We start from the raw sequence: 144,179 nt of genomic DNA, 5'->3' as shown, positions 1-144,179 counted from the left end.
GTCTTCTTTCTTAGACTCTTTTGTTTCGTATGTGGCATCGTACAAAGCATATCGGCAATCATTCAGAGGTAGCAACTTCACAAAAGATGTGTAGGGGTCCTCTACAGTATCACCAATGTCACCCACCAAGATCTGCTTTGCTTCCTCTACAATTATTTGTCTTTTGTCATCACTTAAACAGAAGAGAACTGCTTTCTTTCTTTTTTTGATCTCCTCCTGTGTAGAAGATTTTCTTACTTTCATATCATTAAAAACTTTGATGACTTCATCATTCACTGTAACTCCAGAGGCCTGAAAACAAACAAAGGATGGGAATTTAGAACAAGGATTTTGGTTTTAACCAAAATCGTTGACTAACAAGGAGACTCCAGTCTCCGGCCAGACTATTAAAAACTGCACCAAACCACGTAAGCGGTCCTATTAGATCTGTCACATTTAAATATCAGAAGAAGATAAGGCTAAAACCTCTAACTCATACTGCCCATTCATCCTTCTTAAAGGAGTACGGAGAGAAACGCTAACGGGAGGTGGGAAGGGACAAATCGGGTTGAGCCATGCCTGAAATGTTTCCTATTTCACTGGGTGATGTCAGAGCTTCAGGAGCAGCAGCAAAAATACCTTCTGTATTGTGTCAACTCTGCAGGCCTTTAAAAAAAAAAAACACTCCAGGATTTCGGTTAACGCTTCTACTATTTTTTTTTTTCTTTAAAGCCGTCTTAGCCACTGCTGCTTCCACATAAGGAAAGAGAATCTAGTGTAAACTCCAACCGGCTGCGGCTACAGCAAAACGCGCCCCACCGCCCATTGGCAGCCGCTTTGAAATTAACGGGTCCAGTGAAAAGGCTTCCTACGGCGAGAAAGCGTTTTTTAAAATAGGTTTCTACCTGCTCAGTCTCCTCAGAACGGTGGTATGGCCGGCCTCCTAGACCCTCACCCAGACGCTTCTGGACACGTACCAACCTTACAGCGCGCGAGTTAAAAACGTAAAGCCGCGCAGGGTGAGCGGCACGCGGGGCCGTGGCCCAAGGAGCGACCCTCTCGCGCCAGGCCTGCGCCCGGCCCTCCCGCCTCAGGGTTCCGAGCGGCCGCAGGCCAGCGCCCGCCTGCCGCAGGGCCTCGAGCCCCCGGCCCGCAGCGCAGAAGCGCCCACCGCACAGGCAGGGTAAGATGGCGGCCACGCGGAGGTCCGCGCCGCGCCCAGCATCCCCCGCCGGCGCGCCCACCTTACCATAGTGCCCGCGGCTGAGGTTGCTGCGGCGGCGGCGGTGGCGGTGGCGGTGGCGGTGGCGGCGGCGGCTCGGGCTCCGGCTCGGTGGCACTAGGACGAGAAGAAGGAGGGGTCGGCGGCGGGCAGCAGAGAGTGCAGGGCACGCCGGGAGCTGCAGCCGGGCGGGCGGCGGGCTGGGGGGCCGCAGGGCGGGCGGGGCGGTCACGTGCTCCGGCCCCGCCCCCCGCCGCTTGCCGGTGTCCTCCGCCTGACCCCCGAGCCCCAGAACCGCTAGCAGAAGGACGCAGTGGCGGCGGGAGCGCTAGTGTTGGCAGGAATGGTCGTAGCGACCATCCGGGCCCATCGCTCCAGCGGTTCGCGGGCTCCGGGCGCTGCTCCGGGGTTGCGACGAGAGGAAACCGGGTGTGGTGGTAGGGTAGAGAGCTCTTTGCTTCATTCACCTGCGCTTTCCACTGAAAGGTGGAACCTTTCAGGATGGTAACATTTCGGGCCCTTTTCGGAAAGCCCCAACTCTGAATGAGTCATTTAGATCTTTCTCTTCTTTGTGTGTTTGAATTGAGACAGGATCTCGTTTGGAACCTTTGCGGGTCTCTTGATTCATGAAGTAGCTGCAGATGACCTTGAACTGATCATGCCTCCATCCTGCAGGTGTTGGGATTACAGGCAAGCACCACCTCCCTGGGCTTCCCCTCTTATCACTAAAGTGAGAACAAACACTATAAATATTACCTCAATAATTGAAGTACTAAGCAAAAGGCAGAATGAGAAGCAGCAATGTTGGTTTACACTTGTAATCCTGCAAGAAGAGGGAAAGGTTACAAAAAGATTACCTCGGACAGAATTATAACCAAGTAAAACCAGAAGCTACTAGAGTTACGTCTTTTCCCCTGTAAATAAGATGTATTGAGATTACTCGAAAAATACTTGTTTACATGTGGAGGGAAAAAGACCTTAAGCATTTGATTTGGTAATTGTGTTGATATCGTGTGTGTGTGTGTGTGTGTGTGTGTGCGCGCGCGCGCGCGCGCGTGCGCTCGCTCTCGCGCCTGCACGCGCTGGCACACATGAAGGGGTCAAAAAGACAATTTATGGGAGCCATTTCTCCTCTACCATATGAGCCCTGGGAATTAAACTTAAGTCATCAAGCTTGGTAGTACCCTACCCCTGCGTCAGGCAGCCCACAATGGCCTATGACTTCAGCTCCGTGGACCCTAACTCCCTCTTCTAGCCTTCACAAGCACCTGTACATGTGCACACACATAAAAATAAATATAAAAAAATCCTTTTATTTTTACTCAATGTACATGTGGGTGTATCTATGGGAAAGTCTGCTATGTGTGTGCAGGTGCCCTTAGTAGCCGGAAGAGGAGCTAGAGTTGTAGACCGTTGTGAGCTGCCTGATGTGGGTGCTGGGAACCAAACTTGGGTCCTCTGTTAGAGCAGGAAGTAATCTTAAGTGCTGAGCTATCTCACCAGCCCCATATTTATTATATAATAGTTATATACATACATACATACACTTTTATTTCATATGTTTTATATAACAGGAGCAGTTGTAATAAAAATGAAGGCTCATGACAACACCTTCTTATAGTTTGTTCTTCTTAAGAGTGAGTGCTTGCTGGGGATGGGGGAAGGATTGTGGGAAGGGGTGACCTGGAGGAGGGCAGTGAGCAGGATGTAAAGTGAATAAGAAAAAAAAAAATAAAAATTAAAAAGAAAGAATGTGCCAGGCAGTGGTGGCGCGTGCCTTTAATCCCAGCACTTGGGAGGCAGAGGCAGGTGGATTTCTGAGTTCGAGGCCAGCCTGGTCTACAGAGTGAGTTCCAAGACAGCCAGCGCTACACAGAGAAACCCTGTCTCGAAAAACCAAAAAAAAAAAAAAAGAATGTTTGCTTTTAGGAATTGTATAATGAAGTCCCATGCAGGACAGCTGGCATCAAATAAGCAAGCCAAGAGTAGAAACCTACTATCTGGTAAAGCCTATTGCTGACCCAGTGCAACTTGTCCTTTAAAAATGTATTTTTTTTTTTTTTTTGAGACAGGGGCTCACTACATGTGTATTACTGACTGGTCTGAATTTGCTATGTAGACCAGGTTAGCCTACAGAGATCTGCCTGCTTCTGCGTCCTGAGTTCTGGGACTAACGGTGTGCTGACCTATTTTATTAGTGGTTAATATTATGACTTACACATCTCATCTGTTCTTATCTCCCTCTGCCTTCTGCCTCTGATGTGCAGAAGCTTTTAACTTTATATGAGCTATTTGTCAGTTATTGGTACTATTTTGTGAGGTATTGGAGTCCTTTTCAGAGAATCCTTGCCTAGGCCTATATCTTGAAATATTTTTCCTATATTTTCCTCTAGCAGTTTCAAAGTTTTTGATCCATCTTAAATTTGTGTGTCCATGTGGAGCGAGACTGTTCTCCTGTATGTGGAAATCCAGTTTCCTGAGATCATTTGCTTAACAACCTTTCCCCCGAAGTATTTCAAGTTCTTTTCATTGAGATTTTATAGACTTTTATTTTATGTGTGTGAGTTGTTTGCCTGTATGTAGTGTATCATATCTGTGCACCATGGAGGTCAGAGAGGGCACCAGTTCCCCTAGAACTGGAGCTGCAGATCCAGTTGCCATGTGGGTGTCGGGGCTCAAACCGAGGTCCTCTAGAGGAGCCAGTGTTCTTTTTTCTTTTTCTTTTTTTTGGTTTTTTGAGACAGGGTTTCTCTGTGTAGCTCTGGCTGTCCTGGAACTCACTCTGTAGACCAGGCTGGCCTCGAACTCAGAAATCCGCCTGCCTATGCCTCCCAAGTGCTGGGATTAAAGGCGTGCGACACCACAGCCCGGCAGGCCAGTGTTCTTAATTGCTGAGTCATCTCTCTAGTTTCCCAATTTGGGGACAAATTAGACAACTATAGTTGGGTTTCTTTTTGAACCTTGTGTTCTATTGGTCTGAATATCTACATGTCTTTGACATTTTGTTACTGTGATTGACCAAGTATTTGAGACCAAGTCTTCTAATAACCTCAGAATTACTCTTTGTCCTTGAGATTGCCACTTATAGTTTTTTAAATAATGTCATTAAATTTTAAGGTGGATTGTATTGATTGCTTTTGTTAGAATAAGCATTTTTACAATATTAATTCTACCAATCTGAGCATGGGGCAGGGTCCTCCCATTTTCCAGTATCTTCTTTAGCCTCTGAAATGTCATAAAAAATTTTATGGTAGAGGCTTTTCGTCTCCTTGACTAAGTTTACTCCTTGGTATTTATTTATTTGAAAATGATTACAGCTGCGTGTAATGGCACACACCTTTAACTCTAGCACTCTAGAGGCAGAGGCAGGAGGATCTCTGTGAGTTTGAGGCCAGCTCTCTCTCTCTTTCTCTCTCTCTCTTTCTTTCTCTCTCTCTCTGTCAAAAAATTGAAATCTTATTTTTAGATTATCTCATTTTATATGTATAGATATTTTGCTCCCATCTCTGTATATACACCACGTGCTGACCTGGTAGAGGTCAGGAGAGGGCATTGGCTTCCTGGAACTGGAGTTACAGAGTTAGGAGCCACTATGTTGGTGCTGGGAATTAAACCCAGGTCCTCTGCAAGAACAAGTGCTCTTAACCACCAAACTGTCTCTTTAACACCATATTTATTTATTATTTTTAAAGATTTATTTTATGTGTGTAAGTGTTTTGCCTGCAGGTATACATGTCTGCCATGCGTTTGTCTGGTGCCTTGAGAGGTGAGAGGTGAGAGGTGAGAGGTGAATGTCGTATTCCCTGGAACTGGAGTCACAGATGGCTGTGAGGTGCCATGCGGATACTGCAAATGGAGCCTGGGTCCTCTGAAAGAGCAGCTGTCTTAGGGTTTCCATCGCTGTAAAGAGACACAATGACTAAGGCCACTTTTTATAAAGGACAAGGGTTAACTAGGGCTGGCTTACAAGTTCAGAGACTTAGTCTGTTCTCATCATAGCAGGAACCATGGCAGCATCTGTAAGACCCCCCGCAAGGGGACCCTCTGTAAGACCCCCCGCAAGGGGACCCTCACCCAAGTCCGGACCTGCACGCCCCAAGGACACACGAGAGACCTTCTTGATGCAATTGCAGAGGAGGTTTAATGACGAGGGCCCTCGGGCTGGAACATATCTCACACAGGAGATAGAGGTTCCGCGCGCCTGGACCCAGGGAACTTGGGATATTTATCGGTAGGGGTTGGGGAGAGCGGGAAAATTTGGCGCGGTTACATATGATTGGATATTTCAAACATCAGCAACTTGCAGAACTGGCAGAACTTGCAGAAACTCGGACCTCCCAGAAAAGGGAGGGAGAGAAAAGTAAACACCAGATAGCCCATTACTCACTTGGGCTAGTTTGGACTTGTCTGGGCATGCCCTTGTATGCCTTTATTTTTTGTCACCCTGCCCCTGCAGGGGCTTAATATTTTTATTATGACTATATTTAACAAATTGTTGGTGGTCTTTGCTGACCATGAATTTTTGTTATTGTTACAATGCTGCTTTCAAATTTTGTTCTCACACATCCAGGCATGATGCTGAAGAAGGAACTGAGAATTCTCTATCTTGATCCAAAGGCAGTCAGGGGAAGACTATCTTCCAAGCAGCCAGGAGGAAGGCCTCAAAGCCACACCCCTAATAGTGCCATTCCCTGGGCCTAACCTATTCAAACCACCACAGCAGTAAATGTTTTTAACCACTGAGCCATCTCTCTAACCCCTATGTTTATTTTTCATTTTTTTTCTATAATTTGTTTTTTATTCACTTTACATCTCAGTCTAAGCCCCTCCCTCTTCTTCTCCCAGTCCTGCCCTGACAAATCCCTCCCCCAGTTATCTTTTCTCCTTCTCTTCAGACAGGGGGAGTCCCCTGGAGCACCACTCCACACTGGGAATCTAGTTCCAGCAGGGCTAGGCCTATCCTTTCCCACTGAAGCCCAACCAGGCAGTCCGGGTAGAGGAAGGGGATCCAATAACAGGCAACAGAATCAGAGACAGCCCACGCTCCAATTGTTAGGGGACCCACATGAAGACCAAGCTTCACATCTGCTACAAATCTGTAGGGGGGCTAGGCCCAGCTCACCCATGAAAAAAAAGTTCATCATCTTTTTGTTGGTGGTTCAGTCTCTGTGAGCCCCCATGGGCCCAGGTTAGCTGTCTCTGGAGGTCTTCTTGTGGTGTCCTGGTTCCGGCTTGCTCAATTCTATGATGTGTTTGTTTTAAATAGCTAAATAGTATTCCATAATGTAGATGTACTTAGTCTAGAGATTAAAACGAAAAGGGTATTCCTCTGTCAGAGCCCATCCCGTTCACTGAATTATTTTTTCACATATCCTTGGTAAATCTGTTTGCTCTGTTCATTCCTCATCTACATTTCTTTATTAGTCTTGGGTACGACACAGCAAACTCAGGAAACACTGGTCCAGGGTGGCTTTGGTGATCATCTGAGGTAAGTTTACCAGAAGGTGAGAAAAGCTCCTTTGCTTAAAAACAAATGAACCCACATCAAAACTCCACACCACATCATTCTCAACCTTTTACTTTTTCTTAAGCTATGTTCACTCTGCTAAAAGAAGAAGGAGGAGGAAGGAAAGGAAGGGAGGAAGGAAGGGAGGGAGGGAGGGAGGGAGGGAGGAAGGAAGGAAGGGAGGGAGGGAGGGAGGGAGGGAGGGAGAGACAGAGGGAGGGAGGGAGGGAGGGACAGAGGGAGGGAGGGAGGGAGGGACAGAGGGAGGGAGGGAGGGAGGGACAGAGGGAGGGAGGGAGAAAGGAAGGAAGGAAGGAAGGAAGGAAGGAAGGAAGGAAGGAAAAAAGGAAGGAAAAACTTTTCCCAGTACGAAAACATGATCCCCATGTAAAAAAGCCAGGGAAGAAGACCCCTAGGGCCTGATGATTTGCTATATTTCTCTAGGTTTTGTTTTGTTTGGCTTTTTGTTGCTGTATTGAGGCAGGCTCTCACTGTGTAATCCTGGCTGGCTTGGGACTCCCAAGGTAAACCAGGGTAGCCTTGAACTCAGAGATCCATGTGCCTCTGCCCCTCTGCCCCTTTGCTCCCAAAGTGCTGGGCTTAAAACTGAGTGCTGCCGCTCCTGAGTAGGTCTGTTTTTGAGCACTTCCTTTTAGAGTCCCCTACTGTTCTAGCCTGGAAAGGAAGGTTCAAACAGCTCTGGAAAGAACAGGTCTGCAGATGCCAAAAGTGGGACCCCAAAGATGTTAATGAGCCTCTCACAATGGCTTTAACCATTATGCAAGCCTGTCTCCTTCTCCTTAGATGTAGTTCCTATCTCCCATGCTCTGTGTTGATTTCCCCAATGCATTTTTTGTCTCCACACATATTTTGCATTACACTGACTTGTTACTGCCATCCCATTGTCTATAAGCTACTTAAGGATTTGAATCCACCTCAGCTTTGAATTTCTGGAGGCTGGCACATAGTAAATGCTCAGGAGATGCTGAAATACTAAAGTTAAACTAGTGCTATAAAGAGGGAAGCTGGGGCTGGAGATGTATCTCATTTGGTAGAGTGCTTGCCTGGTGTCTGTAAAGCCCTGGTTTGATCCCCAGTGTACTGGCTGCTTTCGTGTGTCAACTTGACACAAGCTGGAGTTATCACAGAGAAAGGAGCCTCAGTTGAGGAAATGCCTCCATGAGATCCAGTTGTAAGGCATTTTCTCAATTAGTGATCAAGGGGGGAGAACCCCTTGTGTGTAGTGCCATCCCTGAGCTGATAGTCTTGGGTTCTGTAAGAAAGCAAGTTGAGCAAGCCAGTAATGTCCCTCTGTGGCCTCTGCATTAGCTCCTGCTTCCTACCCTGTGTGAGTTCTGGTACTGACTTCCTTTGGTGATGAGCAGCAAGGTGGAAGTGTAAGCTGAATAAACCCTTTCCTCCCCAACTTGCTTCTTAGTCGTGATGTTTGTGCAGGAATAGAACCCTGGCTGAGACACCCAGTATCCAGGTGTGCTTTCCATCCAGTTGTGCTGTATCTGTTAGCCGTCCTCTGTCAGGTATAGAACGACAATCCCAGCACTTGGGAGGCAGAGACAGGAAGATCAGATATTCAAGGTCAAGCTACATAGAGAGTTTAAGGCTATCCTGGGCTACATGAGACCCTGCTTTCAAAAAAAAAAAAAAAAAAAAAAAAAGGGTGGAGGGTGAGTGATTCCTGGAGTGATGGCTAGTGGTTAAGAGCATTTCACTTGTATGATTAGTAACTATCTTGACCTCCAGTTCCAGAGGATCTGACACCTGCTTCTGACTTTGGGCATCAGGCACATGCATGAGGCACACATAGATACATGCAAGTGAGACACTCACATAACATCTAAAAAGTTACTTTGTTTTGTTTGAAAGGGGACAGATAGGCATGATGGCTTATGCCTATGATCCCAGCACTTTTCTTTGTTTTTTAAAGACAGGGTTTCTCTATGTATCCCTGGCTGTCCTGGAACTTACTTTGTAGACCAGATTGGCCTCAACTCAGAGACCTGCCTGCTTATGCTTCCCAAGGGCTAGGATCAAAGGCTTGTGCTACCATGCCCATCTTGATCTCAGCAGTTAGGAGGCAAAGGCAAGAAGACTGCTGTAAGTTCAAGCCATTCTGTTCTAGTCTATGTAGCATGTTCCAGCCAGAGCTGCATATGGACACTGTTTAAAAAGCATTTCAGACTCAAACCCAGTCTTTCTATCCAATTGTGCTGTACCCGTAAGCTGTCTTCGGTCTGTAACCCATCTCTGCACACTTCTCAGCCTCTGTCACCACTATGCCACCCCGTTTCTCTTTTTAAAGCCATATCAAGTACCCACTCACATGAAAGAGAAATGAAATAACCTGACCCTTATTCCACCTGAAGGCCCAGATAAAGTTTGTTCAAGATTCTTTGGAAACTGGGAAAGGTGAATATTCCCTAATTTCTCCCAAGAAACAATCAAGATGGGGAGCTTAAGACAGGTTAAAACTTTGAAAATCATTTTTAAGATTTTTCAAACATGATGAATCTGAGCCAGGCTAGGTGTTCAAAGGCCTGTAATCCCAGCTTCTTGGGAGGCTGAAGCAAGAGGATTGCCATCAGTTCAAGGCCAGTGTGGGTCACACAGTGAGGTCCTAATCACTCTAGGCTGAGTTGTGACTTTGCCTAAAAATCTCCCTCACCCCTCCAGAAAGAAAACGGATGGATCCAGAAGGCCCACAGAGGTGATTCTGAGCTGCCTGATCTGGGTGCTAGGAAGTGAACTCAGGTCCTTGGCAAGAGGAGCAAGTGTTCATGTCCAATGAGCAATCTCTCCAGTCCCTGTTTTGCTTTGAGTTTCATTTTTGTGTTGTGAGACAAGGTCTCCTGTAGATCAGCCTGGCCTTAAACTCACTGACTTGCTGAGATTGGCTTTAACCTCCTGACCTTCCTGCCTTTGTTTTACAAGTGGTAGGACCACCTATGATAGTGCCCAGCTTTGGTAAAACCACTTTGAAAAGTAGTTTGATAACTTTAAAAAAAGTTTTTGAGATAGAGTCTGACTCTATAGCTGTGGCTGTCCTGGAACTTGCTGTGTATGTCAGGTCGGCCTTGAATTCACAGAGCTCCTCCTGCCCCTGCTTCCTGAGTGCTGGAATTAACGCCATGCACCACCAAATCCTGCAGAACTTCAACCTCCCACAAGGCCCAATGAGTCCATTCTGATGTACATATCCCAAAGACACTAAAGCTGGAAGTATTATTCATAACAGCTCAAACTGCAAGGGACTGAAATGTCCCTCTGCTAATGAATGGATTAGGAAGGTACCTATGCCACAGAATTTGATTAGCCATAAAAGGAGCGAAGGACCTGTAACGTTGCAAGCTGGATTAACCTGAAGATGCTGTTCAGAGTGAAAGAATCCAGGTCCTAAGAGCACATACCACATACTGGATCCAGAACCAGGAAACCTGCAGATTGTAAGCTAGTGGCCGTCTATGGTGGGAAAGAAGATGTTGGGACTGCGATGAGCAGGGGGGTTACTTCTTTTGGGGAAGTAAAAATGTTTTTAAAATTAGATAATGGTAATGTCACACAACTGAATTTAGTGAAAACAAGATGATACATGTAAAAAAGTGAATGGCTTTTTTGAGGAGCCAAACAGATAGCTCAGCAGTTAAGAGCGCCCACTGTTCTTCCAGAGGTCCCTGGTTAATTCCCAGCACCCGCATGGCTGCTTGCTCGTTACTCTCTGTAACTCCAACACTGTCTTCTGGCCTCCTTGGGCACTAGACACACATGTGATACACAGACATACGTGGGGCTCCCTGCAAACATCATGTCCAGAAGAGAAGGCACCCAAGTGAGGTAAGAATTAACTTGGTTCAGCCGACTTACTTAGCGGGTGCTGGGCCAGACATCTGGAGTCTCACACTAGCAGGTGCTGGGCCAAACATCTGGAGTCTCACACTAGCAGGTGCTGGGCCAAACATCTGGAGTCTCACACTAGCACAGAACAATTCTGGAAATATGTTTTCTGATGACAGTTAACTGAGTTCCAAGTGTACAAACTTAAGTCATGTTTACATTGAAACTCCTTACAAAGCACATATGGCTTCTTCCATAAAGATGGATTCTGTTGATCAGAAACAATGCTCAGGGTAAGGATCTGGGGAAAATGATGGCGTCAGGGCAGCCTGGCCCTAAGATAACATAGAAGTCACTCGGGCTGTCATATAGCACAGGTGACATCTCATAAGGAAGGTTCTATTGACAGAGTGGCAATGCTTAAGAACTAGGTGTGTGTGGAGTGTATCTGGGAAAAATAAACATAATACTCTGGGGGATTCAGGTGAAGCTGGGCCTGCAGATAGCAGACATCACATTCTTGTCCAGCATTCTCAGAGGAAGACAGGGAAATGTTTCCTTCCTTTGAAGAGAAAGCCTGCACAAACTCTGGCTTCTCCAGTGCTTGTCTATGTGCACAGGACCTCTTGTCCTCTATAGACATACATGTGAAACACTCATAAATAAATGAAGAATAACACTGAGGCTGAAGGGTATTTGTGGTGGTTTGAATAAGATTGGCCCCCAAAGGCTCATACATTTGAATGCTGAGGGAGCGGCGTTAGGAAGTGTGGCCTTGTTGGAGGAGGATGTGTTACTGGAAGTGGGAATTTCAAATGCTTACACTGTCTCACTCATCCTGCTGCCTGCCGGATGTAGAACTTAAAGCTACCCCGCTAGCACTGTGTTTAACAGGGATGCTCTCACTAAGTATACTCTCCAACAGTATAACAGTGAAGTAACCTCTGAATTGTACCTCAGGCCCCAGTTAAGTGTTTTTCTTATAAGAGTTGCCTTGGTCTTGGTGTCTTCACAGCAGTAGAAACACTAAGACAGTATTGCTTGGCAGTAGATTGCTTTCCTAGCATGCCCTCACTGGCTTCTTGGTACTATAGGAAAAGGGAAGGGAAGGGAGGAAGGGAGAAGTAAAGAGATGGGAGAGGAAACAGGAGGAGGAGGAGGAAGGGGAAGAGGCAGAGGCAAAAGAAGATGAGAGAAAAGGAGGTGTAAGAAGTGGGGCAGGGGTTGGGGGGAGAGGGAAGGAAAGCAGGTTTCAAAACCAGGTATGGAGGCACACACTTTTAATCCCAGCATTCTGGTAGTAGAGGCAGGAGGATCAGAAGTTCAAGGCCATCCTTGGCCAGGTAGACTACTTAGTGAGAGCATCCCTGTTAAACAGACAACAGCAATAGCAGCAAACTCAGATGTTTGTAAATCTTGCCTCCCTAACCACTTGCAGAATAAAGTTCTGACTATATATAGAATTGCCTATAAGATTTAGAAGACACGGTACCTCCTCCCTCCTTCATTCCTGACCAGTCCCAGAAGCAAAAGCACAAACAATTCAGGACTTTTTTCCTTTTATTTTATTGATTAATTGATTGGTTGAAAGAGTCTCACTCTCTAGCCCAGGCTGATCTTGAATTCATGGCCATCCTCTTGCCTCAGTGCTAAGACCACAACCAGAGGTCACCACATCCATCTAGTTGAGGTTTTATAATAAGGGGTATTTGAATCTGAACTGTGTCCATGAGCTAGTAAGTTAATAACTCGCAGCTGGTGTGCAGTTACACCATTGAAGCTGGCGGGCATGACTGGTGTTTGTGGCCGTGTGGAAGAGCATTTCACTGCCACCGCCGCCTCAAGCCTTCGTGTGACTCAGACTGCTAAGTTCCTTTACTATGAGGTCATGCTCCTGAGTTAGAAAGAACTAGCAATGAGATGTGTAAGAACCCACAGTGGGTTGTGTGGATCAGAGAGTGAACCAGAGCTCAGACTACAGCCCATAGTGAGCGCTGTTCATTCTCTAGTTCTAAGTTCAACTTGAATGTAGAAGAGCATGTAACCCCTTAACTGCTTGCCAGTAGTGTAAGGGGTAAGAAGCAGCAGGTGGGAGATGGTGCCACACACGCCATTAGTCCCAGCTCAGAAGGCAGAGGTAGGGAGGTCTCAGAGTTCGAGGCCAGCCTGGTCTACAGAGTGAGTTCCAGGACAGCCAGGACTACACAGAGAAACCCTGTCTTGAAAACCAAAGAATAAAGCATCTGACAGGGCTGGGAGACATAGTTCAGTGGTAGCATATACTGCTCCTTGAGAGGACCCAACCGTTTTCTACATTCTGCAGGCACCTGACCTCAAATGTATACACACTCATGAAGACACTCATGTCTTGGGATTTTACTGCCAAGAACACCCCATCACCAAGGCAACTCTTATAAAGGACGGCATTTAATTGGGACATGGCAGTGTCCAGGCAGGCATGGTGCAAGAGGAGCTGAGAGTTCTATATCATCTTTATCTGAAGGCAGACAGGAGAAGGCTGGCTCCCAGGCAGCTAGGAGGAGGGTCTCAAAGCCCATGCCCATGGTGACACACCAAATCCAACAATGCCACACCTCTTAATAGTGCCACTTACTTACTCACTGGGCCATAAATATCCAAACCACCACAACTCATATACACATAATTTAAAAATAACTAAAATGAATCTTAAAAAACAAGAGTTTGTACCATTTTATAATCCTACACACAAGGTAGGATTACAGACTCCAATCTCTCCAATTCTTACGAACTTGTCAGTCTGTGTGTCTTTCTTCATCATCCTAGTGGTTGCGATGTAGAATGTCATTGTGTTTTAGTTTCTCATTTTGTTTGAGGACTTTATATATGAATGCTGTATTTACATCATTTCCCCCCCCCCCTTCCTTCCAGTTCTTCGTGTATTCCCTCGACTCCTTTTCAAATTCATGGCCTCTTTTTCTTTACATATAACTGATATATGAATATATGTATATATCAATTATATCATAATATACATTATATATAATATATATTACATGAATATATATATATATATATATATATATATATATATATATATATATATTCATAACTCCAGTCTGCTGAGGTCATTAGTGTAGCTCATATGTGTTTGCAGCTGACCTTTGGGATTGGCTAACCTACCATGGGGCTTATTCCTGAAGATTGACTCCTTCTCTGAAAGCAACCTTAGCTCTTGGAGGGCTCAGCCTTGTGAGAATTCCCCCATCTATGTCACCATGTCAGTTGGTGGTGACATTTTCTAGGTCTTGCTCAGCAACAGTATGTAGTGAGCATTTTGGTTTCTTTAAAAATCCAGTTATGTTATGTGCTGATGTTTTTGTTTTAATCCCAGCTGTGGGATACGGGATGGCTTCAGTTTGTCCACAGTTTGTCTTGTGCTCTAGGAGGGGATGATTTTTTTTTTTTTTAGATTTATTTATTATGTATTCAGCGTTCTGCCTGCATATATGCCTATATGCCGGAAGAGGGCACCAGATCTCATTATAGATGGTTGTGAGATACCATGTGCTTGCTGGGAACTGATTTTAGGACCTCCAGAAGAGCAGCCAGTGCTCTTAACCTCTGAGCTACCTCTGCAGCCCTACTATGAAGAGAGAATAAATGCCAGAGCCTCGGAAGGGGAGGGAGGTGCTCTGCAGAAGTAAGCTGCTGCTCTCACTGCTGTCCCTGAGCAAAGAGAGGTAAAGTTGGAGATGTCCTGACTACAAAGATTAGACTTGTCCCAAGGAACCCACAGACCTCAATCAGCAGGAAGTGGTTTATTTTGTTGGTTAAAAGAGGTTTATACCCCTTTTCCCCTCTGACCTTCTTTCTCTCCTACCTAGTGAGGGGTTGGAAGGATTAGGGTGAAATAAAGGTTGGAAGGGTGAGAGAGATGAGAATCCATAAAATAATAAAAAAAATACACTAACAACTATACTATAGTGGCCTTTTATTGTAGTATAAAGAAGCTTCTTTGATGAGAGGACAGAGCTACACTTATCTGTGAATAAGAATTTAAAATGCACTTGGGAATTATAATGGTTTAGGAAAGGCAGTAGTGGGTTCTGTGCATGGCCTCACCAGCCATGCGTAGTTTATAGAACCTGGCATGAATTTCCCTCCTGTCAACTGAGCCTTCAGGCCCAGGATGTTAGAGCCACCTTTCGGGATGTCTTGTCGTTTTGATCATTGTTGCAGGTAGATGTCACGTCTGGGTAGGATGGTTGTTTTCCTCCACTGGCTGTTTCTTCTGACTTTTTTTTCCCCTTTCTTTAGGACAGGGTTTCTCTGTGTAATCTAATGGTTCTGGCTGTCATAGAACTTACTGTGTAGACCAGGCTGGCCTTGAACTCAGAGATCCTCCTGCCTCTGCCTCCTACATGCTGGAACTAAAGGTGAAAGTCACCACACACAGCTGGGGTTTTGTTAGGTAGTCTATGGCTCTTGGAGGAACATTGTCACCCCAAGGGGCATAACTTTATCTAAACTGTAAGTTTAGATGTTTAACTTCATTTAAATGTATATATATATAATTTAAAATACATATAATAAGATCTCCTATGGCTTTTCCAAACATCCTAATGTTATTGAGCCCACTTCCTTTTGTGTTGTCTTCTTTCCCACTTCCCAACGTTCCTCTATTTCCCAGTTCTGCTTCATAGCCACTCCCCTCTCTGGAGATAAGGTCTCACTTGTATAGTCTAGGCTGTCTGAACCATTATGTAGCTCAGGCTAGCTGCCAACTTGTGGTCCTCCTTTCTCTGCCTCCTGAGTGCAGAAGTCATAAGTGCGAGTTCAGTCTCCTCTCATGTTCTTTCTTCATTCTCTGTGGGAAAATATCTGCAGTCTTAGAAATGGGTTACCTTTTAAAAAATGAAACACATTTTACAGATTTTAATTTATGTGTGTGTGCAGAGAATGCACACAGATGTGTGCACACGTATGTGTGTAGGAAGCTGTGATGTTTAGAAGTGGACATTGGATCCCCAGAACTGGAATTGCACAGCATTGTAAGCCACCTGATGTAGGCGCTGGGAGCCAAACCGTGTTGTCTGCAAGATCAGCAAATGCTCTTACTGTTGAGCCATTTCTCCCTGGCTTATCTCTTAATTGATTTATAAGAGTTGTTTATATTATAGATATAAGGCTCTTACCAGATACATAGTTTGAAAAAAATACTTTCATTCTGTAGGCTTTTAGTTTTCTTTATAGTGTCCTTTGTAACACAAGATTTTAATTTTTGTTGTTTTCTAAGAGGGTATCACTGTATAGCCTAGTCTGGACTCCTGCCTCCATCTCCTAAGCACACGCTGGCCTGGAACTCTGTAGACCAGACTCATACTTACAGTGATCCTCCTGCCTCTGGCTCTTGAGTGCTGGGTTAAAGGCATGTGCCACCATGCCTGGCATTGAAGGTTAACTTCTTGTTAATAGCCTTAAAAACATGTATTGAGTGCTGGGTGTGGTGGTGCATGCCAGGTATGTTGGTGCATACGTGTAATCCCAGTAATGTGCAGGCCAAGAAGAAGACCTGTTCTAGGCAGCCTGGGCTATGTATAACAATGCCTCAAAAGTAGACAAGAAGTACTGAGTTCCTACTATGTGTCAGGAATTGCATACTAGCTGGGAATAAGGCAGTGAGCAAACGTGTCATCCTTACCCTGTGGATCTCGTGGTCTGATGAGAGAGCAACAGGGGTTCTGTGGCTAGCACAGGGGAGGTAGGGAAGGTTGCTGCAGGTGGAGAGTCAAAGGCAACAGTGACTGAACTAAGGGTGAGCATCAGTCTTCGGAATGGCTAAAAGAACTGGAGCATAGCTGACAGGGGCGGGGCGGGGGGGGACTGAAAAGGCTGCCGTGCTAACAGGCTAACTGGCCAGTTTATTCGACACTTATGAACTACAAGTCAAGCTGCTTTGGGTCCCTTATTAAACTGCTCCTTGTGCCTTGAGGGTTTAAATCTTTTCTAGAGATGCATTTTGTTTTATTTATGTACATGTAGAGGCACACAGGTAGCTACAAAGGTCAGGAAAGGGTCCTGGATCCCCTGGAGCTGACCCAGTGGTAGTGAGCTGTCCCATGTGAGAACTGAACTCTGGTCCCCTGGAAGGTCAGAACTTGATCTTAACCCTGAGCTTTCTCTCCAACCCTGTATTTAAATGTTAGGGGAAGCACAGCGACACCTGTCGGACAACACAGGAACTCAATCTGAATACTTATTTTATTTTTTAAGGAATTAATCCGGGTCACAGTTTCTCCTTTCAGGCTTTCTCACCCTAACCTCATCCCCTCTTCCATTTCTCCTCAGAAAAGGGGAGGCCTCCCACCGGTATTGTCCATCCCTGACATATCAGGTTACAGTAAGACTAGACACCTGTTCTCCTATTGAGGCTAGATGAGGGAGCCCAGTGGGGGAAAGGGTCCCAAAGGCAGGCAACAGAGTGAGAGACAGCCTCTGCTCCTGCTGTGAGGAGTCCCACAGGAAGACCAAGCCACACAACTGTCACAATGTGCAGAGGGCTTAGGTCAGTCCCCTGCAGGCTCCCTGGTTGGCGGTTCAGTGTCTGTGGGCCCCTGTGAGCCCAGGATAGTTGGTTCTGTAGGTTTTCTTGTGGTGTCCTTGACCCCTCTGGCTCCTACAATTCTTCCTCCCCCCTCTTCTGCAGAATTCCCGGAGCTCTGCCTAATGTTTGGTTGCGGGTCTCTGCATTGTTTCCATCAGCTGCTCTGGAGTGAAGCCACTCTGCTCTGCCTGTAAGTACAGCAGAATAAAGTGTGAGGGGTGGGCTCCCTCTCATGGTGTGGGTCTCAAGATGGACCAGTCATTGGTTGGCCATCCCTCAATTTCTGTTCTACTTTTACCCCTGCACATCTTATAGGCAGGACAAATTGTAGGTCGAAGGTTTTGTGGCTGGGTTGGTGTAGGAGTGGTATAGCTGGGTCTCGAGGTAGATTCCAGTTTTCTGAGAAACTGCCAAAGTCATTTCCATAGTGGTTGTACAAGTTTGCCCTCACCAGCCATGGAAGAGTGTCCCCTCACTCCACATCCTTGCCAGCATGACCTGTTGCTTGCAATCATGTGATTTTCTGTTCTTTGTAAGGAAAGGCAAGTCACTTGGGGAAGCCAGCATTCAGAGATGATGCCTGTCCACTCTAGTTCCAGGTTTTGAGAAGTTACGCAGTGTCCTGCAGTCAATAGGTTGATAAGACAACACACATTTATTAAATTAATTAATTACATTTAAGAAAGAATCTCATTGTGTAGCCCAGACCAGCCTGTGACTCAGTATGTCCAGGTTGCGTCAAACTCTCAGTGGTCCTCCTGCCTCAGCTTCCTGAGTAGTGGGGTTATAGGTATGAGCCACCATGCCTGACAAGATATGGACATTTATTGCTGAGGCAGTGTGGAATGAACCTAGGGCCTTAGGCCCTGGACATTCTCTCTCCTTTTGTTTTTTTGAGACAGGTTTCTCTGTGTAGTCCTGGCTGTCCTGGAACTCACTCTGTAGACCAGGCTGGCCTCAAACTCAGAAATCTGCCTGCCTCTGCCTCCCAAGTGCTGGGATTAAAGGTATGCACCACCACCGCACGGCCCTAGGTGTCTTTCAACGGGTGACTGGATAACGGACATATGGCACATACACACATTACAAATCTAGTCAGCTATAAAGAAAAGTGAAATTATAAACTTTTCAGGAAAAATGGATGGGACTGGAAGATGCTGAGGTAACCCAGGCACAGAAAGGCAACCACCTTGCATCCTCTCTCATGCCTGGGTCACAGCTTTGAACTTTTAGGTTTGTGTGTTTAATCTGGGCTGTGTGTGGAGATCGGGAAGCTAGATCAGGAAGCCAGACCAGGCTGGCCTCGAACTCAGAAATCTGCCTGCCTCTGCCTCTCAAGTGCTGGGATTAAAGGCGAGCGCCACCACTGCCTGGCTGGCACTGCTCTCTCTTAAGTCACCTTTCTTTCCTCTCTCTTCCCATGAGAGTTGGGCATATCCTATTTGATCAAGTTTTTCTCTGATTCATCACTTTGTCTGCCTGTCTATCAGACATCACTTTTAAACATGGCTGCCTCCTTCTAACAACTAACTTCACCTTCATTGTTTGGGATTAAAGGTGTGTACTAATGGTGTGTCTGTATTCCAGCCAGAGGGATTAAAAGTATGTACTAAGGGCTGAGCCATATAACAACTAGAAAAAGGTATTTTTTCAGTAAACAACACAGTCTCGGGGTCACAGTGTGATCGTATATCCTACAACATCCATGGATACGCAGGCAGGCAGCACTAATTAGACTCAGTGAGTTATTGAGAAGAAGATGTTCTAGAGTGAGAGGGACTTGGTGGTAGGGCTAGGAGGAGGAGATAATCAAGATATATTGTATGTGGGCAACTGTCAAAGAATAAATATCAATTATTCTTAACAACAAAAGAAACTTGGAAAGGTTCTGTCTTAGTTAATGGTTTCATTGCTGTGAAGAGACACCATGACCGAGGCAAATATTTAATTGGGGCTGGCTTACAGTTTTCAGAGGTTCAGTCCATTATCATTGTGATGGGAAGCATGGCAGCATGTAGGTAGACATGATGCTGCAGGAGCAGAGAGTTTTACATCTTGACCCAAAGACATGGCAGGAGACTCTTTTTAGGTAGCCAGGAGAAGGGTCTCTAGAGAATAGGGCTTCAAAGCCCACTCCCACAGTGACACATTTCCTCTAACAAGGTCACATCTACTCCAACAAGGCCACACATCCTAATAGTGCCACTTCCCATGGGCCAAGCATATTCAAACAACCACAGGCTGTGATTGTAATGTATGGAAGAGATTGAACTGCCCTAATAGAGTTTCTCCAGTAAATGTAAAAAAAGTAAGTACTTTCTTGATGAGAACTTAGCACATTGAAAGTCACAAACATGGACTAGAGAGATTGCTCGGTGCTCAGTTAAGAGCACTGGCTGCTCTTTCAGAGGACTGGGGTTCCATTCGCAGCACCCACATGTCAACTCACAACTCCCAATAACTCTATTTCCAGTAGATGTGACTTTTGCAGAGACACACACATAAGCAAAGAGCCAGTTTACATAGAATAAGAATATATAAATAATTTAAAATGTTTTTTTTTAAAGAGTCATAAATATGGTAGCTGGGTGTTGATTGAGCATGCCTTTACAAGGCAAGGTATTGTAGATCTCTGAGTTCTGAGATAGATAGCCAGGGGTATAAAAGGCACAAACATGGAGTAAAAACTTCTGATTTTAGAAGCAGATGTAATGAAACCACCCTTCATTACAGTACCATTGCCTCACAGTTCCTTGTAGACCTAATTCCATCTGGAATCTGCTATGATGAACTGTTCCTTTTTGTGGAGAGAGAAACTGTGTTTCAAAAATCTGAGCTAAAGATGCCTGCAGCCATTTGTTCCTCGGATTCCAAGTGTCCTGGGCTTCAGGGAGCCTTCAAAGAGTCTTTGGTTTTCTGGGAGGAAGTTATAAAATGAGCATCATTTGTCAGCTGTGGTAATTGATGGTGTTAGAGAACCTGGGGAAGGAATACTATCATCTCTCATAACGTGTCTCAAGGTGACTAGCTTGAACTCTGTGCTCACTGGATTTTATATACAAGTGCATTGCCTTGGCATTGAGAGACTTTGTACACTGAATCCAGAATTAGAACATGTATTTTCTTATATTTTGTTTAAGCTTTTACTTTTTTTGTTGTTGTTGTTTTGTTTTTAGAAATAGGGTTTCTCTGTGTAGTTCTGGTTGTCCTGGAACTCACTCTGTAGACCAGGCTGGCCTGGAACTCAGAAATCCGCCTGCCTCTGCCTCCCAAGTGCTGGGATTAAAGGCGTGCGCCACCACAGCCCGGCTAAACTTTTACTTTTAATTATGTGTATGTGTGTGTCTTTGTGTATATGTGCATATTCGCAAGGTGCCTTCAGTGGCCAGAGAAAGGTACCAGAATCCCCTGGAGCTGGAGTTACAGGCATTTGTGAGTCACTTGATATGGGTTCAAGGACCCAAAGCCAGGTTCTCTAGAATGCAAAGGTTTAACAGCCGTCTCTCCAGGCCCATTTCCTCATATTTTAGTTGAGATTTAAATTTTTAAAATTTTATTGTGTGTTCACTTATGAGTGTGTCGTGTGGTCGAAGGGTTCTCTTCCTCCACTTTTACGTGGGTTCTGGTGCCTGATCTATGTCACTCCGGCTGTTGGGCTTGCATAGCAAGCGCCTTTTACACACACAATCATCCTGCTGACTCTAAGAGATTGGTTTTTAAACTGGGCTATTCATCTCTTAGAAATTCTCTTGCTAGAAACTTCAGCTAATAAAACTCCACACTGGGGCTGGAGATGTGCTCAGAGACCTTATAGAGGAAAGAAGATCAGAAGTTCAAAGCCATCCTTGACTACATAAGTTTGAAGCCAGCTTGGGCTGCATGGGACTCTATCTCCAAAACAAAATTCCACACTGTATTTGTCATTATCTTACTCCAAATCCTGGTTCCAATTTGGTCAGTCTCTTCCCTTCCCTTCCCTTCCCTTCCCTTCCCTTCCCTTCCCTTCCCTTCCCTTCCCTTCCCTTCCCTTCCCTTCCCTTCTCCTCTTCTCTTGCCTCACCCTTCCTTTTGCCTTGTAGTATAGAGAATGAACCCAGGGCCTTACCCATCACCAAGTTACAATGTCAACCCTTTTTACTACATATTTATTAAATTGGATTTTGGAAACAGAGTCTCAGTATGTAGGCTTGGCTACATACTAACTGTGGATCAGGCTGGCCTTAAATTCACAGAGCTCTGCTGGCCTCTGCCTCTGCCCTTGCCTCCCGAGTGCTGGGATTAAAGTGTGAGCCACCACACCTAGCCCTTTTTATTATTATGTTTTTACTTTTTGGGAATGTGTCTCATGTGCTGGCCTTGAACTTCTGGTTCTTTTGTCAGTGAAGGGATGTATGTCCTAGCACACTGGGCACTAGGGTTGAACCCAGGGCTTTGTACGTGCAAGCACTCAACTCCCTTCTGTCTTTACCCCTTTCCTTCTCCCTTTCTGTTTTCTCTTTCTTTCCTTCTTTCTTTCTTTCTTTCTTTCTTTCTTTCTTTCTTTCTTTCTTTCTTTTTGTTTTTCTTTTTGTTTTTTGTTTTTCGAGACAAGGGTTTCTCTGTGTAGCCCTGGCTGTCCTAGAACTCCCTCTGTAGACCAGGCTGGCCTCAAACTCAGAAATCCGCCTGCCTCTGCCTCCCAAGTGCTGGGATTAAAGGTGTGTGCCACTACTGCCTGGCAAGTAAATACATGTTAAAGAAGAGAAATTAGTTCAGCTAACATGTTCTAACAGTACTATGGGCGTTTTTGTTTGGAGCCCCCTTTCTCTTAGTGATACATACATCTTGAGGTATTTATGGACGCAGTAGAGGAATGGATGGGATTGTTTCCTAACAACGTGGGGGAAGTGGTGGGAAGGGCAATAGAATGAGGCTGGTGGGGAACTGATGTTGAGCTGGGGTGATGAACACAGGGAGATTATTCCGTCCTACTGACTCTGTATATGTGAAGAGATACATATTCTGACATACTATTTTCCTCGTGTTTTATGTGTGTCTATTTGTTTGTGTGTGGTATGTACTTGTCTGAATGCAGGTGCACTAGAACAGGGTGTCAGATCCCTCTGAATCTGAAGATGGAGTTACAGGTGGTTGAATTGGGAACTGCTCCTGGGTCCCCTGCAAGAGCAGTGTGGGCGCCCGGCGGTGGTGGCACACGCCTTTAGTCCCAGCACTTGGGAGGCAGAGGCAGGCGGATTTCTGAGTTCGAGGCCAGCCTGGTCTACAGAGTGAGTTCCAGGACAGCCAGGACTACACAGAGAAACCCTGTCTCGAAAAACCAAAAAAAAAAAAAAAAAAAAAAAAGAGCAGTGTGGGCTCTGAACAGCTGAGCTCTCTCCAGCCCCATCTTACTTACTCTGTTATTTAAAAAAAAAAAAGGGGGGGGTTAATGTGTTGGCAGGGAATGGCCCGAGAGATGTTTCAGTGTTAAGGACACTTGCTACTATTCCAGAGGACTTACTTGGGTTTGGTTCCCAGGACCCAGATGGTAGCTCACCATATAGCTGCACCCTATAGCTCCATGGGATCTTCTGGCCTTGGAGAGCACTGCATGCACATGGTGCACATCCTGACAAATAAAGGAAAAAGTGTGTGTGTGTGAGTGTGTGTGTGTGTGCTGGGGAGGGATATGCACATGGGCGCAGGTGCCCTAGAGGCCAGAAAAAGTGTGAACCACACACCGCGGGTGCTGGGGATTGAACTCCAGTTTTCTGCAAGAACAGTATGTTCTTTTAACTGCTAATCTGTCTTCAGCCAGGCCCTCAAAAGGTTCTGTTTTTGCACCTTTCTAAGCTCTTGGTCACAGAAGACCAGAGGACAATTTGTTTTGCTTATTGTTGTTTTTTGAGACATAGCTCTAGCTCTCCTGGAACTCACTTTACAGACCAGGCTGGCCTAGAATTTGCAGAGAATCTCCTGCCTTCCTTCCTCCTGGGGGCTAGGATTGAAGGTGTGCACCACCACATCTGGCTGAGAACAAGTTTTTGATGACTTATCATCATAAGGATGTTTAGAAAAAGGATTGTTTGTATGAAGGTCTTTGTCTTAGGAAAGCTCTTCTCAAGCTCAGTTGCTTCAGCTGTGTGAAATCACACTTTCTTTTTTAAAGATTTATTTTCAAGGTTAGGTGTGGTATACAAGCTTTTACTGTCAGCACTTGGGAGGCAGAGGCAGAGGCAGAGAGAGGCAGAGAGAGGCAGAGAGGCACCTTTTGAGTCCATGTCAGTCAGGGTTACACCATAAGACTTTGTCTTAGGGTTTATGTTGTTGTTGTTTCAGACAGCCATTATGTACCTCTGGCTGTCCTAGACCCTGGACTCACTTTGTAGACCAGGTTGGCCTTGATCTCACAGAAAACCTTCTGTCTCTGGGGTTAAAGGCATGTGCCACCACTGACTGGCAAGGGAAAAAGTTTAATTTAAATGTGTGTTTTTCTAGCAAGTGCTCCTAAGTACTGAGCTGTCTCTCCAAGCCCAAGGAATCATCCTTTCTAACACAAATTTTAACAACAAAGGTCATTCTCTTTTATAAAGCAGAGAAGGAAGTGTAAGGCCCCCAGGAAGGGAGGACCTCACCCAAGCCTCAGGAATTTGTGGCTACCCATTAACTCACAAGACACCGAACTTGATGTAATCAGCAAGAGGTATATTTTAATCAGTATACTGAGGTCAAGACCCATGACCCACGTAGGGGCAGTGGGGTCTGACCCCAGGTGTCGCTTCTCTATCCGACCAGCAGACAGGAACGACTCAACTTGGAGTTCTTCTCAATGCAGTTTTATTCAGGATCCTTAACCATTTTCTCTCTATGGAAGCCCTTTTCTTATCTCTCTTTCTCTGGATGCCTTTCTGATCTCTCCCCTCTCTGATGCCTTTCTCCTATCTCTCTGGGTGGTCTTCTGTTATCTCTCTGGGTGGTCCTACTCTCCTCTCTTTCAGAAGGCTCTTCTCTTATCTCTCTGGGTGGTCTTCTGCTATCTCTCTTAATACCCCTGCCTATCCCAATCAGCACCTGCCACGTGGGCATGCCTCTTTGGTGCACCTCAAGCTGCCCGATCCTGCGTAGCAGCCAGTTTGCGCATTGTGGCTCAGTTAGGGAAAAATGCACAGTGCGCAAACTGCCAAGAAGCAGAGCTCGAGCGCACCTGCTCCTCACACCCAGGGCTTTGGAGACAGAGAGAATTTAAAACCCAAAACCACAATTCAGGGGGGAAACCATAACCCAGGGGAAGTAAAGGAGGGTTATTGGAGAGCACCTGTGGAAAGTCCCAGCCCATTATTCAGTTTGTGACAGGGTACAAGGAAGAGTCATGGGAAACATTTTGTATAGGCTATTCTCTAAGAGCCTGTACGTAATCAGCCATCTATCTTGTGGTCAGCCAAGTTCCTAAAACACGACCAAGCTTACCTGCACTCTTGGTTCTGTTCAGTCTGCTAGGAGGTTTTGAAACATTTTAACCCTTTCAGAAGCACTGGATGTTTATTAAAGATTTACAGGGCTGGAGAGATGGCTAGCTGGTAAGTGCTTGCCATGCAAGCATGAAGACCAGTGTTTGGATTCCCAGTACCCACGTGAAAAGACAGGCTAAGGGTTCACATCTGTGCCTGCGTTGTCAGTGAGGCAGAGGGGCAGACTGCTGGAGCTCACTGACCACTCAGCCTGACCAAATGGGTGCTCTCCAGGTCTCCGGAGAACTTGTCTCAAAAGAGAATAGGTGACGGATTGAAGAAGAAACTGATGACAACCTCTGGCCTCCATGTGTCTAAGGACATGTGTGTACCCTCTCTGCCCACTGTGCACACACAAATACATATACACACACATAATGAAATACTATTCAGTCTCACAGAAAAAAGAAGGGCCAGCCAGCAAGATGGCTCAGCATGTAAAAGCACTTCCTGCCAGGTGGGACGTCATGAGTTTGACACCTGCAACCCACATGGTAGAAGAGAATCAGTGTCTAAAAGCACTCTGACCTCCACACAACACCCCGCCCCAAATCAATACATATAATAAAACGTATTTTTTAGAGACAAAGGAAATCCTGTTATTTGTGATGAGTTATGTCACGGACTGCATGGTCAGGTAAGCTGGGTGAGGTACAGAAGGATGGTGAGTGCCGTGTACCTCAGCCACACAGGGACTGTGGTAGAGCTAATCTCCAAGGTCAGAAAAAAAGACGATGGCTCATCAGGGTTTTGGGGACCAGGCATATGAGAGGTCTGGGGAGAGATTTTTATCAAAGGACACATCATTTCTGTTAGAGTAAGCTTGGAGAGCTACTGTACAGTATATTGTTAACATAGTCTCAAGAATTTCTAATAGCTGGGCATGGTGGCTCACAACTAAAATCCCAGCACCAGAGATGTAGAGGCAGGAGGGTTTCTGTGAGATTGAGTCCATCCTGGTTTACATAGTGAGTCCCTGTCCAGCTAGGGCTACATATTGAGACAAACAAACAAAAAAACCCCAGAAACTTTGAATGTTCTCATAAAAAATGAGGCAATGCACGTTAGTGTACACAATGCATGCACATATTTGAAGCACCTCATATGTGAGTGTGTGATGGTTTGATCATGCTTGGCCCATGGAAGTGGCGTTATTAGGTATGGCCTTGTTGGAGGAAGTGTGTCACTGTGGGGGTGGGCTTTGAGGTTCTATGCTTAAGCTCCACTCAGGGAAGAAGACACCCTTTTCTTCCTGCCTGCAGAAGATGCCTTCAGATCAAGATGTAGAACTCTCAGATTCTTCTCCAGCACCTAGTCTGCCTGGGTGCTGCCATGCTTCCTGCCTTGATGATAATGGACTGAGCCTCTGAAACTGTAAGCCAGCCCCAATTAAATGTTGTCCTTTATAAGAGTTGCCTTGGTCGTGGTGTCTCTTCACAGCAATGGAAACCCTACCTAAGATACTATGCATTTCAAAAACAAATTAAAATATCTTCTTTCTTCAAAGTAACATGCATGCTTGAGCAGAGAGCTGCTTCTGATTTTTTTTTTTTTTTTTTTTGGTATGGCAGATGTTGGTTTTTTAGCTCTGCTTTGAAGAGTAAGCTAGAATCCTTTTGATCTATTGGAATTCCTAGCACACGTGAGCCCTTAATAGTCTTTCCAGTTCCACCACTTGTGGCCACACTGTACACCGTGAGTCTACCAACTCAAAACCTGTGGCAATGAGGCCCCCTACTCTCTGCTGTACAAAACGGGTTTCTAGATTTTTTGAGTTTTGGTTTGTCTGGATCAGTGGTTCTCACCCTTCCTAATGTGACTCTCTAATACGGGTTCTTCATATCATGATGATGTCCCCCAACGATAAATTTTTTTTGTTGCTACTTAAATATAAATTTTCTGTTATGAATCATAATGTGAATATCTGTCTTAGAGTTTCCATTGCTGTGAAGAGACACCATAACCAAGGCAACTGTTATAAAAGACATTTAGGGCTGGCTTATAGTTTTAGAGGTTCAGTCCATTATCATCAAGGCAGGAAGCATGACAGCATCCAGGCAGACCTGGTGCTGTAGAGGTAGCTGAGAGCTCTATGCCTGGATTGGAAGGCAGCAGGGAGAGATACACTAGGCCTGGCTTGAGCATTTTAAAACCCAGAGCCCACCCCCCACACCCCCAGTGACACATTTCCTCCAACAAGGCCGCAGGTCCTCATCCCTGTAGCACCATTCCCTAATGACCAAGCATTCAAATGTATGAGCCCATGGGGACTGTTCCTATTCAGATCAACACAGTAGGTTACATTTAAAAGTCCTATTTAGAGCTAGAGGGTGGTGGCACATGCCTTTAGTCCCAGCACTCAGAGGCAAAGGCAGGCTGGATCTCTGAGTTCGAGGTCAGGCTGGTATCCTATGAGTTCCAGGACAGCCAGGGCTACATGCAAAAACCCTGTAAGCAAAGCAGGACAGAGAAATAACAAAAGACCTATTCAAAATACACACATACTCAAACCCCTAAATGATCTTACTTTTCAGAAGATTTATTTTAACTTTTGAGTTTATGTGTTTGTAGATTAGGAAGATTGTGCATATATGAACACTGGGTTCATGTACCCATGGAGGCCAGAAGGGGGCGCTGGATCCCCTGCAGCTGAAGTAGTTGTGAGCAGCCTGATAAAGGTGCCGGGAACTAAGTTTGGGTCCTTTTGCTAGAACTCTTAACTGCATAGACAGCTCTCCAGTCCATACACTATCTTACCTTTTTTTTTTTTTTTTTTTTTTTTTAAGACAGCATCTCACCTGTGTAGACCTGACTGGCCTCAACTTGGTATGTAGACCAGCCTGGTCTCAGACTCAGAGATCTGCCTCTGTCTGACTCCTCGGTGCTGGGATTAAAGGCACTTGACCATGCCTCACAAGTTTACTTTTAAAATCACTCTGTGATTATGATGTATTTGTGGAGGTCATAGGACTACCTTTTGGAGTTTGTTCTCTTATGGTCTAGAGATTAAACTAAGGTTATTGGGCAGAGGCAAGCACTTCCCTGCTGGATCTTCTCATTGGTTATAATTTTTCAATTTACAAATGTAAATTAAAAATTTCAACTTATATATTCTAAATGTTTTCTCAAACAGTTTTTGGGAGCAAGATTTATTATCTTTCAAAACAAAGTTGCTATCAAGAAAAATAATGATGTAACTACTAATGTTAATATATTACCTGTATACTGATGGTCCTGCATCTCTGACATGTTAGTGCATTACCTGTATACTGATGGTCCCGCATCTCTGACATGCTAGTGCATTACCTGTTTACTGATGGTCCTGTATCTCTGACATGTTAATACATTACCTGTATACTGATGGTCCTGCATCTCTGACATGCTCATGCATTACCTGTATACTGATGGTCCCGCATCTCTGACATGCTCATGCATTACCTGTATACTGATGGTCCCGCATCTCTGACATGCTCATGCATTACTTGTACAGATGGCCCTGCATTTATTTTCTGCTCTTCTCTACCACATGTTCTCTTGAATGGCAAGCACAATGGCTAATGTGAGATACAGGTTAAGTGGAACCTTCCTCATGCTGTTACTAAAACTAACTGAAGCAGTCTGTCATTTTTCTAAAACCAATGTAATCAGGGTGTGCAATCTTCTACTTTTTTCTCTAAAATAAAGGTAGAATATTCTTAACATGGACAGTGAATTAGAGTACAAATTTATATTGGCAGAATTGATACCTTCAAAGCTATATGGGTATTAAGCGTCTGTTTCCTGCTGGGTCTGATAACTTACTCCTACAATCCTGGCAACTCAGGAGGCTGAGGTAGGAGTGCCATGAATTTGAGACCTACTTGGGCTACACATAGTGAATTCCAGGACAGCCTCAGCTGAAGAGTAAGACCTTGTCTCAAATAACAAACATAGGGCCAGTGCTGTGGTTTGAAGGGTAAGGACACTTGCAAGCAATCCTGAATTCAATCTCTGGAACCATTCCCTAGCATTGCCCTCTGACCTCCACCCAGGCTGAAATGTGTGTCCACACACACAGTAAGACAAAGTGAGACACAAGCACCCCATGTTCTCACACTTTTGCATATGTCACCCAGGGGACACAGCTGCAAATCACAGCTCAGAAGCTAGCTCCTTTCCAGGACTCACACATTTCAGCATACAAGCTGACAGCACTAGGTAAAACTGTGCCACACAGCTGTGCCCTACAACTACCTACAACTCACAAGGCAGACGAGGGGCTGGCTGGAACTCAGTGTCACCTGCCTAGCCACGTGTAAGGCCCAAGCTCGGTCTCTAGTGCTTGAAAGAAGGCTGGGGTACAAAATGAAAAGCCAGATCATGACTATATGCCAACCATTGTTTTGTAACTTCCTAGAAAGTGAGATAGCTTGTTATTTGATGACCGGTATGTACGTATGTATGTATGTATGTATGTATGTATGTATATATGTATATATGTATATATGTATAAAATCTTCACTCTATTTCCCCTCTATTTGACCTTTTATGCTCTCCACAAAGATAAAACTGTATTTACATCTTCCTAAAGGTACCTGAATGAATTAAAAAAAAAAATTGACCTGAGTTTTAACTTCTGAAAAATGGAGCTGGAGAGATGGCTCAGTGGTTAAGAGCACTGACTGCTCTTCCAGAGGTCCTGAGTTCAATTCCCAGCAACCATGTGGTGGCTCACAACCATCTGTAATGAGATCTGATGCCTTCTTCTGGTGTGTCTGAAGACATCTACAGTGCACTCATATAAATATAATAAATCTTTGAAGAAAAAAAGAAAAACAAATGAAAAATGGATAAACCAAAAAAATCTTGCACAATTGGTTTATTTAACACAAAAAGCATTTCACACTGCTATTTCATTTTACACTGCCACAGGCAGTGGTGGCGCATGCCTTTAATCCCAGCACTTGGGAGGCAGAGGCAGGCGGATTTCTGAGCTAGCCTGGTCTACAGAGTGAGTTCCAGGACAGCCAGAGCTACTCAGAGAAACCCTGTCTCGAAAAACCAAAAAAAAAAAAAAAAAAAAAAATTCACAGTTTAGGTACAAAGACTACCAACCTTGACAATAAGGGGCCAGGCACACACAGTAGGATGTTTTGGCTTCTTTCCCATCAAGCATTCTTTGCAATAGTAATCAATTAAAAAAAAAAAGGTCACTGTATCAGTACTTTTCTATTGCTGTGATTTAATACCATGGCCAAAGCAATTTATATAAGAGGTTACTTAGGACCCACCATGACATAACTTTGGCAGCAGGCATAGGAAACAGCTCACAGCAGGTATTTGAAGCAGGGGGAACAAACTTCGAGTAGAAAAAGCCCCACCCCTAGTGATTTGCTTCCTCCAGCAAGGCCACAGTTTCTTTCTTTTCTTCCTCCTCTTCCTGTGTGTGTGTACACGTGCTCCCATGCAAGGGCTTTTTGAGACAGGATTTATCTGTGTAGCCCTCAATGTCCAGAACTCACTCTGTGGATGCTGGGGTTAAAGGCACGGACAACCATCACCCAGCTCAGGGCACATTTCTTAAGCCTCCCCTTACAAAAGCTACTTGACCTCGTGTTCAAATACAGAGCCCACGGGCAACATTTTCATTCAAACTACAGGAGGCAAGTTCTCACTGTGCAGCCCATGCAGGCTGGCTCTGAACTTGTGATCCTCTTGCTCAAGCATACAGAATGCTAAGATTCCAGGTCTCTACCACCGAGACGACTGAAATCAAGGCTTTGTTCGGAGTCAGGCAGTGATACATGTCTGCAATCTCAGGATTTAACATGCTTCCTCTCCTCTCAGTGAGATCTGCAAGATGATCACTGCCACCAACCAGAGGCATAGTTTGCCCAGACAATGAACACTGTCTGTATGGTTTTTATGATCTCTATATATAAATAGACAAAAGTCTGATTTTAATTTGCAAAGACTTCAGAATGCAGAAAACTTGAAAAAATGTATCATTTTATTTGCACACTTAGAAAAGTTGTACACAGAAACTTATCATTGTAAAACAGAACTGTTAGAGAGGGTGACATTTTTATTTTTAAATCATTAAGACTGGTCGAGAAATAAAACAAAAACATAGTCAAATGTTTAAAAAAATTAAAGAACATTTTCCAAGTATAAATTTTATAAATACAAAACAAATTCACAAATGACTTTGAATGCTAAATAAATATCTAGTTAATAAATTCAGTCGGCACTGGCTACAGCACATCAGAGCTAGAGAGTTGAATTCATTCACGTGTAGTGTTGAAACCATGTGCTCATAAACAGTCTTAGGACACATTCTCTAAGCTGTGGTCTGGAAGACTCACTGTGGAGACAAAGCCTCCTTACTACTGAAACCCCTAAAGCTCAATGACAAAATAAATCATAGATGAAAAAATATTTTCCAAGATACCTGAACACATGAATGATTCAAAATGTACAAAAGCCTCTGTAAACCAGTGCTGTACCCAATACATCTATAAAACTTAGTAGATACTGAACAAAAACTGTAGCAAAGGAAGTCTTTCCTACATTCTCCTGAGTGCTTATAGTAAATTGAGAATATAGTGCAGGCCACACTTGGATGTGCTCAACCAGCTGTTATTGCTTTATACACGTATCTGCTTTAGAGCATGATTTAATGTTCCATTTTCATGAACGATTCATGTTTTTCTTCACGTATAGCCTTTAGAAGGACAAAATTAGATCCGTGACTTCTTTGCAGCGAGTGGCATGCTAACCTGGTCCACATCACTGGGTGAGACATGGAGTCCAAGCTTTTGAGCTTGAATATGAAAAAATGCTTGAAGCCGAGTTCCAGCTTTCGCTTCACTTGTGTTCCGAGGGTTGTATTCAAAGCAGTTTGAAAACATTAACTCAATATCATCAATAAACTCAGCTGGAGAGAGAAAAACAAGATTAGGGATAAAAGTAAACACATCAGAAACAAGTTTTGTTTATATACTAACTTATTAAGAAAAGGGAATCCAGAAGAGACTGAAACAAGGTAACAGAATTTAAGCTTAAAATTGTTCAATTATAAATATTTTAAATTGTTTTGGAGAACCCATGGCTTACATTCATTATGTGTTTACACAACTCTTGGCTGCAGGGACAGAGCCCTTGCTTCACTTTCTACGAGGCCTATGATTAATAACTGCATCAAAACCAAAAAACTTCTTCCACTAAGACCAGACTCTAGAATATCTCTAACGATTTAATCCAATCCATCTTCCACCTCAGTGTGTAGTAATAAGCATTTGAGGGACCTCACGGGCAAACAGCCACCCACACTAATGCACACCATTGAAACAAAACAAAAACAGCAACATCTCTTAAAAGCACTGAAAAAGAAATGATCATTTACTCACATGCTAATTTATATTCACATTTATTTACTTTTTCTCGAATTATATTTAAGGCAATGGGCTTCTTAATGATGTCATAGTAGTCTGGGACCTGTAAAATAAAGTATTTCATAGTGCAAAGAGATTACTGGACATATATGGTTAAATTAATTTTATACCTGAAAAAGCAACAATATCAACTTTTGAATACTATTACTCTATTAAAATACGTCACATATTTTGAGTCATTATAATGATGTAGAAGCCTGTTTGATGCCATCATAAATGTAATTTATTATGAAAGGAAAAAACCTTATATGCCCATATTTATTAGTGAGCATTACTGCATCTATGGTAATGAATAAAATGTGACAATGTTTACTTAATCAGTGACAAAAACCATCTATGAAACATTAAAGCTGGAGTTCATGGCTATATTCAGCTACAGAGGAAACTTTAGGCCAGACTAGGTTGTTTGAATAAAAACAAAACCTGGGCAGGTGAGACGATCAGTGGTTAAGAGCACTGACTGCTCTTCCAGGTGATCTGAGTTCAATCCCAGCAACCACATGGCGGCTCACAACCATCTGTAATGGGATCCAGTGCCCTCTTCTGGTGTCTGAAGAAAGTGACAGTGCACTCACATACATGAAAAATAAATAAATCTTTAAAAACAAACAAATAAATAAAAACCTCCAAATCCAGCCCAGTAAGACGCCTCGGGGTAGAGGTTGGGCAGACTCTTGCTACTAAGACTGCTGCTGATGACCTGATTTCTAACTCACGGTGGGGTCACTCTGTCCTGTCTTCACCACTCAACTGGTGGAGTGTACGCACAAAACAAACTAATTTTAAGATGTAATTCTTAAATAACTACATGTTATTCTATATTAATCCTTCAGATTCTTGCTCTGGAAATCTCAAAGTCGAAGCTAATATGACTTGGTAAAGAGCACCGGCTGCTTTTCCAAAGGACCTGGGTTCAAGTCCCAACACTCACATGGCAGCTTAATCATCTATCAAAGTTTCCATAAAGACGACATCATATCATATCATATAAATGTAAATCAGGTAATATAAGCATAGTCTGTAGAGTCTGGTTAGATAAATATTATTACCTGGATTTTAGAAACAAGTTTCAGAAAGGGCCAGCTATCATCATGCCGTACCAGTTCCACAACAAGTTGTTCAAAAGCAGACAATTCATGGACACCTCCTTGTCGGCCAGAACTTCTTCGATTCAGTGGTACAGGAGATGACTCTGAATGAGTAAGACATTTTAGGCAGTATCAAAGCAAAATACTGACTATCAGTTAAGCTGGTTACAGAAGTACAAGCCACACTTTACACTGAGATTCTTGCCTCTCAAGTGTCTGTGGTGTCAGTGTATGGCTGCATGCCTGCATGTGTGTGTACAAGTGTCTGCGGTGTCAGTGTATGGCTGCATGCCTGCATGTGTGTGTACAAGTGTCTGCGGTGTCAGTGTATGGCTGCATACCTGCATGTGTGTGAACAAGTGTCTGCGGTGTCAGTGAATGGCTGCATGCCTGCATGTGTGTGTACAAGTGTCTGTGGTGTCAGTGTATGGCTGCATGCCTGCATGTGTGTGTACAAGTGTCTGTGGTGTCAGTGTATGGCTGCATACCTGCATGTGTGTGAACAAGTGTCTGCGGTGTCAGTGAATGGCTGCATGCCTGCATGTGTGTGTACAAGTGTCTGTGGTGTCAGTGTATGGCTGCATGCCTGCATGTGTGTGTACAGGGCATGGTTTATCAGGCTCACTGACACAGTGCGGTGGCTGGCTGGCTTGGGATGCCTTGTGTTGGCCCTGTGGGCTCAAGTGTTATAGGTGGGCCCGGCCCCTAATTCCCCTGCCATATTGACATGGGTTCTAAACTCCTGATGCTAATGCTTGGGTTTCAAGCACTGTAGGCTGGCCTACCTCCTCAGCCCACCTAACTTACTCTGAAAGACATAGAAATCTGAGCCAAATACTCTTTAATTTCCTTTTTGATTTGAAGTTTTCCAAAAAGGTGTTTTGGGTTCTTACTCACTTTTACTCAAGCTACTCTTAAAATAAACAAGTCAGACTGAGCAGTTCTCCACTAGCTCTTGAACAGACCCTGAATAGGGTGTGGGCTTACATCTCAGCTCAGCACTCAGGAAGCAAATGCAAGTGAATTTCTGGGAGTTCCAGTCCACCTAGGGCTACAAAAACCCTTAGGTGGCCCAGTGAAATCTAGAGTGCAGCATGGCTCATACGTGAGCTCGGGGTTTAAATCCCTTGCTGTATAGACCCACACATCCTCTCATTTCAGGTTACATTTTGACAGCAACCAGAAAAAAATTACAGAATTTTAAAAAAATATTTACTTTTATGTTTTAAATTTGTTTTGTGTGGTGTGTGTGTGTGTCTGTGCTATGCAGTTCAGCACGTGTGGAGGTCAGCTGTCTTCTCCCGTGTAGGTTTAGGGATTGAACTCATGCGGTCAGGCTTGTAAGCATGGACTTTTACCTACTGTGCCATCTCACCAGCCCCCTCTCTGCAGAATTTTAAAAAATAAAAGCATTAAAACAGAGCCAGGTGTGGTGGCTCACACCGTTAATCCCAGAGGCAGAGAGGCAGAGAGGGGCATGCAGATCTCTGTGAGCTGGAGGCCAGCCTGGTCTATAGAGCTACAGGTAGGGCTACACAGAGAAACCCTGTCTCAAAAAGACAAACCAACCCCCCAAAAAACAACCCCCTTAAGCCAACCAAATAAAACAACCAACAACCCCCAAGAAGAAAAACAAAAAAACAAACCAAAAACTAAACACACACCCCCTCTAAAAACCAAACCACTAAACATTAGGTAGTCTTTTCAGCAGCACAGATAGAAAAATTGAAACAATACAGAGATTAGCATGGCCCTGTGCAAGGATGACACAAACATTTGTGAAACATTTCATATAGGTTTTTTGTTTATTACTTTGGATACAGAATCTCACAAGGTATCTCTGGCTGGCTTGAAACTCCATATGTAAACTAGAGACCGGCTTGTCCCTGTCTCATGCATGCTGGGATAAAATATATGCATCACCACACCATGCTATTTCCATATTTTAAAAAAAAATGATTATGTAAAGATCACTGTAAACAAAATTCATAAATAAAAACTGACTGAGCATTTCATAAAAAAGACTGCCCCGACCCAGTCTAGTGTTGCAAAGGATAATCTTTTTTGTTGTTGTTTGAGACAGGGTCTCACTAGGTGGTCCTGACTGTCTTGGAGCTCACTCTGTAAACCAGGCTGGCTTTGAAGTCAGGGATCCTCCTGCCTCTGCCTCCTGAGTGCTGGGATTAAATGCGTGTGCCACCACTGTCCAGCTTCAGAGGGTAATCTTATCGAACAAGGTAATGTTCATGTCTAGTGATGACTGTGTGTGTTCTGAGGGAGAGAGAAGTGGAAGAATGAAAGCACTTACCACCTGGATATATCCCTAGCTCTGAAATGTGTGTTGTTATACTGAGTCATCAAATACTGACTAAATCTCTCCATTAACAATGGAATAAGTACTAGGACTGGAGAGATGGCTTGTGGCTAAGAGCATGTCCAGCCATCAGGACCCAGGCTCAGCTCCTAGCACCTCTATCAGGTGGCTCACAAGTGCCCGTAATGACACCCAAGATCCTCTGACCTTCAGCAGGAATCTGTATACATTTTTGTTTTTCTCATGTATTAAGGGCTAAGGAGACGGCTCTTTGGTAAGCGCCTGCTGGGCAAACATGAAGATTCCAGTTTGGTCCCTAGCACTCGTGTAAAAGGCCAGGGGTAGTGGCTTATGCTTCCTCTGGCCTCCACACATGAATACAAGCATGTTACTTTCAAAGTCAGTACATTGCCCTGTGCCAGTAGAGACCACTGTCATACTTTGCCTTTACTTAGCAATAGCTGCCTCTTTAATGATGTATGCTTTAGATGAGACTGTTCTGTATCATAGGAACAGCTTTTAAAAACTCATAAAGGACTCAAGTTTTCTTAGGTGAGGAAGACTGTAAGTTAGATCTCATACCTGTAGATGGTCTTTTCCTGCCTCTTCTCTTAGACTCACTATCCTGGAGAGAAAGTCTTTCAGCAGAATTTAAAGGTATCAGCTGTCCGCTTGATCTTGAGGTGCTGACCCTGAAGTTAGTGAAGCTGGGACTGTGTTCTGGGGTATTATCAGCACTCTTCCTTACTCTGCGTTTCCCACGAGGACTAAGCAGTTCCACAAACACATCTGCTTGCAGTGCATTAGGACTGTGGCGGGTGGAGCGACTGCCAACTCTTAGAGATCGACTTTCCGTGGGAGGAGCAGATCTGGTTTTCCTGAGGTTTCTGCCAGCAGGTTTAGAAGCAGTGGTTTTGGGTGTGTTCTGCTGACTCCTTGAAGGGTATCTTCCAGGGTCTTGTCGTTGGCTGCGACTTGAGAAAGAAGGGCCAAATCTCCCTCTTGTTTTAATTGGCAATCTAACTTGGGGTCTTCCTCGTTTTGGTGGGCTACAAATATTGTTAGAAAGTATAATAATGAACAATGAAGAACATATGGTTATTTGTACTTAATCAGTGAGTTGTACATAAATTAATTTTGCATATAAACTTAGGCTATAAGTTCATCTTTCCCTCCCTCTCTCCCTCTCTCTCCTTTCTTTCTCTCTCTCTCTCTCTCTCTCTCTCTCTCTCTCTCTCTCTCTCTCTCTCACACACACACACACACACACACACACACAGTATCAGGTCTTGAATTGTGATAAACTAATAAAATCCTCAGGAGAACTGTAAAGAGACAAGTCAATATCTCTAAAAACACAGGAAACTAATGGACTAAACTTGCATTGTGTTTCCCCTGTGCCATCACCACTGACAGAGGTGACTGATAGGCTAGCCAATGGCTAACATGAAGTAGGTCTCAAACTTATGGTTCATGAAGACCAAGCCAAGAACCTCTTTACTACTTTCTGATTCTGAAAATACAAAACCAGATCTAACTTACCTCTGCCCTCCACCTGGTTTCTGAGATAGGGTCTTACACTAAGGCTGGATTGGCTAATCAGGCCAGACCAGCTAGAAACTCCTGGATCTGCCTTTCTCCACACCCCCAAATCCCAGGGCTGGGGTGAGAGGTGTATGCTGCCACACCCAGTTTTTATGTGGGGGCTGGGAATGCAAACCTGGGTCAGGCTTGCATAGTCTTCATTTATTGACTACCTTTCTAAGCCTCCAGATTATTTTTTGTTATGCTTAATATAATATTGCCTTGAAAGGTCACATATGGTGGTAGATGGCCTCTGTTAGCTGGTACTCTCACTAAAAAAATAATTTATTTTTATTTTATGTGCATTCATGTTTTGGCTGCATGCATGTCTGTGTTTAGTTGTCAGATCCCCTGAAATCAGCATTACAGGCACTTATGAGCTGTCATGTGGGTGCTAGGAACTGAACATGGGTCCTCTGAAAGAACAGCCAGTGCTCTTAAGAGCCATCTCTCCAGCCCCAGATAGTACTCTTAAAAACAAACAAACAAACAAACAAACAATCCCTCAAAACAACAGTATCAAATTGCAAAGGAAACGAGGTGACTGCGCAGGAGGGAGCGGTAGGGTGGAACAGGAAGTGGCTTTGAGGAAAACCAACACACGTGCAAGTCCTCCAATAAAGGAGAAAATACCTTCATCTCAACAAAGAGAGCGAGCAGATGGCTCTATTTTAATTATCTACCTCTGATGGTCGTTCTTGTATTGGACACTTCCATGGCATTGGAACAGATGTTTAAGAATAAAGATTACAATATGATGTCCCCACTGTGGTATAACCATCTACTGGTGGAGAACTGGGACAGAAATATCCCTAGTAACTATGAAGTTTTCTTATTTTAGTCCTGAAAGAAAGGGTCAATCTGAGTGTGGTGGTATAACCTGAGCACTTGGGGCGCTACAGGCAAGATAACTTCTAGTTTGCGGCTAGCCTAAGCAACAGTGTGAGGCTGTTTCACAGGGAGAGATAAGGGAGACTGGAAGACTACCCTGGTGCTACCACAGCAGCAACATCCAGCCTTCAAACTTATGCACAAGGCCCGAGTGACAGCTCGCTATGTCACAGAAGAATTGTTAATTCTGGGGTTAATGGGGTGAAAGCACAAGAATACAACAACGTGGACGGCTTAGATCAGAAATACCTACCTTGGAAATATTCTGAAATATTTATAATATGTAAAAAGCACAGGTATTTCCAACATGTTAGTTTCAGGACAGTCATGACTCAGCTACTCTTGTGGTCTCAAGAGTCACAGGCGAGAAGGGCCTTCCTCACACTGCAAACCACCCACCTGAGTGCTTCCTCTTCGTCAGAGTCCTCCTCATCTTGCTCCACCTCGTACTCTTCCTCCTCACTTTGACCCTCTTCATCATCGTCATCCACTTCCTCATCAGCACCTTCCACACCCTCTTCCATTTCTTCATCACTTTCCAAGGATGGTCTGTGTCTAGAGGAAAGTCTTCTAGAACGTTGCTTTGGTCGACATTCTGGACAAAACCAGTCTCCATCAGGAACAGTCTGAACAAATCACAAAGAATGATCATTATCTACTGTCAAAAATCTCAATTTCAGTGTGCCCACCTGACAAAGATAAAAGTACCTTGAGCTTTGGCCGGACACAGTAGGTGTGGTGCCCCCGGTCACAGCCGTCACAGAGCACCATGTTCTCGGCATCTCCCTTTTTCCGGCAGATCTTGCAACGTGCGTTCAGTATGGACTTAGACCACATCACACTACGATCCAAGGTTGATAAATGAAGAAAGACTTGGGATAGACTAGCAGAGGAAAGGAGAGACTCTCTCCAACGGTCCAGGACAGTTTTATAAGAACGTCCGCTGTCACTGCCATCTTAAAATGAGAGGGAAAAGTGATTGAAGTTCCTGGGCAAAGATAAGTGTCTACTAGAATTACTTTCCTGGTAGCTTAAATAGCTCTGATATCAAGTTTCTCCTAATGTTTATCAAAAAGACTATGCTTAATATTGAAAACTAAAGTTCCATGTAACCCAGCACTTGGGAGGCTAAGGCATTTCTGTGGTTTTGAGACAGGCTGCACTGTGCAGTGAGTTCCAGGTCATTCTGGGTTACAACAGAGTGCAGCTGTCTCACCCGCAAGCTGCCCACGTCCAATGTTACACTAGAGAACATATCTGCTGAACCATATTTTAAAAAATTGACATAAGGAATCACTTAAATCCATACACTGAAGGCTTAAGGTTTTAATAGTTAAAAGAGAAAAGAATTCAGGCAATGTGTTCCCAATCTAGTCTTTTTATCAAATCTTGGTCTAATTTAAAACTGTTTAAATAAGTTACTATTCCTTTGAATCAAGTATGTTACTTCCCCACTGACAGAAGAATGATTGACTATTCTCTAATTTCAATATCAAACACACATGAGGTTTCTTTTGAGCTGCTAGTACATGTTCTGATATAGGTAAAAGGTGTTGGCTCAGTGTGTTTGTTAGGGTGAATACACTAAACACCACTGTGTAGTGTAATTCAGAAAGTTTACCACAGTAACACTGTTATTATCCCAGCACTCAAGAGACTGAGGCAAGAGGGTCACCCAGAGGGCACCCTGGGCAACATACGAAGTTCAAGGCCATCCTGGGCTACTTTGCCCTATCTCAAAACAATGAAACATGCCTCCATCCTAAACTAGCCAACCAAACAAAACAAAAAAAGGAAACCACAGCCAGCAGCAGGTAAATGTGCTTGGTATGCAAGCCTAAGGACTCTCCAGAGAGAGTCCTCTGACCTCCATACCATGCTGTGCGTGCCTGTACACAGATACCTTCCACAAATACTAATTAAGACAAACAAAACAGAGAAAACGTAACCCATACAAGGTGTGAATGGCTCAGAAGTACTACAATGCTTCCTTGCGTGGCAGTCCTGGTTTTCCATCCACAGTAGCACACACCCATACATATCCACATTCACATACCAGCAAACCAAACATCGTAAGCACTAGCAGAATCAGACCAATAAAGAAATCAGATATCAGAACTATAGAATAGGAAAAACTACATTGAATATGTTTTATTTAAGAGTTCAAATCAAGTATTTCTCAGAACCCTTCCCACTTAAGTTCTTATTTTTCTTTAATAAATCTACATTTGCTCTGCTCACTTAAAACCATAGATCAGGAAGTTCACATGACTCAGAACTCTGGTGAGTGTGCACCTCAGTGGTAGAGCATGGGCCCACCAGGCATCAAATTTTGGGTTTGATCTCCAGTGTAGCAAAAACAACAACAACAACAACAACAAATAAAAACTAGAGAAAACTTGTAAATATTAACAGAAACTAAAAACTCAGTGGAACAAGGGAAAAATCAACAGACGAATCATACAACTTTCCGTTTCTCTTTCTCTCTCTCTTTTTAGACAGGGTGTCTCCATGCAGCCCTGGCTGTCCTGGAACTGCTCTGTAGACCAGGCTGCCCTCAAATTCAGTGATCCATCTGCCACTGCCTTGTGAGGGCTAGAATTAAAGATGTACACCACCACAGCCAGTGAGGCAAACAACGTCAAAGCTTGAGAAAATGAAGTAGGTATCCAGGGCAACATGTAGAGTGTGAGCAGACAGTATTCCCACGTCATCTTTCCGAGTCTCTAGTGTTGCTCACATACTTCCCAAGGACTGCATGTGCACTACAGAACTACTCTACCCCCACGCCCTTAGGGCCCTTTGTAGACGGTACATGAGCAAGCTGAATTCTGAATTCTGATTTCAGCTCCTCTCTACCTTTGGGGTGTGTAATCTACTAAAATGCACTGGCTTTATCTTTGTCCCTACTCTGTGCTTCTGACTTGACTTCATTAAAAGGCTTCACGGAAAGCTCTGGCATAAACAGTATCCCCAAGGAAATACCAACAAGCACTACTAGTTAAAAGATCATGAAGGAATCTTTCTGGACGAATCTGTACCAGTTCTTATTTGGTAATGGCAAAAACACAAGGAGAATGGCCAACACGTTAGGGTGAATGAAGTCAATTAGGAGGGGCTTGTGTAGCCTTAGAAATCATTCTGAATGATTTTAGTTCATAGGTTGGTAAACTTTTTTCTTTTCTTTTTTCTATTTAAAGATAACATAACTCAGGCTAGCTTCAAATTTATGATCTTATCAACTCAGCCTCCTAAATGCTGGGATAACAGGCTGTACTACTCATTCCAGGTGTAGTGTGGTGTAGGTACAATCCCAGTTCTTTGGGTGCAGAAGTGGGAGGAGGATCAGGCCCCTGTCACCCTTGGCTGTCTAGCAAGATTGACATCTGTTATGGCAACTTAGCACTGGGACTATTTGCCCACATCACTGTCCTAGGCTTTTTACACGAGTGCTGGTGATCTGAACTCAAGTTCTCATGCTTATATGACTGAGTCATCTCCCCCAAGCCCCACCCCTTTGTGGATATATGGTCTCCTATGGCTCAGGCCACTCTCCATTTCTTAGGATGGCCTCCACTTCCTAAGGCTGGAGCACAGTTGTACACAAACACTCCCAGATGTGGTTCCTTCACCAGCAGAAACAAGCTTTAACAAGCCCATTACAGCTTGCTTGTTCTCTGAGTTACATGACCATCAAGGGCAGAATGTCTTGCTTCTTTTATCTTCCATTTGCTAGTCTGGATATACTCTTCAAAAAATTGCTGACTAAAATGATTAACACAAAATATATACTAAGATTCCATACAGTTCTCCTGATGTTGTTAGTAAGATGTGGAGAACATCTTATGGCACACAAGTAAGTGTAAGCTCCCTTTGTGTATCTTGGGAGGACAGTCAAGTGTACTAAGATTTACTTTGCACATGTCAACTTTGAAGAGCTAAGGGGCTGGTAAGATGGCTCAGCAGGCTTGCTGCCAAGCTTGCTACCAAACGTCCATCCTGGGACCAGTGAGAACCAACTCCCCAGGTGTCCTCTGGCCTCTAGCCATCCACATACCACAGCATGATGTGCACACACAGGCATATTCACACAATACATTAATGTAATGAAATAATAAAAAAAAATCTGATTAAAGTGTAAAATGAAGCAGGCAGCTATTAATAAGATCATAGTTGTTTTGTAAGCTTATCTCCAAGCCCATTCCTTTCCCAAACATTACAGTCAGGATTTCCCTTCAGCACTAACTATGCACATTAGTATTCAGCAGAACAGGGGGAACACAGCTCTTAAGACAAACACACATTTCTGTAAGAAGTTAAAAATTTACCATCTCTCACACTAGATTGATCGTCCTCTCTCTTTTTCTTGTTCTTTTTTTTTTCTAGCTCCCTTTTGATCTTTATTAATTTCTGTGTTACCTAATTTCAAATTGACAAAGTTAGTCAGAATTCCTATTATAGCTTAAGGATTTAACCATAAGCATGACATTATGAAATTACCAACCCAAAACAAATACTTCTCATACCACCTCATCTAAAATAATTAACTGAACATGATTCTCCTCCCCAAATTAAAAAAAAATCCATAAGCCCATTTTTATCAGTGCAATTAACTACAATCAAATATCTGTACTCTTTCTCTTTTCCCTTGTGTACTAAGGATTGAATTCAAAGCCTCACACATATTAGGCAAGCACTCTCAGTGAGACTACATTTCTAGCCTCTGAGACAGGGTCTAATAGATAGACCAGGCTGGCCTAGAATTCACTATATAGACCAGGCTGGCCTAAATTCACAGAGACCCACCTCTCTCTACCTGCTTTGTGTCTAGCCTCCACTTTAACTCTGTGTGTGTGTGTGTGTGTGTGTGTATGTGTGTGTGTGTATATGAGAGAGAGAGAGAGAGAGAGAGAGAGAGAGAGAGAGAGAGAGAGAGAAAAGAGGGCAGAGAGAGAGAGGAGAAAGAGGAGGAGGGAGGGAGAGAGAGAGAAGAGGGCAGAGAGAGAGGGGAGAAAGAGGGATGGATGGAGGGAGGGAGGGAGGGAGGGAGAGAGAGAGAGAGAGAGAGAGAGAGAGAGAGAGAGAGAGAGATTTTGTTTGTAACTGGCAGCTACCTGTATTACTTGATATACATGTATGTGCCATGTACCACGCAGTACCTGTAAGGCCAAAGGACAAATTTTAGAAGTCAGTTTTCTCCTTCTACCTTTGTGGGTTCTGAGGACCTCATGACACTAGGCTAGTACCACAGTGCCTCTACCTGTTCTATCATCTCCCTGTCTCTATTTTAAATTTTATTTTGAATGTCAGGTGTGTAGTGCATGCCTGTAATCCTAGCAGGACTTGAGTGGCTGAGGCAAAAGCCTGCTGTGAAGTCAAGCTCAGAATACACAGCAAGACCCTATTTCCAGAAACACTACCTAAACAATTATTCTGAAAGCCCAGACTTGTTTTGAATTTGTGATCCTCCTGCCTCAGCCTCCACAACAGCTATAGAAAAGGAATAAGTATAGAGTGAATGTATATTGTTGGCATGAGCGTGGCCTCACCAAGGACTCCAAAGTCTCAGCCGCACATGAGTGGCAAAGCCTTACTTGTGGTACAGCTGATACTGATAGTAGCCCTCCTCAGGAGTCCTAGTGGGAGTGGATCACCAGTATACACAGAGGCTAGCAACCTTATCAGGCCCCCAAGGTTTCCAGCCTGAGGGGCTGGCCTACAGAGAGCCTCCTACTGAGACTAACAACCACCCCTCCCACTCCCCATGCTGTACATAATAAGCAGACTGAGGTTCCCAATTGCTGGCAGTAGTAGGTGCCTCCCCTCAGGGGTAGCATACCTGCCTCAACACCAGCTTCTCTGTATGTGTGTCTATATGTGGGGTCCTAGGACCAAGGCCATGCAGAACACAGTAACAGCTAAAAGCACTGAAGAGTCCACTATGGCCAGTGAATTTGCTATACAGAGAAACCCTGTCCCCAGAAACAAAAAAAACCAAACAAACAAATCTTTGAGACTGCTTAATTTCTTATGTTAACATTTAGAAGAATGTAGCATGTATTCTATCTCAGACATTCATAAAATGGAACCCCCTTTTCTCTCTTCCACATGCCCTGCAGGCCTCTGCCATGCTGGCTTTGAGCCAAAGCCTCTTCTTGCTCCTTCTGAGCACTGGATTACAGCCACGTGCTCTGCCACCCTGAGCTTCAGTTAAGATCCCAAATTAAACCAGTTTCTCTCTTAATATAGAATCTAAGTTCTAAACTGACTATATGCGAATAGGCGTAAGAATCACCGTGGCCGCCATAATCCAAGAGACAACACCCACGGTTTTTTCCTGGCCCAAAGCTTTACTCAGATATATAGATGAAAACACGGGCTAACAAAACAACTAGATTTCATTTCCCTTTGAATTTCGAAGCAACTTTTCCCCCCTAGACTCAAGCAGACTGGAGGCTTCTCTTAAATCCTTATTTGGATAGTTCAGGGAGTGACAAGATCTTTTATGGGACACAGTGGAACTGTAACCCGAGGGAAGGGTGGGGCTCTCTGCTTGGTAGGGAAGTTCCCCTGCTCTTCCCTTTCACACCAGAAGCTAAGTGTACTTACTGTCATCCTTGATGGACATGCCATGGCTCTGGCACCTCCAATATCTGAGGTCTTCACTACAGAGCCAAACTTTACTAAGGATCTCTCCTGGACCCTTCCCCGGGAATCCATCCCTACCGGATGATGCCACGCCTCAGCCGCTCTCCATGACTCCCTCCTTTCCCAAGCCTTCAAAACCAGTACCATATGAGCCTTTTACAACATACTTCCAAGTTCTGCTGCCAGCTTGAGATAGATAGAGCCTTACACTCTCTGGACACAGCAACCTCTGCGTGCTGACCCCGAGAAAATACTTTCCTATTGTCTCAAGAATACACAGACATTTTTACCTCAGCGGTGTTGGTCTCTTAATAATCAGTTGATTCTCCAGTTTCAGTTGATGAGCACAGATTTTTAGTCCAGATAGCACAAACAACCCCTATCCCAAGTGAACCTTTGCTTCCCTCTGAAACTTCCGCCATGGCTCCACTGTCTGCATTTCTCTCAGTATTCGTAACTTCTAAGTACCCACTAGAAGGGCCCATAAGTTCTGAGCACATAGGCTAAGCAAGTACTCTACCACCAAGCTGTGTCTACAGCCTTAAATAGTGAGAGTCCATCCATCTCCTTATCTTGAAAGTAATCTGGATACAATGGGGTAACATCTGCACTTTTTGGATAAGAATTCAAAGGAATCTGACTAACCTTTGCCTTGGGGGTATAGGCCTATAACAGCAGCTGAGGTGGATACCGAAGTCTAGGCCTGCCTGGGCTACAGGAGAGTTCAGGTCATCCTGGGCAACTTAGTGAAACCCTGTCTGAAAACGAAGAGGAGGCGAGCTGGGCTACAGCTCAGTGGTAGTGTTTACCTAGCATGGGTTGAGACCCAGATTCAAGCCTCAGGACCAAACCCCAGCAAACAAAACAACCCATTAGACAGATAAGAGAAAGGCCTAGGAATGCTGTCTTCAATGTGACGTGATTTACTTGAGTAATAATAATAATATCAACTAATGAAAATATGAACAGGTTTATAACAACGGGATATTCTTCAATCTTCAATATAGGTACACTATATAAATATATTTACATTCCAAAATTGGAGTATACTGGTAATAGCAGTGGTTCTCAACCTGTGGGTCACAACCCTTTTAGGAGTTGAATGACCTTTCACAGGGGTTGCCGATGACCATCAGAAAACAAAGAAATTTACATTATAATTCATTACAGTAGCAAAATTACAGTTATGACGTAGCAACAAAAATAATTTTATGGTTGTGGTCATGACAACATGAACTGAATTAAAGGGTAGAAACATTAGGAAGGTTGAGAACCACTCGTCTATAGAAAGTTAACATTTTGTTTTATTTCTACTTTATGTGTCTGAGTGTTTGTCTGTATGTATGTGTGTGTGTGTGTCACATGCACTCCTGCTGTCCAGAGGCCAGGAGAGGAAGCTGGATCCGCTACACCTAGACTTACAGGAAGTTGTGGGCCACTGTGTTGGTGCTGGAAACCAAACCGGAGTCCTTTTAATGAACATGCATGCTCTCAACCTATGAGCCGCCTCCCCGGCTCAGACTCTTCATTTTCTTGTCCTCACGTCAGTTAATCTCATCATTTAGAAAATCTAACATTCAAGCTGCTCTTTCTGACGAGATCATAAAAGTATGATTTTTATCTTCTCTATTACCCCGGTGAAATATAAACTTTTTTAAAAATTAAAAACAAGGTCTCACTATGCAGTCCTGACTGGCCTGGAACTGGCTATGTAGACCAGGCTAACCTTAAACTCAAGAGATCCATCTGTCTGCCTCTCTGGGGCTAGGACTAAAGGCGTGTGCTACCACATCTAGCTAACATGATGAATTAACTTAAAATCTGAAGAAAACAACATAGAATTAGAAGGATAACATTAAAATTGATTTGAATTTTGAAATCTATATTTTTTGAAGACTTAATAATTAGATTCCTGGGTTGGCCCTAAAAAGCCTAATAACTGCATAAACTGCCTGCAATGACAGTGTTACTTCTCTCATTCCAGCCAGACTGTAGCTCACCGATAGATTCTGCCCAGCACACACGAGGTCCTGGGGAATCCCAGCACCAAACACCCATACCACAAATGGTAGACCATTTCCTCATCCATAGTCCTAACACTTTATATTTCTAACTTAATGTTTCTTAGGTAATGCATATTTCTAAACCAAGTATCCAAATGGAGATGTAAAAAAAAAAAAAAAAAAAAATCACACAAAAAGAACTAGGTTTTAAAAACATTCACTATAACAAGTGTTTCGAGTAAGCCAGGTAGTAGTATTTTACTTATTATTTAAAATACATCTTACTTGAAAAGTTCATCTTTTAAAAAATGAAAACAATTTTAGCCTATCAAGTTCATTATCAGCCCACAAGTCCCGGTAGGAAATTTCACATGATTTAAAATCCAACTAGTATTCTGAAATAAGATACTCACCAAGTGGGGCCTTGAGGAAACGCCGTTCAATGCCCTGCTCAATCTGAAAGAGTGCCAGGGCCAGGTAATGAACCACACTGCTCACTGACTGTGGTGTACTGGTACTAGTTGAGATGGCACTTGGAGTTTCTGTTTTAATCCCCAAAAGTCTATAATTAAAATAAAAATGGTTTATGATACTAAAAATCACAATTTGGTGAAACTTGGACCCAAAGTTTATTTGTGCGCATCTGTGTGCGTGGATATGCGTTCATGACACAACCTCGGTGTCAGTTGTTGCCTTCTGCCTTGAGACAGGTCTGTTCTTTTGTTGCTTGCCATTGCAAATGCCAGGCTAGCTAGCATGAACTCTCAAGAGATTCTGTCTCTGCTTCCCATCTGTCCAGTGAGAACACTGGGAATGTGTCCCATTTTATGTGATTTCTGGGGATACTAACTCAGGTTCCCATCTGCACGGCAAGTGTTTTATCCACTGAGCCATCCCCAGACCTCAAAGGTTTATTGACACCTATGTTGCAGAGTTTCCCAGTCTCTCTGTACCCATTCTGTCTCCACATAGAAGACTGGGTTTGCAGACACATGGCGCGGTTATTTTTAAATGGGTTCTGGGATATAAACTCAGGTTCTCAGGCTTGTGCTGAAGATGAGCCTTTTACCTGCCGTGCAAGCGGGAGGCCACAGTTCAGATCCCCAGCTCCCTCGGCACAAGGCAGGCACAGCAGTGGACGACAGCCAGGTACCTGCAGCTCACTGGCCAGCAAACCTGGCTGAATTCATGAACTCCAAGCTCAGAGGAGCCTCAGTGAAGGATGAGAGATACTGATTCTGTTACACACACACACACACACACACACACACACACACACACACACCCCAAATAATAAAATAGAGTGAAATTAAGCACACTTTTAAAGAAACAAAAGAAGCTAAAAACTAAGCCAGGACTGACTGATGATCAGTTCAGAAGCCGTTTACCTGTCTCTTACTATGACCCTTGCTTGTTCGACTTCCATCTCCTCGTCTTCATTCACAGTTTTAATAAGTCCATTTTCCTTGCTCTCCTCACTTAACAGCTCATATCGTCCATTCTCCAGGGCCGATCTCCAGACCTGTCGATCTGTAACCTGTAATGAAAGCCAGAGTTACTAATCCTGAAATACGGTGGCAATACATTACTCCTAAGAGGTATGTACTTCTAAGGTAAGATTAATTCATGTACCTTCTAGAACAGAGAAATCAAAACACCATTAAAAAAAAAAAATAAGGCTACTGCACCCAGGAGACTGAGGCAGAAGGACTGGCAGACAAGCCAGGGTTATATAGAGAATCCGCTCAAAGTCCAAAACATGAAAATAGAAATAAAGTTATTCAATGATGTAATGTAATTTATATGTTTCATTTGCATATTAATCTATGTACCACTTAAGTGTCTGATTCCCATGGTGGCCAGAAGACAGTGTCAGCTTGGGATGGGAGTTACAGAAGGCTGTGAGCTAACACTAATTGAAGCTGGGTCCTCTGGAAGGAGCAAGTGCTCTCAAAACACTGAGCCATCTCCATCCAGCCCCTTCAGAAATGATTTCAGGTGGCCAAAGCATAAATGACTAGCGATAGTGAAGGTATGAATGTAACATACACAACAGGCATGGTGGTGCAAGGCTGTGATTCCATCACCAACACAGACGTTCCGGTCAATCAGAGCTAGTGTAAAATCATGTCTCAGTGATAAAGACATCACCAGCTGGAGATGCACTTGTTGTTTTGTATGTATGAGGTCTCATTAGTGGCGGACAACCAACCAACAAGACTAAGCAGAGAAGGCAAGAGCTGGTTAGAGAAGATGAAAATATAAAACATTTAGGACTATTTACATATAACAACTAAGGCATAAATAAACATGAGGGACAAACCTTGATGGCTCCTAGAGTCCCTTGATAGATTCTGTCCTCAATATCCAAGAGAAAGTCTCTGAGCCTCAGCTCAAGCTGCCTCTCTGCAGACATCTGTGATGTGTCACACACACCAGATGATCGTCCCCGAGAAGAAACAGGTTTGCTATCAGCCTGAGGTTTGTCTGAAATAACAATCGAATATCTTTATTAAGATTTTCTCCAGCCGGGTGGTGGTGGTGCACGCCTTTAATCCCAACCTTTAATCCCAGAGCTTGGGAGGCAGAGGCAGGTAGATTTCTGAGTTCGAGGCCAACCTGGTCTATAGAGTGAGTTCCAGGACAGCCAGGGATACACAGAGAAACCCTGTCTTGGAAAAAAAAAGATTTTCTTCGTATAAAAATAAAAATAAAAATAAAAATTTTGAGATAATTTACATGAAATAACCACAAATTCTCAATAGTTACAAACATAAAAACATAACATGACCTGATTTTTAGTAAATCTGGTAAAGGTCTTTGTCTTGGGGTTTCTGTTGCTGTGATAGACACCATGGCCAACAGCAACTTGGGAAGGAAGGGGTTATTTTAACTTAAAATTCTCAAGTCACAGTCCATCACTGAGGGAAGTCAGGGCAGGAACTCACGGAAGGAATCTGGAGGCAGGAGCTGAAGCAGAAACTGCTGTTGGTTTGCTCCTCATGATCTGCTTAACCTGCCCAGGCGTGGCACAGCCTGCCCAGGCCAGCCCCAATGAGATGGGGCCTTCCACATTAACCATCACATCAGGAAGCCCTGCTTCCTTACAGACTAATCCCATGGATTAGGCATTTTCTCAATGAAGAGTCTTTCTTCCCAGATGACTTTAGTTTGTGTCAAGGTGACATAAAACTAGTCATCACAGTCTTGTATTCAAAACATACAAAGAACTCTTACAATTCCATAAAAACACAAATAATCCATTTACAAAACGAACAACAGACTTGTACAGAAATTTCTTTGAGGAAGGTATACCAATGGCTCTTCTCCAGGGAGGCTTCACACTCCTTAGGATAGCTGATATAGAAAGTTAGACATTTACAAGGAAGTAAAGAAACTAGAACCTTCATGCACCATGGATGGAAAAATAAATGTGTAGCCGCTTTGGGAAGCAAACCAGCAGTTCCTGGAGTATTAAAGTTATTACAAGACAAAGAAATTTTACTCCTAGGTATATACTTAACAAAGGTGGAGATAAATCAAACATCTACCCATAAATGGGTAAATAAAATGTAGAATATGATAAAATAGAAGATTATTTGGCCACAAAAAGCAATTAAAGTTTTCAGAACATTAGAAGCATCAGTCTTACGACACTCGCCACAAAAGATAAGATTCCATTCATAAGAACCTGTCTGAAAAACCAGAACCAGACCAATCCAAACCAAAGCAAACCAAACAAAACCACCTCTCCCCACAAAAGAAAATCTACAAGAAGGAATATCAAGAGAAACCTTAACAGACACTGAAAGACTTGTGGTTGTCCAAAGTTAGAGACATGCATGTGTGTTTCCACACTGCACTGTACATGCAAGCTTCCAGCTGACCGTCCTGTCTCCACCCCATCTTACTGCAGGAGTGGCAGGACATAGTCACACCACCTTAGCTGGCCTGTTTATGTGGGCTCAAGGAACTGACCAGGTCATCAGGTTTGGCTTTTAAAGTAAACCTTGATAAGTACTTTTAGCTTGCTGAGCTAATTCTCTGGCCCACAAAGATTCTTGTTTGAAGCAACAAAAATGTTTTAAGATGTACGGTGGTGTGATTGTCCATTTGTGAATATACTGAATTGTCCACTTTCAACTGGTGAGTGTCTGATCTGTTGAAAATATATAAAAATGGTCTAAACTTAAGGCCCACCTCAGCAGGCAGAGTCCATGCCCAACACTGCCTGGATAGCCTGGACCTGGAAGCTGGATGGCTCAGAGACCTAGGGTAGAACCAAACATATCTGCAACCCCACCCCCAAAGTGAATGCAATGATTCCTAATGATATTCTGCTGCTGTACTCATAGATCAGTGCCATGCTCAGTCACCATCAGACAGGCCTCCTTGGGCATAGTGACAGGTGCCTTTAATCTCAGCACTAGGGAGAGGCAGGAGAATCTCTATGAGTTCAAAGCCAGCAAGCTCCAGGACAGCCAGAACTGTTACACAGAGAAACTTTGTCTTAAAAAGAAAAAAAAAGGAGAAGAAAAAAAAAAAGCAAACAAAAGAAAGGTTTCCTCTGGCAGCTGGTGGGAGCAGATCAGAGACCCACAGCCAGACATTAGGTAGTCTGGGGAACCCTGAGAAAGGAGGGGAGGAAGATTACAGGAACCAGAGGGGCCGAGGACACCAGGAAAACATGGCCCATAGAATCAAGCAAACGGGGTTCATATGGGCTCGCAGAGACTGAAGCAACAATCATGGAGACTGCAAGGTCTGTTCTACATCTTCTACATACATGTGGGTTTGTTGTGGGACTCCTAACAGAGGGAACCAGGTTGTCTCTCGACTCTTTTGCCTGCTCTTGGGACCCTTTTCTTCCTATTGGACTGCCTTATCCAGCCTTGATAGGAAGGTTTGTGCCTACTCTTCTATTGCAACTTGTTATGCTGTGTTTGGTTGATATCCCTTGAGGCCTGATCGTTTATGAAGGGAAACTGAGAAGGAATGGATCTGGGGGAGAGAGGAGGAAGGAGAGAAAGAGAGGACTGGAGGGAGGGGAAACTGTGGTCAAGATGTATATTATAAGAAAGTATAATAAATAAAAAGAAGCAAACATAAAGGAAAATATATAAAGTGTGACACAGTAACATGCCCCAAATGTTCTTCAAGACTCTCATTGCTGAAACTCACACTATGAGATGCTTTTCTTTCTCCTATCTGCCACCAGTGAGTCAGCCTCCCATAGGAAGTGCTGCAACCTGATCTGCCCTGGCAGCCACTCATGCATCTGGCTGGGACACAGTCAAAAACATTAATCCTGCTCACCCTAGTAGCTTCAAAGCTGCTGGGTCTTGGGAACAGAGGTATAGTACAGGATATCCCAGGCGTGTCTGTGAGGGAGTCTCTAGACTAGTGATATAGATGACATTAGCCAGTAGCAGAGGGTGTAAGAACCACCTTGAAATGGTGGCACCATTTAAGCAGATTGGAGCCCACATGGAATAAAAGGGGGAAGGGGGAAAGCCAGCTACGGCAGGTCTTCTGTTTCTGAGCAACCACTGTGGGGCTTGCTCGCTCACTTCTGCCAACCCCCAGCCTCATGTTGTTTGCCCAAGTTGTTCTGTGCAGGTACTTTGTCATAATAATGCAAAGCTGAGAAACACAAGTAGTCAGTCCATTGTCAAGGAATAAGAAGACTGCTCACAGAGCATTTTGAGAACCTTATCTGTAGGAAGACATATATGATAACTGTCTATTTTGCAAACTAAGAATAGGTCAGAATGAAAGCTAACATATTTTAACATATGTGTAACAGCTTGAAATAGGTTTAATCTAGGAACGGTAGCACATCCCTTTAATCCCAGCACTTAGGAGGCAGAGGCAGACAGATCTCTCTGAGTTCAAGACCAGCCTGTTCTACAGTGAGTTCCAGGAAAGCCAGGAATATGTAGAGACATGGACCTAAAAAACAGAACAAACACTTACCCGAGAAATGGAATTTCTCTTCAGAGAAGTGAGCGAGCTGTGCACATATTCTGCTCTTCTCCTGCAGCAAGGTCTCTTTTAAGGCACTTTCTCTGTGTCCTCTGGAGTTGAGCGCTTCAATGAGCTGCTCTAGCTGCTCACGAGAACTGTAAAAGCACCACCTGTTTGGCTTATGCACTGGTTTTGGCAGCAGCACAGAATCATCGAGTGGACCTTGGTCGAGGCTGGAGGTAGATTCAGACATGAAGGACTCTTCAGTTTTAATGGATACCTGAGGATCGTGAGGCTGCACATTATTGTGAAATGATGAAGGCCTAGGTAACAACATGTCTTCAGTAAGACCTGAATAATCCTCTTCTATAAACAGACCGGGAATAGAAGGGAAGATCCAGTACCGCCTGTACAAGCGGTCGCGCCCCAGAGGGAAGATGTTAGTACAGGCGATGGCACTCTGGATCTTGTCCAGGAGTTCTTTCTCTTTCTGTTGGTGCTCCTGTCTCAAAGCTTCTTCTGCATCGGCAGTCAGAGGCTCCTGCTTTATACAGTAGTTCATCTCTTCTTGCTTTATACATTGTTTAACTGCAGTTTGTCCCACTTTCCCTGCATTGAAATAAAATATATCATTATTGTTATTGTATTTATTTTATTTCTTTGTTTTTTTGTTATTGTTTGAGACAGGGTCCCATTATATAGTAGACTCAGATGCCCTGGAGCCCACAGAGATTCACCTGCCTTTAGCTCTTAATGGCCTCTGCCATCATATCCAGCCTTATTATATTTTCAATTTTCACCAAAGAACACCAGGCAATGATGGTGCAGACCTTTAATCCCAGCACTCGGGAGGCAGAGGCAGGCAAATCTCTGCATCTCTGTTCTACTGAGTGAGTTCCAGAACAGGAAGGGCTACACAGAGAAACCTGTCTTAGAAAATCAAAACAAAACAACAACAACAATAACCCAACTATGAAACACAAAGCTAACCCTGACTTACTGTGTTACAAACTGAACTGTATTTTACTGTGACTCTATCTGAAGCTGGGGCCTTAACTGAGCAGGATTGGTGTCCTAAGGCCAGGACAGCTCGATTTCCTCCTCCCTGGCATGCAGAGAACAAGTTGTGTGAAGATACAAGGAGAGATCTTTGTATGTAGCCTGCACATTACTTTAATACAACAAAGAGTAAAAACTAGTAAAAAAACCAGACTCAATAAAACTTGCTAGGGGCTGGAAAGATGGCTCAGCAGTTAAGAGCACTGAATGCTCTTCTACAAGACCCAGCTTCAATTCCTAGCACCCACATGGAGTTCACAGCAGCTCCAGTTCCAGGGGATCTGGCACCCTTATACAGACAGGCACACAGGCAAGACATCAATGCACATAAAATAAAAATCTTAGAAAACAAAGACTTGTTAACTAAAATTTGAAGTTACTTGAGAGACAGAGGAAAGTCAGACCTAGTCTACATAGTAAGTTCCAAGCCAACCAGGGCTACACATTGAGACTGTGTCCCCACCTCCCCACACCACAGCTCACGTCAGGAGACACTGACCTATGATAGGCATAGCGGGGATCTACAGTCCTAGCACTTGGGAGGTAGAGGCAGGAGGATTAGGACTTCATGGCCATACTTGGCTATATAGCAAGTTCAGTGTTCAAGGCCAGGCTATACTATATAAAATCTTGTTTGAAATAAACTGGAACAAGAAAAGAAGGGGGTGGGAGAACATGAAAAGGACCCATGAAAGAGAATATTGTCTCTCTTCCTTAATGACTTGTGATGAAGAACTTTCATAATATACTATGTCCGCTGTGGAATCACTTGTCTATAATTGCTTTACTTAGGAGGACTTCAAGTTTAAAGCCAGCCTCAGCTACAAAGAAAGTTCCAGGCAAGCTTAGATACATAGTTAGGCCCTGTCTTGATGCAATACAAAACAATCCCATAAATACAGTAACATTTTTCACAACATCATTTTATAACAGATTGGTCACTGTCTTTACAACTCATCAAGGCAGATGTTTAAGATACCACACAGATAGACATGGTGGCATATACCTATTATCCCACCACTCGGAGTGAAGGCAGGAGAATCAGGTCAGTCCTAGCTACACAGTGAGTTCAAGGTTGACGTGAATAGAGCTGAATCAAGACCTAGCCATTAAACAGAAACAGTCCTGCTGTGAGTGAGCTGACAGATACCTCTTCTGCTCCTTTTATGTGATCCTGGGTCATCTTCATCTTCAGTAACCACATCAGGATCCAGATCTTTCCGCTCTATTTCTTTGCTCTCAGTACTAGTATCAAAATCTTCCCTTCCTTCTTCCCTGAAAGGAAAAGGAGTAAGCTAAAATCTCGAGAAAGTTTAAAAAGAGTGATCCAAGATATGGGTGAGGAAAAAAGGCAGAGTTAAACCATGCTTGGCCCTAGGAGCAGTGAAGGGAAATGAGGGGTTTACATTTACTTATTTTCCATGTATGTGTGTTCTGCCTGTGTGTATATGGGTGAACAATATATGCTCCTGGTGCCTGTGGAGGCCAGAGAAGTGGGTTGGATCTCTTGGGCCTGGAGCTACAGATGGTACTAAGTCACCAAGTGGCTGCTGGGAACCAAACCTGGGTCCTCTCTGCAAGAGCAGCCAGTGTTCTTCACTGCTGAGGCAGCTCTGTGAAGGGGACAGTTTAGAGAAGGGAAGATGGTTAGAAAGCATGCTAGCTTCAGTGAAGGTGAGATCATGAATGGAACAGAGCTCTCCGTGGTCAGGGGCTGGCTACCTGCTGATTACAGCTCAGTGCAGGAAGAGATCGGGAGACAAACGCCAAGGGAAAGAGCCAGTCATACTTCAGATATAGTAAGTGGGTGAAACGAACATAATCTGTTTGTTCCATTATGTTGCTCAAATTTAAAATTATATGAACTTCAGAGGGAATTCTATCATTTAAACTGAGTGTAGGGGTACATGCCTGTAATTCTGGTACACAAGAGGCTGAGGCCTTGAATTTGACGTTAACCTGGGCCTCACAGGGAGTGTCAGGCCAGTCAGAGTAAACTGCAAGCCTCACAGACAATAAAATATATATACGCCTGTAATCCTAGCACTTGGCAAAGTTGAAGAAGAGTTCTAAGCAGTGATGGCTATATAAAACCCTGCCAAAACATAAAGATAGGGAAAGTAGATGTTTATTCCATGTTTATTTGTATAACTTGTTTATTCAGACAGTAAGAGCCTAAAGCCTGCTAGAGTCTAGGTTTATCCCCAGTACAAAAAACTAAAACCAACAATCTATATACTATGAACATCATATCTTTAATCTGAGAACTTGGGAGGCAGATCTCTCTGAGTTCAACGGTAGCCTGGTCTATATAGTGAGTTCCAGGGCAGCCAGGGCTATGTAGAAAGATCCAGCTTAAAAAAACCTACATAAAGAAATAAATCTCTTTTTATATTAAAGAAAATCACCTCTTTCCTTCCTTCCTTCCTTTCTTCCTTCCTTCCTTCCTTCCTTCCTTCCTTCCTTCCTTCCTTCCTTCTTTCTTGTGTGCCAGAAGAGGGCATCGGATCCCATTACAGATGGTTGTGAGCCACCATGTGGTTGCTGGGAATTGAACTCAGGACCTCTGGAAGAGCAGCCTATGCTCTTAATTACTGAGCCATCTCTCCAGCCCCTCCTTTCCTTCCCCCCTCTCTGCCTTTCTTTTATTCTCTCTTTGTTCTTTATCAAATATAGTCTAACAGGAGTCAAACTGAGAAAGGAAACTTCAGTTGAGAAACTGTCTCCATCAGATTGTTTAGTAGGCAAAAGATCATTGAGTATTTTCTTGACTGATGATTTAAGAACAGCTGGAATAAGAAATCAGTCTGCCCAAGAGAGTAATTCTATTTCTTCATGACCTCTTCTTCAGTGCCTGCCTCCAAGTTCACGTTTGATTTCCTGTCTTGACTACTATTCATAATATACTGTAAGATATAAGATGAAATAAACCCTTTCCTCTCCAAAGAAAAATTCGGCACCATTTCAAAACATACAATTTAGTGATATTTCTAGCATATTTACAAGATTGCCTGCAGTGGTTAGTTTGAATGAGAATGGCCCATAGGCTCATATATTTGAGTGTCTAGTCTCTAGCCCACCGACTATTCAGGAAAAGATTAGGAGGTGTGCCCTTTTGAGAGGAGTGTGTTACAAGGGGTGGGCTCTGAGGTTTCAAAAGACCAGCCAGACACAGTCTTTTTCTCTACAGGGATGCATAAGATATTTTGTTCATACTTTTCATTAATTGATTAACATTTAGCTTGTTACTTTTTATAATTTACCATTTACTGTTAGGAATAATACTAAGCCAGGTATAGTTCTATGTACCTATAAACTTGGGAAGCAGGGGCAGGAAGATTTATGTTCGAGGCTCTCTTGGTATTTGAAAAGGATGGCAGAGATCAACTTTCCAATGTACCTCTATTCCTCCATGAGGTTCAGAAGCACTACAAAACAGTGTACCTATGTTGGTGGTGGTTCTGTGTAGAGGGGAAAAGGAAATGAACTATTTAGGTTAAAAATAACCCATTGAGCTGGACATGGAAGTGCACACCTTCAATCCTGGCAGAGGCAGGGGGGACTCTTGAGTCTGAGGTCAGCATTATCTACAGAGTGAGTTTCAGGATAGCTAGGCCTACACAGAGAAACCTAGTCAGCATTATCTATAGAGTGAGTTCCAGGACAGCCAGGCCTACACAGAGAAACCTAGTCCCGAGGAGGGGGAGGACACACAACCCACCGAAAGCTTTGTAGGAAGTTACCACTTACATGAATTTTAAGAGACAAACTAAAAAAGTAACACATGTATAACTGATTAAGAGACTATACATAAATTTCATAGGCTTTTAAATGTAATCATAAAAAATTAAGTTTTTAAACTCTGAAAGCACTTTATAGTTTCGGGTAGCTGGCTTTTATTTTTACTCTTTACGTGTAATGAGGTCTTGTTTTTCTATACTGAAATTTCTTTGTGTATGAGGTGAATAGATAAAGCCACACAGGGAGTAAGACTCAAACCATACCCTAGATCTGCAGCTGAACTTCTCTGTTCGTCTTCCTTCAGTTTTCCTTGTTTCTCTTTCATTTTCTGTTCTTGTTCCTTAAGTTTTTCTTCCTTCCTTCTACGTATTCTGAAAGTCAAATAAAAGTCCATCTGACACACAGACACTGAGCATTTTGCCTTTGTTGAGCTGAAGACAGTGCGTGGAATGCTGTTACAAGCCAGGCTCGGAAAACTCACCCTGCTCTCTAGAAACACAGCTGGCGCTGTGACGTAGATGCTGTGGTGGATGCAAGCTTTAAAATGGAGTGAGTGAGAATGAGCGATGCGAGCAATGCTTACCGAGCAGCTGTGGCTTCTCTCTCTTTACGGTGCTGTTCTGCTTTGAGCTCTCGGAACTCCTGCTTGGCCTGTCGTAATACATCAACATAATCTTCAATGAAATCCCTAGTAGAAACTAGGGTCAGTAGCTTCCCACAGAGAGCATGAAGTATCTTCATTTTTTCTCCTGCCAAAATGGATAATTTCTGTGTTATCAATGAGAAAAAAAGGAACAGTGTTTGACAATTTGACTCAATGATAAAATGCCTAATAAAGAACAAGGAGTAGTAGATATGGTGGTACATTCATTTACTGTCAGCATTTGGGAGGCAGAGGTACACAGATTGTTTTGTGTTTTAAGGCCAGCTTGGTCTACACAGTGAGTTCTAGGACAGTCAGAGAGACTTAGTGAGACCCTGCCTCAAAACAAACAAGCAAACAAACCAAAACCAAATCAATCAACCAAATGACTCTAACAACAGTAATGCACTGCTTTTTCTTCATTTCTTTAATAACAGATTTATCATCTGGAGTTTCTTGTTGGCTTGTTAGTTTTCTGGATAAAAGAGATGGGTAGGAAGTAAGCAGGTTAAAAAAAATCACGACTTGCAGTTTACCTGGTGTCAAATCATACACAGACGTGCTGGACAGTTTCTTCAGCAGACTGGGATTACTCAGTCGAAGCTCCATGCAGGCATCATCCGTAGCATCGAACCCTCCTCGTTTCTGGTACCTGTACTTTGCATTTGCTGATGTCACATCAGCACCTGAAGCTAAGATGTGCAGTCTGAGGATTTCAGAAAGAGTGCAGCTATCAAGATCCAAGCTTTTCAAACTGCAGCCTAGATTGTTAAAAACGAAACAGCCATTTAGAAGACAATGAATACTCAGCAATGTAAATGTACCTTTATAAAGTAAAGTAAAATGCCAAACAACAACAAAAAACAAAGCCCACACATACCCTGGTGTAACTGTGGCCATGCAGCGGCCAAGGCTGCAACTGCAGACAGTGCAGATTTTGTGGGGTCTGCGTCCTCATCCAAAGCCTCTGTTAGATCTTTAAGGAAATAAACACTTTATTCTAGTGCAAGAATATTTGGGGAAAATGCCCCTTTAAAACGATCAACAAAACAGCTTAACATTCAGGAACCTCAGAAGAACCAACACCCAGCACAGCGTTATTCACATTCTCTTGGTCTCCACCAAAGCAACAGATCCTAGAACACAGACTGAATACTAACATTTCCTTCCAGAGCACACAAGAACTTTTCCAAATTACCAGCAAGATGCACTTACATATTCCAAAAAATGGCAAAATGTATTTTAAAATTAAAACAAATCACTCATTTAATGTAACTTGAAAAGTCTACTTTGACAATTGAGTAAAGATGCCCAGTCTTCTAAACATCTTAAGACTGAGCCACAACACAGCACAGGCTGTGATTATTACTGAACCACCAGGGGAGCTGCACAGCCCGCACTGCTGTCAGTTACTCATGCTTTCCAGTAACAGTTCCTCACTTTCAAATATCCAGTCTAAGGAGTAGGGGGAAGATTTCCCTTTACTTTCTAAGACAATAGCTTTAGTTTTGAAAATGTTTAAATTACAGTAGATTAAAACAGCAAATCTACTGGTATAAATATATAAACAACTCTTTCCAATTGTAACACACAGATTAAACCCTCAAGTGCCAACTGTACCCCTCATGTTTTCTAGAAACAAACCCAAACACACCAACCTGCTGACTGTGTTACAGTACAGTGTTTACAAGTTATTCTAATCAACAGGCCGTGTCTCGTTTTAGCACTGCCAGTAACTAGTACACATTCTTTGGACAAATCAGTTCATCTGGGCTTTATTTTTCTTAAAGGGGTGAGTCTAGATAAGGTCTCCTGCACTGCCAGCAAGGACCTCAGGCTAATCTGGATCTGTGCTTCCATGATGTTCTAACAGGATTCAAGTCCTAGGTTGACAAAAGGAACCTTAGAGAATAAAGTACGTAACTTTTCCAAGGAAAAAGCAACTCTGGGGTCATGTCTGATCACAATTACTGATGATTTTAAGATACAAACAGGACCACATAAAAGTTACCTGATTAAATTTATTGTAAATGCTGAAGTCACACCTACCAGACCCAACTCAGTAACAGGCAAATACTCGACCTAAAACTTCACAGTTTCAACTGACATGTGCAGCCACGGCACATTAACACGACCATGACCACCCACACTGCTAGCACAGCCACACAGTGCTAGAGCTCTTCCTCAGCAGACAGGCTCGTGTCCAGCCTCTAACGTCTAGAGGAAATCAGCATTGTAGAGCAAAAGCAACAGAGGCCTTAAGAAACGAACAATAACAGAAGGACTGTGTTTACAGTCTTACATAAAATGACATGTTAAAATACTATTCTTTTACATTAAAAAATTACATGTGTGTGTTCACCTTAGTGCATATCTGTGTACCATGTATGTGCAGGTGCTACAGAAGGCTAGCAGGGGATAGCAGATCCTCTGGAATAGGGGTTAAAGACAGTTGCTAGCTTTTATGTGGGTGCTGCGATTCAGACCACAGTTTTCTGCAAGAGCAGCCAGTGCTCATAGCTGCTGGCCCATCTCTTCACCTCAAAATATGTATTCTTAAACTGTATTATCTATTATATGGCACTCTAGAGAATTACAATTACCTCTTTAGAATTTTCTCAGTATTCTCTGGGTCCTTTCTTGCAAGAGAGCATGACTGAACTGTATCCCATATAACTGTATGAAACAGTTACATTTATTAGAGTTTCGTTTGTTTTTTGACAGGGTATATAGACCAGGCCAGCCTCCAACTCATGGATCCTTCTGTCTCTGCCTCCCTTATTATTACATATGTGTACTTATTCTTGCAAATGGTGGGATTAAAGGCCTGTGCCACCAAGCTTGACTTTATTAAATCATTTTAATGTATAAAGAGGTATATACAATTACAACATTCAGTCATGATATCCCAGAAAGAAAAAAAAAGCTCAGAACTGTTCCACTTAAGAAAGATGCTCTTGTCCGTCAAAGAATTTTAGGTTCACTGTATAAAAATAAAGACAGGGTTATGGTAGAACACGACTGTGATTCCAGCATTTGGAACATGGAGAAAGGAGGCAGGAATTCAAGGTCAGCCTCAGCTATATTGCAAACCCAAGACCAACGTGGAAAGATCTTATCTGAAAATATCAGCAGCACCAACAAAAAACCCCTAAAGTCAGGAATAACTGATATGGCTAGAACAAGACTTTTAAAACTGATATCTCTGGGCAGTGGTGGCACACGCCTTTAATCCCAGCACTTGGGAGGCAGAGGCAGGTGGATTTCTGAGTTTGAGGCCAGCCTGGTCTACAGAGTGAGTGCCAGGACAGCCAGGGCTACACAGAGAAACCCTGTCTCGAAAACAAAACAAAACAAAACAAAACAAAACAAAACAAAACAAAACAAAAGTCAATCCTATCTCCCTGTTTATAAGAAGACTTGAGAAAACTTTTCTGTTATTGAGACAGGAAGAAAAAATAGTTATTCCTGTGGTAGTTGCCATCACTGAACCATATATAATCTTTATTTTGTAGCAAGAATTTATGCAGAGATCAAATCTGTATTTTTATATTTGAGATTGTTCTATATAAGAACAGAGATATAGAAAGAATACATCAAGCAAATCCTGACTAGAAAAAAGCTTGGGAACACAAACTCCAACGGCTTTCTAATTTTTTTCCTTTGCATTAACTGATTTTCTCACCCAAGTTCCCTTTCATTCTTTTTTTTTTTTTTTTTTAAAAATCATTGTACTTATTATTACATGCTTGTGCATGCCTGTGTGTGCAGGCACATGTGTAGAGGTCAGAGGACAACTCCTTCAGACACTGGTTCTGCTTATACTGTGGGCTCTAGGGATTCACCGCTGGTCACCAGGCCTGCACAGCAAGTGTTTCCATCTGCTAGGCTGACTTGCTGGACCCACTTTTCTTACTGCACTAGAGCTTTCAAAATGGCAATCCTCATCTGTTTTAAATATGGAACTAAACACAGCTTAATGTCTTATGTTAAAGTCAGAACTTTAATTCTATATTAATATATATTAATTCAATTAATATATAATTCAATTAATATATATTAATTCAATAATTCTATAATGTTACTGGCTGACACAACACAATGGCCATATTAATACTTTCATTTGATGAAAATGGGGCAGTCATGTTGCTAAAACAACCTTGATATGGAACCTATGGTGGTCGACACTTAAGCCAGAGAATACATTTCACTTCAACTCAGACCATAAAATCAGAAGGCAGATAGCATTAGATACAGATTTATCAATCTCATTGATTCAGGAACTAGGCACAGAACTCAAACTACCTACACATCTCCCAGCATGATTTCCTTACTAAGATTTTTACATAATAGACTGAAGCATTATTTAATCATGCTCCTAGTCCACAGTCACATAAATGTTCAACATTTCCTCTGACTACAGGAGGTAACGCAACAATGAGCTATTGTCTTGTCTGAGAAGTCTCCCGTGTCCCGGGTGGACTATTGTCTTGTCTGGGAAGTCTCCCGTGTCCCGGGTGGACTTGAGCTCAGGATATCTCGCTGAGGATGACCCTGAGCGTCTGGTCCTCCTTCTCTACCTCCCAAACGCTAGTATTACAGTATGCTCTCCCACGCCCAGTTTGATGAGGTGCTGGGAGTGGTTAGCATTATCCACACAGTTTTTAAGTGACAGACATAGAAACAGTTTATTAACAAAGTGTGAAAGGAAAGGCACATCAGAGAAAGTGGATTAGATGGCTGGGCCAAGTCCAGTGCTTTGAAAGACTAGTGAGCATAATTGAAGTTTTCTAAAGGTTTCTCAAAGAAACTTTTGCTATGTTAACATATTATATACTGACCTTGGATATTTAAGAGCATAAAATTTAAAGAACAAAATTTCTAAATCAAACTATCCAGATTAAAAAATATCCTAAATATTAGTGCAAAAAGTGTAAGATCTACAACAATAGTATTTCAGTTAAAAGTAGTTATAAGAATTTAAGTTTTCCCAATAAGGGGCAGAGGGAAAAGGCTATTTAGCAGAATTTTTTGGCATTGCAGATACCAGACAGTGAGATGCTTCTAAATTACAAGGGAAAATATAAAGAAACAAAAGGAAGACAACTCGGGGAAAAATGTCTCAAAGGCTGTCAGAAACAGGTCACACCAATATTAAGTTTTTACAGATATCTGGTAATATGTTGTTAGCATACTATGACTTAGCATCAGGTAGACTGAATACCTATATTTTCTAACTGCAAAAGAAAAGTTAGTTGTGTAATAATCCATCAAAACCCAGTTTTACTACAAAGCTGCTAGCTCAATCAACAGCGGTGTTGAACTCTGACCTTTGGTGTCAGCATCAGTTATCTGCTCTTTGGCTACTTCCTCCTCTTCTTCAGCCATCGCCTGGAAGATTGCAGTCAGGAAGAAAAAAAGCAATTCACACAGTGGGCCTTCACTGTCATTTCCTACAAGAGCTTCCTCTAACACTTCTGTGAATAAAACGTTTAAAAGGAATTTAAAGTTCTGTCATGACTGAAGAAACAACTCCATTGGAAAATAATAAACATTCAATCAACATGAGCCTGTGCGACTGTTCTCTCAAGTGCCTGTTTATGAAAGTAGATCCAAGTCTTATCTGAACCAAAATAAATTAAAGTTGAAGCACAAATTTAACTACACTTAAAAATATAATTTTATAGGTAGTGGTGATGAAGTCAGATTGTTCTACCAGTCACATAGCAAGTTCTGGATCAGCCAGAGCTATATAGTAATACTCTGTCTCAAAAATCAAAATAAACAAAACCCCATAACAGCATAGCTTGTTATTACTGTTCCACTGCTCACGAGAGCTATGTGGGATGCTACTTACCAAACAGTGCCCAGGCAAGGAAATTATCATGATTAGGTTTTAATCCTAACACTGTGCAGATATTAAAATGTTTGCCAATTGTTTAGAGCTCACGATTCATAAGGCATTAGTGCTTCATGCCATAGACCTTGCCCTTAAGGAGACACTGGAGATCTCGGATCTCTATTGGTCAATGCACTCTCTTAGTAAAACAAGAATGACAAGGAAATCTGTCTCCAAGGCTTCTACATGGAACTTAAAAAACTTTATTGGATAAAAATTTAAAATTTGATCCAAATTCCTTCTCATATTGGACTCTATTATAAATGTTTATACAAATTTTGTAAACCCACACGTAAATTAATTACAAATTAGAAGTGGAAACTACTTTACTTGTCTGTAAACTCTCACATGGCATTCCTCACTCAAGAAGTGGGTCTACTCTCCAGCCCTCGAGTTCTATGACTGTTAAGTCTATGACTGTTCTTACGAGGGCCCATGGCAAAGGTAAGGATGCACCAGTTCCAAACCTAAGTAACAGTTTCTGTTTCCTAGTGGGAGGTCACATGGAGAGGACTGAAACATGTGCATGCAAAAGCCATCTTAAACAACTAACCAGTCACACCTCCATCTCAGTTCCAGCCACTCTTTGACTGCAATCATATGGGAAACTCCAAAAGATGTTCAATGACCCTACAGAACTGTGATAAGTCATTTACTCTTTAAAAAAAGAAAAAACATTTATTTTTATGTTATTCTTTTACTAATGTATTTGGTAAACATACAAGATTGTGTTTGTTAATGATATTTTCCCGCACATGTATAAATGTGCATTTCTCCTCCCCACCATCCTTGATTATCTCCCTTTCTCCCTTTAGCTGTTCCTTTTCTGGTTCTATATTATACCCCACCTGCTTTCATGGGATATGTGTGTCCTGTACATCATTAGTGTGCCGGCTGTTTTTTGTTAACCTGACACAAAACTAGACCTATGAGGGAAGAGGGAATCTTAATTGAGAGAATTCTTCCATCACATGGCCTGTAGCTATGTCTATAGGGCACTTCTTGGTTAACGGCTGATGTGGGAGTGCTCAGACACTGGGAGTGATGCCACCACAGGCATGTGGTCCTGGATGCTATCAGACTGCAACATGTGCAAGACAGTAAAAAGCACTTCCCCAAGGCCTCTGCTCCAGCTCCTGTCTCCAGAGTCCTGCCTTGAGTTCCTGCCCTCATTCTCTTTGATGATGGACTGGTGTGGAAGTGCAAGCCAAGTAAACCCCCACCCTCACCGCCCCCACCAAGTTGCTTTGGGTCCTGGTGTTTTATCACAGCAATAGAAACCCTAACTAAGACAGCTAGAAGTCAAGTCGTACATTATGTCAGAGTAAACTGTCATGAAGCAACAGGTAACTTGAGTACTTGCCTAAACTTACTCCCTCAGGAAACTCATCTTGAAGATCAAAAAGTTCCCCAAATGCATTAAGGAACTCCAAAACCATCAGAGCATCACCAAAGACTTCAGGAGGTAGTCTAGTTTTCACGGGCGTTGGTTCTGGAAGTTCCTGCAAGGTTAAATAAATAGTACATGCAATGTTTAAAGGTTTAGATACTTTTAGATTATTTCCAGAAATAAATGAAATCCTTATTCTCTTAACCCAAATAAACCTAAATGCATGCCTGGCCACAGCCGTTATTGGATGCCAGGGATCACAAAGTCTGATCAACTATTTTGGCAGAATAACTACTACAGTAACAGTGCAACCCTGGGAAGCTAAGAAAACCATCTATATATAGCTGGCTGTTTCCTTTCAGTTAAATGAGGAAGACGCACTTCTATCAAGATACAAACTTTTCAGCTGGGTGTCCACTATAGACTTGCAGTCTCAGCACTCAGAAGAGTGACACAGATGAATGGGAGCTCCAGGCTGCCTGGTCTGCACAGTAAGACCTTTCTCACTGCTAACAAAACCAAAACTCAAACCCACCCCCAATTTTTTCTGAGATAAGAGTCTCAGTATGTAGACTAGGACGGCCTCAAACTCACAAGAGATCCATCCATCCATACCTGTCTCCACCTACCAACTGCTGGACTAAATGCATGTGTTTATAACCACATATAACCAACCAGGCTATCAGCAAAGCCACATAGGACACATGAAATACATCTGTGGCAAGCACTGCATGTTCATACCTTAAGGTCATCACATTCCATATCTTCTCTGGGTTTACTCCACTGCTTTAAGTATTCCATATATTTTCGCTTTTCTTCACGCAATTTCTCTCTTTCCTAGCAAAAAAGATTATAAAAATTGTTAGAAGAAATTTACCCATCAATATTAACATCACCTGAGAACTGTTGATAAGCACTGGAGCTAGGCAGCTCAGCTGGTACAGTACGTGGCCAACAGTCAAGTCTGATCCTAAATACAGTGTAAAATGAGGCTTGGTGGTATACACTTGTAATTCTAGTACCTGAAAGGTACTGGCAATAATTCAAGGTCATACTTGGCTACAGAGCAAATGTGGGGCCAACCTAGGTTACACAAGACCCTGTCTCAATTAAAAACAAACCAAAAAGTCCCTTGGAACTAGGGTTTCATGAAGATGGTTGTGAGCTGCCATGTGGGTGCTGGGAATCAAACCTGGGTCCTCTCCAAGAGCAGCCAAAAACCTCAATCCACTGAACATTTCTCTAGCCCTGTTTTTAGTTTTTAAGGCCAAGAATGAAGAGTAGAAATAAACGAATCAAAGTATTATTTATTTATTCATTGGGTGTGTATGGACTATGTATATGTTGGGTTTGTGTGTTTGTGTGTAGAGATCAAGCAGTGTCTTCAATCATGTTCCATTTTGTAACTTTTAAAAAATTTAAAAATGATGTCCATGCACCTGCTTCTCTGTGTATACCTCACATGTGCAGTGCAGAGAGACCAGAACGGAACATCAGATCCCCTGGAGCCCAATATGTGTCATAGGAACAAAGATCAAGAACTCTGTAAAAACAGCAAGTGTTTTGGGCAACCAGCACTTGGCAGGCAGATCTCTGTGAGTTCGAGGCCAACCTACAGACTGAGTCTACAAAGTGAGTTCCAGGACAGCCAAAGCTATACAGAGAAAAACTGTCTCAAAAAAATAAAAACAGAAAGAGAAAAAGGAAAAAACAAAAAGAAAATAAGTATGAGGCTGGAGAGATGCCTGAGAGTTAAGAGCAGTGGCTGCTCTTTCAGAGGACCTGGGTTCAATACCTAGCATCAAAAATCTAACAAAAGAGGCTCTAAAATAATTTAGGTTGAATGAGATTAGCAGAGATTCATATTCTCTCTCTCTTCTCTCCTCTCTCTCTCTCTCTCTCTCTCTCTCTCTCTCTCTCTCTCTCTCTCTCTGTGTCTCTGTCTCTCTCTCTCGTTCATGCTAAATATATGCCTGCATTCGAGAAGAAGGCATCAGATCCCATAACAGATGGTTGTGAGCCACCATGTGGGTGCTGGGAATTGAACTTAGGACCTCTGGAAGAGCAGTCGGTGCTCTTAACCTCTGAGCCATCTCTCCAGTCCCCTGGGGAGATTAATATTTTTATCTGTGTTCTATGTAGGCTCAAAAATGTGAATGAAAATGGTAAAAAAATTTAGTTTATACTGAATATATATATAATATAATATCATCATATATTAGTATACTGAGTACCTTTTCTCTTTCTATTTTAAGTCTCTCTTTTTCTTCTTTTTTCTTTAGTCGCTCTTCTTCTACAATTTTCTTCAATTCTTCCCTCTTTTTCTCTTTATCTTCCCTTTCTCTTTTTCTTGCTTCCAAAGCATCTGCTTTTTCTCGTTTTAATTTAGCCTTTTCAAAAGCTGTGGAGAAGGTCAAATTTAAAACTATACACTGACAAAAAGAAAAATTCAGTTAAAAAAAAGTCTAACAAAAGAGGCTCTAAAATAATTTGGGTTAAATGAGATTAGCAGAGATTCACAAATTCTTGAGGGGCTAGCAGGTAACTGATTAATTAAACGTTAAGCTACCCACACTAGGACAAACATATCCTGCCTTTAAAACCAAAGACAATAAAATATATACAAAGAATGATAATTAAGTAGTCTACTTGTTAAGATATGGAATCACATCCCTCACAACTGGAATGTATTAATCCCACTGAATTAGATTTAGATGCATTCAAGCTGGGAGGCAGTATCAGTAAAAACCACATAACTCAGATGCCATGGCCTCCAACAGCTTTAAACCCTTACAACTTCAGCTCAATCTAGCAGTAAGCAGTCTACAGGGAAGGCTATACTTAGAAGAGATGAATAAGGGCCATTCAGAAAAAAAAAAAAGGCAGAGTTTATCATTCAGAAATATTCCTCATTTGGGCACAGAGAAATATTCATTCTTATCCTTAAACAGTGTTTGGAGAAAATGTTAAAACTCACCCAGTGCCCTCATTTCTTCTTGTTTCAAAAGCTTGTCTCTTTCTTTAATAGCTTTGCTCCGACATCTTGCAATAGTCTGCTTACTAACAATGTTGTCTTCCTAAAAAATAAATGAAGAAACTAAAGTGGTAAACCACAAACTACATAAGATGGTAAGTCTGCCAAGTTTTCTAGGTAAGGAAAAAACAAAACCCAAAACATCAAAAGCTCTGACCAGGACTGCAGTCACAGGTGGGTGGTAGAATACCAAGATCACATAAGTATTTTGAAGCCCCTAAATAGTGCCACTCCCTGGGCCAAGCATATATAAACCATCACATTCCACTCCCTGGTCCCCATAGGCTTGTTCAAAAATATGAGTCTATGGTGGCCATACCTAAACATAGCATAATGCAAAATATATTTAGTTCAACTTCCAAAGTCCCCATAGTCTATAGCAGTTTCAACAATGTTAAAAGTCCAAAGTTCAAAGTCTCTTTTGAGATTCATCTAATCACTGTAATTCCCAAAGCAAGACAGGAAACAGCTGGGCAAACTCCAAACTCTGCATCTCCATGGCTGATGTCAAACCAGTGTTCCTATCTCCCAACTCTTATCTTTGTTGACTGCAACAAACTTCTTTCTCCTGGGCTGGTTCCACTTCCTGTTAGCAGCTTTCCTCAGCAGATAACCCACAGCTCTGGCATCTTGAACATCTTGGGGTCTCCAAAACAACTTCAGTGTTACAGCTTCTTGTTTCAATGTCTGGGATCCACACATGATCTTTTGGGCTCCTCCAAAGGGCTGACATCACTTCTCCAGTCTGCCCTCTGTAGCACTCTAAGCTCAGGATGACTCCACTCCAGTGATGCTGCTGTTCTTGGTGATTATTCCATGGTACTGGCATCTCCAATACACTGGAGTCTTCCACTGCAACCAGGCTTCACCAATAACCTCTCATAGGCTCTCTTCATGGTGCCAAGCCTCAACTCTTTTGCATGACCCCTTCAGTTCTGGGCCATCATCTACAACTGAGGCTGCACCTTCCATGGCCTCTCACAGTGCCAAGCCTCAGCTGCTCTTCATGACCCCTTCATGCCTTCAAACCAGACCACCTGGGTGACTCTTACACAGTACCAAGTCCAGCTGCAGCACAAGGTACAACTTTGGCTATCTCTGGAACACAGCTTCTTTGTGCTCTCAGAAAATACTTCTCAGAAGATTTCACCTCAGTGATGCTGGTCTCTTCTTAATCACCACTAATATCTTAGCTCCAGCTAACTATCGTCAATTACCCCAGTAGTCTCTTTCTCCTCTTGAATATAAAGCCAGAGACACATGACCAAAGTTGCTGAGTTCTGCTGCTTGCAGGAGCTGGACTATGGCCCCCTTGTTCTATTATTATCACTACCTTCCTCTTCTCCAGTTCCTTCACCAAGCTTGACTGTCCTGGATCTTGCTCTGTAAATTGACCTTGAACTCAGAGATCTGCATGCCTGTCTCCTGGGATTAAAGGCCAGTACCATCATGCCTGGCTTTAAGCTTTTCTTCACCTAGAACTTGCTCTGACTTATGCTGGCCTTGAACTCAGAGATCTGCTTGGCTTTATCTCCCAGGATAAAAGTGTGTACCACCATGCCTGGATCTAAATTTAGCTGGGTTGCCCCAAAACCCCATTCCCTTAATCTGTTATCTCCTAGAACACAGGATTTGGCTCAATTTCACTTCCTGGTACCCCTTTAATACTTGAACTATATACTTTTTATTTTTTCTTTCTAAGCTTCCTACGCTTGATCAAAACATTCTTCATGTTTAACCAGATTTAAAAAAGTCTCTGATGGGCTTTTTTGAGACTTCCTTTGTCAATGCAATTAATAATAAATCCCTTTACCTTACACTCAGGTAGACTCTTCAGACAAGGGCAAAAAGCTGCCACATTCTTCACAAAAATACCACAAAAACAGTTTCTAGGCCACATACTGAAATTCTTCTCCACTGAAACCCTCTTCAGCCATATTCCTACTAGGATGGCCCATTAAGCCCAACTTAAAGCATTCTACTGCTTTCCAAAGTCCCCAAATCCACATTCCTCCAAACAAAAGCATGGTCAGGCCTATCACAGCAATACCCCAGTCCCTGGTACCAACTTCTGTCTTATTAGGGTTTCACTGCTGTGAACAAACACCATGACCAAGGCAACTCTTATAAGGACAACATTTAATTGGGGCTGGCTTACAGGTTCAGGGCTCAGTCCATTATCCTCAAGACAAGAGCATGGCAGCATCCAGGCAGACATGGTGCAGGCAGAGCTGAGAGTTCTATATCTTCATCTGAAGGCTGCTAGAGGAAGACTGACTTCCAAGCAGCTAGGGTGAGGGTCTTAAGCCCACACCCACAATGCCACACCTACTCCAACAAGGCCACACCTACTCCAACAAGGCCACACCTCTGAATAGTGCCACTCCCTGAGCCAAGCATAAACAAATCATCACATATACCAAATACCCTCCAAACTGCTATTAGAAGCAGTGGAAGCTGGCTTTCAAATCATTATAGCTATCAGCAACCTCTAGTCAGAAGAAAAGAACCAGAAAGTACAGAAGGAGGGTAAGAGAAAACAAAAATGCCAAAGGAAAGAGAATCCAGGATCAGAAGAATCCAATTTTGCTCCTTCCAGTTCCAAGACCTGCATAGGTTATTAGTTTGCCCACTTCCAGACACTTCCATGGGGTCTTTGTGGGGAATGACAATGATCTGATGAAGAAAAATTCTTTACTACTAAAACAAACAAAGGTAAACTGAGAAGCAACTGACACACTTTTCATCCCACACTGCCTACTCATTCCACTCTAAAGTCTCTTAGAGATTTACTGTGCATTCTAAGTCTCTCATCACACACCAGTAGATTATTATTTGCTTGGATTTAGGCCACCACTTTTTGATTAAAGTCTATTTTTAGTAACTATATAAACAAATTAGATATTATTATATAAAGAATATTAGAACCATTTGATTTGCAAAATGCAGCCTCAAGACTATACATTCTGCTGGATAGCACATTAGATCTCTCTGTATGTTTACAGATCTGCTATGCTATGTGCATGACAAACATTCTGCAAACCAATGCTGAGTCCCTTATAACCATGTTCATGTCTCAAGTACCCTTCCACCCTTTTGCCCTATGGCTGAATGTCTTAGCCACTGTTCCACTGCTGTGAAGAGACACTATGACCCAGACAACTATTGTAAGAGAAAACATCGAGTTGGGGGTTAGCTTATGGTTTCAAAGGTTTGGTCCATTATCGTCAGGGCAACATGCAGGCAGACTCTGGAACAGCAGCTGAGAGCTACATCCTGATCCATAGGTATAGACACTGGGTCTGGTATAGGCTTCGGTAACCTCAGAGCCCACTCCCTGATGACTAAGTATTCAAATATATGATCCCGTGGGAGCTTTTCTTATTCAAAGCACCAACTCTTGTGTTTCATTTAGGCCTTTCTTTAAAGCCCGCTGGTCAGAGCTGCACTGGAGACTTGAGTGTTACCCTCATTTCCTGACTTTTCTGTCCCACTTGCTTTTCTTAGTGACTGCCTGTATACTTAGTCCTGCCCTAGTATAAAATCTGTCTCCTGAGAACATGAATCCACACTGGAAACTTCGTGAATCTCAATGCTGAGCAGCATCAAGGGAACACACACTCAAATAATTTTCTTTATGAAGTAAAAGGGTATTTTTCTTACAGGTTATATGTGTGACAGGAACTACACATTTCATTGACTGCAAATACTGCTTTATTAAGCTAAGGGTAGTTTGGACTTTTCTTTACCTACCTGACCAAAAGATATTCGTTTGGGAGGTCTTCCTCTTCGTCTGTTAGCAGGACTGAAGATAAATGTTGGTGGATCATCAGGGAAGAAATAAGAAAAATCTTGCTCTGCTATGTTATATGTTGAAAAAGATGATGCCTTAATTAAAAACACACAGGGCATAGTGACAACACATTAGTGTACTCTATACAAGATGTCTGATGTCATATGACCACTGTTACTGCTGTTAAAGACTAAGCCAAAAACATTGTCTTTCAAATGCATGTATGTAGTTGGCTTATGTGATCCTTTTCTACATTAAATAATTCATCAGAAAGATACCAGATAGAAAACTAATTAAAGTTTATCAAGAACTGAGTAGTGTGATACATGCCTGTAATCCCAGCATTTGCAAGACAGAATCAAGGTTCAGAAGCTCAAGGTCATTCTTGGCTTCACAATAGCTTTAAGATACGCTTACATGAGACTTAAGCCTAACAAAACCAAACCACCTTTCCACAAAATATCAACGTTTCTACAGATTTTTAAATACTGAAAGCTATTTCAATATGTTTTTTAGATTTATTTTTACTATCAGGTGTTTATGTTGTATGGGTATGTGCATATATGAAGGCGAGTGCTGGAGTTGCATATTGGCAGTTGTAAGCACCTGATGTGGGGTGTGGATGCAGGGAACCAAATTCAAGAGCAGTAGTTATCTCTTAACAGTGAACCATCTCTATAGATACATCTCTGTTTTGTTTTTACCAATTTTATCTAAATTTTCTCTCTCTCTCTCTCTCTCTCTCTCTCTCTCTCTCTCTCTCTTGAGATGGGAACTCAATTATATGACTCAATTATGGGAACTCAAATATGTACCTTTGACTAGCTTTGACTTACTTTTTAGTCAAGGCTGATCTTGAATTCAGGCATTAGCCTGACTTTGCCTCCTGTGTGCTGGAATTGTAGGTATACACCAGCATGCCTGACTTGAAAATATCCAAGTTGTACATTTAAAAACCCTGTTATTTTGCTTTTACTTCTAAAACACAATATAATGTTTCAGCACTCCAATAAATGTCTTCCTCCTTTGTGTTGCTCTGTTCTGTTTGGGTTTTTGAGACAACCTCTCTGTGAAGTTCAGGCTAATCCCACACATGCGCTTCTTCTGCCCCAGTGTCCTGAGTAGGATTGCTACTACCTGGCTCACAGCAAATCTTCCCAACCATTTTCCAACTACTGCACACTTTGATTCTTTGTCGGGGCTAGGTAATAACTTAAATACTTTATATATTAAAATGAGTTGGTCTAGATAAAAGCAGAAATTCAAACTGCTATAAAATTCCAAATAAAAAATGTTATTCTTACCTGAACTGTAAGGTTCTAAGATATTCACCACATTTGAGATTTACCTTTTATCTTGTATCTAAATTTGTTTAGAACAATGTTTAGAGTATGTTCAATCCCAGATTTTTTGACTTAGTGGACAGATTATATATATTTTTTTTTCCTCTTCCCTTCTCCCTCTTGCTCCGGCCTCCACTCACAAGTCCACTGTAGCTGTCTTCAGACACCCACAAGAGGGCATCAGATCTCATTACTGTTGTGAGCCACCATATAGTTGCTGGGATTTGAACTCATGATCTCCGGAAGAGCAGTCAGTGCTCTTAACCACTGAGCCATCTCTCCAGCCCTCGATTATAACTTTTAACCTCAGAGAAAAATGTCATTCACAGAAATGGTCCAGGAAAGCAAAGCTACAAAAATGTCAATATTAACAAAACAGGAAGAGTTCTACTAGTTATATATTTTGTTGGTAGAACACCAGTTTTAGCATCTGAAACCCTGTTGATTCTGATCATCCTAACAGATCAAGAACCCACTGCATCTCTACATTAGACTCTATCAGGATGGTCATGTACTCATACTACGGCATGAGTACCAGCATGGCTTCTTCTCAAATACAGGATGATCATGCTTTTTTGGAAATCCCCAGAGCCTAAGGATTCCATATTTTTAAAGATTTTTTTTAATGTTTGCAAATATACAAGAAGATATCTGGGGGAGGGGTGTAAAATCTAAGTCTAAATGTGAAATTCATTTACACAGGAGACTGGACAGGATACTTGTATGTAGTATACCACAATCAAACTTGGGATTCTCTCCCCTCAGTGTCCTGAGCTTACAGGCATACACCACTGCACCTGGCCTATATATACCTTTACGTACTTTAAAGGTTATTTGCATAATGTTTTGAGGTATTTTGAGATTTATTCCTTTATTTTATGCATATGGATGTTTTGTCTGTATGTATATCTGTATACCATGTGCATTCAGTGTCCAAGAAGGTCAGAAGAGGATTCTGGATATCCTGGAACTGGAGGTAGACAGTTGTGAGCCATCATGTAGGTGCTGAGAACCAAATCTGGGTCCTTTGCAAGAGCAGCAGTGTTCTTAACCGCTGTGCTGTCTCTCCAAGTCCTTTATGATACTTTATGATATGTTTTTTGTATGTATCTACAGTTAATAGTGTAGATATTTCCATATTTCAATAATCCACATGGGTGAAAGGCTCCGGGACTTAGAGCAGTTCTGATTTTCTAAGTAGGGATGCTCAACTTACATATTTACTCAGAAAATGCCAAAAATACTTTTTATACTTTAATAATGCTTTCAAGTTTTTATATGTCAAACATTACATCTTAATCACATCAACTTTCTCAGTTTCTCACTAGGATGCTTATGTATTCTAATAAATTTCAATTCTGTATTGTACCCACTGCAGGTATTGTTCATACAGTGCTTGCTGTGGGAAGCTCCCTGGTGGCATTTTTACCTGCTGTCTCCACTGCATTCAGTCTCTCAGTGAATTATAGGTATATACCACTGTGTCTGATTATTTTTATATTTATTTATCTAATGTGATTTAAATAGCACATATTAAAAACTAATTTTTACAATTTTTGACTTTTTATTTAATGCACAATGGAAGGAATATCTTGATTTTTTTTGTTTTGTTTTTTTGGTTTTTTTCAAGACAAGGTTTCTCTATATAGCCCTGGCTGTCCTGGAACTCACTCTGTAGACCAGGCTGGCCTTGAACTCAGAAATCCGCCTGCCTCTGCCTCCCCAAGTGCTGGGATTAAAGGCATGCGCCACCACTGCCCGACGAATATCTTGATTTTCAGGGCTGAGGATGTAGTTCACTTGTTAAAGTGCTTCTTCATGCACAAAACCCTAAATTCAATCCCCAGCACCATATATATCTATATATGCCTATAATCTAGCATGTAGGCGATATGCAGGAGGACCATAAATTCAAAGCCAGTCTTAGATACATAACAATTCTATTCTCCCTCTGAATGGCCATAGTGAAATCTGATGTATGGGTTAATGCATGGTCTAAAATGCCTTTGATTAGTTCTCTTAATTGAGCATTTATTTGGCACTATTCTGAATCCTTCTGTTCTCTGTAAGGCAGATAAGATACATAAGTCACTAAACAACTTTTCAAGTTCTTTACCTGTTTTCCTCTGCCTTAGTTGATCATCTATATAATAAAAAGTGGTGGTAACTGAGCCATCTAATAACTCTAAAACAGTGCTCAATTCAATAAAAAACACTTTAAAAAATACTAAAGAGCAGCTCCCCAGATAAAATGAGAGCTATTTAAGTCACCTTTGAAATACCAGTTTATCAATGTTACAAATTTATAATACTATACATTTATTTTTATTTCTTCCCAATATATAATTTCATTACCTTAATTTTAATGACTCCATCTTGTGGTTCACAGTGTTGCTTGAGAAAAAGCTTTAGTTTATCACGAGAAAATAGGTGTTTTCTCCGGCTGATGTTGGGGGAAGAAGGTAATATTAGTACTAACAATTTAATCAGAATTCTATAATCACTATACATTTGAAACTTGACTTCTAAGCCCAGGAGTCTACACAGTGAGAATATTCATCCTTCGAAGATACTTTGTAGGAGCATTGTTTTTAAAATATTATTTCAAAAATTAAAGTTAGGCCGGGCAGTGGTGGCGCACGCCTTTAATCTCAGCACTTGGGAGGCAGAGGCAGGCTGATTTCTGAGTTCCAGGCCAGCCTGGTCTACAGAGTGAGTTCCAGGACAGCCAGGACTACACAGAAATACCCTGTCTTGAAAAACAAACAAACAAACAAACAAACAAACAAAAAATTAAAATTAGTAGAAAAAATAAAAATGATTAGCTATGACATAGCATCAACTAATCACCTGTTCACATAGGTATTATAAGCAAAATATAATGAGATCTTAGCAAATTTTAAAGTACTTTGTGTTTAATCTCCAATAATAACCAACAAATTTAAGATTAAGTTAAAGAGGATTAAGATTAGATTTCGAACAAGCAATTTTAATTATCCCTTTGATTTTCCTCAAAAGCAACAAGAGCAGTAATAAAAACCACAACAAACAAAACCAAAACAGTCAAAAAACAAAACAAAACAAAACAAAACAAAACAAAGGAAAACAAACCCAGCACACAACAATTCTGGTAAAATGTAAATGTTTTAATTAAATTCAGTACATGTCTTTCAAACAAAAGTAGAAAGTCAGTCAATAAACACCCCTCAAACTGTATTTGTTTCCTGGTCTTTAAAGGCTTTTGCCCAGCTGCTGCCCAGGACTTGGGAGCAGCTGGCAAACAGAAGGTAGTAACTTACTGACAATGAACACATTGATTCTTGAAGTCTGCACTGTCTGACATGGTGGTGGCCGGTAGCCACAAATGGCTTTTCATTTTATAAATACATTAAAAAGTTAGTTCCTAATTTTCACTTCAGATAAGGACTCAAAAGCTGTAAGTGGCAATTAGCTGTCACTGAACTGTGCATAGGACATTTCATTTAACAGTGGAGTTCTACCTGTTACAAGTTCTCTAGGGTAGCAAGTCTTTTACAGGAAAAGTACTGTCTTTCAGCGAACAAGATAGTACTTTTGAGCCCAGTAAGAGCTGTAAGTTAGAGGCTCGGGAAGGCTCAGAGGTTTTGAGCACTTGTTGCCTTGCAGAGAAGACAGCCCACAGTGGTACCTCTGCTCCAGGAGACCCAAAGCCTTCTGTGACCTCTGTGAGGAGGACTAGGCACAGCATGCTGGCAAACACATTCATATACATAAAGTTAAAAAAGAATCTAAAAAGTAAAAAACAAAAACCAACTGAAAGTGTGTCGAAGAGTTGTGTGCTATTTTACTGCTTCACTGTCATGTACAACTTCTTACTCTTAATTCTTTAGCTCATCAATGAAAACTATAAAAAAGAGAATGAGGCAGCAGGGATGGGAGCGAAGTCTAGAGGAATTATAAACTAGAAGCCAAATGAATGCTGTTAACTAGGAAACAAGCTGTTTAGCTGCTACCTAGATTTTCAACTAAAGACAATCGGAGACAAATGAAGTCAACTGTGAGTGAGGGTATGTCCGGACCCCTCTTCCCAGTCACGAGCGCGGACACCTGATTAGGCATCTTCCACTGCTGACATGGCTATACAACACTGGCAGCTGCAAAGTTCACCCTAGAGAATCACACAATTGAGTTCTAAAATAAAGAGTCTAAAACAAAAATTTTAAATGATAAATTGTAACATTTTAAGTAAGTTTATGATTTTTTGTTGGGCTCAATGCTGGGATAAGTGTGGATCCACTGGCTGTAGGCTGGACATACCTGCTATAGACCTTAAACTAATGATGCGGCCTGACAAACAAACCAATCACACACCTCACTGCAACTGTAAAAGGTGATATACCTGGGCTGGTGACCTGGTTCAGCACACATCAGCACACAAACAGCACTTGATGCCAAGCCTGACGACCTAATTTTGATCCCTGGAATTTAACATAGCAAAAGTCACTCAAGAAGTAACTCCAGCAAGCTGTCCTCTGATCTATGTGGTACAGCTTATGTGTGCACATGTACACACACAAAAACTCTAAGTGTTTAAAAGCTCTTTGTTTTGTTTTGACATAAAGTAGGATCTCAAACTGCAGGTGGTGGTGTACATCTTTAATCCCAGCACTCAGGAGGCAGAGGCAGGCAGGTCTTTGTGAGTTTGAGGGCTGGCCTACAAATGAAGTTCCAGGACAGCCAGGGCTATTACACAGAGAAACACTTTTTAGAACTGTGTCCTGAGCTCCCCAGCTCCCCCAAAATAAAAGCAGGTAGTATCTCTGACTCAGGATCTACCTAATACATCACTTTTCTTAGTGAAACATCGAGCAAAAGGGAAGAGAGAACAAGTAAAAATTATTTTACAACAAATGTCAAGTTCTGAGTTTTACCTGATTTGTGTTGCTTTAACAACAGCTGACTCATAAATCTCCTTTTTAGTGGGCTGTACCCTGTATCTGAATAATAAGGGATCAATTGTATCTTTCTTCTTCCTAAAAAAAAAAAAAAAAAAAAGAGTGGACAGACCCAAATCAGTTAGTTAGTCCTTTGAAAACATGAGGTACTTGAAGCTTCATTTCTTTGTAGTAATAGAATCTTTCCTTTTCTCTTTTTCTTTTGAAACAGGGTCTCATATGTGAGTTCCTTATGTTCAAGGCTCTAGCTGGCCTTGAACTCTGAAAGAGCAGTCTGCCTCTGCCTCCTAAGTGCTGGAACTGAAGGTGTACTCTACTCTGCCAGATATAATACAATCTTATGTGGTTTTATTTAAACTAAGTTTTTTTGTGAGTTACATAGCCTTTCCACATTGTATTAGACAAAACACTGTAAGGCATAATCTAATCTTAGGTAGGCATTTTAATTATTCATTAATTTCGTCTAGTGAAATTAGTACTAGAATTAATAAATTACCTGGAAATTAGTACTTAGTACCATTTAAGTTAGATTTTTTTTTTTTTTCTGAGACAGGGTCTCAGATAATCTGGGCTGGCTTTGAACTCATTATCATTACATAGTTAAGGATGATACAGAACATCATTACATAGTTAAGGATGATACATAGCTGAGACTGCCTTAACTCTGGATGCTGCCTCCCCTTTCAGTGCCGTATTACAGGTGCGTGCCACCCGTTCCAGTTTATGGAATGTGATTGGGGAATTGAACACATCTTCATGCATGCTAGGTGAGTATTTTACCAACTGAGCTATCTCCAGTTCCTTTGTCAGAAAAGTTTGTAGGAAAAAAAAATGTCAAAGGAAGATAAAGTGGGCCCAGTGGCACACTGTATGTAGTCCCAGCACTACGGAAGCAGTGTCAGAGTCAGAAAGCCAAAGTTAGCCTAAGGGACACAGAAAGTAGCAAGCTAGCCTAGGAATCTGAAAAGAAAAGGGAAATATAAGGTTATTGGAATTGCTTTTCAATTTTCTTCGTAGTGGCAGGCTGGACCTGGTGTTTGAGGCCTGTATTCAGAAAGCTGAGGCATAAGATCAAGGATATAAAAAGTAAAAAGTATAGTCAATATATACTTTTAAAAAGGAAGTATAGGTCAGTGGTAGAATACTTGTCTAGTTCAAGCACACATGCAAAAGGCAAATAAACCACACAGTTAATCCTCATTCTAACTACCTTCTCACTAACCTTTAGGGTGTATCTCTTCAGTCACCATTCACTCAGCAGTGGAACGCCTACACTATGCTAGATGTTATTTTACTGACAAAAGTCAGCAATCACTAAAATCGAAATGATGGACAATGCAAGCAAGCAAAACAAACAAAAACTCAAAACCCTAAAAACAAAACCCCCTACTACCTTCTACGGGCAGTGACACTTGATAAATTGACTAGAAAGGCCTTCCAGGACGTTGGTATTTAAAGAGGTGCATGTGGTGGTAATGATGGGGGAATGAAGATAACCCATCAGTAAGTCTCAGAAAACCTTCAGAGAAGAAATCCTGAAGAACTTGAGGTAAAAGTGTGCACATTTAGCACAAGAAGCAGGATCAAGAAGAGAAAGCAGATTCACTCAGAGTGGTGACAATACAATGAATGGAGCTTTGCTGCAGCCCTTAAATTAAAAGCTTCCTTTTTGATAGAATCCTGACTGCGTTCTAAGGAAGCATGACAACCAGTCAGAGAGCAACAGAAACAGTTCCTATTACAACTTACCTACCAAACACAAAGAATGTACAACTGACGTCCATCTGTGCTACTTTCCTCTCTGGCTATCCCATGTCTAGGTCTACACAGAGGAGAAACTTCCCTGAGCCTAAGTATTCAATGGTAGCTGTTGACCCATCACCAGCAAGGACAGATCTGTTTCTATTTGTACAGTGACATGCTAACACCAAACATACTTCGTGGTGTTAAATCACTGGTCCAGTTAGTCAGCCCTCTATACCAGAGGATTCAGTCAACCACACTTAAAAAGTTTGTGGGCCAGGCGTGGTGGTGCATGTCTCTAATCCCAGCCCTTTGAGGCTGGGGCAAATGGAGTTATATGAGTTCAAGGCCAGGCTGATCTAACATAAGGAGATCCAGACTGCCAGGTGAGATCTGTCTCAGAAAACCAAGTATTGGGAGGTGGGAGGGTGGTAATGGTGGGGGGAAATGCTCATCTGTACTAAGGATACAGAAAGTTTTTCTCTGTCACTATTCTCTAAACAGTACAGTATTATACCTATTTACATAGCATGTACAGTGTATGTGAAATTACGAGTAACCTATGGATGAGTTAGGCACACATGTATATGCAAATACTGTGCCACTTCATATCAGGAGCTTGACTGAGCATCCGAAACTTCTTTATTTGAGGAAAAGAATGGAAGTGAGTTCCTGGAAGAAATTTTCCATGGATACTGGGACAATTTATTGTATTTACTCACAACAAAATGTTATTTTATATAAATGTTTCTCTCTCATATGTGTATATATATATGTGTGTGTGTATATGTGTATATATATATGCACACATATACACACATATACATATATATATGTGTGTGTATATATATATATTCTACCAAAAAGCAATATATTTATATTTGATAAAGGAGGAAAAAAATTAAAATTTCAATAGTCTAGAAATAACCAAAAAAAAACCCTACTGTATTTTCGATATAAAATTTTCTTTTTAAGAAATTATCAAATTATGTTCACTACAACTCTTCTGCAATGAGAACCCATAAATGAGTAGTTTCAGCACAGATAGCTATTTACAGTAATACACATACATATTATGTTCACCTCAACTTACATATTACACTTTCATGCATAGAACTACAAATAATAAAACAATTAGGATCAGTTCTTTACAAATATCTCTGCTGAGATACTGAACAGGTAAAGGCATCTACTGTCACCAAGCTTGACTTCAGCCCTGCAGCCCACACAGAAGTAAAGAACTAATCCTGCAAGTCATCCTCTCTTCCTCCTCTTCATCCTCTTCCTCCTCCTCCTCCTCTTCTTCTTCCTCTTCCTCCTCCTCTTCATCCTCCTCCTCTTCTCTTCTCATACACACACACAAACCACAGCATCTTAAACTAACAATCCAGTTACAGATTATATTATATTATATAAAAGGAATGCAATGAATGCAAAATCTTGAAATAAGTCAGGCATGGTGACTTATGGTATAACTGGAGTTATACATATGCTCAGTTATAACTCAGGAGGCAGAGGCAGGAGGATGGCAAGTCTATACCAGACTGAGTTACAGTAAGTTTGCAGTAGCTTGGGCTAACATAGAAGGATCCTCCTATCTCAAGAAAACAAAAACTTATATATATTATCTGTATATATTATCATACAATTACATATTAGTATATTAACAAATATGTATTATATTTTCATCCAGAGGTTTCTGAAATAATTACCTCTCCTTTTGCTCCTACAACCACCACAAGTATTGTATATTATTCAAAATATACTCTATTTAGTATGTCTGGCCAGGATAATGGTTTTTCTTTCAGCCTACTTCAACTTTAGTTGGTATCTGTTTAGAGATGGCCCTATAAAACCCTTGATTTATGAAACAGTTTGGGGGCTGCAGAGACAGCTGAGATCACTTGCTGCTTCCTCTTGAAAAGGACCCAGATTCAATTCCCAAAACCTACATATTGGCCCACAACCATCTGTAAACCCCAGTTCCAGGGAACTCACACCATCTTCCACCATATTACAACTTTCCAAGCACACACTGCACACAGACAGACATGGAGACAAAAACAGAAAACCTATACACATAAGATAAATAAAATATGCCGGGTGGTGGTGGCGCATGCCTTTAATCCCAGCACTTGGGAGGCAGAGGCAGGCGGATTTCTGAGTTCGAGGCCAGCCTAGTCTACAGAGTGAGTTCCAGGATAGCCAGAGCTATACAGAGAAACCCTGTCTTGAAAAACAAAACAAAACGATAAATGAAATATTTTAAAATGTTTGTTTGATGGCTTTAGCATACAGCAGAGTATATTAGATATGACCTAAACCTAACTATACTGTCTGGAAATAAACTGAATAAACTTACCCATACTTGCCACACCTTACTCAGATAGTAAGCTGTGAATATTTTAGCCAAGATTATCTATCAGTTTAGCTCAGTTTTTCAGAGGCCTTGTGGTTATAGATAAATTTCAGCATGTGGCTATTGATAGAACTGTTAGGTCCACTATGTGACAATTATATACATTGGTTTCACAACCTCTAAAACAGTTCAAATATTTATCTAATACTACAAATAGCCAAGAAGCCAACTTTCATAAAAAGCCTGAAATACCTAAGATGAATAAGTAATTCTAAACCCATGGTGTAACGTCTTGTGTATGCTACAAGAAGGACTCCAGTGTTATCTCCATCCTATTCTAAACTCTCAAGGCTGGGAGCCAAGCATGATATAGATATTTATAATTCTAGCACTTACGAGGCAGACACAGGCGGATCTCTGTGAGTTCCAGGCCATCCGGCTACACAGTGAGATCCTGTCTTAAAACAGAAACAAACTGAACAGACAGAGTCAAAGACTATAAAGATGTCCAAAGCTTCAGTGAACACAAACTGTGCTCTGTGATGCAGGACCAGCAGAGATTCTCTGAGAAATGTAGTCTGTAAAGCATGTGCTTTACAGGACTGAGGAGCTAGCTCTGCCCTTCCAGAGGACCTGGTCTCAAATACCAGCACCCACATGGCAGCTTACAATTGTCAGTTCCAGAGGATTAGATGCTCTCTTAAACATACATGCAGACAAAACACCCAGACATAAGAAAACGAAGCATGTGTGTTGTGCATGTCTGGGGAGGGGAGGCAGGGGGATAGAAAGAGATCTGCTCTTCAAAATCTCGATGACTATTAACCAATAAACACTGATCTACGAAGGAATATTGTTTGGATCATCAGTCTACTATCCATGTCCAGACTGATAAGTAAGCTAGTATGTTCTGAAGGAATGCAATTTTATATTTATGTGAACTGTAAGCCATCCCTGATTAAATATTTTCCTTTACAAGAGTTGCCATGGTCACGGTGACTCTTCACAACAATAAAACCTTAACTAGGACAGAAGTTGGTACCAGGAACTAGGGTATCTCTGTGATAGGCCTGACCGTGCTTTCATTTGGAAGAATGCAGACTCTGGATTAGGAAAGCAGCTGAATGCTTTAATTGGGCTTAATCAGCCATACTAGTAGGAACATGGAAGACAGTGGTGTGGGCAAGACTTGAACTATGGAGGTTAGGCTCAAGAAGTTTCAAAGAAGGATTTTAGTATGTGGCCTAGAGACTGTTGTGAAGCCATATTTTGGTGAAGAATATGGCTGCTTTCTGTCCTTGTCCCAAAAATCTCCCTGAGGATAAATTGAAGAGTTTTAAATTAACTGCATTAGCAGAGGAAATCTCAAAATAGCCTAGTATGGACTATCTGGTTACCAGTATTCACTCACATCTATAATGAAAAGAAGCAAGCTAAGAAAGGAAAAATACAAAATGTACATTTTGAGGAGAAATGAGTCACTAGGAAGTAGAATGGAGCCAAGTCCAGTGTTCAAGGAGATAAACAGATTGAAGAAAAGCCTGGTGTTTGAAGGAATAAAGGACTGGTGACCTCAGGAAAAGACCCCACCCAGCTATGTTTCAATTTCTGAAAGGAATGAAAAAAAAAAAAAAAAAAAAAAAAAAAAAAAAAAAAAAAACAACTTGTAGCTGGTGTGCTGGCTGCAACCTTTTATATCTTAGCACTCAGAAAGCAGAGGCAGGCAGATTGGAGTCTGAGGCCAGGCTGGTCTACATAGAGTTTTTGGACAGCCAAGTTGTAGGCAGTGAGGGAAACCATTGAAAACAGAAAGCTAGCCAGGTGGTGGTGGTGAATGCCTTTAATCCCAGCACTTGGTTGCAGAGATAGGTCTCTGTGAGTTCAAGGCCGCTTGGACTACAGCTTGAGTTCCAGAACAGCTAAGGCTACAGAGAGACCCATTCTCTAGAAGAAAACAAAAACAACAACAAAAAAAAACCTCAGAAAGCTGGTGAAGATGAAACAAGGGGGCCATGTTCCAGCCCAAGCAAGCAGCAGAACTTGGTAGTTTTAGCCACGGGGTTCTGGCTTTAGAGTCAAGAAAAGAAAAAACGGGGTTATGGAATCTTCCTCCACAGCTAAGGATAGCCACTGAAGCCAGGCCTAGAGAGGCCACTGTGTGAAGCTGTAAAGGTGAAGCATGGATGCCTTGCAGACCCAAAAATGTTGGGGATGCCAGAGTCCTGGGGTATCTGCTGAAGAGAGCTGCTGACAGGGAGAGGAACAGCCAAAGAGAGAAGTGTGCTGCAGTCAACAGAGTGCTTCAACATCAGACATGGAGATGCAGAGGTTGGCGCTTTCCCTGCTGGTTTCAGTCTTGCTTTGGCCCAGTGCTTCCTCACTGTGTCCCCTTCCTCCCTTTTGGCTCCACAATGTATATCCTATGCCATTATATTTTGGACATGTGTGATCTGCTTTTTCATTTGATTTTACAGGGGATTACAGTTAGATTGCTTGAATTTTAGAAGTCCTTTTTAGACTGTTATAGATTATGGGGACTTTTGAAGTTGGACTAAATGGCATTATGTAAAATGAGGTGCTTTGGTGACGATACAGCTGCCATGGAAGATGGCTGAAACTAAATATAGTAGATGGAGGAGGGCTAGCTCAGTGGGTAAGGTGCTTGCTGTACAAGCACAAAAACCTGCATTTGATCCTCAACACCCATGTAACAGAGCTGGCTACAATGGAATCCCAGTGCTGAGGAGACAAGACAGGGCAAGACTCCAGGGCTGTCTGCCCTGTGAGCCAGCCCAGTGAGCTCCAGGTCCTAATGAGAGACCCTGTCTCAAAAAATAAGACAGGTGACATATGAGGAGGACTGGAACTTAAGGCTGTCTCTGGCCTCCAAATATCATGTGAACATACATCTGTACACACATGCATGTATACAATATGTACCTACAAAATAAAATTTATGAAAAAGTAGCAACAAAAAACCAAAACACGCTCTTGTGATCTAGCATTCATATTCCTTGATATTTACCTAAATGTGCAAAAAGCTTACACCAACACAGAAGCCTGCCATGTATGTTCACATCAATGTTTATTTGAAATTGCCAACACATGGAAGCAACAAAAATGTCCTTCATCCAGCACTCGAGAGGCAGAGACAGGTGGATCTCTGTGCGTTTGAGGCCAGCCTGGTCTACAGAGTGAGTTCCAGGACAGCCAGGACTATTAACATATAGAAATTCTGTCTCAAAACAAACAAACAAACAAACAAACATGTCCTTCAGTAGGTAAGTGCAACACAGTGTATAAGGAGTAGGATATCAGGCTGGTGAGATGACGAAGCAGGTAAAGCACTCTCCCCTAAGGACCTGATGACCTGAGTTCTATACCCAGAACCCACACGGTGGAAGGAAAAAACTGGCTCCCACATATCCTATGACCGCCATAGACAAGCTGTAGCACACATGCACCAGCACACATGAACAAACAAAAAAATGTAATAATTTTTTAAGATAATGCAGTATGATTCCATGCAAAAAGGAAACAAGCTATCAAGGCTCTTATAAAAGAGACATGAGAACTTAAATGGGCATGCTCAGGTGAAAGAAGCCAAAGGCTCGTTCTGGGAAGGGCGACAGGATGGAAACTACACAATAGGAAGTGAATGCCAGGAGTCGCAGGAACAGAGCAGTGAGACCCCCCCCCAGTGTGGTAGGCGGGGCTTGCCTACACCTCTGAGGGTCTAGGGTCAGTTCCAGCTAACAAGAAACAAACTGTTGTTTGGCTTTTGTTTTAGAGACACTGTCTGACTATGTAGCCCAAAGGAATGCACACTGTCATACCCAACAAGGAGGACTGTTCTTAAGCAGCTAACTAGACAATTTAACTAGGGTTACGTTTTGAAAATTCTAACAACTGTTGTTGAAATAGATAATTTAAGGATAGTGTACCACAGTATGACTAGAAAAGGAAAGGCAGGAAAGAAAATTTATATTTTAATAGACGATCACCAATCTGATAGCTAAAGTACAAACTACTTACCCATGTTGAAAAGAGCTGCTTTGTGTTTCTGAGTCGTCACTGTCACTGATGACAATAGTCTCTCCATCAACACTGTTCATGTGTCCATTAGCAAAACCATTTTGATGTAATGGAGGGAGGACTTCCAAGATTCTACACTGCAGCCTGAAACAATCACAAAATGCAAGTTATGTCAGCTGAGCACTGTGTCTAGTTGTAACAGGGTCTAGAAGAAACACATTTTACTAGCAATATAATCCAAATTCATTCATAAACTACATGGGTCTATGTTCTGCAGACTATGGCTAACTAAATACTTCAATTAAAAAGAAAATGTGACATCTAATTTTAAAATTCAGTTGACTGGATTCTTGAGCTGGTGATATGGCCCAGCTGGTACAGTGCCTGCCAGCATACACTGAGTTTACCCCCAGTATTACACACAGCAACAGTAACAAAAGAGCATGATTTTCAGTGTTTCTACAGGAGATGGAGCTGTGGGTCAGTGGGACTAGAGGGGCAGATTTGCCCTCCATGTTGGCAGGTATAGCCCAATTAGCTTCTCCCCATATCATGCTTAACAAAAAGGGAGAGAGACGGTAAACTCTTTCTTGCTGGGATACCTTGCTCTACCCTGGAAGAAGAACGCTCTCTGGGCTCTGGTCCTGCAGTACCCTTCCCGCTGTCCTCAGACAGGCCTTCAGCTTCAGACTGACAACTGCACCCTCAGCCTCCTGATTCTGCTTTCAGAGATGGACAGCAATGCTACACTCCCAGCCCCTGTGTGAGAACTATGCTTTTGGAACCTAGGAAGCCAATTCTTACATCTTCTCTCTCTACCATCTGAAAATATATTTTCTATCTGGAAAACTGTGATTAATACAATTATGTATCTTTTTAAATCTAGTAATGCTAAATTGCTCCTAGGAATTGTATTTGAGACAATTTCAATGTGTATATGAGGCTAGCCTCAAGTTTTTGATTCTCCTGTTTCAGCCTCTGGGGTATTAGGATACATGCAATGTGCCACCAAACCTGGTCAGTAATTACACTCTTAGCTAATGTAATTGCTTAGAAAAAAATTAAATATCAGCCAGGTGGTGATGGCATATGCTTTTAACCCCAGCACTTGGGAGGCAGAGGCAGGTAGATTTCTGTGAGTTTGTGGTCAGCTTGGTAAACACTATTTTAAGACAGCCAGGGCTACACAGAGAAGACCTATGTCAAAAAAAAAAAAAAAAAAAAAAAAAAAAAAAGTCCTCACACAGAATGAGTCACAGTTCTTCAAAGAGCCAGCATTTTAAATTCTGTAAATCTCTTGACCACATTTTTTATTTTTATCATAAATCTAGTGATTTTTTTTGATCTCTGGAATTTTTTTTTATTCCCTAATTCTGTAACCATCATTCTGGCATTCTCTTAATTAAAAAACAACAAAACAAAACAAAAACCTACTATTATAGTTGTTATTTTAGAATGTTGGGATTCAAACGTGGGTGTCTCATGTGTACTGTACTATAAGATATATTCCCAGTCCTAATTTGGCTTCTTTTTACTCTACACTGATCATCTGGATTGTATGGGACCAATTACTGACTCTTTTAGTAATTAAAATACTTAATCCCATTACTATCGTGTCAACTTTCAGTACAGAAAAACAAACAAACAAACAAACAAACCTGTCACGTGCTTTTTCCATAATCCCTCTAGCTCCAACTTCACTTCTAGTTTTGAAGTCAATCTACACATACAAACCACATACACCACACACACATTAGAAAAGACAAACCATTTTTCACGCAGCCAGATGTCTTAATAAAATTTCTTCCCCTTTCAGAATTCAACCTTGTGTCCCTATGATAGAAGTAAGGAATCTAATCCTGGAAGCTGTCCACTGACCCAACATGTGCACTGTGGCATGAACACATGCACACAGACAGACACACACACAGAGACACAGACAGACAGACAGACACACACACACACACACACACACACACAGACAATGTGAACATTGAGGCATGTGCCCATAATCCCATTACTAGGAAAGCTGAAACATAGGAAGGGTGAGTTTAATGGCAGCCTGAGCTACACAAACAGATAATCTGTCTCAAATGGAATTGCACATGATACATATAATATGGACATTATGCTAAATGAAAAGGCCAGGCACAAAAGGTAGGACTCTATATTGTGTCCAGAACAAGAAAACTCACAGAGAAAGAAACCAGATGAGTGGGTGCCAGGAAGGGGGTGGGGGAGGGGGGGTGCATGTGTGTTTGAGGGGAATGGGGAGGTGGGGGGGGTGCACAGAGGTAGTGGAAACAGGTAATGATTTTGACCACACACACAAGTTTCTCTCTAGGTGTTGAAAATTTTCTAAAATTAGATTGTGTATAACAATGTAAATTTCAGATAGGCTTTTTTTTGTTTGTTTTTTGAGACAGGGTTTCTCTGTATAGCCTTGGCAGTCCTGGAACTCACTCGGTAGACCAGGCTGGCCTTGAACTCAGAAATCCACCTGTCTCTGCCTCCCAAGTGCTGGAATTAAAGGCATGCGCCACTACTGCCCGGCCAGATAGGCTAATTTTATGAAAAGTAAAAAATATATTCAAGTTACTAAAACACTGACAGTTGGGACTGGAGAGATGGATCAGTGGTTAAGAGCCCTTGCTGTTCTTCTAAAGGACTGGGGTTTAGTTCCCAATACACATGGGTCACCTCACAACCATCTGTAACATGGTGCACAGACAGAAATGTAGGCAAAACTCTCATATACATAAAATGAAAAAAAATTAGGTAAAGCAGACATGTAGAACATAGAACCAAAGAAGCAAGAGATCGTGCTGGTGGGACCTCATCCACGGTTCCTCTGCAGCTCTCAGGCAATCAAGGGTAGTCTCGGTAAGAATAAGCATATACATTTCTAGCAATGAGCTAATTTTGTGTTCTCTGAGGAAAAAGGTGGGTCCATGTTAGATACTGTGCTATTCATTTGCATATCTCATTCAATGAACATGGCTTGCCTTCCCGTCTGGGCCCCAACACAGAGCAGATCCCAGGTGGCAGCTCTGCACCCAATCTCACAGAACCCAGAGGAAGCGGGGCTCCCAGGAGCTCTAACCTGGGCAGTATCTTAGGTAAGGAGATAGCAACACCCACCCCAAACAGGGAGTAACTGGGACCCACTAGGACCCAGGAAGTCACTCCTGGCCTGGAGCACTGGTTCTTTCCTGTCTGTGCCTGAGCACTGAGCAGATCATGGGCCCCAGTTCTAACCCCAGTAGTAACACCCACCCCACACAGTTCTGATACAACCAAGATAATAGGAAAGACAGGCTCCAGTCAGAGACGGGGCAGGTAGCACTAAGAAAATCCAGATGGCAAAATGCAAGTGCATAACATAAGCATCAGCAACGCAGGGTACTTGGCATCATTAGAACCTAGTTCTCCAACACAAGAAAGTCCTGAATTCCCCATATCACTAGGAAAGCAAGATTCAGATTTAAAATCACTTCTAATGATGATGATAGAGGACTTTAAGGAGGACATAAATAGCTCTACTCGGGGGTCACGATGGGCAGCAAGATGGCTTCTGCCACCAGGGTCGTGCAGGTAGTGAAGCCACATGCTCCATTAATAAAGTTCCCTAACAGAAGAGACAGACCTAAACTCAGTGTCTCAGAAGCTTTGGGATCTGCTGCACCACCCTCCCACTCTTCTGTAATTTCACAGCATTCTAAAGGAAGTATGTCCCCAGATTTACTGATGCATCAGGGGCCACCAGACACTGCAGAAATAATAAAATCATTACCTCAGAGATATAGAAGGAAACCTATGTCTCAAGAGGAAATGGAATTTATCCAGCATGGGAGTCCAGAGTGATCGTCGTGGCTGCTGCTTGTCACCAGACAGAAGGATTAGCTTTACAATAAAGGACTTCCACAGTGTCAAATGAAAAGTCAGATGTTAAACAACCTTAATAAATATTCTGTAAGCAGAATGAAGTATAGAAACTCCAGGTGGTCACTTGTATCTCCTATGTTATGTATCTTGGTCAGCTTCCCCACAAGCTGACCTGTACACTTATTAAAGTCTACATTTTTAAATGAAAAAAAAAAGCACATAAATAACACTCTCAAAGAATTTGAGAACACGGGTAAACAGGTATACTTAAACAGGACCTAGCATTTTGCTGCATACAGGAAACCCACCTCAGGGACAAAGAGAGACTCTACCTTAGAGTAAAAGGCTAGAAAACAATTTTTCAAGCAAATGGTCCTAAGAAACAAGCTGGAGTAGCCATGCTAAAATCTTCAGCCCAAGAACACAGAGGGAGGGACTCATGGCTTCACCTGTATAGGTAGCTGAGGGTGGCCTTGCCAGGCATCTGTGGAAGTGGACAGCCTTGGTGCCTGAAAGTCTGGATTCCCTAGTGTTGGGGAATTAGAGAGCAGGGAGGTGGGGATGGGAGGATGGTGGGAGCACACCCTCATAGAAACTTCCAGAATTATATAAATTAGACAGGACAGAGGCAGGCCACCAGAAGACTTGATTCCAGAATTCAAACAAAAAATTATCTTGATACTAAAATTTGTTTTGAGAATTGTATATTGCAGAATACACAGCCTTGGTGTATCTACTCATCAAGCAAGCTCAGCAGACCTGCTCAAACCTCTGATGTCCTGAAATTCCATCTGGATGCAGTGAAGACAGTGTCAGAGGCTTATCAATTTACTCTTCCCCCTGCCCCTCTTCTAATATCTCAACACCCATAATCAGCTTGAAGAAGTTAACAAAGAGTCGGCACCCCTATTCCCTGGGCTTGGGGACTGAGGTGGTTAATATTGGGCTGTCTTTCTAGGGAAAAGTAGTGGTTTTGTTGGAACAGGGAAGAATAGCTAGGATTTACTGCATAGTCATAACCTACTGGTAGAAATCTGTATAATTGTTATTAAGATGAAGTTATAATTTCTTAAATGGTACAAAATTTACTTTGATTTCAAATTTAAGGTTTTCATTGGTACGAGATTCTTATTGATATAAAAGTAAGATTAACAGTGTTATTCTCATAGGCATGGTGCCTATATAACACATTTAAGAATACAAGGCTTAGACCCAGTCCTTCTTTAACTTTTTTAACTGATTTGAGATTGTTAGCCTGTGATTTAAGGGCCTATAGCAAATTCATGGCTCTGAGTTTATTGTTAGGGTGTTTTCCATATTTTATTTAGAAATAGCTGAGAGGAGTTAACAGACAACTCTCTAGATAGTTGGTTTTCAAAACATCAGAAGTCCACAGAATTGATGTTACAAACATTTCTGTATTAATGTTCATTTTGATTAGAGACCTGTCTGCTCCTGACAGCTTCCTGTCTTGGATTCTAAGAAGAAATTGAGCATCTTTGGAGTTACTCCACTTGTGGTGAGACAGCCACTAGGCAAGAATTGCCTCTTTGCATCTACAGACAAATTACTGTCCAGAAAAGGACACACTTGTGGAATAGTCGACTGATTATATCTGCCAAGACAAAGTAATTGGCCCTTAATAATTCTGCATCACTAGGTCTGTCAGATGATCTTAGGCCAGAAGGCTGAAAATTGGATGCTCCAACGTTCAGTAGTATAGGGACTGTCTAGGTGTTCAGCAGTCTCTATAAATTGGCTAAGTTTTAGAAGCTATGCTTTGTGTTTCCCATAATTTCAGTTAACTCAGTCATTCTGGATTTCTGACGTGGTTGAAGACTTATAGTCTCATAGCCAATCCCGGCTATTTACTTTGAGAAAAAAAGATTTGAGAGGATGGTTTTCAGCTGACATTCATTCTAAAGCCAAGAAAAAAGCCAGGTTCAGATGTAAGTCTTTTAGTTAGGAGGGATGACAGAAGTTCTGGTTAGTCAACAAAATGATGGACTGGGAACTAGGTCTATCTTGTACCTTACTGATACAAATTGGTATAGTTATGCTCTAATTATATTTTGAGAGAAAAGTTCTATTTTAACAGGAAAGGTGATATGTAGGAGATAAGGTGGGAGGAGTAAGGAGAGGAAGAGGAGGAGTAAGGAGAGGAGGAGCTAGGAGAGACAGAGAGACAGAGAGAGAGAGAGAGAGAGAGAGAGAGAGAGAGAGAGAGAGAGAGAGAGAGAGAGAAACATGGAGGCGGATGTTTGCGTGTCTCCACCAGTCAAAGATAGTTGGTATATCTAGCTTGGGTATTGGGTTACACTTCTGATTGTATGGGCATCTTGTTATTGAGCATTACCAAACTTATAAAAGCCTTTGATCAACATTAAAAAAAATTGTATAAAAAGCAAAAAGGAGGAGGGGGGATGGGATAGGAGTTTTCTAGGGAGGGGAAATGGGGAAAGGGAATGGCATCTGAAATGTAAATAAAATATACAATAAAAAATAAATTAAAAAAATGAACAAGGCTGTGTGTGTATGTGTGTTTGTGTGTGTGTTTGTATCAGCATTGACAGGACTATTCATTTGCTGGCTCTTCTCCTAGAAATAATGATAATTAATATATATTTATAATATTTATATATTTGGGGGGGAGATGGCTCATGAGTTAACAGTACACACTGCTCTTATGGTAGACCTGAGTTCAGTTCCCAGCACTGACATCAGCTGGCTCACAGGTGCCTGTAACTCAAGCTCCAGTGGTGTCCAATATCTCTGACCTCTGCTGACACCTGAATTCATGTACACAAACCCACATGTACATATGTAATTTAAAATAATAAAAATAAATCTAAAATAAATAAATCTTTGTAAAGGGCTGGAGAGGTCAGCAGTTATGAGCACTTACTGCTCTTGCAGAGGACCCGATTTCAATCCCAGCACCCACACCAGGAGGCTCACAGCTAGCTGCCTGTAATTCCTGCTCCAAGGAGATCCAGTACCTCTGGCTTCCTCAGACATCTAACTCGTGCACAGACCCCCACACAGATACATAATTCTTTAAAAATTTCAAAATCATAATCACTGAGCCATCTCAATATTTAGGAGCAGCTGCTACTCCTGCAGAGGACCGTAGGAGATCTAATGCATGAAGTGCCCACGCACGCACACAGCATCCATGCACACACACAGCAATCACACATAAACAAAATGTGAGTCTTTTAAAAGACTGAAGAATAGAAAATACTTTCTAACTCATTCTAGAAAACCTGAGATAGAATAAATACATGAAGAGTTCTTACAACTGAAAGAAAAACAATGAATTTTAAAAACCTAGTAGGTCTGAGCAGACACTTCTCTGAAGAAGATATATATGGCAAAGAGCATAAAAAGATGCCTGTCTTATCTGTAAAACACAGAATCAAAACCACAGCAAGTAACAGACCATATCCAGTGAGGTGGCATTTATCTCAAAAGCAAAATCTAACATAAACAAGCGGTGGTAAGGCTGTAGAGAAATAAGAACTGATGCAAACTGTAGAGAGAATGTTTTATATCTGTATGGATGTGGCACCTGCCAATAATAATTCTGATAGCCTATGGCTTAGGCAAGAAATAGGAGATGGGACACCTGGGAGGCAGAAAGGATTCTGGGATAGTACCGGGCTCAGGAGATTCACCCAGGAAGATGTGACAAGATGGACCCATGGTACCAGAGCACAGGTAACCAGGCACATAGCAGAATGTAGGAGTAAATGGGTTATAATAAGTTATGATCTAGTCACAGAAGAACCTAGCTATATGGCCAATGTATTTGTAAATATATTTTGAGTCTGAGTCTTATTTCTGGGAGCAGGGGGCTGTGAGGAAGAACCAGGGCCTAACTTCTACAGCAGATGCTATAGAAAACAGCATTTCCATTTCCCCACAAAGTCAAACACAGAGTTATCATACAACCTATCAACTCTACATAAAAAATTAAAATTTGAAAAAATAATTTAGATACTTGAACACCAGTGTTTCCAGCAGACAAAACATGGAACCAACCAAAACATCCACTGACAGAGATACAAAATGTGGTTATATAAACTCAAGAGAATATCCTGACATAAAGAGAATGACATTCTAATAAATCCTAAATATGAGTGGACCCTGGAAACAGTCGGTGTGATAAGCTACAAAAGGACAAATACTTGAGCCTGCTCACATGAAGTATATAAACCAAGCAAGTTCTTAGACAAAAAGCAGAATCAAGGTTACTGGGGTGGAGGAGAGGCAGAGTAGGAAGTGATTGCCTAACAAGTACAGAGTTTCTGTTTGGATGATGAAAATGTTCTGGAAACAGTGGTGACAGTTATACAACATTGGGAACGCCACTGAATTTCACAATTAAAGTGATTAAAATGGTAAAGTTTTTTTTTTTTTAACACAAAACTTAAACCTGTGCTATTGTCCTAACAGAAAAGCCTGAGAAAAAATTCGGATGAATACACCCACATTGCAGCAAATCAAAATGTCTTAATATCTGTAGGCTGATTTTCGTACTGGTTGATAGAGATAAAAGCAAAGTTTCTAAAGAGGAAAAACTGCAAGAGTCATACCAAAACTTTTGGGTAGTGGTACAGTGCACTGATAAGATCTGGAATCTGAGGACATGAAAGTAATCAAGTAGATTTGTTCTTTATTTCCTTCCTTCTGTTCCTCTTTCTCTTTGTGACAGGATCAGGCTATTACATTCACTTTTGAAGACTTAAATCTCACATCAGGATTTATAATACCCAGTCTTCACATGGCAATGAAGGAAACTTTTCAGGGACCCTGTGACTCCTCACTGGCAGAGCCCATGCTTACTGATGATACTGATGGTGACAGTCATGAGAGGGAAAATCTAAGCCCACGTAGCACCTAGGTATTTGGTGCAGGGTCTAAAGTAATCTTACAGACCACCAGAGGGAACAGTCTAACTACAATAGGCTGTGCCACTATGCAAGAGTTTTAGGTACTCATATCCTTAAAACCAACAGAAAGAACAATTTCCTGACAGAACTCAGGAGAAGGAAACCAGTACAGTACTGAGACACTGCCTAGGATGCAATACATATTTAATATATCAATTGCATTAGCTGTTGTCAATATTGCTATTAGCTGTGTACCACACCCAAACCACAGGTACCACTCTTGAATAGGCCTTACTTGGCTCCAAGTCAGTTACTCAAAATGCCAAATCAGTATCCATTAGATTTCCACAGAAATTAGCTTAAATGTCTTTCAAATCCACTTGCTACTATTTCTTCATTCCAGCAAGCCCAAAGATTAAGATTCAAAAAAGTTTAAGAGAATCACAATATAATTATCAGTGGCAATACAGATTTCAAGTTATATTTGTTTTAGAAAATTAGCTTAACAATCGTGACCTTAAAAGTGGAATCCCTAGCACGTCAAGAGATATCTCACCTGCTCACTGGGGGGAAAAGAGAGAAGTTGATGTAGCTTTACATGACTATCATTTGGGGGAGAGGAGGCTTATAGTGACAGAAATGTTCTGTATCCAAACTGTATCAGTTCCTGTCAATATCCTGTTATTGTTGTCATAATTTTGCAAGACAATATCACCAATAAAAACTTTATTGTATTGCAGCCTTCTGTGAAGCAATAATTATCTCAAAACAGTAATTTTAATTTTAAAGTAGTTTTAAATGTTAATAATAAATATAAAAATATTAACTCTGATTACAAGTATTTATTCCATATATGAAAAATAAATCAATAAGGGATGAAAATAATGGGTACTATGCATATTACTTTTAGAATAAGCCCAAAGTCAAAGGCCAGCCTGGGCTACATACATAGTGAGTTGAGGCCAGCCTTAGGCAATATGGTAAGAATCTATCTCAAAAAAATAAAAAAGTCTACTAAGATAGCTCTTGGGAACTGGTAAAGGCACCTATTACCAAGCCGAAAAACCTGAGTTTGGTCCCAGAACCCACACAGTGGTGGAAGAGAACTAATTCTTCCCAGCTGTCCTTCCATTTCCATGTGGGAGGCCCCCCACCCCAATAAATACATAAGTGTAAAAATAAAAACAACTATCCTGAGTAATTTTTTAATTAAAATTTTTTTATCAGGCACTGCTACATGCCTCTAATCCCAGCTACTCTGGATGCTGAAGGAGTAATAGGATCATGGGTCCAATTCTAACCCAAGAAACAAAGCGAGATCTCATTTCAGAAAGCAAGTGGGCAAACAAAAACTATCATTATCTTAGGGTCATCAAAAAACAATGAAAGAGACTTCAGGATGTCGTTTAAGACACCACTCCTTGGCAGACACTAGCAGTCTGGCCTCATTATAGGTTCATCTGTGTTGCTGTGACAAAACCCTGACGAAAAAACAGCTGAGGAGAGAGGGAGGACTTATTTTAACTCACAATTCTGAGTTATAGTTCATTATTTTGGAGAGGTCAAAGGAAGGAACTCAAGCAGCTTGTCACATTATAGCCACAGTCAAGGGCAAAGAAAAAAATAAAACATCTTTCCTTGCTCATCTTAGGAATCTCATCTTAAGAAATCCCTGCCCACAGAATGGTACCACCTGCAATGGACTAAGTCTTCCTTTATCAATAAACAACCAATTCCCAAGACATACCTGCAAATCAATATGATGTAGGTAACCCTCACTAAGACTCCATTCTTAAGCCAGGCAGCTTTTAATCCCAGAGCACAGGGATCTCTACTGGAGACCAACCTGGTTCACATAGGAAGTTCGAGATAGCAAGGCCTACATAGGGGACTTTGTCTCAAAACAAACAAGCAAAACAAAACAATAAATGAGACAAAACAAAAAACCAAACAAACAAACAAAACCTAAAGTCTTCCTTCTAGTGAGAATATTGGTTCTGTCAGCTTGACAATAAAAACTTATCAGCACAAGCATTAAAAGATCAGTTGTAAACCAGACTGGATGTGGTGGCTCATACCTTTAATCCCAGCACTCAGGAAGCAGAGGCACCTGGATCTCTGTGAGTTCAAGATTAGTCTGGTTTAGAGGAAGTTCCAGGACTAAAGCCTCTCTTGAAAAATCAACTAAACAAATAAAACAAAACATATCAATACTATATCCTAGCCAAATTAAAGCCTTAAAAAACAAAACAAGGGCTGGAGAGATGGCTCAGTGGTTAAGAGCACTGTCTGCTCTTCCAGAGGTAGGTCCTGAGTTCAATTCCCAGCAACCACATGGTGGCTTACAACCATGTTTGGGGATCTGATGCCCTCTTCTGGTGTATCTGAAAACAGCAACAGCATACTCACATGAAATAAATCTTTAAAAAGCAAACAAACGAACAACAACAACAAAAAAAAAACAGTGGGTAGGAGTTGGAGAGATGGCTCAGAGATTAAGGTTAGGAGCACTGTTGCTGTTGCAAAGGACCTGGGTTCAGTTACCAGCACCCCCATGGTGGCCCTCTTCTGACCTCTATGGGCAGCAAGCATGCATGTACTGACCAGCAGGCAAAAAATTCATGTGCATAAAATAAATAAGCAAACTTTTTAATTAGGATGTTGTTAAAAGCCTCCCTCCTGCATTCCTGTACAATAAGTCTCTTCTCCACCTACACCCCAACCCCTGCTCTGTGTGTGTGTGTGTGAGAGAGAGAGAGAGAGAGAGAGAAAGAGAGAGAGAGAGAGAGAGAGAGAGAGAGAGAGAGCCCTTTAAAGTTCTAATCAAAAGCAATAATTAATCTGTAATTCCAGGCAGGTCAATCAAAAGTTCAAGGTCACCTTTAGGTATGTAACAGCCTGGGTTACATGACACCTTGTCACTTACAAACAAACAAAAACCCATTTCTAGTTAACCCTTTTCCAAAAATGTCTTATCAGTCTTACCAGGACCCACTCACAGGCATTAAGCATGTATATGTTTAAATCAAAATAACCCTAAGTGTTCCATTTGTGTTCTCAATGTGAATACATTTTACTCATGAACCACATTAAAGACAGTAATATAGAAGGAAGCTCAGGCTGGTAAAGTACTTGCTGTTCAAAGCCAAGAGCCTGAATTTGATCTCCAGAACCAATAGAACCAATATTTCACATGGGGGTGGTGAGAGGTATAAGGGAGCTCTCTGTTTCCCCTTGTTCCAGAGTCAGCCTTGCCCCTGGGACACAAAAATAAAGGTCAGAGTGAACTGATTTGGCAGTACTGGGTGCCTGCTCTTCAATTCTGGCATTGTGGATACCGCTGCCATCAAAGGCCCGTTCACTGACATCACTACATGGTCGACATACACATTCCAGTAGATCTTATGCACAGAAAGTCTCAGTCAAGACTGAGAAGGGGATACATAACCAATGGGAAGGCTATCTTCATCTTCCCGGAACAAGATCCCACCAACATCAAATGGGGTGATACTGGTGCTAAATATGCTGGCGTCTACTAGTGCTGTCACCACCATGGAGAAGAAGATTGGAGCCAAAGTGTCATCAATCGTTTCCCCGTTGGCTGTTCCCTCCATGTTTGTGACAGGCCTGAACTACAGAAAGTATTGACAACTCACTCAAAATTGCTAGCAATGCCTCCCAAACTATCAACTGCTCAGCAACCCCTGACCAAGGTTACCCATGACAACTTTGTGAAAGGACTCATGACCACCATCTATGCCATCCCCACTGCCCTGAAGACTGTAGATGGCCCTACGGAAAACTAAGGTGATGGCCACAGGGTGCCCGGAACATCATCCCTGCACTTACAGGAACTCCCAAGACTGTGGGCAAGGTCACCCCAGAACTGAATGAGCCCACTGCTGTGGCTTTCTGGAATCCTACTGCCAATATGTCTGTTAAGGATCTGGCCTGCAGATTTGAGAAGGCTGCCAGGCACAATGACAGCAAGAAGGTGGTAAAGCATGCACCAGAGGCTCACTAAGGGCATCCTGGACTAGCTGTAGTGAGAAGCAGGCTGTTTCCCATGACTTTAACCGTGACACCCATCCCTCCATCTTTGATGCTAGTGTGTGCTGGCATTGCCCTCAATGACTACTTTATCAAACTCATTCCTGGTATGGGAGAACAAATTTGGCTACAATGGCAGGATAGTGGACCTCATGGTCCATGTGGTCTCCAAAGAGTAAGAAGTCCTAGACCCAGCAAAAACACAGGTGAAGAGAGAGGCCCTTGGCTGCTGAGGAGTCTCCGTCCAATATCAGACCCCAGCACTGAGCATTTCCCCTCACAGCTTCTATACTAGAGCTGTGGAAGAAGGAGAGGGACTTAGGTAACCCTACTCTCCTGGGGGAAGAGTTGGGCAAGAAAGTGTGTGCTTGTAAGCCCAGCTTTGTGAGCCTGAGGCAGGAATCCACCGGGTTCACTGTCCAGCTTGGCCTAGGTGGTGAGTCTGGGGATCTGTCTCAGTACAATGGCACTTTAGGAATGACTCCTAGGGCCATGCACTCAAGACACATAAACACAACTGCCCAGTCCCAGGGAATCTGATAGCCTCTTCTGGTCCCCATACACAGTACAGCAGACACACGCAAGCAAACACAAACATACACATAAAATCTCTTTTAAAATTCTTTAAAATCTTAAGCCCAAATAGTACAGGGATCATATTTAGGAGATTCCTAGAGATCAATTAAACACCCTTGTACAAATCTAAATCTGCTATGCTACTTACTTGACCTAGGTTGGTAAAGTCAGTCAGCTAAAGTCTTTTTCTTTCCTGCAGCCTTGGAGAAGGCCACAATCCAATGGTGGTCTTAATGAACCAGTTTAATCAGGTTCTACACCACCAGTTAGAAACAGTATACATTTAAGTGCCTTGGTAGGTCTGCTTGTTTTCTGAGAAAGGTTCTCCCTAAGTTTCCCCAGCCTTGCATGTGCTGGGATAACAGATATGCTACCATGCCCAGTATTCTGACATAAGAAACCATCCAAACTATTCCTAAGTGAAAAATCAGCTTGCTGTTTTTTTAAATTAGTACAATATAGGAGAAAGTAAACTATATATTCAATTTAACAGGAGTACTTGAGAAATGGACTCTAAACATTTCATATTTCATATATGTAATTTTAATAAGTAAAATTATATGACAGAATTATATTGACAGAATTAAATCTAGAGTTTAGGGCTTCCCAAATAACATGGTGCATACGCATGCACGTACACATATATGTGTGGAGAAGGGGGGATGGAGACATATCAAGATCTTACTTTAATAGAAAAAGCAGATTTTAAAAATTCATACTCTGAACAAGTAAAGCATATAGCATTTTAAAAAAAAGTTCTGGGTCAGTTAAATCTGATCATGAAAAGTAAAATGAAAGCACCTAGTGCTGGGCCTGCCAGACCTGACCTGCAGGCTCAACACAGTCTTCTCTGTTTCCAGTTCTGTAATGTTCTAATTCTACCAACTTGCAAAGACACTCTCTGCCAGTATATTTTTTCCAGCTTCTCCTCTAGTGTTACTGGTCACTTCTTGATGCTGTCAGTGTGCTTTAGAAATACCTTCTGCCATCCTTTGTTTCAAATCTACTATGAACTCTTCCAGCTCCATCTTTAGTAAGTTATATCTTTTCAATAAGTTACAGGACAGTGTGAAGCCATCTTTTTTTTTAAAGCCAGTAGAAGTTGACCTCTGCACACACCCCAACCAAAACCCCCAAGGCAACAAACCAAATAAACAAACAAAAACCCTAAACAATCAATTTCAAAATTATCCTATAAAACTGTGTAGTTGGGGCTGGGCATGGTGGTACATGCCTTAAATTTCACCAGTTGGAAGGCAGAGGCAGGTGATCTTTTTGAGTTTGAGGCCAGCCCAGTTTACATAGTAAGTTCAAGTCAGCCAGAGGCTATACAGTGAGACCTTGTACTGGCTGGTTTTGTGTGTCAACTTGACACAAGCTGGAGTTATCATAGAGAAAGGGGCTTCCCTTGAGGAAATGCCTCCATGAGATCCAGCTGTAAGGCATTTTCTCAGTTACTGATCAAGGAAGGAGGGCCCCTTGTGGGTGTTGCCATTCCTGGGCTGGTGGTCCTTGTTCTACAAGAAAGCAAGCTGAGCAAGCCAGGGGAAGCAAGCCAGTAAGTAACATCCCTCCATGGCCTCTGCATCAGCTCCTGCTTCCTGACCTGCTTGAGTTCCAGTCCTGACTTCCTTTGGTGATGAACAGCAAAATGGAAGTGTAAACTAAATAAACGCTTTCCTCCCCAACTTGCTTCTTGATCATGATGTTTGTGCAGGAATAGAAACCCAGATTAAGACAGACCTTGTCTCAAAACAAGCAAACAAAAACCTGGAGGGGGCGGAGAGATGGCTCAGAGACTAAGAGCCTCGATGCTCTTGCCAAGGTTTGTAATTCACAGGACCAACATAGTGGCTTACAACCAATCATAACTCCAGGTCCAGGGAATTCAACACTACCTTCTGACTTCCAAAAGTGTCAGGTATGCAAATAGTGTACAGACATACATACAGGCAAAACATTCTTACATATAAAATAAGCAAATCTAAACAACAAAACCAAACCAAATAAAGACACTATGGCGGACGCCTACAACTCCTAGCACTTCTGAGGTTGAGGCAGGAAGATTCAAACTTCAAAGTCATCTACAGCTACATTTCAAGTTTGAGTAGACACCTGAGCTACACGTGACATTTTCTCAAAAAAATGTGTGTTGGGGAACTGAAGTTATAACACCAATTCTCTAATGTTAGAACAAGAGTTAGGTCAGTAGGCTCCTGAGTAGTAGGCACAGTCTAAGCAGAGGTGAAGCACACAGATAAACACCAAGCAGTGACCTTCTATCCAATTCACTTTAAATTCACATGTATGGTTCAAAGGATTGGGACTGCCTGTTCTTCTAGAAGACTTACTATCTTAAACACACTGAAATTATTAATTTATTCTTAAATAAATCTCTTCTTCAATTAGTATTTCCATGGATAGATACTCACTCTAGGCACCTTCATTCAGTTTGATCTAAATCTTACAGTATTTCTTTACTTACTTATTTAGATAGGGTTTCATTATGTCACCAGGATGATTTTGAACTCCTGAGCATCCTGCCTCCGCCTTTCAGGGATGAGATTACAAATGTCATGCTGGCAGCTATTTATTCTTTTTTTTTTTTTTTTTTTTTTTTTTTTTTTTTTTGGTTTTTCAAGACAGGGTTTCTCTGTGTAGCCCTGGCTGTCCTGGAACTCACTCTATAGATCAGGCTGGCCTCGAACTCAGAAATCCGCCTGCCTCCGCCTTCCCAAGTGCTACTTTATCTCAGGAAGCAGTGACTCTTTCCTAGATGCACAGTATTTTTTCCTCTTTTTGAGAGAACAACAGGTGGATATGATTTATGAGTCACTTCACTGGATTTGAAGGAGAGGAGCTGAATATCTGTATTCAAGTCTTTCAAGGCTACAAGAGGGAAATCTGACTCCAAGTTACAACTATATAGGCAGTACAGTAGTACAGTAGTACAGAGAGAGAAAACCATATGGCACCTAACTTAAGACATTGAAATATTATCAAGACACTTATATATAAAATAGCAGTATTACAGAATACAGTTAAAAGATTCACATTTATTGTGTCCATGCATCCTGTGAGGCAAACCTATATAGCAAAGATTCACTTAGTAGATTAAAAAAAGATGGGCTAGAGAGATGGCTTAGTAGCTAAGAGCATTTGCTCCTCTTGCTCTTAAAGAGGACCCTCCATATGGAGACTCATAACCACCTACAGTTCCAGGGGATCCAACACCCTCTTCTGGCTTCCACAGGCACCAAAAAAAAAAAAAAAAAAAAAAATCATGTACAGATATGTATGCAGGTAAAAATTCATAAAATGTACAATAAATGTTAATAAAACTCAGAGAGCTTAAATTTCTTGACCATAAATGATAGAATTTCTGCACATAAATGATAGAATTCAAAACCAAGGAGACTGTTAAGAAATGATGCTGTAAGTCAATCCTACTTGAATTTACATCTTGTAATCTGTACTTTTAAGGCTAGAATGAACGAGCCAACTATTCCAGTGTCAGGAAATGTATACTAAGCCAGTGGTAGTGCATGCTTTTAAATTCCAGCACTCAAGAGGCAGAGGCAGGCAGATATCTGAGTTTGAGGCCAGCCTGGTCTACAGACCAAGTTCCAGGACATCCAGGGCTACACAAAGAAACGAAACAAAACAAGAATACTAAAAGACCTGGGTTGAGTCCCCAGACCCATATGGCAAGTCACAATCATTTGTAACTCCAGTTTCAGGGGCTCTGATGCCTCTTCTTGCATCAGAGAGCACCAGGGATGCACAGACATAAATGCAGGTAAAACACACATGCATATAAAAATGAAATAAAATAAAAATTAAGGAAAAGAGCATAAATGAGGCAAATAAGAGAGCATTGAGATGAGTACAGAACCCAGTCAGTATATCAAAAGGCCATTTCTCTGCATGCTCTTCCAAGGAAGTCTAAGAAAGACAAGCAATTTTAAATAATTTGCCAAAACTTATACAGGTAATTGGTAGATAGGTAGATGGCAGGCATGATTCCTAATGTGCTTAGTAATATATTTTAGCCAAAATTTAAGTGAAAAGGGTAAGAGCAAAGACTATATACAGTAACTTAGAGTCTAAACTGAAACAGTGTGTCTTTTAAGTCCATGTGGCAGACTGGCCATGAACTCATTATGGAGCCAAGGATCACAGTGAACGTCTGATTCTTTCTACCTCTTCCACACTCAGTTCATGCCATGCTAATAATGAAACCCAGGGCTTCCTGCGTGCCAAGAAGCACTCTACAAAGTGAGTTACATCCTTTGCCTAAAAATAAAAGTTCATCCAGTAATAGAAAAAAAATATTCGCAGACATAAGTCTACTGAGTTAAAAGCAACATAATTTCCTCAGTATCCATTTATATGAAGATTCAGTATGTGTACAAAACTCTCTTTCCCGCTCCCTCCACCACCACCCCCCCGACATTCTCTCTCATTTTTATCTTTGAGATGACTTCCAAAGAAGTCTGTGTAATTCCAGAGCTTCAGGCTTTCACTATCAACATCTGTCTCACAATGAAACTAAGAATTTAAGGTCAGCAAGATGGCTTAATGGGTAAAGCTGCTTGAGACCAAGCCAGTCCAGTCATCTGGGCTCACATGGTAGAAAGAGAGAACCAACTAACTCTCACAGGCAAAACACACATACATACACAGACAGACAGACAGACAGACAGACACACACACACACACCCCTCCCTCTCTCTCCTCTCAATTGAACTCAAGTGTATCTTAATCTGTCTTGAATCTACAACACCCAGCCTAGGACTTAGCCTGCAGATCCCAAAGTAAAAACATGTATAGTAAAAGGAGATAACCAACTCCAAAGACTGTCTTCAGACCCACCGCATGTGCGTGTTCAACCCTTCCCTAATCCTCTTCAAAATCAAGACTTCCACCACTTCTTCACCGTCTAGTCTCCCTTTCTACGTATTTTAGTTACTTTACTCTTATTGTGACAAATATCTGGCAAGAAGCAACTTTTGAGGAGGCATTGAGGCTTGGCAGCACAGTGGATGGCAACAATCTACTTGTAACCTAGCTGACTAAAAGCAGCTTCCTTCCCCTCCAAGTAGAAAAATCTAATCCCGCTATAAATTACCCCGCCCTGGTGGCTTTCTGGAATGCTGATGACACTTCCGTGAACCTCTCCACCTTACATCTTATACACCTACAAAGCCAACACAAAAGAGAGACTGTCACAGTTTCAGCTGCCTGGTCCCCATGGACCACAGCTGCAGTGGCCTCTATAGCTAAATCTAGGGGACACTTCTAGATAGCTGTCTTCCAGCATGGTACCCAAAGATTCTACCTAGTCAGGCTTTGCCCTAGGCAGTTGTTTTCTAGTAGGATGCCCTGAAAATTCTACTCTGTTGGGCATCCCCCTTTCAAATGAATGTTACACTCTGGATCTCTCATAGATGTCTGTCTTGCCCTCACGATCCCCAGCCTCAGTCTACTGAGTGGCAGAGAATACAGGCATGTGCAGCTGTGCACAGATATATGCATCACTGCTGAAGAACATCACTTACATGTTGTATCTAACAGAGGGAAAACTTTAGGCATGATCTCAAGAATAGTCAAATCCATCACTGGGAGGTGGAGAAAAATCAGGAGTCAAAGGTCATCGTTGGCTGATAGCAAGTTCATGGCCAGCCTGAGATATATGAGACCCTGCCTCAAATAAATTAAAAAGGGGGAAGGGGCTGTAAAGAAAACTCAGTGGTTGTTTAAGAGGATTTTGCTCTTACAGGACCTGGTTTTGGTTGTTAGCACCCACATGGACTCTAACAACCATCTGTAATTACAGTTCCAAGGGAACCGAAGCCCTTTTTTGATCTCTGTGAGAACTAGGCATGCATGAAGTGTAGGTATTTATTTGCAAAGCACTCATAGATGTAAAATTTAATGAAAGATTTAAAAAGTCAATCTAGGGTGCTATGTGTATGTTTCAATGTGTAAAAGTGCTTGCCTGCCAAGCCTGACAACCTGAGGCTGATACCCAGGACCCACATGGTGCAAGAAAAGGACCAACCCACTCAATCCCATGGTGATGGTGATATAGGGTCTCATCTACCCCTATTGAATTTGCTATGCAGCAAAGGATGGCTCTGCACTCCTCCTGTCTTTCCCTTACAGGATCTAGGTGTGCTGAGACTATAGGTGAGCACCACCACACCTAGCTTATGAAGCGCTGGGGATCAAACTAAGCATCTCAATAAAGGCATATGAAGTTTTTAAAGAGACAAACATATACAAAAAGGTGGACATGTTCAAGATCTAGTTTTATTACATAAAATACTGAAAACCATCAAGACATACAACTATATTTAACCTATTATTTAGTATGAGGATATAGTAGATATCATTTTAGGCTTTTAAAATATGGATTGTCCATGTAAATGGTTTATTTTATAGTAAATTAATGTGAAGATGGTTTTTATTGCAACATGATCTCAAATATATTAGAAGTAAAGGGTTATAGAGAACATTATCTATTATATTAAAAGGAAGACTATGTCTGTATGTTTGTGCAAATACATGACACATGCATGTACATATTTTTGGTGGTATCTAAGTGGAAATAAATATATATATATATATATATATATATATATATATATAGAGAGAGAGAGAGAGAGAGAATAGATACCACAGGACAATATGTAGGCTAACAGGGTAGCTAGAAGAAAGCAAAAGGAAAGATGTCATCAGATCTCCTTAGATTAGGAAAAATGAAAAGTACTTTACCTTGTACCATTGTTCCTAATGACTTCCACAGTCTCTTCAACAAAATACCGGTCCTTGACATATGCAAAGATATCATCACAAATTTCATGTAAGCGTGAGCGATGAGTAAGGTTGGTCAAGTATAAAACTGGAATAATTAGTGGTTCTGGGAAACTCTGGAGATTCTGTCTTGCTTTTCTTTCTGATTCAAGTGCTTCCTGATAGGTCAGCCCAGGTCTACCTGTCACAGCGCAGCTCCACACAAGGCTGTTGCACAGGATGGTTCGTTCAAAAAAGTCACTAAGAAACAAAAACAAAATCCCATTAACTATCATTGCACAAACTTTACACTAAAATCAGTACCTTTATGATCTTTTTCCGTATGCCACCTCATCAACTTATTTTTTAATACAAAATTAACAAAAAGTCTTTAAGGTAGATGCTGACAATCTAACTCATATGTGTCATCGCACAGTTGGACAAGCTGTGTCACTTCTGAAATTTGGAACCAAACTAAATGCAGACTCAACCTTTCTTTTCCTTTAAATTTATAAGCTTTTTTGTTGAAAAGCACAACACTAAAATGTCAAATTAAGCATGACTTTTTATAAGACCTTAATAGTGAAAAAGAAAACAATAAACCTGGGCACCTAACAATGAGAGAAAACTAAATATTTTATGTGATGAAAAAGTCAGTAAGCAGTACAAGAATTCTTAATATAAGACGGCAAACACCCTTATTTCAAGTCTGAGCCTTTGTTCTCTTTACAGTAAGCAATGACTTTACCTTCATAGAAAAACAAAATAGAAAAGGGAAAGAAGCAAGAGTATGGTGGCTACTCCTGCTTGTCAGCTTGACTACATCTGGATGAACTACAGCCCAGAAATGGAGGGCATACCTGTGATCCAGATCTTGAGGCTGGAAGACACAGGCTTCTGACCCGAATCATAACATGGAATTACACATGCTTTTGATCCAGATCTTGAGGCATAGTGTCCATGAAAAGCTTAAGCCCAGGCAAGGTAGTACACGCCCTTAATCTGGGCCACATTTTCTGCTGGAGGCCTACATAAGGACGATGGAAGAAGGAAGACTCACTCTTCTTCACCTGCTTGCACTTACTTGCCAGCACAGAAGAATCCTACTTCTTCAGGATCCCAACTTACACAGAAGACCAGCTGAAACAACTAGCCTCGTGGGATTGAGCAACTACCATTCACAGCTGCCCATTGTTGGGTTAAGTGGGTTGTAGACTGTAAGTCATTACAATAAATTCCCTTAATATATAGAGACATTCCAAAAGTTCTGACTCTAGAGAACCCTAATACAGCAAGTGAGGGGAGAGAACTTGAAAAAGCAGAGATTTTTGAAATATTAAACAAAATTAGGATAATAAACTGGGCATACTAGCTCACTCCTGAGTAATCAATCCAGATTCAACAGGCTGAAGTAGGAGAGCTCAACAGTTTCAAGGCCTCCAAAGTGAGTTGCAGTTCAGCCTAAGCTACAGTTTAATGCTCTGTCTTAAAAAAAACAAACCAAGGTGGCCGGGCAGTGATGGTGCACGCCTTTAGTCCCAGCACTTGGGAGGCAGAGGCAGGTGGACTTCTGAGTTCGAGGTCTACCTGGTCTACAGAGTGAGTTCCAGGACAGCCAGAGCTACACAGAGAAACCCTGTCTCCAAAAACAAAACAAAACAAACAAACAAACAAAAAAACCCAAGGTGCCAGAAGTCCTGGCATGTGCCAGTTCATGTAGCACCTGGGAGGTAGAGAGGCAGAAGCAAGCTAGCCTGAGCTACCTAAGTCCTGTCTTAGAAACAAAAGGCCCAGGGTTACAGCTGGGGATGGGGATAAAACTACCACTCAACGTGCAGTACCATTTTCAGCTACAGTAGTTTCTTAATATGAATCTTTATTTTCTGAAAATCTACCTAGTTTCTTTTAAAGTACAAGAAACATATAAAATAGAAAAACTTCAAAGAGAGATTGGGTAGAAAAATGCCCTGACTATACAAAAAAAAAAAAAAAGCCCACACACATTAACCACAAAAATGTGTCTTTATAGACATACTATAAACAGATGTTCCTATAGAGAAAGCAAGACTGGGAAGAAAGGAAAAATGTGTGTGCATGATTTTAAACATTTCCACATTATTTGAATTTTTATTTAATCATGTACTCATGCATCATTTTACAAGGAGTTTCTTCTAAATATAAACTATTAGACACACACAAAAAGTAACAGGCAGCCACCTGGGAGGGTGTGCCACACTCTGTCCTTCCTGGAGCGTGAACACACTCTGGTCTGCTTTTCAATAACTGCATGAATGTGTGAGCCATCATTCTCTAAGTCTCACCTTCCTGACCATTCCCATCATTCTCAAGGTAATCCTGGCTAGTCAACCCATCTTACATATTATCCCTATAAACACTCAGATCATTTAGGGCATATCTATTAGGACTGTTTTATGTCAAGATAGCATCAAAACTTTTTTAAAAATCGATGAGAAAAGAAACCAATGACAACACAATGAAAGGGGTGCTGATGGCAAGATGATGATGATAATGATATTAGTAATATGATGACGATGATAAGGATGATAAGAAGATGACGATGACGATGATCAGGCTGGAAAGCTGACTTGGTTAAGAGCACTCACTGTTCTTACAGTAGATCTGAGTTTGAATCCTAGCACCCATGTCAGCAGCTCACAACTGTCTGTAACTCCACTTCCCAGGAATCTGATGCCTCTGAACTCCTCAGATACCTGCACTCACATGCATACACCCACTCACATGCATATATATGTAATTAAAAATAAAAAATTTTACATGTGCCAACTTAGGTGACCCTGATTCTATTTGAAGAACCTTTTCTGAAGTATGTTTTGGTGTGACAATAAATGGTTATTTTTATAAAAGACAACAGGTATACTGACAAGAGAATTCAGAAAAAGGTAAAATGGATTAGGAAATTCTAGAACTTTTTTCAAGTGATATTAAGGGTTAGGTCTTTTTTCTTTTTTTTTTTTCTTTTTTTTTTTTTTTTTTTTTTTGGTTTTTCGAGACAGGGTTTCTCTGTATAGCCTTTGGCTGTCCTGGAACTCACTCGGTAGACCAGGCTGGCCTCGAACTCAGAAATCCGCCTGCCTCTGCCTCCCAAGTGCTGGGATTAAAGGCGTGCGCCACCACCGCCCGGCTAAGGGTTAGGTCTTAATCTAAAGAAAGCATAAAGTTAGCCTGGTGGTGGTGGTGCCTTTAATCCAGCACTCTGGAGGCAGAGGCATTGGAGTTTGAGGCTAGCCTGGTCTACAGAGCAAGATCTAGGACAGCCAAGACTATGCAGAGAAACCCTGGCTCAAAACCCAAAAAACAAACAATAACATAAAACAAAGCATAGGGCTGGAGAGATGGTTCAGTGGTTATGAGCACTGACTACTCTTGAAGAGGTCTTAAGTTCAATTCCCAGCAACCACATGGTGGCTCACAATCATCTGTAATGGGATCTGGTACACTCTACTGGTGGGTGTGTCTGAAGACAGCTACAGTGTACTCATATAAATAAAAATAAATCTTTTAAAAAAACAAAGCATAAAGTTAAAGAATACTGAGGTGGGGGTGGAGGAGTGGATCTATTTCTAATAAGCAAGAAAATTTGTCACAATAATTTATTAACTAAGATAGGAAAAGATACAGCTAACAGTGAATTTTGAGTATACAGAATAAAATGGATATAAATAACAACAAAATTATTTATATTTTTGTATATTAAATCCTACTATCCACCCCAAACCATTTCAAGTGTTTAACAGTCCATAATGCCAAGCAATAGCTTCTGTATCAGACAGCATGGGTTTCGCAGTACCAGCCAAGTGCCTAGGATATTTGGTGGGCCACAAGGCATCCGAAACTGCTACAGGGTGACAGTTAAGTATAAAACAGGTTTCCATAGACACTAGAGTCAACATTGTCCAAAATTATCAAAGTGAGCAATGGTAAAAGTGCATCAGAAACCACCAGGCACCATGGTACCTGGTATAAAAGGAGGGCAGTGCCAGCAAGGATGGGTCACCAAGCCTGAGATCCTGAGATCCATCCCCTAACCCTCAGCGTGCAGACAGTCAACTCTCACAAGCTGTCTAGTGACATTCAGTGCTAACTAAATTCATGTGCATGCACACAAAGAATAAACAGGTAGGTAAGTAAGAAAATAGATAAAAAGAAAGAAAGAAAGAAAGAAAGAAAGAAAGAAAGGAAAGAAAGAAAGAAAGAAAGAAAGAAAGAAAGAAAGAAAGAAAGAAAACGAGATGGGAACCCAATGATGCAGCTGCCCTGCTCCTCCCATGAAAGTCCCTTTATCTTCTGCAAAACCTTAATGTTCTCATATTTCCTTTGGTCTCTGGACAGTTTTTGTTACATTGATAGCCTTGTACACAAAGATCCAACCCTTAGGAGGTAGGAGGCAAGGTGCACTCCACCTCGGTGGCTGTGTTATCACAAAGGAGGGAAAGATCATCACCCAGCAGCACAGAGCCACCTACTGCACATCTTCTCCGCAGCCCACTGTACCGTTCTGCTTACACATGACCTTCACTGCACACATTCAAGATTTTCATTAATATCATTAATTAGTTATTAATTAATTCAAGGGAGTAGGTCACACTGTCACTTCAACTCCATTACAAGTATATTTTGCCATTGTGAGCAAAAAGAAAATACAAAATGAGAACTATTTAACATAAATTACTTAAGCCAACGTAAATTATATCTGATTTGTGACTATACTCTTCAAAAGGACTCCTTAGGACAGGGATATACACTGTCTAGAAGCTAAATCCAGCCTTCCTTTGTGTTTAACTTTACTGGCACACAATTCCATCTTCACTTCTATGTATCCTCTGCTTTCTTGATTCATTTGTATAGAGTGTGGGGGACACTGTGACCAGAACAGTCTAAAATATTTGTTATCTGCTCCTTCAAACACAAAATAAATGATGGCCTTTCCTCTTTACCACTGTTTCATAAGAAGAGTCTGAGTACAGATAAAAAAAAAAAATCTTTCCTAAAAACATATCCTGGAGTCTACTAATTCCAGTAAACAAGCTAAGAAACAAAGTGTAACAGGATGTTCATTTGTCGGGGATCAGGGAAACTACAAGCCTAGTGGATTTAAGAATTAAGGAACCTCACACACAGTTCAGATGAACACAAAGAGTCCTTTACTTGAGGACCGAAACTTTACAGCCAGATGCACAAATGTGGTGAATCCCAGAACAATCCAGTAGCAGAGATCTAAAGCACTGTCTCCCCCACTCCCACCCCCACCCCCGCCGCCAGAAAAGATTAGACATGCTAAAAAAGAGAATTCCTAACTTAAAATAGTCCGTGATGCGCAAAGGATGAAAAGTAGAGCTTATAAATGTTAAAAAGTGGCCACTACTGGAAGGCTGGAGAATTACTGATAATTTTCTTCCCTGAGAGGGTCATAGTGCAGATTAGATCATGGGCATGACAGGATTAACATGCCTTATATTATAAAGATACTAGCAAGATGAAAAAAAATGTATTTTTATACTCATTTCTAAACAACCAGAAAAATTTTAAACTAGCAAACATGGGGTCCAGTTTTTAAAAGCCACTCTCATTCATGAAATTTGATTTTGCATTTTCAGTGCTGCCTTTGACAGAGACGACGTGCCTAAAATCTGCAGGTGTACAAAGCTGAGCCGTGGCAATAATGAGCTTGAAAATCTTGTGAGAAATTGGCAAAGGCAAACCTGCACCGGTGCTGGAGATGAAGTCCTTACTTTAAAATAATAATGGGTGAGAAGAAGACAGTTTTAGTGAGACTCAGAAGCACACTTCAGTGTTGTTTTTAATACACTTTCCCTTGCTTCATAAAGGTTCCTTATATCTCCCACCTGGAATCTTTTTCTGGCCCACCACATGTCCTACGAGCCTTGTCCTTCAGAATGCACTTTAAATACTCTCCTGTTTGAGGCTTCCCCAGTTCCCAGCAAACAGCTATCAGCTTCCTCTGCCATGTTCCCATGATGCTGGCCTCATAAGATAGATAGGACTTATACTATTATGTTGCAGACATTTCTCACTAAGGCAACAAATTATCTCAGCATTTTCAAAGTCTCTCCAAAGAAAAATGTCAACAGTAAACATGTGTACTCTCAATGGATGGACCATATTCTGGTTTGTTTTTTTGTTTGGTTGGTTGTTTTGGTTTGTTTTTGTTTTTGTTTTGGGGGGGGGGGGGGGCTTGTCAAGACAGGTTTCTGTGTAACAGAGCCCTGGCTGTTCTGGACTCAGTTTGTAGACCAGACTGGCCTTGAACTCTGAGAACCACCACCTCTGCTTCTAAGAGCTAGGACTAAAGGCATATGCTACCATGCCTGGCTCCCCATGTTAATTTTTTTATGTGCACTTAGAAAGAGGAAATGTCTAAACCTAGCTTTATCACTTTTTGGAGGCTAAGTTACATAATCTCTCTGAACCTGGTTCCCTCTTCTGTTTCATAAACAGTTTTATTATGTTAAAAAAATTAAATGAGATAATTCTAAACAAATGCCTATAGGATATGTGCACTCATTTTTTAATTGATTTTTTTTTTTTTTTATTGTTCAGGATCATATGTACAACGACGATCCTAAGACAGTGCTTCCCAACCTTCCTAATGCTGTGACCCTTTAATACAGGTCCTCATGCTGTGGTGATCTCCAACTATAAATTTATTTTCCTTGCTACCTCATAACTGTGATTTGCTAGTGTTATGAATCCTAATGTAAATATCTGTTTTATAATGGTCTTCAGCTAACCCTGTGAAAGAGTTATTTGATCCCCAAAGGGGTCGTGACCCACAGGTTGAAAGCCACTGTCCTAAGAGAATCTCCAGGACAGTGAAGAAACAATGTCAGAGGAACACAAGAGAAAGTTGAACATTGGGAAGAAGAGTAGGAATTAATTACCTTAAGTATCTGAAGATTCCTTCCTGGCAACCACTTGAGGGCAAGCACAGGAACAACAGAAAGTTTTAAAAGACAGAGCTTAAGTCACTATAGACAAGACAAGGGCAAACAACAAAGCAAGTCCACAAAGTATTTAGGAGGAATTTTTTAAAGTGTGTAGAGCCAGTGTGTTGTGTGTGTTGGGAGTGTAAGCACACAAGGGCCACGTGGAGCATGTGTGGAAGTCAGTTCTTTCCTTCTTCTGTGGGTTCCAGGATCTAAGCAAACGCAGGGCCTCTGATTTGCACAGCAAGTGCTGAGCTATCTTGCTGGCCCAATTTTCACTGTATTTTGATTAATACTATCAGATTATAACAAATACCCTACAATCCAATTTGTTGGCAAAGAAAGCTAAAGGTGTACAGATGCCTTTGAATTATGACTTCATTTTTAAAAACATATATGTAGACGTTTTGCTTGCCATATATGTGTATGCACCACGTATGTGCCTGGTACCCATGAAAGTCAGAAGAGAGCATTGGACTGCCTGGAACTAAAGTTACAGACAGTTGTGAATACCGCTGTAAGCACTGGGAATTGAATCCAGGTCTTCTAGAAAGCAGCCAGTGCTCCTAACTGCTAATATTTCTCTCCAGCCAATACTGACTTTCTTAGACATGGCATCTACGTTCATGATCCCGTGAATCTAGAGTGGTCATTGTTTTCATCAATATAACAAAGATGACACTGAGACCTCACAGCTCTCTCTGTCATCCTCAAGCACCTCAGGACACCCTCTTTTTTTCTTTTTTTTTTTTTTTTTTTTTTTTTTTTTTGGTTTTTTGAGACAAGGTTTCTCTGTGTAGCCCTGGATGTCCTGGAACTCACTCTGTAGACCAGGCTGGCCTCGAACTCAGAAATCCGCCTGCCTCTGCCTCCCAAGTGCTGGGATTAAAGGTGTGTGCTGCCACCACCTGGCATCAAGACACCCTCTTAAGATGAGAAGTCATCCTTCAGAGTCCCACACATGTATCAGAGGTCATTTCTTACCCCATTAGCTTTGGGGTAAACCATTACACTACCAACTACTGATACACATATTTTGACTGAAGACAGCTATGTGTTAACAAAAAACAGTATAGCCTGCTAAATGAAAGAAAGATAAAGCTGAAAATTGGGTTTGTGGAGGCAGGAAGATCTCTGGAGGATCTCTGTTCAAGGCCAGTCTGGTTCAGAGAAACCCTGTCTTAAAAAAGAAAGAAGAGAGAGAGAGAGAGAGAGAGAGAGAGAGAGAGAGAGAGAGAGAGAGAGAGAGAATGAGAATGAATCAGGGGAAGAGGAAAGAAAGAAAGCTGAAAAGACTGTGGGCTCAACAATCAGGGAAATGTAGCCAACTTATTCCCAAAAAGGAGCTAAATACACCCAATTTGAAGATGCTAGTTTGAAAAAGAATCCACAGGCAGAGGCAAGTGGATTTCTGAGTTCGAGGCCAGCCTGGTCTACAGAGTGAGTTCCAGGACAGCCAGGACTACACAGAGAAACCCTCTCTCGAAAAAACAAACAAAACAAACAAACAACAACAAAAACCCCCAAAAAAGAAAAAGAATCCACATTCCCTTGAAGAGTGCATGCTCATCACACAGCTTTGGACTACAACTGGATTTTGTGTATCCTGTCACCAATGTGGAAACTGGCTGGTATGAAAAGCATTTTACCCCACGACAAATTGATGGCACCAGGTGTGGTGGCACATGCCTGTAATCTCAGCTCTCAAGTACAAGAGGGTCTCAAGTTCCCGGCCAGCCTGGGCTACAGAGCAAAACTTTGTCATTCCTAACAGCTTGCTGGTTTCTCCACTCACTACCTGGAGCCTAATCACTGAGCGTGTAGTGAAAGTCAATGCTGAGCGGACAGCAGAGAGCCGGGCCATCCACAAAAACCTAGGAAGCTAACTTGAATAGCTTGTAATTCTAGTTCTTTTGTGCATATTTCTACAAACTATGGCAACAGGAAGAATTCTTCATAGAAGCAACATGTGAGAGTAAACAGCAAGAAGCATATAAAATGGAAGACCTCAGAAATATGAATTAAAATTCTAGTGCCATCAAGTGCTAAATATGTGATTACAATTGCAATCCTGGAGCTTAAGCAATATTCCGGAATCCTTCCTCATTCATGAAATGGGCTGAGTTCATAAGAAAGCGCCGACAAAAACGAAACACAATGTGCTATAAGCTAGTCAAATCTTTTCCACTGGAAACTTTTCATTGTAAATTTTACTTGTTCTGGGTTGAAACAAGCTGGATTGCCTACTAGTGTGAGGTGAAATAGCTTATGAAACTTTACATGGAGTCAAAGATATGGAATTTTAATTTCAAACAGAAAAAAAGAAAGTCAAAGACATTAAATCACTGTATAATATAAAAATCATTTAAAAATATTTAAGATGTATAAGTTCTAGTATTAAGATCCAACTGTCTTTTTTTTTAAACAATTAACAACCAAAAATAAAAATTTTGGGCCAATCAAAATTATAGTATAAATCTTTACCTGTCTTGAAGCTAAATCATAGTCTTTAATATGCATATTTGCCTCTACTTACTGTGCTTTCAGAAAGCAGGTCAGACAGGTTAGCAATTAGTTCTGAAACATGCAGTTCAAACCACTTAAACAGAAGAACATAATACTGTATAATCACTGACAATCCATCCTGGTCATAGTCTCTCTCTTAAAGAACATAGGGTCTTGGGGAAAATGAGCAGTAATAGGAGACTCTTCAGAAGGAGGTCGGGCCACAGTGTGGCAAGAGGAGGCAGACTTCAACGACAGAGACTGAGCACTACCTAGCGACGAAAACAAAATTGTTTCTGACTAACCAGTAAGTTAGAGGTTTCTTGGGAAGTGAGCAAGGCTGGAAGCTGGGCTAGGCAGAAATTTTACATTCAAGAGATAAAATAAAAAATAAAAGCTGAAGTAACAGGGTGAGCATAGATAAATACTCAGACAAATACAAGATTCTTAATACAAAAGGTAACCTTCAAATTAGCACAAACCAATTTAAGATGTAAGTTAAAATAGCTTTCCTTCTGTTTCTATAGATCAGTATATACCATCTACCCTAAATGCAGTTTTGAAAAGATAACTTTTTACCAATTAAGGGAATGGGAAGACAAGTTAAAATAAATTAGCACAGTTAAATGACAAGTCTTGTACTTTATAGACAATCCAAAAATCTTAAGGATTAAATAGCTAAGGACATAATACAATTTTGTTTAAGGCAAATTGTTTAAGGCAAATGATCAAATATGTTACCAAATTAATCATCTCTCTTAAACTGTTTGTAACTTCCAAAACCTCAGCTACTTTAGCACTGGGGAGAAAATACAGAGGTGTTGTTTGTTTGTTTGTTTTGTTTTAAGCTATCTTTAAGTGTTTTAATATCCTAAGACTACAAAACATACAATTCCTCACTTTTCCTGTTGGGATGCAAAAAAAAAAAAAAAAAAAAATTCAACATTTCAGACTTCTCTGTGATTAGAATAATTCATTCCAGGTACCAAAGTACACCAAGTTTTTAATTCACAGGGGATAAAAGTCAAGTCTACCTTGCCCTCTACAGCAATGGCAGCCTTTTTTTTGAAGTTTGGATTGGAGGCACTGTTTGTGCTTAACCTGGAGTCTTCACTTTGTAACCCAGACTGGCCCAAAACTCACTCTGTGGCCCCAGGGCTGGCCTTGAACTTGCAGACTCTCTGCTTCAGCCCCCTGAGTACCAGGCCAGGAGAGCCTTTTCAAAAGATTGCTTATATAAAAACCAAGGAAGAGTTCTGGATGTAAGCCTGTTAACTATTTTCTTGGTACTCTTAAATTAGAAAACAATCAGGAATGTTCCTCAGGATTTTACCTTAAACATTAGATGAAGACATCATCCTTGCACTGTTACCCAACTCAAATCCACCTAAGTTACAAGAGTGCACTCAAAGTAATAAAGCAAGTCCGTACAGGAGCCCAGTGAGACGTGCACTCCTACCTAAAGGTACTGTTTGATGAAAAGTACTATCTATGTCTGTAGATATAACACGTTTACCTGTAACCCCTTCTAGGGAGCTGAAGATGGGAGTGGGGGTGGGGGTGGGGTCCTACTTTTCTAATCTCACTACTTTCTCAGCCGGTTGGCGAGTTTGCCTAAAGACCTGCCTGGATCAAGCCTTTCTCCCAGGCCCCACACTCAGAAATCCTCCTACACACAACCTATTTGGTTGCTATTAACATACGGTTTCTAAGCCACAAAAAGAGAGTCTGCGTGGAGGATAAAAGAACGAAAAAGGGCTGGAGGTCGGGGGGGGGGGGGGGGGGGTGAGGGGTGAGGACCAGGCTGCTCCTGTGACTGATCAATTCGGGTTCTCACTTAAGAGTCCCTGTTTAAACGCGGGTCGCTGAAACAAACCCCACCGCTTCGTGTCACTGAGCCACGGAAACTCTTGGATACACCGAGCAATGAACTGAAAAATTGGGAGTTGAAGCTACATCTCCAGCAGCTTCGGGTTCTTATCAAAACAAAAGCAGTGGCACATGTCAGGCGGCCCACATGCGCCAGGGGAGGGCGTGGGGGGGGGAGGCGACAGAATGAAGCTGGAGTTGAACTTGTCTAACCCCCCCTCCTAACTCCCACCGCCGAGCTCTTGGTTACTCGAAAGGAAAACCGGGGGCGTCCGGGACCCACTGTCTCCCACTCCTTTCCCCACGCTCGGCCAGACTCCTTCCTCGCAGGTCTCCCGGGGGCGGAGACGCCGAGTTCCCCGGGGACGGGAGTTAGTCACCAAGAAGAGGCGGTGACAGAGCGCGGCTCTCGTCGCACACTCTCAGGCCTAGGCGGCGCGGGACGCGAGGCCGCCGCTCGGGACACGCGTGCCCCAACGCCCCCGGCCCGGTCCTCCTGGCCCGTGAAGTAACCCCTCGCCCCTCAGCGGAGCGAGCCTCCACTCCTGCCCCGGTCCCCACCTTAGCCCTGGCAGCTACCCACCACCACCACCAAACGTCAGAAGCCACGCGCGACCGCGAAAACCCAGCCCGGGGCCAGCCGCTTCCTGCCCTTGGGGGGGGGGTCAGAGCTTCCCACTCGGGGCTGCGGGACCGCGGCGGCGCGCGGCTGACCCGGCGGGGATCCCGGAACCGGCGGCCGAGCGCGTGCGGCCGCGGCGGGGAGGGGCGAGGCGGGGAGTTTCCGCCCGCCTGGCGAGCGCGGCGACTCCGAGCGGTCGCCGGCCTCTGCGGGCCCCGCCGCCAGCCGCCCCACGCGGTCACGGCGCGCGGGGGAGGGGCGGCCCGGCCACCCGTCACGAGTCCGGGAGAGAAAGAGGAGACAAGACAGACAAAAGGGCGCGGGGGCGGCCGTCCCCGCTGCCCCGGCGCCCGCGCCGCGGCCGGCCTTACTCGTAGTGGCGGAAGATCTCGTTGGTGACTTTACAGTAGAAAACTTCCTCGTCCGGCCGCAGGTCCCCCGGCGGCTTCTGCCTCACGAACGGCTTTCGGTGAAGCAGCGGCATCTCCGGGCTGCGCGCGTCCGCCCGCGTCCCTAGCAAATTGGAGGGAAAGGAAAGCCGGTAAGGTCGGGGAGCGCCGGGGCGGCTCGGCTGCCTTTTGTGTGACAGACGAGTCCGGTCCTCCCCGCCGCCGAGGTGCCGGGTCTGACGGGCGGCCGCGGCCCCGGCGCGCCCTGCGGGCACCTCACAATGGGGCGGACGCCCCGCGGCGGGCGGTGCGGCGGCTCCCTCCCCCCAGCGCCGCTCCGGGCCGCCGCCGCCGCCGGTCCCGGGACTCGCAACGTGCTCGACGCATCCCGGAGCCAGGCGGCCACGGAGCCCGGGCGCCGCCGCGCTTTGTTCCCGGTTCCCCGGGACGCCGGCAGACGAGCCCCTCACCTGCGAGCACTTGCCCGCCGCCGCACCTTCCCACGAGGAACGCCGCGAGGGTCCGGCCCGGCCCGCCCCGCCCCGGAGTCTCTCCCCGCCGCCGCCGCCGCCGCTCGCGCTGCCACTGCCGGGCTCGGCGCGGGGATCTCGTCCCGCCGGCACTTCCCCGCCTCTCCGCGCTCCCGGGAAGTTTCTGAGCTACTTTCGGCTCTGAAGGAGGAAGAGCAGTGGGGAGGAGCTTTTCGCTTCTCGCTTCTACCTTTTTATTGGCTACTGGATGACTTTTACAGCCTGTCACTGATACAGGAAGAGAGGGCGAAGAGCCTGGGAGAGCTACATTATTAATTAATGGAGCAACCCCTCGTGAAGAATCAGAAGCATCCTCCATGTTTGAGATTATCGGCCAGAAGATCTGGGGAAAGCGCTAGTGTTCCTTAAACACATGGTTGACAAAGTAAAGCCTTCATCTTTTCCAATGGGCCACCAGCGCTCAGCTATTGAACGGAAAAGGGGATTCTGGCTCCGATTTAAATTGCGATTTGAAGAAGGGAAGACTTAAGAAACGAAATTGCAAAAACCCTCAAAGTATTTTGCATGCGTAAACATCCATCTTGAAAGAAAGTACCTTTCTTGACACCAGTCCGTCTTAATACTTAAAACAATTCAAAGAGTTTGATAGCTCAGGAAAAGACAAAAGTTTGAAATGTCATCACACTTACAGAATCCCCCCAAATATTTAAAACTAAACACAGAATTTTTAAAAAGTGTAAGTAACTTATCATCTATAAGTAATTTAAGCTCAATGTTTTTAGTTCAATTAGAATCTTAACGATGTTAAATTTACTACTGAAATGTCTCATAAAACAATTTTCCCATATCAGTAATTTTCATAAATGAAAACAATTTTAATTCTTATAAGACTTGGGACTTTTGACTTGGAAAGGATATTCTAAATTAGAAATCATTCAGAATGTTCACCAGCTTTTAATATTTTTTGCCGTCACTCTATTTGTTTATTTGTAAATTAACATGTAAGAATGAGTCTAAAAGTATTCCTGAAGAATAGTCATCCAATAAAATGTTACTTTTTTTTCTAATTACTACTACTACTGTGAAATGGTTTTTAAAACTGGGATCTTCTATAACTGTACTGGAGGGAGGGGAATGTTTGAGACTATTTACCAGTTATGAACTTTTCGAACTACTTTTTGGCTGATTATAGAATTAGCAAAACAAGGCAGTGAAAGACTTTTCTATGATACTTAAAAACTATTAACAGTATGTATGCATACACATCTATATGAGCATAGTCACAGAAGCTTAGAAGTCTCCCAGTGGCAAGTATATACAGAAGCCTGTATGCTTTTCAGAAAAGTACACACTTAAAAAAAGATTTGGTCTTTTTTAAATTGGCCTTCGAATAATATATAGAATAATAAGTGAGAATTCTCTAGGAAGTAGTTATTAATAGCACCTACAACAGTCACCTAAACTAGAGGCAAGAAGAAAATTTAATTTACAAGGTGTGTGTGTGTATGTGTGTGTATATAATACATATATATTATGTATATGTATATAATAAATATATATTTTATATATTATATATATTATACATATATAATATATATTACATGTGTGTGTGTGTGATATGCAGGTGAACCCAGGGGCCTAAGCATGTGAAGCTGCTAACCTGAGGTCTAGATTAGCACAGTATACTACAATCCAAAAGCCAAAATAACTGGTAAGCTAGAAACCCGAATATTTCTAGTTTTCAACTTACTGTTTGCTACATTTTAAAAAATTGTTAAAATGATCAAAAAGCAATAAGGTAGGCAGGCAAATGGTTCTGTGGATTAAGACACTTGTCACCAAACCTGACTACCTAGGTTACATTTCCAGAATCCACACAATGGAGAGAACCTACTCCCATAAATTGTCCTTTGACCTCTTTTGTGTCCCCTATCCCAATAAGTAAGTATGATTTTAAATTTTTCTTAAAAAATTTAAAAGCAAGTGTTTATTTCCTTTTTCTTATAAATACAAATATTGACAAAATTATTTTATTATGCTATCAAAGTTATTTTTTATTTTTTGGTTTTTCGAGACAGGGTTTTTTCTCTGTGTATCTCTGGCTGTCCTGGAACTCACTCTGTAGACCAGGCTGGCCTCGAACTCAGAAATCCACCTGCCTCCGCCTCCCAAGTGCTGGGACTAAAGGTGTGCGCCACCACTGCCTGGCCAAAATTAATATTTTATTTCTTTATCAAAATAAAATTTCTGCTCTCATACTTAATATTTGGTACACTTACTTTTCTGGGTTACATCTATTTCTGGGTTACATCTATTTCTGGGTTACATCTATTTATTTGGTTTGTGGCTGTTCATAGATGTTATTTCAGAGTTATGTAAGCTTAGAAAATTAAATTTTTAACTGATTATCATGTGCAAAAGTTTGTTTTCTTGTGGCCATTAGAATAAGAATGGCCCCCTTAGGCTCAGATATTTGAATACTTAGTCACCAAGGAGTGGACTTCTTTGAAAAGATTAGAAGGATTAGGAGGTGTGGCCCTGTTGGTGGGACTGTGTCACTGGAGGTGGGCCTTCAGGTTTGAAAAGCCTGGGAAAGGTCCAGGCTCTCTCTTGTCCTCTGCCTGTGGATCAGGATGTATCTCTCATCTCTAGTCAGGCCTCAGAGGTCTAGAGCCACTGTTCTCACTCACATCAGACTGAGGGCTCCCACCTGAAGAACAACGTGGAGCATAGTTCTGTTCTAGACCTCTGCTGCCTGGTACGATCACCTGTGAGTGTTTGGAAAATACTGATGCATATTGTTTTTTGGTTTGTTTGTTTGGTTGGTTGGTTTTTTGAGACAGCGTTTCTCTGTGTATCAGAGCCATGGCTGTCCTGGAACTCGCTCTGTAGAACAGACTGGCCTCAAACTCAGAGAGATCCGACTGCCTGTGTCTCTGGGGTTTTGGACTTAAAGGGGTAAGCTACCACAGCATGTTGATTCATAATGTTATCCAGTCTCTTCTCATTTAGAATTAGGAAGTATAGAATTTTAGTAAACATTGAAAAGTTGTCTAAGGCCATCAGTAACACAATAATAGGTCACATTTTCATAAGTGCTCATTCTGCAGGCTTTAAACGAATCATACAGTTTTCATCTTGAGCTTAGCATAGTTTCATCTTTTGATTTTGCAGATGAAGCCACTGAGGCTGGAAAAGTTATGTAGGTAGCATACCAGCATCTGAATCTGGAATTATAGATGCCACCATTCTGTTCTTAAGTTCCCAGACCACACTCTCTACTCCTGTTGTGTACTTAAGATTTGCTATTTAAGCCTGGTGGTGGTGGTGGTGGTGGCATATTAGCCTTTAATAGCAAAGGCAGAGGTGGGCACATCTCCTTGAGTTGGAGGCCACCTTGGCCTATAGTGCTACTTCCGGGACAGAGAAACTCTGTCTCAAAAAACAAAAATCAAAACAGCAACAACAAAGATTTGCTATTCAAGCTCAGATAGAAATTGAAACAAGGGACTTGATTCTATGTGAAAGACAATTTAGAATATGTAATAATTAAGAATCGTTGTTAATGGGGCCTGCAAAATGGTTCGCTGGGCAAACAAGGACAGCGATCCAAGTTGAATCCTGGCAGCCCCTCTGACTTCCACATGCACATCATAGCCCGTGTCCATCCACACATCATATACATACAACAATAAGTAAGTACATTTAAAGTAAAAAAAAAAATTACAAGGACTATTTATTCACTATGAAAGTGCCACAGGAAACCATAGTTTTTACAGGTACCTATAAACGAGGAAAGCCTAAATGTAACACGAAGCACAGAATTCACAATATTTGATTCCATAAAGTAAAATTTAAAAGTTTTCTTATGACAGCAGCTACCACAAAGTTGAAATACAAAAGTCAAATTGGGGAAAAAAAAATATTTGCAACTTGTGGACAAATTTCCCTACTAAGTAAGATGAAGAATTCTTACAATCACAATCACCCAAGGGAAACAGTAGAAAAACAACTGGCTTTTTAATCACTCTCAGTCCCACTAATAGGAGACATTCAGACGAGGGCTACACTGAGAGAACAGTTTTCATCTTCTGTGTTAGCAAAGCTCACCACCATGTTGATAAGTCTGTGGAAAAATACATTTCTATAGAGGGGAAGATAGACAAGTCTACATAAGATTACAAACATGCTAGGAATTCCGTGTGTAGGAAGATATTCCACAGGCATCTCGGTATGAATATTCAATTTGGTAGTGTTGGAAATGGCAGGTTAAAACAAATGAAAATGGCAACAATCACATAAATTATGTGTGTATACAGTGGCTAGTATTCGGGCATTAAAAAATGAGGCCGAACAAAAGGTACAGGAAATTTTATAGCTTGATATCCTTACATATTTGCTTGATATTAAAATACATCTGAGGGCTACAGAGACGGCAACTGCTGCTCGGGTAGAGGACTCAGCTTCAGTTCCCAGTACCCGCATGGTTCCTTATCATCTTAACTATAGTTCCAAAGGATCTGATGCCTCCTCCTGACCTTCATGGGCACTCACAGGATACACATACAAACATGCAGGCAAAACACCCATACACACAGATCTAAAAGCGAACACTAAGACACATCTGGAAGGATAGTCTCTAAAAGATACTGGTTGTCTCTGGGCAGATAGAAGGTGACTAGCAGATTGAGCTGAAAGGTAGACTCTTCATTGAAGAAAGATGAATGCACATTTTAAAGATACACTGATTGGCCAGGCAGTGGTGGCGCTCGCCTTTAATCCCAGCACTTGGGAGGCAGAGGCAGGCGATTTCTGAGTTTGAGGCCAGCCTGGTCTACAGAGTGAGTTCCAGGACAGCCAGGGCTACACAGAGAAACCCTGTCTTGAAGATAAAAGAGGAAGACAAAAACAGGTAACTGACAGCAATATTTTACTTTATAATAGGAAATATGAGTCAAATACGTTTAGAACTATTAAAAATTTTATAAAAAAAGAATTTTATAAAAATGTACATATCATATAAATATATACATAATTTTTTTTTTGGTTTTTTGAGACAGGGTTTCTCTGTGTAGTCCTGGCTGTTCTGGAACTCACTCTGTAGACAAGGCTGGCCTCGAACTCAGAAATCCACCTGCCTCTGCCTCCCAAGTGCTGGGATTAAAGGCGTGTGCCACCACCGCCCAGCAATAATAAATTTATAAAACATTTAAATACCTGTGTTATGTGTATCACACAGAGCCTTGCAGAGTACCCCTCTATGACAAGAGTTTGGCACACATTTGTTGTTTGGGTCAGTGGTTAGATAGATGTACAAAACAGAAATTTAATTTAATTATTTGATGCAGAGTCAGGTGAACATCTGCTTTCATTTTAATATGAGATAGAATGTCGATCATACATCTAAAATCTAAAAATCTACCTAGATTATCTATGCTGATTGTAGCTTACAGGATAAATTGTAACTATGTTCACCAAATCTATTGTTCTTTTAAGAAATGAGATATACACGGAATAAGTCATATACAAGGAATATGGATTACAGAGTTCCCTTTAATCAACAGCAAAACGGATTGTTACAGTTTCACTAATATCTGACATGTCATTTTTGGACTAATTGTTACTGGAGTAGAAAATATTAGCATATATTTGTTCCTCTTTTATTTTCCCCTTTGTGTCCATGCTACAGTCTACAAGCAGGAATCGTTGAAACTCTTACTACTTGATTTTTAATTTAAAAAAAAAAATTCAGGACAGTGCCTGGAACACAGCAAGTATGCAAAACCCACTGGGGAAGAATACTGCCTGTATCCTATTTCTGAAAATACTTAGAATAGTACTTCTTACCATTGGCTTCTATAGTTGGAATTGGATTGCCAAGAAATGCTATTTTGACATCAAGAACTGGCCATCTGGCTTTACAAGCAGTACACTGATGTGGTAACATATATCCAGAGACTACATGGTAACAAAGGAGAGGCACAAAGCAGCTGAATTCAGAAGCCCGCCATGAGTATATTTTATAAATAAATTCTAACCTAACAATCCCACATGAAGCATGCTAATCTCACAAGCTCCTGGAAATGGAAACACTTAGGGTTTTCTCCCTTTTATGTTGGTTACCAGCACCCTCTCTAGAACCTGGAAGTCGTGCCACCTCTGTGATTTCTATTGTCTTCATGTTTGCTTCAAATGCCTATCTCTTACTTCCTTAGCACAGTTGAGATTTCTTTTTCCAGCTATATTTTTCTTTATAGACTGAAAGGAAAGTTCTTCCTCAAGACACCAATTGGCCACTTGTCTACAACTTTGTAGCCCTCATGCTCTGCATACCTGACCTTTAGAAGCTAGTTCGCCTATTTGACCAAGTATCTTTCCCAAGTCGAGTACAAATATCAAACCTCTCCGTGTTTTTTGTTACTTAAAAAAACAGATGTATTTGTTTTACACAGGAGTGTTTGCCTGCATGAATGTATGTATGTATGTATGCATGCATGCATGCATGTGTGTATGCATGTATATGTGCCACTTGTGAGGAGTGCCTGTGGAAGCCAAGAAGGGGGGTGTCAGAGCCTCTAGAGATGGGTTTACAGATGATTGCTAGTAATGCATGGGTACTGGGAATCTAGTATGGCTCCTCGAAAGAACAGCAAGCGCTTTAACCACCGAGCCATCTCTCCAGCTCCAAACTTCCCAATAGTAACTATTTTGCCTGTCTCAAACTGCCCCCTTAAAATAAGAACCTCATACTTAGTTCTAGTGTGGTAGGCAGAGTAAAGCCTCCAGAGGTGCCCATGTTTATATGTCAGTTTGCACAAATGTAGTTAACGTTAAGGACCTTGAGATAGGCAGATTGCCTTGTCCCCCAGTTGCATCTAACCTAACTACAGGAGTTCTTAAAAGCAGAACTCCTGTAGTTAGGGTTTTGTTTTTTGTTTTTTTTGTTTTTTTTTTGTTTGTTTGTTTTTTGTTTTTTGGGTTTTTTTGGTTTTTTTTTTTTTTTTTTTTTTTTTTTTTTTTTTTGTACTCCTGAGGGGAACCCAGAGCCTAACTCGTGTAGGTAAGCACTTCCTGGCTGAGCTATAGCCCCGGACCCTAACTGAGGTTAGAAAGAGTAGAGGATGATTGCACAAAAGTCAGAGACATGTGGCACTGCTGGTTTTGGATGAAGAAACTAGGTCAAAAGCCAAGGAATGTGGTTATCTCTAGTCAAGGTTTCCACAACTGGGTTACGTCGCCAGCCCTTGTGGTTGTCTCTAGAAGCTAGAATCGGGCAAGATTATCCCTAAAAAAGTCCAAACGGTGTATACCCCCTCTATACTTTTATTTTAACCTGCTAAGAACTAGTTTGGGCTCTTGACTTAACTAAATTTATGGTAGTTACATAAATGTACACTGGCAATACAACATTAAAAGATCCAGTTTAGAGTCTGGAAATATTTGTAATACTTGCAGATGCTTAACGCTGACTTCTGCTGTCATTCGTATTTTGTATACGGCTATGCAAGCAGCTTTCAGGTGTTTGTTATTTGATTGTTGCCCATCTCATGAGATCAGATGTGTGGATTTTCCCCCCACTTGTGCAGTCATGTCCACACTCGAACTTTAGATTCAGAAGCTTTTCCGTTTATAGTTGTTCAGCCTGTACAATCACACACGAGCAAAATGGCATGCATACAGTCAGAGGCACAAAACCATTTTCCGGATTAGATTCCATCCCCCCCAGACTCCCGTGGGGATCTTTCTCTCATCAATCACCGTTCTCTAAATAGCAGCTTCTTCACCCCAGGGATCTATGCCCTGAGGCTCTGAACTAGTGCAGGTCTGTTTCACTGGGGCTCCGAGCCTGTTGGCAACACTAAGCCTGTCAGCGTTTATCCTCCTTCTTCCCTTCTCAGCCCATATTTCCAGAAGATCTATGATTCTTCCCCATTCTCTGTATTTGTGGCATCTTTACCTACACTCTGTACTTTTTTGCTACTGAAACTGCCTTTGAATCTGCCTCCTAATTGACAAATCCAATAGACTCTGCCCAGGGAAGACATCAGTCTGCTCCTTAGCATTCTCTCCATCCCAGTCTCAGTGATCCAGTCTTTTCCCTGAAAGATTCTGAATCTGCCTGGTATCAGTCTGTTCACCACGCCCTGGTGTTTCTGAGCTACCTGCTATCCTCTTCTCTTCTCTTCTCTTCTCTTCTCTTCTCTTCTCTTCTCTTCTCTTCTCTTCTCTTCTCTTCTCTTCTCTTCTCTTCTCTTCTCTTCTCTCTCTCTCTCTCTCTCTCTCTCTCTCTCTGTCTCTCTCTCTCTCCCCTCAGAGAAGCCCTTCCCAAATCTGTCTCCCTACCCTGATCCTGAGTACAATAGCTGTCCCTGGTCTCACTGAACATGAGCTCCTCCAGGATCTTCTTTTTTCTTGGGGACCCTGTATCAGCTTTCTGATGACTTACGATGAGTGACTCTCAAAACTGACATTATCAAGATGAGTCTGGGAGTAGTGGGTACTGGATCTGGCAGAACCTTCAAGGCAGGGAAGCTACTGGGGAAAGGAGGTAGAAGCTTACTCACAATATGAGCCTACTGCAGCCCTCCTTTGTGGGTTCTCACTCCCTGAAGCCTCCAGTTACCTGCTGCCAGCTGTACTCTGCAATGGACAGCATGTCCTGACTCTTTCCAGAAGGGAGACTGCATGGCATTTATTATGATGTATTACAGTAAGTATTATCGTTTATCTGTCATTGTGCCTTCTCTGTAAATTAAACTTCGTCCTCGTATGACTGTGTAGGTGATGGCACGCTAAGGGAAGAAGATTTCAGGCCAGGGAGTCTAGACTAGCAGTAACAGCACTGGCAGGAGTGGGGTGAGCAACAATCGACTAGGAACGGGAGGGAGAGGAAATAATGCACTCTGTGCACTGTGCACTGTGGTGGCTCCTGCCTTCCTGAGGCAGGTGGATCCTGTGAATTCAAAGCCAGGCTAGGCTACAGAGTGAGCCTTTGTCTCTAAAACTTAATAATAATAATAATAATAATAATAATAATAATAATAATAATACTTTCCAGAAATAGGAAATAAGAATGTTCTGAAATTGATAGATTTACCCATCAGCCCAGTAATCAAATCTGTACTTGGGGAAGCTGGAAGGGGATCATGAGTTTGAGGCTAACCTAGTCTACAAAATAAGGTCTTGCCTCAACCAAGGACTGGGCCAGTGGCTCAGTAGGTAGTATTTGCTATGTAAGCCTGGTGACCTGAATTCAGTCCCTGGAACCCAAATACAGTTGGAAGGACATAACAACCTAAGGCTGTCCTCTGATGGCTACATTATACAGTAGTACCCACACACAATGATAATATCTTAAATAGTACCATAGTTTGTTTGTTTGCTTATCTATTTTTCTCCTTTTTGTTTTTTTGTTTGTTTGTTTTGTTTTGTTTTGTTTTTTGAGACAGGATTTCTCTGTGTAACCCTGGCTGTCTCAGAATTCAATGTAGGTCAGGCTGGCCTCAAACTCAGAGGTGTTCCCTGCCTCTTCCTCAAGAGTGATCACGTACCAGGATTAAAGGCACTCACTACCACCACCCAGTTCACAATAATTTCTTAATTAAAATAAAAAATGGCTTGGGATGTGATTCACTGAAGACACATGCCTAACATACTGAGGGCCCCAAGTTTAATTCCCAGCACTACAAAAAATAAGAAAGGTACAAAAATTAAATTTAAAAATCTCTTAACACATTGCCAGTACTAACCTTAAGAACAATGAAGTCATAGTGACTCAGATGAAAGGTATTTCAAACATCTTGTATTGTTATTCTCATTCTGTAGAAAATAGGAATAAAGGAAATTGGACTGTGGAATGTAGCTAGTCAAGCTAGAGTGCTTGCCTAGCATACACGAAGCCCTGGGTGTGAGGTCAGCAGTGCATACACTATGCTTGTTAACACATTCCTATAATTCCAGTACTCAAGGGCAGTAGCAGGTGGATCCCTTTGAGTTCAAGTCCAGCCTGGTCTACAGAGTGAGTCCAGGAACAGAGAAACCCTTGAAAAATCAAACTAAAAGAAGGAGGAGGAAGAGGGGGAGGAGGGAGAAGAGGAAGGAAGGAAGGAAGGAAGGAAGGAAGGAAGGAAGGAAGGAAGGAAGAGATAGGAAAAAAAGAGTTCATATTCAGCTGTTTAGTGGGTTGGCAGGCAGCCTAGACTCCAAAAGATGCTGACTCTAAAAACAAACAAACAAAAAACAGACAGACAAACAAACAAACAAAAAAAAAAAAAAAAAAAAGGAAAGCAAAAACTGCCCAAGGTCCTACAATATGTATCCATTTGACCACTATTTCTGAAGGCTTTGACAGATCACGTGAACAGCACCATAGGAATCTGGGCTCATCCGAGAAACCAGAAGCTCTCCAGTTGTGTTCTGCACTAGGAAAGTGCCAGCCAAAAGAACCATCTACTTTGGCTCCAGGAAAAAGAGGGCAACAACCCTGAAGAGCTGTCTTTTGGAGTTTCTAACAACTTTTGATAGCAGCAGAGTGTGTCATAGCTGGAAAGAATGGTTGTCTAGAAGACCTGTAAGGCTAACTGATCCTCCCCCAGAGGCTGCCCGGGAGCACTGTGGGCTGAAGTACATCTCTCCAGTGGAGCACTTGACGAGCTTGTTCAAGGCTCTGAGTGCAATCCCTAATACTGAAGGGAAAACAAAACAAAACAAAACAAAACAAAACCGGATAGTGGGGGAGCTCGCCTCAGCAGCACACTAGGACAATATGGAAAAAGTTAGCATGGCCCCTGTGCAAGGATGACTCGAAAACTCATGAAGCATTCCTTTTTTTTTTTTTTTTTTTTTTGAGTATAATGGGAGCTGGAAGGTGGGGACTGCCAACCATTAGGTGATCATATCAGGGAAATACAAAAATAGAGGAGTTTCATTTCCCCTCTATGCTTTGGGTAAGTTCTGTTTTATCAAATAAAAGTAGTCTCCTGTATTTGCCAGCTATCTCTGTAGTAGTTAAGGATGGTCTCCCATGCTAGAGAGACTGTAGGCTACTGCAAAAGTTCACTGGCTGCAAAATTGAGTTTAGGTTTCCATCAGTGCAGGAGACTAAAGTCCATCACCTATGGAGTGGACATAGATTCCAGAATCAGATTTTGTTCTTTGGAGACAGTGTCTGGACTAGAACTGACTATTCAAACTAGGCTGGCTTCCAATTTGTAGTTATCCTCCTGCCTCAGCCTCCTACACCTGGAATTTCTTAAGTGTTTATACATTAATTCCAAAAAGATTGTATTATATAGACATTATCATCAATACTACCTAGGCCATTGTATAAATCAGAACACTATATAGCACTAAGAACAGAACCCTACATACATAAAGAGGGAAAACCAGAATATAATAAAACGTGACTAAATGAAATGAATTAAACTTACTCAAACAGATGTGAAAACCCCTCAATAAACTTTAGCATTAAGATCCAGTGGCATGTTAACTGAGCAACACGACTGAACAGAAGAGGGCTTATTTTAAGAATAAGCAGAAGGAAGATATAGCATTGGGAAAGCAAAAAGTAAAACTCACCATATTAGCAGATCAAAAGAGAAAATCTGAGCAGAAAAGTGGCAGCATATACTTTTGTCCCAGCACTTATGAGGCAGAGAGTCAGGTGGATCTCTGAGTTCAAGGCCAGCCTGGTCTACAAAACAAGTACTGGGACAGCCTGGGCTACACAGAGAAACTCTGACTTGGGGGGAAAAAAAAAGAGAAAAGAACAGACTTCCAAGTGAGTCCATAGTAGTATGTGCCTATGGGGATTGAGACAGGAGGATCACAAAGTCAAAGCTAGCCTAGGCTATCTAGCCTACATTGAGGCTCTGCCCTCAAAGGGAAGGGGGGAGGAGACAAAACTCCAGAGTCATTTCTGGTTTAGTAAAAGTCAGAGCAACAATGAAGACATAACAAACCACAACTTCAGTTACATTTTCCTTACGTCCAGTCTCCATCTGCTATATTGCTATTATTCATGTATATTCAAGATATAGCTAATAATTCAGAGACTAAAAAGGTGTAGATACCAAAAACAGACCAAGAAGTTAAGTAAGGTACAGTGACACACCCGTCACCTACCTGCTTGGATGCTGAAGCAGGAAGTCTCCAAGTTCAAGGCTATCCTGAACTATGTGGCTAATGCACTACCCTCTCTCTCTATTCCTGCACACTGGAGGAAGAGAACGAACTTTCCTGTGTGTGACTAAAATGCATGAGTGAGCTCCGGCTAAGGTCACACATGGAGGTCATCAGAGAACAACCTCAGGTCTTTGCCTTCCACTTTACTGAGATAGTCTTTTATTCACTGCTGCATAAGCTAGGCTTGCTCGTCTTTGAGCTTCTGGTGATCCTCCTGTCTCCACCTCTCATCTCACCATAAGAACTGTGGAACTACAGGTGTGTGTACCACATCTGCCTTCATGTGGATTCTGAGGACTCGATCTCACAGCCTTGCAATTGCCAATTGCATGGCAAGCATATTCCCACTGAGTTATCTATCACCTCAATCCCTAGAGGAGGACCTTTTCGTTAGGTATAGATGATCTAATAATCTGACTGGAAAACCGACTGTCAACTAAGAATTATTAAGGGAGGTTTGAAAACGTTTCATTACGAAATTTTCATTCTCGAAAAACCAAAAAAAAAAAAAAAAAAAAAAAAAGAAAAAAAAAACCGGAAAAGAAAACGTTTCATTACAAGACAGTGTTCCTGTATAGGAGCAGCCTCCATTTGAAAAACTGAGAGAAGAAAGATTATCTTCAAAATGAGCCCCGACTGAGGCGTTTGCGCTTCTCTTTCTCCTGTTGGGCACACCTGGCCTGACCCACCCCACCCCCCGACCCCCGCCCCCACACGTGAGCTTGCTGCTGGATGGACCTTTACTTGTCACCTCTACTTCCTGTTCTGTGAGGACTGCCACCCAGCCTCAGCCACCGGCCTGCCCACGTTGTGATGACGCAGGACTGCGCAGCATTTCCCGCCAGACAGCGCCCTGCGCACTTATTTTCCTTCTGGGTATACACAGCGTGCATTTCCTCACTTCCCTGTAGCAGTTACTTGGGCCGGTGTGGGTGCCTTCAGACTGTGGGAACCAGCGGTGCCTCTGCTAGAGAAAATTCTCAAACACTGTCGCACTTCCCTCTCCTTTTCCCACTAAATAGCAAAAAAGATCCCCCAAACCTAGAGGACAATGGCACAAGAAGATGAGAGGAAAATTGAGGAGCCCAGGTCCCTGAGTCATAGCCGAGACAAAAACTGCTCAGCTCAAGTTGGCTTGTTGCCTGAACAGGAAGTAAGTTCTTTCATGAAAGGAATTCTAGGGTTTACTGGGTTTCTTCTTTTCCTTCGTTTATTAATTGAGACCAGGTCTCACTGTGTAGCACTGGCTGACCTGGAACTCACAGAGATTCACCTGTCTCTGCCACTGAATGCTGAAATTAAAGGAGTGTCCCTGATTGGGGCATTTTTCAATCACACTATTTTCAAGTGAGAGGAAAGAATTTAGTGACCTTTACATGCTTGTCAAAGGTCACCCAGCTATGCATTGGGAGAGCCTGTTTTTGCTTCAGAACCTACCGGCTACCACTAGGTTAAACTGACTTCACCAGAGCAAAAACAATTTTGAAAGAGTTTTGTACTGGAATCAAAAACCATATACGAATCCCCAGCACTGGGAAGGCAGAGGCTGGAGAATCAGAAACTCAAGGCTAGTTTATCCACCGCGTCCAAAGCTATTATAGGCTACAGGAGACCATGTCCCTAAGAAATCCAAACAAAGACAAAGATGGTACCACACATCTGTAATCTCAGCTCTTGAGATTCTGAGGCAAGAGGATTACTATGAGTCCCAGGCCAAACCTGGGGTATATGAACCCTGTCTCAAACAACGTGATCTCTAAATAGAAAACAGGTAAAAGGAATAGCCAGTTATTTCATGGGAGATGTATAGATGAGGTAGGACATGACAGGATGTCCTGTCTCCATTAGACATCAGGGAAAGGCAAGTTAAAAAAAAAAAAAAATAATAACTGGTTGGGGTTTGTAATGAAACCCAAATCTGCATTCAGGAAATGGGGAAGGCAAGAGTTTGAAACCATCCTGGGCTACATAACAAGTAACTAGGTCAGTCAGGGGTACAGAGCAAAACCCTGTCTCAGAAAAGTCAAACAAACAAACAAACAAAACAAAACAAAACAATCACAACGAAAGGCTAGGCATGGTGGCTCACACCTGCAATCCCCGTACAGTGGCAGAGAACTACTACTGTAAATCCAAGGGCAACCTGGCCTACACACCCAATTCCACACTAGGCTGGAACTATTCATAGGAAACCTGCAAAGAGCCTAAGAAACAGATTCCACAACGTGATATCATGGCACACCAATCAAAATAAAATCGTAAATAAAGAGCTAGCCGAGTGCCACGCACCGTAAACTCATGCATGCACTGCTGCTGAGACACTACAATAGCTCTGAACTGGGTTGTTTTGTTTTTATTAGTGTGTGTTTTGTGTCAGGCTCTCCGGTAGAGGAAACTCCCCACGTAGAGGAAGTTGACCTTGAACTGCCAGTCCTCCTTTCTTCCTGCCTCTACCTAAGATCTACACCACCATAGGCAGTTTATAGGTGTTGGAGATCCAGCGTGTACCTTCCTGTATGCTGGGCCAGCACTCTACCAATTGAGCTGTATCCCCAGCCCAGAGTAGTTTTTCACAAAATTAAAAATGTACCCTAGCAATTTTTACTTCTGGGCACTTATAGAAGAGAGATGAAAAGAATCTAATTCCATGCAAAAACACAAGTATGAGTAACTACCCCGCTCTCCTAGCTAGCTTCATCTCGAGCATCCGTTGGGGGATTGTGTCAGTCGGACTGGCCCGTGGGCATGCTCATGAGCATTTTCCTGACTGCTGACTGATGTAGAATTGCCCACTGTGAGCAAGTACTATATCGAGGCAGGTTGGCCTGGGTATACAAGAAAGCTAGCTGAGTTGGAGAAATAAGGCAGAGGGAGAAGCCCTAACTTCTCTCAGTGATGGATTATATATAGCCTGGAAGTATATAGGCTAAAATTAAAAATGAGAACAAGTGCCCAACGTGAAAATAATCTTTATGTTCAGTGGTTGGACTGTGCTGCTGTGTGTCATGAAATGATATTTAGCAATAAACAGGGACAGGCTTAATCTATACAACAACTTGGATGAACATCAAGGCTTCTTAACTTATGCTAAGAAAATCCTTCCAAAGTTCACACGCTGTGGTCCTAGTCACACAACAATCTTGAGATGTTGAGACTAAGGACAGAGAGGAGTTGGAGCTCTTACCTAGAATGTGTGAGACTCTGCTTTGATCCTGACATGACTAAAACAAAGTTTAAATATATGTTACGACAATGAAAAAGCTAAAACAATGAGCTTGGCTGACAGAGGGGGTATTGTTCATCCCTGAAATCACCTCCCTGAGAGCTTAAAGCAGGAGAGTCAGGAGTTCAAGTTCATCCTTGGCTACATATAAAGTCTGAGGCCAGCCTGGACTACGTTGAGTCTCAAAAAGCAAGCTGGCCCTTTTAGAGTCCCAGCTACACTGGGTCCTTATTGGACCCCTTCATTTTCTTCCCAATAAACAGCAAACAAGAAAAAGCACAAAGAAACCGTAGAAAGACAGATTAGATCCACTGTCCTATCTGGGATGAAAATTTTGAATTTTTGTCTTTGTAACTTCATTGCTTTACTTTTGTGCATGTACACTTGTGCCATGGCACGCATGTGGAGATCAGGGCATAATTTGCAGCAGCCAGTTCTCTCCTCTCTCCATATGGGTCCTGACACTGGGACTGGGGTTGTCAGGATTGGCCTCAAGAACCATCTGTCCTGCTTCTCCTGCCTCTCCACTGCCACCCCCTTTTAAGGACTCACTATGTGGGCTGGCCTACAACTGGATATAAAGCAGAATGTGGCTTCAAACTCATGACTTTCCCTCTGTTGCTTCCCGGGTGGTAGCATTGCAAGCACAGATCACCCCTCCAGCCTGCGAGTTGTCAATTCTCAAGCAGTAAACCTTCGTGAACACTCCAACCCCACCCACCCTTCTAGCACAGACCACCCTACCATTTTCCCTGCTGGTGAATTTGTGAGCTAAAATTTTAGGAGGGGTCTGGCCCATGTTCTCTCATCCAAACAAAAAGGGAGCATTGTGAAGCAGACAGGGGCATGGCTCAGTCACTGTGTCACTCAACCACCACGAAAACCATTTGAGGAAAATCATTTATACCTCTGTGTCTGTCTTATTTCCACAGAAGTTTCATGTGGCATTATATTGCATTATAAATAAAACTTCATTAAGGTATATCACTGTGTATTAGGTCAGGAATGGTGGCACGCTCCTGTAATCTTAGCACACAGGAGGCTGAGGCTGAGGGTCATGGTTTAAGGCCAGCCCAGGCACTTGAGTTCAGATGGAAAAGGATTTTTTAAAGCAACATTAAGAGAAACTAGTGAACCTTGGTTCACTAGTTCTCAACCTGTGGGTCATGACCCGTTGAGGCAGTGTTGACTGACCTTTCACAGGGGTCTCCTAAGACCATCTGAAAGCACAGGTGTTTATGATTCCAAACAGTAATAAAATTACAGTTATGAGTAGCAATGAAAATAATTGTATACTTGGGGGTCACTACAACCTGAGGAACTGTGTTAAAGGCTCTCAGCATTTAGGAAGATTGAGAACCATTGCCTTGGTACCTAATGGGTGATCCAGTAGGCATCGGTAGAATAGAATGATAGATTCAGACAGACACTAAAACATTTGTCTGTTTGTTTGCGAATCTCAGGCCTTCAGTTCAGTCTTTGTTACTCAGCTTTAAGAAGTTTTTAGGAGCTGGATGGATGGCTCCCTGTTTAAGAGCATTGCCTGCTTGTCCAGAGAACCTAGGTTCAGTTCCCAGTACCTCTATGACTGCAACTCCAGAGGATCTGACACCCTCACACACATGAAAGCCACAAATGCACATGGAAATAAAAAAAAATTTTTTTTAAGGTTTTACGTTGGGGATGGGGCAGCGACTCCGTGATTAAGAGCACTGGCTGCTCCTACAGAGGACCTGGGCTCAATTTCTAGCGCCCACAAGGTGGCTCACATCTCTAGAACCCTAGCTTTAGGGGAACCAACAACTCCTCCTTCTGACCAGTTAGAGCACCAGGCACGCGCACGCAATGCGTATACGGATACTCAGGCAAAGCACTCACGCGTCTGTAACACCAAAACTCAACGATTTTTTTTCTAGACTCTATAAGCACCTGCACACACGTTGCATACTTACAGATAGACACAGAAATAAGAATAAAAATCATATTTAAAAAAAAAAGCGGGCTGGAGAGATGGCTCAATGGTTAAGAGCACTGACTGCTCTGCCAGAGGTTCTGAGTTCAATTTCCCAGCAATCACATGGTGGCTCAATCTGATGCCCTCTTCTGGTGTGTCTGAAGACAGCAACAGTTTGTACATATATAAATAAATAAATAAGTAAATACGTCTTTTTTAAAAAAAAAAAAAAGCTACCTGGGAGGTGGTGACCCATGCATTCAGGTGGCAGAGGCAGGTGGATCTCTTGAGCTGACTATTTTTTAAGATTTATTTTTATTTGGTGTGTATGAGTATCTTGTCTATATGTCTGGCTGTGCCCCGCATGTGTCCCTGGAATCCACAGAGGCCAGAAGAGGGTGTCAGATCTCCTACAATTTTTACTACTATGGGAAGACAATTCATCACAGAAAACATGGTAGGTCTTGGGAAAACTTTTTTTTTTCCTGTATGTGGTGAAACAGTTTGTTGTTGGCAACAACAACAGGAAAAAAAGAGGAAAAAATTTTCCTCTGGGTGACTGTCATAGTTACTTTTCTATTGCTGTGACAAATGCCATGACCATGACCAAAGCAACTTATAAAAGAAAGTGTTTAACTTGAGGTTCATGGTCACAGAGGGTTAGAGTGCAGTGCATGGCCGACAGGGTTCTGAGCGTGGCAGCAGGCAGGCAGGCCAGTGTTAGAGCAGAGTTTTGTAGATGCCTCTTGCGGGACTTGTCACTTCACACGGTTGTTATGCTTCCTCGGTGGAAGCTCTTACTAGACACTAATGTGGGACAAGAAACGAGGTTCTATAGATATATGTTAGTTTCGATTGCGCTTTAATTAACTTACTGTGAGGGAGGTGAGTGTCACGGCGCACACGTGGAGGTCAGAGGAAAACCTGTAGGAGTCAGTTCTCTCCTTCCACCGTCCCAGGGATCAAACCCAGGTTGTCTGGTTTGGCAAGCAAACACTACTCACTCACGTGAACTCATTCTGTAGAATAGGCTGGCTTCGAACTCAGAAATCCACCTGCCTCTGCCTCCCAAGTGCTGGAATTAAAGGCGTGGACCACCACTGCCCGGCAAAGAATGAATTTTCAATATTCTAGGTCTACTCTGAGCATGCTCACAAGCGAAGTTTCGCGTATCTTTAAATGTGTATGCATGAATGTGTGCAGGCGCCCTCACAAGAGGGTGGTGGATGTCCTGGAGCTGGAGTTGCAGGTGGCTTACGAGCCACCTGGTGTGGGTGTTAGGAATTAAATTCGGATCCTATGCAAGAGCAGCAAGTGCTCCTAGCTTCAGAGCCATCTCTCCAGCATTGCTTCATAAATTTCAAAGGAATTCTATTTTAATTTAGAAGCTGTTATGCTCATTTTAAACTCCGTGGCTTGTGGCTTTATTGTTATTTAAATTTTCTTATTTTGTTTTAAATACGTATGAAGGTGTATTAACAGGAAACTGATTCATGGGTCAAGAGGGTGGATCACAGGACTTAATTACCTGTGAACTATTAGTCAGACTGAGGTGGCATGAACTTGAATACCTGTAAGGGCTTTTACCAAGCTGGGGTGAAAGACAGGAAGAGTGACAAGTCATCGACAGGGGAGACACGATCTACAGGCGTGGATTTAAAATATGTTGAAATGCCACTTTAAATGTTCTGAGAAGACAGCTGACAGCAAAATTAGAAATCAGATGTTTCAAAACTACCTCTATGGTTATTTAATGTGTGCTTTGCCTGCATGTGTGCCTGTCCAGTACGTGATGCACACACAAGTACCTGATGCCCACAGAGGCCAGAGGAAGGTGTGGGGGCACCCTGGAACTTGAGTTACAGTTATGAGCCATCTTGTGGGGGCTGGGAATTGAACCCAGGTCCTCTGGAAGAACAGCCATTGCTCTTAACTACTGAGCCATCTATCTTCTCCAGCCCCAGAAATCAGATTTTACCAATTACAATTAATTATTTTTAGCAAAACACACTGTTTGTTAATTGAACTTAACTACATTTTATGAAGATTTTTGTTATGTTCTACTATAGTGAGATTGTTGATTGGTTCCCAAAGTACTTTATCTCTAAATCATGACTATTATTTTATGGCAAAACCACATTTTTGAGTGATATGTTGGTACACACCTGAAACCAAGTGTTTGGGAAGCTGAGGCAGGAGATCGAGTGGCCAGTTTGGGTAGCAGTGCACAATCCTACCTCAAAATAGAAATCTAAGGAAAACCACACTGCTTCTGTCCAGGCTTGGTGCGCATCTTAATCCTAACATCTGGAAGGTAGAGGCAGGAAAATCAGAGCCTGTTTCAGACACACATGGGGGGGGGGGTGCAGAAGGAAGAGGAGAGGGGAGAGGAAGGGGAAAGAGAAAAAGGAGAGAGAAGGGAGAGAAGAAAGAAGAAAGAGGGAGGGAGGGAGGGAGGGAGGGAGGGAGGGAGAAAAGAGAGAATTAGTCAGTTCAGGGGATGTAGCTCAGTTTATAAGAGGCCTTTGGTTTAATTCCTAGCACCTCATAAACCAGAGTGTGGTGACACATGCCTGTAATTCCACACTCAGAGAAGGTAAAGTGTCTCAGACACACATGGAGAGAGGAGAAAGGAGAGAGGAGGAGGGGAAGGGAGGGAGAGAGTAAGGAGAGAAGGAGAAGAGAGGGGAGAAAGAGAGGAGAGGAGAGGAGAGGAGAGGAGAGGAGAGGAGAGGAGAGGAGAGGAGAGGAGAGGAGAGGAGAGGAGAGGAGAGAGAGAGGAAGAAGAGGAGGAAGAGGAGGAGGAGGAGGAGACGAGACGAGACGAGAAGAGAAAGAGTTACTTCAGGGGATGTAGCTCAGTTTATAAGAGGCCTTGGGTTCAGTCCCTAGCACCTCATAAACCAGAGGTTAATGGCATATGACTGTAATTCCACACTCAGAGAAGGTAGAGACAGGAGGGGCAGAAGTTCAAGGTCACATTCTTGGGTACCTAGCAGATTTGAGGAAAGCTTGGGCTACAAGAAACCCTCAAAAAATAGATTACATAAATCCACACTCTTAAAATCCCCATTGTTTGTTTGTTTTGTCAGTTTAATTTTCCTAATATGGCTACTATCTCATGCTATTCCAAGCTAACTTACTGCTTGGGGTATGTCTTCATTTACTTTTCTTTCTCTCCACCAGCCCTCCTCAGGCCAAGACTGGCTTTGTTTGTTTGTTTGTTTGTTTTAAGTAAGATCAGGCCATATCAGAAGTGTCTGTGTGAGTGCGCATGCGTGGGCATGCGTGTATGCATAGGCATATGAAGGTCAGAGGGCAATCTTGGATGATCCTCCCCAGGCACCATCTGTGTTTTTGAGGCAGGGTCTCACCCATTTGTTTCTGGTCCTGTACTGCTTATTCTAATCTGGCGTCCCCAGTGTCTCCCGTCTCTGCCTCCTGTCTCACAACAGGAGTGCCTGGATCACAGGTGTATGCCATGTGGATTTTACATGGATCTTAGAGCAGACTCAGGTTTATGTGATGTGGACGTTTGAATGAGAATGGATTTTAGGCTCATATATTTTAATGCTCATTCCCAGCTGGCTGGCGGACTGTCTGGGAAGAACTAGGAGGTATGGACTTTTTGGAGGAGCTGTGTCAGTGGGGGTTTCAGAAGCCAGATTGATCTGCCCTTAGTCATACAACTCCTAAGTCTGTCTGGTTCTCTCACCTCTCCCCAAACTATTACTGTGTATATGTGTTAGTTATATGTGTGTTCATGTTCATGGATAGGCACATGTGTGCCTAACACGGGGAGGCCAGAGGTCAATGTTGAGTGTCTTCCTCAGTCTCTCTTCACTGTATGTATGTATGTATGTATGTATGTATGTATGTATGTATGTATTGATACAGAGTTTTTCACTGAACCCAGAGCTCACAGATTCAGTGACCTCTTGGCATCCCTAGGACTACCACCACACCCTGATTTTAATGTGGGTCCTCACAAATGCACAGCAAGTACTTTATTGACAGAATCATGTCTCTAGGGCACCCTCTACATTATTTTCTATATTTTAGATTTATTTTAAGTGTTTAAGAGTTTTGTCTGCATGTATGTCTGTGTACCACATGCTTGCCTGGTATCCAATGAGTGCTTTTTGTTTGTTTGTTTGTTTTTGTTTTTTTGAGACAGGGTTTCTCTGTATAGCCTTGGCTGTCCTGGAACTCACTCTGTAGACCAGGCTGGCCTCGAACTCAGAAATCCACCTGCCTCTGCCTCCCAAGTGCTGGGATTAAAGGCGTGCGCCACCACTGCCCAGTGCAATGAATGCTCTTAACTGCTGAACCCTGCCTCCCCACCAAAACCAAACTGTCTTAACCACAGATGTCTGCACACCGCAGGACATGAAGGGCATTGGACATCTTTGGAGGTGACGTGCTATCACAGGCTTTGGCATTGAGCCAGTTCTGGCACACAGCAGCCACTTTAACTTCCATGAGCTATCACCTACTTCATGCCTCCCTGAATCCCCAGGTTCTGCATCTATGTGTGAAAATGCTAACCCTCATCTGCAGGGCGTGCTCTGGAGATTAGCTATAGTATTTATGAGGAGCTCAACACAGAGTAGTTGTCAATAAACCACTTGGTCCTTTTATATGGTGCCTTTGTGTTCGGTAGTGCAAACACCGGGCTTTAGGTTTTCCTGGATTGTCCTGATTTCTACAGATCGGAGACACTGCTTCTAGAGATGCATTTGTCAGAGTATGAGTCCTGGGTTGTTTGTGGGTTTTCTTTTCTGGCTTAGGAAATAACGATTGCCAGTCTAGTGGTGGATGCCTTTAATCCCAGCATCAAGGAGGTAGAGGCAAGCTGTCTGTGACTTCCATGCCAACCAGAAGTGCACAGTGAGACCTTCTCTCGAAAACAAAACTACAACAACTGAAAAATAAAAAATTGTCATGCTCAAATACCAGACAAATGCTAAACCTACTAAAGAAACCTAATAAATTCGTGTGAATGGATGTAATACAGCATCAACAACATGTAAGGAATCCACAGACAGGCATTTTAAGTGGATGGAAAGGAATAAATAGAGTTTACTAAGTTACTTCAGATGGTTATATTTGTTTTATTAAATGCTGAGACTATGGGTCCAATGAAAGCTATACAATGTGACGTGATGATGAAAAGGGATACAGTTATCTGCACCTTTAAATGTATAGATACATTTATGTATTTATTACACTTATATATTTTAGATTTATCTTATGTGTATGGGTGTTCTGTCTGCTGTATGTCTGTGTACCACTTGCAGGCATGGTGCCAGGGAAGCCAGAAAAGGGTGCTGGAATTTCTTAGAACCGAAGTTATACATGATTGTGAGCTGCCCTGGGAGTGCTGGGTACTGAAGTCAGGTCCTCTGCCAGGGTAACAAGTTCTCTGAATCCCCGAACCTTCATAAATACTTGTTATAGTTAGACAAGCTCTCAATAAGTAAAGGTTGGCCTTGGACTGTCACTTCTCCTGCCTCAGTCCCCCAACTGTTGGGATTACAGTGTGCACCTCCTCACCTGGCTAAATGTGTCCAATAGAAAGATTGATTATATATATATATATATATATATATATATATATATATATATATATATATATTTGCAGACTGAGGATTGAACCTAGGACCTCCCACACACCAGGCAAATTCTCCACATCTCCAACCCTCTTTTTACTTTTTGTTTTAAGACAGGGTCTCACAAAGTTGCCCAGGCTAGACTTGAATTCACATTGTAGCCCAGACCCTGGACTTCTGACTCAGCTCCAGAGTAGCTCAGGTTGTAGGCTTGAGCAACAGTTTAAACAACCAAAAAATATATTTACCAATTAATTCAGAGAATTGATTGGTGTTCAGGCAAAACTGTCTTGGTCGAGGAAGACGGTTCAGTGGGTAAAGTGCTCACGGTGCAAGCATGAAGAACAGAATTAAGAGTCTCAGCAGCCTTGTAAAAAGCCAGGCCTGGTGAGACAGGTGAGTCAAGAGGCTCCTAAGAGCTCGCTGAGAGCTACCCTAGCCAATGAACAAGTCCTAGATTCAATAAGCACTGCCCAAAAATAAGGTGGAAAGCGACTGAGGAAAATATCTGACATCAGACATCAGCCTGTAGTGCTCAGGAGTGTGTGTGCATTGAGAAACACATGCATGCTCACACACACACCACCACCACCACAACCACCACCACCACCACCAACAAACAACAACCCCCAAAAAGAAAATGCTTATTTAAACGAAGGAAGTACATAACTCAAACTCTGTAAATAATGGTAGCCAAATGTTCCTTTAAAAATACCCACAGAATAAAAATATTAAATGCTTTTAAAGTTATGCCCAAGTCTTATACTTCAATTAAAAGTATATAGTTATAAATTATACACTTTAGTTATAAAACTCCAAAGAGTGAGCAGGTGAGATGGCTCAGCATGCAAAGGAATCTATTGCCTAGTTTGATGACCTGGGTTCAATTCCCAGGACCTCTATGTAGGAGGAAAGAACCATTTCTCAAAAGGTGTCCTCTGTCATGTAAGACCACCAGTATAAACAAACAGATGTAAAACTTCAAAGAGAAATTAAAATTGAGTACTATAGCCGGGCAGTGGTGGCGCATGCCTTTAATCTCAGCACTTGGGAGGCAGAGGCAGGTAGATTTCTGAGTTCGAGGCCAACCTGGTCTACAGAGTGAGTTCCAGGACAGCCAGAGCTACACAGAGAAACCCTGTCTCGAAAAAACAAAAAACAAAAAACAACAACAACAAAAAAATTGAGTACTATAGTTTAACAGTCTAGTCATGAGGGTTGGACATCCTGTTCAACAGGAGAGTGCTTGCTTAGGTTTTTATTTTCTGCATGGTAGACAGTCAAACCCAAAGGAGACCTTCCTTAACAAAGAACTATTTTACATTGAAACCCTGTCTTTCCTAATGTAGAGTTCTGGTCAATTAACCTGAACATCAACACTCTTGGAGGTACACTAATTACCTGCTGCTCAGGTGGAACTGGGAAGCCACAGGGAAGGGTACCCTCCCCCCAGGCCCCCCACGACACCACAAACTTCTACTAATTCCCTGGGTGGTGTCAGTCATTAATATGTTGGTTTAAATTAGTTTGTCAGTCACCACTTTATATAAGTCTCATAAGGAATAAAACATTGGAATCCAGTAGGGAGAGAGACCGAAAGGGCAATTGCCA

The 144,179-nt window shown here is 42.1% G+C and overlaps 2 protein-coding genes and 3 pseudogenes across 5 annotated transcripts in view; 3 read left to right on the top strand and 2 right to left on the bottom strand.

Moving 5' to 3' along the window:
• Positions 1-1,422, bottom strand: part of Cfl2 (cofilin 2) — a 4,142-nt gene extending 2,720 nt beyond the window's left edge. The window contains exons 1-2 of one of the 2 annotated variants that reach the window (XM_034514345.2): positions 1,229-1,422; positions 1-291 (exon numbers count right to left, since the gene is read on the bottom strand). The exon at positions 1-291 is cut by the window's left edge and continues 17 nt beyond it. In XM_034514345.2, coding sequence (XP_034370236.1) covers positions 1-291; positions 1,229-1,231 — 294 coding nt within the window. In that variant the 5' untranslated portion in view covers positions 1,232-1,422. Of the gene's footprint in view, positions 292-884; positions 1,154-1,228 lie in introns of those variants that run through there. The other variant, XM_034514347.2, reaches the window with a different exon arrangement.
• Positions 1,423-30,600: 29,178 nt separating this feature from the next.
• On the bottom strand, positions 30,601-119,710 carry Baz1a (bromodomain adjacent to zinc finger domain 1A). Of its 3 annotated transcripts, XM_034514037.2 has the most exons (27): positions 119,576-119,710; positions 119,088-119,229; positions 106,717-106,995; positions 86,531-86,674; positions 78,370-78,471; positions 75,815-75,902; positions 72,077-72,211; positions 68,267-68,366; positions 67,524-67,690; positions 66,031-66,126; positions 65,263-65,401; positions 63,331-63,477; positions 58,881-58,976; positions 58,537-58,761; positions 57,941-58,106; positions 57,621-57,728; positions 54,767-54,891; positions 52,567-53,166; positions 48,914-49,077; positions 47,979-48,127; positions 47,004-47,152; positions 38,648-38,895; positions 38,339-38,565; positions 36,047-36,513; positions 33,112-33,254; positions 32,018-32,105; positions 30,601-31,545 (listed from the first exon to the last, which is right to left on the bottom strand). In XM_034514037.2, exons 2-27 carry the CDS (start codon positions 119,198-119,200, stop codon positions 31,349-31,351), a joined length of 4,662 nt encoding a protein of 1,553 aa, XP_034369928.2. In that variant the 5' UTR covers positions 119,201-119,229; positions 119,576-119,710; the 3' UTR covers positions 30,601-31,348. The 3 variants fall into 3 exon arrangements, with proteins under 3 accessions (XP_034369928.2, XP_076797980.1, XP_076797981.1); XM_076941865.1 differs by lacking the exons at positions 58,881-58,976; positions 119,576-119,710 and having other exon boundaries at positions 119,088-119,242; XM_076941866.1 differs by lacking the exons at positions 78,370-78,471; positions 119,576-119,710 and having other exon boundaries at positions 119,088-119,242.
• On the top strand, positions 34,849-34,948 carry LOC117717460 (U6 spliceosomal RNA; annotated as a pseudogene).
• On the top strand, positions 88,823-92,823 carry LOC117716918 (alpha-ketoglutarate dehydrogenase component 4 pseudogene; annotated as a pseudogene).
• A 10,621-nt stretch (positions 119,711-130,331) lies between the features above and the next one.
• On the top strand, positions 130,332-130,428 carry LOC117717464 (U6 spliceosomal RNA; annotated as a pseudogene).
• The last annotated feature ends 13,751 nt before the right edge of the window (positions 130,429-144,179 follow it).

This window comes from Arvicanthis niloticus, chromosome 11 (assembly GCF_011762505.2).
Source record: "Arvicanthis niloticus isolate mArvNil1 chromosome 11, mArvNil1.pat.X, whole genome shotgun sequence".
Classification (NCBI taxonomy): Eukaryota; Metazoa; Chordata; class Mammalia; order Rodentia; family Muridae; genus Arvicanthis; species Arvicanthis niloticus.
The sequence above is the reverse complement of the archived record's forward strand: the minus strand, read 5'-3'. Positions and strand labels throughout refer to the sequence as shown.

Excerpts from the sequence above, each read along its gene's own strand:
- Baz1a (XM_034514037.2), bottom strand. The coding sequence starts at position 119,200 with ATGCCGCTGCTTCACCGAAAGCCGTTCGTGAGGCAGAAGCCGCCGGGG. Across the intron at positions 53,167-54,766 it reads ACATAAAAGGAGCAGAAGAG|GGAAAGTGGGACAAACTGCA; the intron begins GTATCTGTCAGC and ends ATTTCAATGCAG. Across the intron at positions 38,896-47,003 it reads TTTCCTCAAGGCCCCACTTG|ATGGCAGTGACAGCGGACGT; the intron begins GTGAGTATCTTA and ends TCTCATTTTAAG.